The sequence below is a fragment of the Hyla sarda genome, chromosome 11 (genome assembly GCF_029499605.1).
Source record: "Hyla sarda isolate aHylSar1 chromosome 11, aHylSar1.hap1, whole genome shotgun sequence".
In the NCBI taxonomy this organism is placed as follows: domain Eukaryota; kingdom Metazoa; phylum Chordata; class Amphibia; order Anura; family Hylidae; genus Hyla; species Hyla sarda.
This window is the reverse complement of record NC_079199.1, coordinates 43,504,643-43,617,660: the sequence shown is the minus strand read 5'-3', so window position 1 is coordinate 43,617,660 and position 113,018 is coordinate 43,504,643. Positions and strand designations below refer to the sequence as shown.

General features: G+C 43.1%; 1 protein-coding gene across 2 annotated transcripts; it reads right to left on the bottom strand.

Moving 5' to 3' along the window:
- Positions 1 to 6,286: 6,286 nt before the first annotated feature.
- HIF1A (hypoxia inducible factor 1 subunit alpha) lies at positions 6,287 to 108,537 on the bottom strand. 2 transcript variants are annotated; one of them, XM_056545737.1, is made up of 15 exons: positions 108,457 to 108,537; positions 25,340 to 25,530; positions 23,235 to 23,380; positions 22,764 to 22,848; positions 19,992 to 20,104; positions 19,297 to 19,499; positions 18,472 to 18,578; positions 15,769 to 15,916; positions 14,622 to 14,848; positions 14,259 to 14,527; positions 13,987 to 14,109; positions 13,110 to 13,495; positions 10,154 to 10,262; positions 9,916 to 10,042; positions 6,287 to 7,705 (listed from the first exon to the last, which is right to left on the bottom strand). In XM_056545737.1, the coding sequence occupies exons 2-15, from the start codon at positions 25,386 to 25,388 to the stop codon at positions 7,554 to 7,556; spliced, it is 2,244 nt and encodes a 747-aa protein (XP_056401712.1). In that variant the 5' UTR covers positions 25,389 to 25,530; positions 108,457 to 108,537; the 3' UTR covers positions 6,287 to 7,553. The 2 variants fall into 2 exon arrangements, with proteins under 2 accessions (XP_056401712.1, XP_056401711.1); XM_056545736.1 differs by lacking the exon at positions 108,457 to 108,537 and adding an exon at positions 65,801 to 66,090.
- Positions 108,538 to 113,018: the final 4,481 nt, after the last annotated feature.

Genomic DNA, 113,018 nt, shown 5'->3' with positions numbered 1-113,018 from the left:
TTTTCCGTCCACAAATTCACTTTGGAATTCGTGAAGCAGAATTTGTGAAGGGAAAATCCACTTGGAAATTTCCACCTGAAGAATGGCGTTGCTCATTCTTCAGGTGGAAATACTAGCGGAACACATTGCAGTCTAATGGAGACTGCAGTGTCCGCGCGGTCCTAGTGTGAACCTAGCCTAAGGGTCTATTCGCACGGCAGGAATTCCGCCTGGAATTAAAGCTCATAGACTTCTATGGGATTCTGCACTCCCATTCCCACTTCTGAAGTTCTGCTTGCGTTAGTCTGCAAGCAGAAATTCAGAAGTGTGAATGGGAGTGTGGAATCCCATAGAAGTCTATGAGCTTTAAAGGGGTATTCCAGGTAAAAACTTTTTTTTTTTATATATATATATATATATATATCAACTGGCTCCACAAAGTTAAACAGATTTGTAAATTACTTCTATTAAAAAATCTTAATTCTTTCAGTACTTATGAGCTTCTGAAGTTAAGGTTGTTCTTTTCTGTCTAAGTGCTCTCTGATGACACGTGTTTCGGAAAACGCCCAGTAGAGATGAGCGAACTTACAGTAAATTTGATTAGTCCTGAACTTCTCGGCTCGGCAGTTGATGACTTTTCCTGCATAAATTAGTTCAGCTTTCAGGTGCTCCGGTGGGCTGGAAAAGGTGGATACAGTCCTAGGAAAGAGTCTACTAGGACTGTATCCACCTTTTCCAGCCCACGGGAGCACCTGAAAGCTGAACTAATTTATGCAGGAAAAGTCAGCGACCGCCGAGCCGAGAAGTTTGTGACGAATCGAATTTACTGTAAGTTCGCTCATCTCTACCTGCTACTCTCAAACTCCAGGTTGCCCTCCTGGTAGAGCCCTAAGTAACAACAGCGGTGATGGAGGCATATACAGCAAGTTCAATGATAACCTGACAAAAGGGGCTTACACAGCCCAGAGACTAACTAAACTTCCTTCTTTTCACTGGACTTGCTGTATGCACCTCCATTGGTATCTAGCCAGAGGGAGTGACTGACCATGGCCGCCCTCTCTCACTGCTGCATTATGCAGAATAAGGCTCTCACACAAATGCATTTTCTCTAAGCCTTTCCCAATTTTTGTGCTAAATGTAACAGACTAATGTTAATATGTAGATCTGTTCCCATGGGTGTACAAAATATGTGCAGAATAAGCTACTTTTTATTAGTTTTGCAGATGGAAAGTCCTGTGAAAACAGAGTGCATAGTATGTATGTTTCACCTGTATTTTGCATCAGTTTTTCAGTGTAAATTAATTTCATGCCTAAAAAACAGCCCCACATAATATACTTTACCGATATGGATGCAATACTGCTTACATACCAATGGTATTCCATCTGCTATATATTCCTATTTCAGACCAATGTCCTTCTACTCAGGCCTGAGGCAGAAAACAGACCTGGCATAATTGTACAAAAAAAAAAAAACATACTTGCTAAATCGCAGTTTTTTGTCCAAAAATGCTGCAGACAGATGTTAACTGGGAGTCCATAGGGAAACATGAAACATGGCAACCTACCCATACGTTTTTTGTTCGATTTTTAGTGTTTTTCACCCTGATAGCACTCCTCTGTGCTCTCTCCTATCTGACAGGACTCCTCTGTGCTCTCTCCTGTGACAGGACTCCACTGTGCTCTCTCCTGTGACAGGACTCCACTGTGCTCTCTCCTGTGACAGGACTCCTCTGTGCTCTCTCCTGTGACAGGACTCCTCTGTGCTCTCTCCTGTGACAGGACTCCTCTGTGCTCTCTCCTGTCTGACAGCACTCCTCTGTGCTCTCTCCTGTCTGACAGCACTCCTCTGTGCTCTCTCCTGTCTGACAGGACTCCTCTGTGCTCTCTCCTGTGACAGGACTCCACTGTGCTCTCTCCTGTGACAGGACTCCTCTGTGCTCTCTCCTGTCTGACAGCACTCCTCTGTGCTCTCTCCTGTCTGACAGCACTCCTCTGTGCTCTCTCCTGTCTGACAGCACTCCTCTGTGCTCTCTCCTGTCTGACAGCACTCCTCTGTGCTCTCTCCTGTCTGACAGCACTCCTCTGTGCTCTCTCCTGTCTGACAGCACTCCTCTGTGCTCTCTCCTGTCTGACAGCACTCCTCTGTGCTCTCTCCTGTCTGACAGCACTCCTCTGTGCTCTCTCCTGTCTGACAGCACTCCTCTGTGCTCTCTCCTGTCTGACAGCACTCCTCTGTGCTCTCTCCTGTCTGACAGCACTCCTCTGTGCTCTCTCCTGTCTGACAGCACTCCTCTGTGCTCTCTCCTGTCTGACAGCACTCCTCTGTGCTCTCTCCTGTCTGACAGCACTCCTCTGTGCTCTCTCCTGTCTGACAGCACTCCTCTGTGCTCTCTCCTGTCTGACAGCACTCCTCTGTGCTCTCTCCTGTCTGACAGCACTCCTCTGTGCTCTCTCCTGTCTGACAGCACTCCTCTGTGCTCTCTCCTGTCTGACAGCACTCCTCTGTGCTCTCTCCTGTCTGACAGCACTCCTCTGTGCTCTCTCCTGTCTGACAGCACTCCTCTGTGCTCTCTCCTGTCTGACAGCACTCCTCTGTGCTCTCTCCTGTCTGACAGCACTCCTCTGTGCTCTCTCCTGTCTGACAGCACTCCTCTGTGCTCTCTCCTGTCTGACAGCACTCCTCTGTGCTCTCTCCTGTCTGACAGCACTCCTCTGTGCTCTCTCCTGTCTGACAGCACTCCTCTGTGCTCTCTCCTGTCTGACAGCACTCCTCTGTGCTCTCTCCTGTCTGACAGCACTCCTCTGTGCTCTCTCCTGTCTGACAGCACTCCTCTGTGCTCTCTCCTGTCTGACAGCACTCCTCTGTGCTCTCTCCTGTCTGACAGCACTCCTCTGTGCTCTCTCCTGTCTGACAGCACTCCTCTGTGCTCTCTCCTGTCTGACAGCACTCCTCTGTGCTCTCTCCTGTCTGACAGCACTCCTCTGTGCTCTCTCCTGTCTGACAGCACTCCTCTGTGCTCTCTCCTGTGACAGCACTCCTCTGTGCTCTCTCCTGTCTGACAGCACTCCTCTGTGCTCTCTCCTGTCTGACAGCACTCCTCTGTGCTCTCTCCTGTCTGACAGGACTCCTCTGTGCTCTCTCCTGTGACAGGACTCCACTGTGCTCTCTCCTGTGACAGCACTCCTCTGTGCTCTCTCCTGTCTGACAGCACTCCTCTGTGCTCTCTCCTGTCTGACAGCACTCCTCTGTGCTCTCTCCTGTCTGACAGCACTCCTCTGTGCTCTCTCCTGTCTGACAGCACTCCTCTGTGCTCTCTCCTGTCTGACAGCACTCCTCTGTGCTCTCTCCTGTCTGACAGCACTCCTCTGTGCTCTCTCCTGTCTGACAGCACTCCTCTGTGCTCTCTCCTGTCTGACAGCACTCCTCTGTGCTCTCTCCTGTCTGACAGCACTCCTCTGTGCTCTCTCCTGTGACAGCACTCCTCTGTGCTCTCTCCTGTCTGACAGCACTCCTCTGTGCTCTCTCCTGTCTGACAGCACTCCTCTGTGCTCTCTCCTGTCTGACAGCACTCCTCTGTGCTCTCTCCTGTCTGACAGCACTCCTCTGTGCTCTCTCCTGTCTGACAGCACTCCTCTGTGCTCTCTCCTGTCTGACAGCACTCCTCTGTGCTCTCTCCTGTCTGACAGCACTCCTCTGTGCTCTCTCCTGTGACAGCACTCCTCTGTGCTCTCTCCTGTGACAGCACTCCTCTGTGCTCTCTCCTGTGACAGCACTCCTCTGTGCTCTCTCCTGTGACAGCACTCCTCTGTGCTCTCTCCTGTCTGACAGCACTCCTCTGTGCTCTCTCCTGTCTGACAGCACTCCTCTGTGCTCTCTCCTGTCTGACAGCACTCCTCTGTGCTCTCTCCTGTCTGACAGCACTCCTCTGTGCTCTCTCCTGTCTGACAGCACTCCTCTGTGCTCTCTCCTGTCTGACAGCACTCCTCTGTGCTCTCTCCTGTCTGACAGCACTCCTCTGTGCTCTCTCCTGTCTGACAGCACTCCTCTGTGCTCTCTCCTGTCTGACAGCACTCCTCTGTGCTCTCTCCTGTCTGACAGCACTCCTCTGTGCTCTCTCCTGTCTGACAGCACTCCTCTGTGCTCTCTCCTGTCTGACAGCACTCCTCTGTGCTCTCTCCTGTCTGACAGCACTCCTCTGTGCTCTCTCCTGTCTGACAGCACTCCTCTGTGCTCTCTCCTGTCTGACAGCACTCCTCTGTGCTCTCTCCTGTCTGACAGCACTCCTCTGTGCTCTCTCCTGTCTGACAGCACTCCTCTGTGCTCTCTCCTGTCTGACAGCACTCCTCTGTGCTCTCTCCTGTCTGACAGCACTCCTCTGTGCTCTCTCCTGTCTGACAGCACTCCTCTGTGCTCTCTCCTGTGACAGCACTCCTCTGTGCTCTCTCCTGTCTGACAGCACTCCTCTGTGCTCTCTCCTGTCTGACAGCACTCCTCTGTGCTCTCTCCTGTCTGACAGGACTCCTCTGTGCTCTCTCCTGTGACAGGACTCCACTGTGCTCTCTCCTGTGACAGCACTCCTCTGTGCTCTCTCCTGTCTGACAGCACTCCTCTGTGCTCTCTCCTGTCTGACAGCACTCCTCTGTGCTCTCTCCTGTCTGACAGCACTCCTCTGTGCTCTCTCCTGTCTGACAGCACTCCTCTGTGCTCTCTCCTGTCTGACAGCACTCCTCTGTGCTCTCTCCTGTCTGACAGCACTCCTCTGTGCTCTCTCCTGTCTGACAGCACTCCTCTGTGCTCTCTCCTGTCTGACAGCACTCCTCTGTGCTCTCTCCTGTCTGACAGCACTCCTCTGTGCTCTCTCCTGTCTGACAGCACTCCTCTGTGCTCTCTCCTGTGACAGCACTCCTCTGTGCTCTCTCCTGTCTGACAGCACTCCTCTGTGCTCTCTCCTGTCTGACAGCACTCCTCTGTGCTCTCTCCTGTCTGACAGCACTCCTCTGTGCTCTCTCCTGTCTGACAGCACTCCTCTGTGCTCTCTCCTGTCTGACAGCACTCCTCTGTGCTCTCTCCTGTCTGACAGCACTCCTCTGTGCTCTCTCCTGTCTGACAGCACTCCTCTGTGCTCTCTCCTGTGACAGCACTCCTCTGTGCTCTCTCCTGTGACAGCACTCCTCTGTGCTCTCTCCTGTGACAGCACTCCTCTGTGCTCTCTCCTGTGACAGCACTCCTCTGTGCTCTCTCCTGTCTGACAGCACTCCTCTGTGCTCTCTCCTGTCTGACAGCACTCCTCTGTGCTCTCTCCTGTCTGACAGCACTCCTCTGTGCTCTCTCCTGTCTGACAGCACTCCTCTGTGCTCTCTCCTGTCTGACAGCACTCCTCTGTGCTCTCTCCTGTCTGACAGCACTCCTCTGTGCTCTCTCCTGTCTGACAGCACTCCTCTGTGCTCTCTCCTGTCTGACAGCACTCCTCTGTGCTCTCTCCTGTCTGACAGCACTCCTCTGTGCTCTCTCCTGTCTGACAGCACTCCTCTGTGCTCTCTCCTGTCTGACAGCACTCCTCTGTGCTCTCTCCTGTCTGATAGTACTCCTCTGTGCTCTCTTTACTCTGATAGCACTCCTCTGTGCTCTCTCCTGTCCTATCAGACACAGATGAGTGTAAGCCCACCCTTTGCTTACTAGACATTGTCCATGCCTGTGCTTCTGCTTGGACAAAACCATGATTTTATAAGCAATGATTTCTATAAGAAAGAAATACAATTTTCTTATGAAGTATATTAGAAAAGTTAATGTTTTGCCAAGATGTACAACATATAGAAAGTTTTTGAATCTGACAGTGGCCATTTTAGTCATGATGAAAAAATCATATGATTTCTAATTAGGAACGGCAAAGGGATAGAACAGTAAATAAAAAAAATACCCATACTAATAGAAAAGCCCCAAACACTGCATCATGTGGGGGGAAAAAAGGGTTGGGACTGATTTCTGTCCCTATTTGTAAAGCCCAAAAAAAAACAGCATACATAAGTTGTGTGTGTGTGTGTGTGTGTGTGTGTGTGTGTTCGTAGCCGCAGCCTGGTATCAGATGTTGCAGTTGTAATAGGACTTCTCGAACCCGGTGTGAGGTAGCCAAGACACACAGTGGTAGAGTGCTGAAAACTGCTGAACATTTGTGATGGAGGTTTTCTACCCGGAGAGGGTGACGTTTCCATCTGTTATTTCCATGCAGTGCAGTGACAGGTGTACCCACACAGAGCAGTCAGTGACTAGAAGTGTCTAGACATACACCTTTAATTGACAGACACCAAATTGCTAGCATGTGTGGCCTGGTCCACGTATAATGTTTATTGATGTAATAAAACAATACAGTTAGTGTTAGATCCAACCACAAACAGCAAGAAAGATAGATGGAAAAATAAACATTTTGCACAGTCTGAAACATACAATCACACTGAGCAGATGTTGAAAGTTACAACTAGACAACCCCTCAATACAAAAAAATTTAAAAGGTTTCTAAACAGAAGTTTTTTACTAAATGAACTTTAGATGAAAAATTACCGTAAATGATGTTCTAAAAAAAAAAAGTGCTGAAAATCAGATACCAAACAAACCACATATAGGATGTCGTTCTGCTAGCAACGCATTATACTTTGTTTCTTTTCAAGTGAGCTTGAACTTCTACACCACAAGTGGGTGGTAAACATGTATATCACATATGGTTACAAAACTGCCAGTCTTACAACTACAAGCAGGAATTTTTCTTTTATTTAGAGCGGTCATACAATCTGCTACATTACGATTCTCTTATGAAAGAGAATTTTTTTTAACTACACATGTCTACTGGTTACACCCATCTTCAAAAGAGGTTGTGGTGATTACATTTCTAGCGTCTTATTCTCTGCTGTAGTCATTGGGTTCCATTGAAGTAGTCTACATTACAACATGCGGAACAATGGTAACAACATCAGGCCTTAAATGTGATTTTTAGACATTAAAAAGAATCCCAAAAAAAAAATGATGAACTAAAAATGCATATTATATATTGCATGAAGAACTTGCTGGTATTTTTTTTGTTTTCTTAAGAAAATATATATTGTGCGATTGTGACTACAATGCACCGCTGGCAAAGCATTGTTTCCTGTGCATGATAACATGGACAACACGGAGATCGATGAGCAAAATAAACAACTTCTAATGGAATAACAAAGAAACTGATGAATTTTTGTAAATGTTTGTCTTCATTTCACCATAAAAAATTCAGACAGAAGGTGCATGTTTGAAGTTAAGAGATGTGTGTGTGTATATATATATATATATATATATATATATATATATATATATATATATATAATTTTTAAGTAGTAAATGTATTTGTATTCGATCAAGGCTGGAAGAGGTTACTTCTGTAAAAAAAGAAAATATACAGTGGAGAAGATGGCCAAGTGGAGCAGAGATGGTGCTAACTGAAGTAGTGCGGTATTGTACACAGGCTTCTAATATCAGATCTAGAAAATATAAATACACTGCTTTGGGTGGAGAGGGTTCACAAGTGTCCAGAATTGGAACAAAGCGAGGATCAGTTAGCTTGATCGAGGGCTCTTAATAATTCCTCCCCCTGTAGCAGGTTTCTGTTTCCCTGAATGGGGGCATTCACCTCGCAGTCGTAACTGGTCAGCTGAGGAAGTCCAGTGCGATCCAATGACTTTCCAAGCAATCGACCGGCCATATCTAGAATCACAAAAAAATATTTCAGGGGTAGGAACTGAGTTGGCAATAACACAATCATTTTCTAATAAATTAAATAAAAATTATCATTGGTCAAGTTGTAAAAAATTCTTCTAAAGTGACCTGCTTCTGGAAAAGCTAAAATTCTTATAATCCCGTAGAGCAAATATGACTAGTTATGCAACATATATATATATATATACCACTGCCTGAAGCCTAAGGCCGGATTTACAAGGACTAAAATGTGCGGAATGCTTTATTTATGTGGCTGGTATCATTATGGTTGTAAAATAAAGGGGTTATCCAGATTTAGAAAAACATAGCTGCTTTCTTTAAGAAACAGCGCCACACCCGCCCTCAGTTTGTGTGAGGTATTGCATCTTGTCTCCATTGTAGTGAATGAAGGCAGAGTTGTAATACCAAACACAACCTGAAGTTCTTGATGGATCATCTTGAATTTCCTTTAGTTTTTTCCTCCGGAAGTTTGTTTACTGGGCTTAATTAATAATCTAGAATCTGGCTCTCACAGACGCCTCCTCATCTGTTTACTGTTATTCTGTGCCCGTAAAGTAGTGGTTATGGCTTGGAAAGATACCTCGCCCCCTTCTATATCCAGATGGTTCAACTTAGTTAATCGGTATGTTCCGTTGTATAGGACCTTTTATATTAGTATAAAATGCCCCAAAAAGTTTGATAAGGTCTGGATTGCCTTGGTTGATCTTGGGGGAGTCGATGCTCCCTTCTGAGCAAGCGAGTTCCCCACAGTGATTACATAGGCTACTCTTATGCTGGGTTTTTGGGTTTCCTGGGGTGGCTGTGTGGTGTGTGAATATGCGTTTGTGTGGTGTTTGATGGGCTGTTTACTCCAGAGGCTCCATGCTTGTTCTGTCTCCTGTCTGGGACTGTTACCGTATTTTTCGCCGTATAAGATGCACTTTTTCTTCCCCAAAACTGGGGGGAAAAAAGTCGGTGCGTCTTATACGGCGAATACACCCCTATCGCGGCGGTCCCTGCGGCCATCAACGGCCGGAACCCGCGGCTAATACAGGACATCACCGATCGCGGTGATGCCCTGTATTAACCCTTCAGACGCGTCTGAAGGGAAAGTGACACTAACCCGGCTGTTCAGTCGGGCTGTTCGGGACCGCCAAGATTTCACCGCTGCGCTCCCGAACAGCCCGACTGAATAGCCGGGTTTGTGCTTACAGGACACCGGGAGGGACCTAACCTGCCTCCTCGGTGTCTTCTCCGTTCAGGGATCCCCTGTATGGCCGGCGCTCTCCTTCCTCGTCATCACGTCGTCGCATACGTGCGTCGGCGTGCGTAACGACGTGATGGCGGCGACGGAGAGCGAGGATACCCGGCTGGCAGCAGAGACGTTCCAGAGCGACATCCAGGGCAGCGGTGACGGGTCCAGAGCGGCGGGGACACGTGAGTATTACCTCCTCTTGCAGTGGTCTTCAATCTGCGGACCTCCAGATGTTGCAAAACTACAACTCCCAGCATGCCCAGACAGCCGTTGGCTGTCCGGGCATGCTGGGAGTTGTAGTTTTGCAACATCGGGAGGTCCGCAGGTTGAAGACCACTATTGGGTTCAAAATCTTTATTTTTTTAGATTTTGCCCCTAAAAATTGGGTGCGTCTTATATTCCGGTGCGTCCTATAGGACGAAAAATACGGTAATTGCTGATGATTCTAGTTGTCTCCTATGTTGAGCTCTTGTGGTGCTCTCTGGAGTGCTGTTGCTGTATTTTATTTTGTTTACTAAAATTGAAAATAAATACTATTAAAAATAAAAATAAAGAAAGTGGTGGCACAGTTTTCGGAAGAAAGCAGTTATGTTTCTCTAATCCTGGATTTGATGGGGAAGAAAAAGGGACATAGATTGTTTTTTGTGGTAGTTTACATTCCAAAAACTACATGTGAACACAGCCTTAGAGTCACCCCTTTCCCCTTATTCTGGCTGCCATCAAGCTTTCCTAGAATCAGACAGAACTAAGAAAAAAGTTTGATATTGTGGACAATAGCAGATAATTGGGGATTAAAGTATCTCTAAGTTTCTTAAACATATTTACTTGTTTATGTCATTATGTAAAATTGGTAACAAGGTATTTATGGACATACAGAAGACATGAAATGTTACTGTACTCGGCAGCACGTTACCGGTTTCTTAAATGAAAAAAATGAACTGCAATACAATCCTAAAGGACTTACCTGTGGACAATAGGAGAATTGTTCTCTGCTCGGCTCCAGTTAGCCGTTCCAGGTCAGGTCCTTTAACACGTTTCCATGAGAGAGAAGAGCTCGGCCCTGGGTCAACAGTTGTTTGAAATAAAGAGCCCTGAAATTGAAAACAAGTAGTTATAGTTACAAGTAGTTTAACAATTGTATCACAAAAGCTCCATAAAACGAATAGGCTATTGTGACCAAAAATAAGAAATTAAAAACTTACAATTCCCACTGCTTGAAACAATGGACCATCGCTTTCAATTTTACGTTTTCTCTGGACATTTTGTAATGCAATCATCTTTGGGCTGATGTCCTCGTCCAGGAATGTAGATCTGTGAAAAAACAGGAGAAAGTTATCAGATAGCAGTGGCAATGATTTCTGCTTAGAATTTACGTGTCTGTTGTTCCTGGTACTGCTGCTATGACAATCCATTCAAAAAGTGAATTTTTGTTTCTTTTCTATACACTAAACCCCTTAAGGACATGCGCTGTAAATGTACGGCGCTGCATAGCGTTACTTCGCACACAGCACTGTACATTTCCAGCACGGCTGTGATGCAAGCGCAGAAGCTGTGCTCGCTTCATTCACAGTGGGTCCCAGCGGCTGTCAGCAGACTGCTGGATCCTGGGTCAGGTAGGGAAACTACAGTGGGGGGGGGGGGGGCCACTAGGAAGGCCAAACTGCAACTCCCAGCATGCCCAGCTGGGCATGCTGAGAGTTGTAGTTTTGAAACATCTGGAGGGTCACAGATGGAGACCACTGTTACAGTGGTGCCCAAACTGTAGCCCTCCAGATGTTGCCAAACTACAACTCTCAGCATGCCTGGACTGCCCAGGCATGCTGGGAGTTGTAGTTCTGTAACATCTGTACCTTCAGATTCAGCAATTTTCATGAATTTTTTGAAAATTGCTGCTCTACTTTGAAGCCCTCTAATTTTTTCAAAAAGCAAAAATATGTCAATTTTATGATGCCAACATAAAGTGGACATATTGTATTTGTGAATAAAAATAAAATGTATTTGGAATATCCATTTTCCTTACAAGCAGAGAGCTTCAAAGTTTGAAAAATGCAAAATTTTCATGAAATTTTGGGATTTTTCACCCAAAAAGGATGCACGTAACGCCGAAAATTTACTACCAAAGTAAAGTAGGATGTGTCACGAAAAAACTCTCTCAGAATCAGAATATTCGGTAAAAGCGTTTTCGCGTTATTCGCAAAGAGACAGTGGTCAGAATTGCGGAAAAAGGGCTCAGTCCTTAAGGTGAAAAAGGGCTGCGTCCTTAAGGGGTTAAGAGTGCTTTCATTATGTGCGGGCTGCCACAATTAAAATAATGGACGAGATTTATCAAAACCAGCTTGCTTCTTTCATATTTTTTTTTTAGATGCCTTGTTAAGAAGCAATCTGATTGGTTGCTACGGCCAATTTTGCCTCTGCACAGGTTTTGATAAATCTCCCCTAATAAACTTTGACTTGCCTCCTGACGCTCCAACAGGTCACAGTGCAGCTCAGCTAATCACCATCCGAAGCGATGTCCCGCCTCAGCCAGTGATTGGCTAAGAGGAATGGTGCGGCCATCTATTAGCTGAGCAGCAGTGTGACATTTCGGGCCCAAAAGCAGGAAGAAGACTGGGGCCCTGAGAAAGGGAGAGCGATTCCAGTATCACAGGGTTTATTTTAATTGCGGCAGCCTGGGCATAATGGAAGAATAAAAAATTTGTCAAGATGGCCCCTATATAACTAAAAAACTTAATGGATATAATACTAAATAAACGTAATTATTCTTTGGTTGTAAAAAACTTAATGGATATAGGCATTTTTGATCACCTACCATTAAGTCTACCTTCTCTGTATTCTTTAATGTGACTGGAAAAACAAAACAATTTTGGTCAGGTTTTCTTTAACCCCTTAAGGACATTGGATATAAATGAATGTCCTGGTGCCCTGGTACTTAACACACCAGAAAGTACATTTGTGTTCTGTACATGAAGCAAACACAGAAGCTGCGATTGCTTCACGCACGCTGATGCCCGCATCATTAACCCTTCAGATGCCATAATCAAAACTGATCAGGACATCTCAAGTATTATCAGAGCTTAGATAGACTTACTGGACCACCGGTAGCGTAATCACGGGGGTCCGATGAGTCAAGATTGCAGCCGCAGGTCTCCTCACCTGCTGCTCTGCTGCATTCTTCTTCTTGGGGTCTGCCTTCTGGACAGAGCAGGCGGACTGAGCGGCCAGAGAATGAAGTGTGCAGCTGCACATTTTACAGGGTTTAAACGCTCAACCACAGCGGGTTTTAGGAGCGAGACCCTGTGTGATCTTATCTTTTGACATGTCTGGAAACCATCTCAAAAGTTTATTTAAATAACAGTGACAATTTAACAAGTGCTCAGGGTTTAGTGACGTCACCGCTGTTCTCTAGCAGTTGGTCCCGCTGCTAGAGAACAGCAGCGGTGACGTCACTAAGCTCCGCCTGTGTCCCAAGCCGGGCACGGAACAGGACAAGGTAAGTACCGTTGCCGACAGGTTAGTGCAGGTGACAACGGTGACAGATTTCCTTTAGAGTGCACATTAATCCTGGATCATCTTATACCAAAGTTGAAAGGCTGCTTTAACATTTCTTGCATCTGTATCACACTTGTATAAAAACACATTAACTTAGGTGCTGAGGAAAACACTAGAATCTGCCCAGCAGCTTCTCCCTTCTATAAGCCAGGACTTCCGTTGCCAGGAGCATAAATGGATTAACTGATATAATATATTCATTGAGGATGACCACCGAAGACAATCTTAAAAGATAAGCTGATCAAATGTGAGTTACATCTGGGACCTTAAGTAATGAACTATAATAATCTGTAGAGGAATCCAAAAGCAAGTGTTCAACTCATACAGCGCTGCCATAGAGATAAGAGTAGTTATGCAGCTGCCCTCTTTTCTGTCTCTTGTCATCAGGTTGGGTGGGGAATTGCAGATCTGTTACAATGATGTGAATGGAGCCAAGTTGTAATACCATACACAACCTGAGGACACATGTGGTGCTGATTTTTGAAGAGATTTGCTCTGCTTTTCTATTCCTGGATAACCCCTTTTATTGTTAAGATAGAGAATTCATGCTGAAATTAATGGTTGGTCCATGTAATAGACTGGAGGGTGCTGCTGATTTCAAATAATTACCTTTTATTTAAAGGACTTTGTATATTTGGAGTTCCCGGGCGGGATCTGTCTGTCTTTTCTAAAGTTTTGTCTGTTCGTACAGGAGAACTTGTGCGACTCTGGTTACCACTATACGGCGAGGACGGCGCACTAAGCACCTCTTTCATCACTTGGGCAGGTGAGTGTACGATGATGGTCTTGGGGTCACTCATTGCCTCAGTGGTGATTGGTTTTAAATCAGTGGTAATGGGTGCGGTGGTCGTCTGGATCAGGTTGGTCATGTGTCCTAAAGGCTGAGGGTGCGCTGATTCAGTCTCTAAGGTGGAAAGTTGATCGAAGGTCCTTAGCTGGAAATCATCATCCATTGGGATGTAAGGAGCCAACATTTCCAGATCTAAATCTGTTTCCTGTATAGAAATAAAAGAATACAGTCAGTATAGGAATGCAATAGAAAGTAAAGTAACACATTTAAATAGAGGATGAGAAATTAAGTCACAGGAGTAATCGCAAATATTAATAGTCACATTGCGTAGAGGACAATTGAACTGCGTAACTACAAAAAAAGTCAATAGGGAGATGTTAGGGGACTTACAAGGAGTCAAAAAGATCTCATATCTATATACAGTTCATGAACAAGAGAGAGAAGCTTGCACACAGCACACTTACAACCAAGATAGTCAACAGCAACCCATAATGGGGCTTACAGATCAGTGCATAAGAGTTTTTTTTTCCTGGTACAGTCACATCTAGTCATGCTGACTCTACAGTATCCCCTTTCCATATGCTCCCATCCAGTGTATTACATAATCAGGTGTGGGTCTGCAGTACAGGCAATCAGAATGCTATGAGCACTACAATAAACCTGCCCGCACAAACCACACACAAAGCCACAAGATACCTGTGTGGAGAACGGAGTCTTCGATTCGGTGTCTATTGCAAAGAGTTTCTCCACTAAGTCCATCTTAAACTCTCTGGAAATTTCACTGTCCACATCAAAACAGTACTCTGCAGGTGTGCCAGGCTACGGAATGAAAAATAAAACAAATGTATTAAAATACGCTGCAGAAACACCCCATGTGACCATGCCCTAAACAACTGTTTTTGGCTAGCCTTGCAAGACACTCCCCTATCTAAATGCTTAAGCTTCCTTATTACAGAAAGCGATTGTACCTCTGTGGAGCTCTGGCTGCTGCTGATGTCTGATGGGCTGGATGGCTTGGAGAGTTGAGGCATGGTGAACGCCAGCTCCAGCTGTTCAGGAGTTGACTCCATCTTTATAGCAACCTCTCTATTTAGTGCAGGGTCAGCATTGCTGCGTAGAGGCTTAGGCTTCTCTGGAGGTGGGATGGGAGACACCAACATGCTCTCTGGTAGCTTACTGGTCGGGTGCATCATTACATCATTGTACAATGGAACTTCATCAAAGTGCTGCTCAGAATCTAATGTAAAAAAAATAAAAAATAAATCATGAAATTACCTAACACCATAAAGACATGATCACACATATACTCATCCAACCCACTGAATACCTACCGCTAGAACTGAAGTCTAGTGCAATGATCTCATCCCCAGCGTCTGGAGCGAGGACAGTAAGTGATTCTGGTTCCTTTTTCAATTCATCAAACAAGCTGCTAGAGACGTCATCCTCTTTGCCCAGGTGAGTAAAGATGGCAGGCATCTTTATTTCAATAGACTCAGCAGGCGCCAGAGAGGACTCTGTCTGCCCAATGGACAGTATCAGGTCTTTCTCCACAATGCCACTAATGAGAAAGAAGCAATAGACCATTGTGGATGTTATAAGGTCATCTTGTACAATGCACTTATTGCCGCTAAAGTTGCAGAAGTTAATCAAAATTAGTAATGTTCTTTCCGACAATAATTAAACACATTTGTTGTCTTCGAGAGGTTGTCCCATCATCATAATCCAGGGATATGGGGATAACTATATGACTGTGTAGTGTAGATCTCAACAACAGGGGTCCAGTGTCTGCTGTCGGAATGAAGCAGGGGTCAAACACACACAGCGGCAGCACTGACTAGCTATGGGCCTACCAGAGATTGCCTAGTACAGTCTTTCCCAACCAGGGTGTCTTTAGCTGTTGCAAAACTACAATTCCCAGCAAGTACAGAATACTGTAGTGTGAAAAGACCCTTAAAAGTATTCCGGAGTTGGTGGGTTTGGCTGACTTTGTGTAAGGCAGAGTTTCCCAACCAGGGTGCCTCCAGCTGTTGCAAAACTACAACTCCCAGCATGGCCGGACAGCCAAAAGGCTGTCCGGCCATGCTGGTAGTTGTAGTTTTGCAACAGCTGGAGGAACCCTGGTTGGGAAACACTGGCCTAGTACAACACTCAGCTATCAGCTAGACAATGATGGGAGTGGAAGTGCAGACATTTGACCACAGCTTTTTTTTATTTTAAAGGAAGCTCGGGACCCCTGTTCTTGAGATCCTTTGCTATATGCTTATGTGAATAGCTAGGTTTACAGATGCAGCAGTGCCGAATTTATCATCAGATCTTCCTTACGTGCGCTCTAAATGCAGCTAATTTATACACCGTCCTATAGAAAACCACAATACATTATATCATAAGACAAAGTCGGCTCCGTTACATCTAGCGATCATGTTAATGCTTTACTACTGAAGATGTGACGGACGTCAGGACAGCTTGGTTGGCACTTACCTCAAGACGTAGTTGACGCATACAATGCACTGAGGTTGGGAGTTCTTTGTGTTGTAAATAACAGTGGCTTGGGTCTCAACCCAAACAAAGCCCCCTTGCTTCGCCAGCATTCTATACTGTCCTGTAGTCACTTGTCCTTTAGTAAACACTAGGTGAAGAAAAGCAGAGCGTGTAAATCCACAAGTATCACAGACCCAAAGGAGATTTATCATGCAAAAAAAAAATAAAAAATCTATCCCGTGTTATCACTGGAACACCCCACGATCTCCTTCACAGGTCCCTGGCTCTCCCCAGGAACGGCGCGTGTCTACCCCCACACGAAGCAGTGGCCAACATGCATGTATCCCTATTGGAGAGTCTTTCGGCTATCTCCAGCTCCCCCATAGAGAGGGCATGTCGGCTGCTGCTTCGTGCGTGGGTCGAGAAGCTCTGTTCCTGGGGAGAGCAAGAGACCCCCTATAAATTCTTTAGATAGGGGATGAGTTTTTCTGCATACTTCTCATTTAACCCCTTAAGGACTCTGCCCATTTTCACCTTAAAGACTCAAAACAATTTACGTTTTTGCACTTTAGTTTTTTCCTCCCCACCTTCTAAAAATCATAACACGTTAAATTTTGCACCTACAGATGCATAAAAGGGCTTATTTTTTGTGTCACCAATTGTACTTTGTAATGACATCAATTATTTTATAACAATCTGCAGCGAAACAAAAAAAAATTATTTGTGGGGTGAAATGAAAAAAAAAATGCCTTTTTGCAACTTTTTAGGGCTTCAGTATCTACGCAGTGCACTTTTTAGTAAAAAATTACACTATCTTTATTCTGTAGGTGCATACGGTTACAGGGATACCCAAATTTATGTAGGTTTTATTTATTTTACTACTTAAAAAAAAAATTATAACTACATGCACCAAAATTTGTATGTTTAAAAAAAAAAAAAAAAAAAAGAGGGGTGATTTAAACTTTTAATAAAAAGAAAAATATACATATGTGGTGTCGCCGCGTGCGTAAATGTCCAAACTATAAAAATATATAATTAATTAAACCGCACGGTCAATGGCGTACGCGCAAAAAATTCCAAAGTTCAAAATAACGTATTTTTGGTCGCTTTTTATATCATGAAAAAATGAATAAAAAGCGATCAAAAAGTCCGATCAATACAAAAATGGTACCGCTAAAAACTTCAGATCACGGCGCAAAAAATGAGCCCTCATACCGCCACATATGCGGAAAAATATAAAAGTTATAGGGGTCAGAAGATGACAATTATAAACGTATTAATTTTTCTGCATGTAGTTATGATTTTTTTACAGAAGTGCGACAAAATCAAACCTATATAAGTAGGGTATCATTTTAACCGTATGGACCTACAGAATAAATATCAGGTGTCATTTTTACCGAAAAATGTACCGAGTAGAAACGGAAGCCCCGAAAATTAACAAAATGGCGTTTTTTCCTTCAATTTCGTCGCACAATGATTTTTTTTTCCGTTTCGCCATAGATTTTTGGGTAAAATGACTGATGTCACTGCAAAGTAGAATTGGTGGCGCAAAAAATAAGCCATCATATGGATTTTTAGGTGCAAAATTTAAAGGGTTATGATTTTTAAAAGGTGAGGAGGAAAAAACAAAAGTGCAAAAACGGAAAAACTCGTGGTCCTTAAGGGGTTAAATCAACTGGTGCCAGAAAGTTAAAAAGATTTGTAAATTACTTCTATTAAAACATCTTAAAGGAAATCTCCAGCTCCTGCCTGTATCTCCCCTGCTCGGCCCCCTCCAGAAATCATAATAAATCACGCCCCCTCCACATTTGCTGAGCTGAGCCTATGGCAGCTCAGCGCATATATGAATATATTAGTGAGGGGGGAGTAGCCGACTCCGGGCTGGGAGGCCGGCAGAGCCTGCAATGACTCATGGGAGGTATGAGTCACCGGGCTAAGTTGCCGGCGGAGCGCTCGGAATAAGCGGTCGAGCGTCATCAAATGCAGGTAAAGGACCCAGCTTCCGGTCAGCGGAAAAATGCAGGAGAAGACCGGGAAAGGGGCCATATGGAAAGCGCAAGTATATTAGAATGCTATATAACTTTGCTTGATGCTTCTTTTGCCCCAGAAAAGATTTGCATCGGAGTACTCCTTTTATCCTTCCAGTACTTATGAGCTGCTGAATACTAAAGAGGAAATTATTTTCCTTTTGGAACACAGAGCTCTCTGCTGAATGACGAGCACAGTGCTCTCTGCTGACATCTCTGTTTAAGAACTGTCCAGATTAGGAGTTCCCAAAATGGACAAATGTCAGCAGAGAGCACTGTGCTCGTGATATCAGCAGAGAGCTCTGTGTTCAAAAAAAAAAAAAAAATTCCTCTGTAGTATTCAGCAGCTAATAAGTACTGGAAAGATTAAGATTTTTTTTTAATAGAAGTAATTTACAAACCTGTTTAACTTTCTGGCACCAGTTGATTTAAAAAAAAAAGTTTTCCATCGGAGTACCCCTTTAAGGGGTTAAAGAAGATAAACATTAGTCAGTAATAATGGAAGAACTTTCTAGATTATTGATATTGTAGATCATATTATTTTAGCTCCTGAATTACATCAATAATCAGAATTTATTGCAAAGCATCCAGATTGACTGCAACTTAAAGTATCAAAATCCTAGATAAAGCAATAAAGAGCTTAGCCCCAAATGCAGACTTCTTAGGAAAAACTTACTGTCATGATGTGCTTTAGTCAGGTGATCAGAGTCCAGTGCATGGTAATACTCATACACAGACCTTCCAAGAAGCTCTTCTGGCTCATATCCAACCAGTTCTGTTACCCTAGTTACAAAAAAAAGAAAAAATTATTACTTTTCAATATTCTGACATATATTTACATTATTGTAAGTGTAAGAACAAAGGTACTATGCCAAATGGTTACATATAAAAAATTAAGCATAATCATAGAACAGTCCTCGGCACTGCAGTAGCTACACCAGTGAGAGCCCACTCTTGTTTACAGTAGCTGCGTATCCCTATGTGCTCAGCCCTTTATGAGGTGCTCACATATCAGGATACAAGACAAGTAGCAATCCTCCTCATGTAGAACAATGAACGAAGCACTCACCGGGAAGGTCGAGCAAATATCTTCAAGCTTCAATGTAGAATATCAGTGGGATACATCTTGTGCGGGGGAGCGGTGGCATGCCCAACCACTCCCCACGCCACCCCTCCTGTCCGCTACTCCGCACAAGATGTATCCTGCTGATATTCTACATTGAAGCTTGAATATATTTGTTCAACATACCCGGTGAGTCCTTCGTTCTTTATTCTACATGTGGAGGATTACATATAAAAAATGTTATGTCTTTTATTGTAATGTTTTTATTCTCCCACCCTCCTTGTCTTATGTGCTCAGTTAGTAATGTAAACTTTCTGCTACAACACATTCAAGTAATCTTATTGGCCAACAGGTGGCAGTATTGTTCTATGAATTAGAATCCTGCAATGATAGGTGTGTGTTCAAACTGGTGACGGCGAGGTTTTCTTCTGTATATACCTTTCATCACAGTATGAGAATTTCATGTCAAGGCTGTGGCGGCTAAGAAAGGTTTTACTGTCCAATGGAAACTCAATATTTGATGGGTGAGGGATTGGCTCGCAGATCAGCACCATGCAGGTCATGGGTGGCTTTTTGTATCCACAATGGTTCTGGTTGTTGCAGGAGTCATAGACCCGCATGTGTCCTGTGCAGTGAAGGACCTGGGAATAGGAAAAATATGTTTTAAGTGAACATTGGTGTCAAAGCGTGTTTACAAAACAAAGGTTATCATGTCCTATAAAAGTTATGGCCTACCTTTAGGATAGGCCATTAATATTACATTAATCCTGTCAATCAGATGTTAAAAGGGACCGCAGGTCTTATGAGAGCACCACAGCCTCTACAATGTTTGCTCATTTTTGCATTGCGGTACTATAAATAGTAGTGAAGTGATTCCCTGTTCCCATGTATGAGACAATACTGATGTAGCCTGCATTACTGCTACTGATAGTTCACTAAAATAAAGATGCAGAAGTAAACATTAAAGAGGCGGTGGCACTCACACAAGCTTTTGAGCCCTTTAAAGTAGGACCCCTTTAATCTAATATTGATAGTATATTATCAAGATGGGCTAAATAACCAGCCCCTCTAAATCTGCAATGTACTACTCTGTACACACAATCCTCTGTATTCATTTGTTATCCTCTTCTCACCTTCCACGTGGCAGACTTTATATTGACCGTTCTTCCTCGACTGGTCAGCGTGCACTTCATTCGCAGGAAGAAGCTCCGCTCTGTGATTTGTTCTTTCCCCTTTTTAGCTGGTCCTAAAAGGGGAGGAAACACAATTAGGTAATGTAAATAAGTCTATTAGAGCATTACTATACCTATGAGATGACAAAAAAAAAAAAAAAAAAGCTGTAGCACAGTGCACACTATGAAATTTCAGCAGTGGAGCTTCTACTACCGAAAGTGTGATCTCTGTCATTCTTTTGTCAAAATACAGTACAGACCAAAAGTTTGGACACACCTTCTCATTCAAAGAGTTTTCTTTATTTTCATGACTATGACTGAAGGCATCAAAACTATGAATTAACACATGTGGAATTATAGACATAACAAAAAAGTGTGAAACAACTGAAAATGTCATATTCTAGGTGGAAAGTGTCCCCAAGTGCAGTCACAAAAACCATCAAGAGCTACAAAGACGCTGGCTCACATGCGGACCGCCCCAGGAAAGGAAGACCAAGAGTCACCTCTGCTGCGGAGGAGAAGTTCATCCGAGTCACCAGCCTCAGAAATCGCAGGTTAACAGCAGCTCAGATTAGAGACCAGGTCAATGCCACACAGAGTTCTAGCAGCAGACACATCTCTAGAACAACTGTTAAGAGGAGACTGTGTGAATCAGTCCTTCATGGTAGAATATCTTCTAGGAAACCACTGCTAATGACAGGCAACAAGCAGAAGAGACTTGTTTGGGCTAAAGAACACAAGGAATGGACATGAGACCAGTGGAAATCTGTGCTTTGGTCTGAGGAGTCCAAATGTGAGATCTTTGGTTCCAACCACCGTGTCTTTGTGTGACGCAGAAAAAGTGAACGGATGGACTCTACATGCCTGGTTCCCACCGTGAAGCATGGAGGAGAAGGTGTGATAGTGTGGGGGGTGCTTTGCTGGTGACACTGTTGGGGATTTATTCAAAATTGAAGGCATACTGAACCAGCATGGCTACCACAGCATCTTGCAGCGGCATGCTATTCCATCCGGTTTGCGTTTAGTTGGACCATCATTTATTTTTCAACAGGAAAATGACCCCAAACACACCTCCAGGCTGTGTAAGGGCTATTTGACCAAGAAAGAGTGATGGGGTGCTGCCCCAGATGACCTGGCCTTCACAGTCACCAGACCTGAACCCAATGAAGGCAAAAGGGCCAACAAGTGTTAAGCATCTCTGGGAACTCCTTCAAGACTGTTGGAAGACCATTTCAGGTGACTACCTCTTGAAGCTCATCAAGAGAATGCCAAGAGTGTGCATAGCAGTAACCAAAGCAAAAGGTGGCTACTTTGAAGAACCTAGAATATGACATATTTTCAGTTGTTTCACACTTTTTTGTTAGGTCTATAATTCCACATGTATTAATTCATAGTTTTGATGCCTTCAGTGTGAAGCTACAATTTTCATAGTCATGAAAATAAAGAAAACTCTTTGAATGAGAAGGTGTGTCCAAACTTTTGGTCTGTACTGTACGCGTGGAATACATTGCAGTCTATGGGGACACAACTTCTGCTCTGTACTAGCACCAACTTCTTCAGTCGGCACCGGCTTCCCTTGGAATCTCCAGCTGGAGACTTCTCAATCTGATCCTAGCCTAAGTAGGACACCAACACCTCTGGGATGGCCATACAAACCCTACATGAAGACATTTAGCTCATGCAAGGATGCAGCCACCAATCCCTGGCACTGCTGGTAATAGGGAACACAAAATGATTGGACAAGCTAAACTCCAACTTGTTGGCTGAGAGAAATCTAGTGGGTTTGACCAGCTATAATATGGATTACTAGATCCATGACACTTGAGTTTACATTCTTCCACAATCTGCCTCTTTTCTGGGTTATGTCCTAACATTGCAATCACAGGAATGTGCCTCAAGGAGGTAAGTGTTCTGTTCCCAACCTTTAGCCTCTCTAAAGATGAAGATATTTGGCAGCACAACGCACCAGTTCCCCTGACTTGCTCCAACCAGCGCTCGGGGGGTAAGTGTATATATACTTTTATATTCAAACTGATATCAATTAAATACTATACGTGGTGGACCTGAGGAAGGCATGAGCTAGTGCTGACACGAGTTGTCCTTACTGTAAAAAATAAACTATGTCGTCTTGTGGTAGCCTGGGTCGCTCTTGTCTATTTTGTGAGCAGCGCCTCTTAGACCATTTTTCAGTCTGTGTCTCTCGTTTGTTAACAACCCAGAGCAAAAGTATTAGATATTATGGGTAAAGAAAATCTTCTCTTTCCTATGTTGTCCAACCTCATAGAAAGGTTGTAATTGAAAGTGACCACACAAGTATAGATTTATGCAAGTTAAATCCACCAATTTAGTTTCCCAATTGTACCCTAATGGCAAGTGTTGGGGAGTTTTCAACATGAGCGATCCTGCTGCACATGGGGAGAACAATTCGATAGCGACTTTCTCCCCCTCTACCCATTTATAAAACATGAACACTTGGCTGAGCCAGGTGTGCATCTGTATAAAGGGATTTGGGAGAGACTGCTGTAGACTAAACACGTGTTAGGTCGACAGCCAAGTATATGTCCAGCTTTAGTCTAAGGACACTGAACAGGACAGAAGTTTGAAAATAATATCTGCTTAAAAAGAAAAGCCTGTGACGTTGTAGATGATGGACACTGATCTGCGCGATCTTGATTCTCTGTGGAAGCTGTTAAGGGTGCATTTGCTTATGAAAACACATTTATTAGTACTTACCATTCCTAAAGGTTAGCATCTCCCGGAGTTCTTCATGGTCACATGGGTGGGTGAAGTCAAATACACTGTGCCCAGTAAGTTCAAACTGTGGAAAAAGAAGGAAAATTTTACATATGAACCGCATTTGTTTGGAACAAGTAGTGGTAAGCACCATTTTTTGCTATGATATCAATAACTTCAGAGTGCACAGTGGGTATGGTCCTTTATCATACTAAATGTGCTTACCCACAGTAGCAGTAATACAGGGCATGGCACTTAACTGTACCACTGATTGCAACGGGAGGTATGAGGACTTTATCAAAAGGAAATTGTGCCATATTCTACAGAGGTAAACGCAACTGAAAGCTTTGCTTCTATAAATAAATATAAACTTGTAATACAATACACTATAAACTTGTAATACAATATAAACCTGGAGCATTCTAAGTTTCCTGTGGGCATTATGAGGATGAGATTGGTACCCTGCCATACCTGTGTTAGCCCCATGCACTTGTTGACATTCTCAGAAAGGTAAATCATGTCTCCTTCTTCGGTCAGGACCAAGACAAATCCTTCCAAGGCCTTCAGATAAAAGCAGTTAAGCTGCTTCTCCAGTTCAGATTCAGAATCTGTGTCACCTGGAAAGCACAACACATTATAAAAATAAAATATTCAGTCACATACACAGTGAGCAGATGTTGGATGACAACCATTATAGTGCATCCGGGACTTGTCACAAGGACAGACCATAGCATACTGTACATACTATAATGGAAAGAACAGGACAATGAAGATTTTCAGAGTTTGCAGCAAGGTAAAGTGGAAGCCTGCTGGTATGATTGAGGGGTTAGGGCAAGTTATGTATAAGCATCAATGTAAAATTAGGAGAATAAAGCGAGAAACCTCCTATATAAAGTAACAAGATGTAATACAAGTAATGTCAAGTAATGTCCACAGGGTTGGGAGAAGGGGGTATATTTCTTTGAAGTAAAAAAAAAAATGCCACAATGACTGAGTGCTGGCGTTGTATAGAGATCTATCTCCTCCAAGGATATATGGTTACCTGTGATCTAGCTTTATAAGGAGTCCCGACCAGATGGGCAGCAAGAGTGAATACCTACCTTTACATCATTTTCATCTTTGCAATCTAAAAACAGGTTCAATATAAAAGGGGTTATCAGGCGGGAGGGGGTTCAAAACTATGTGACTGTGTGGGATATACAAAAAATAAACCTCTACTCACCTCCAGTGTTCCCACAGTGCCTTATGCTCCAGTCCCCCATAGCAATAATCCTTCTGCGCTGCAGAGTGACATAGTGCTGGGCGGTATACCGGTATGAACCGGATACCGTTTTTTTTTCTCCCCACGGTATGGATTTTTGCCCATACCGCTATACCGGTCGGACCCCTCCCCCACCCTCAGAGTCAATAAAAAAAATTAAACTTACCCGTAATGGGGGGTGGTCCGGGCCATCCATCCTTCCTGTAGTGTCCGGCAGCATTCCGGGTGGAGGGTGAACCGGTCCAGGCTGTCCTTCTCCGGGGGTCCTCTTCTCCACTTTGGGCAGGCTCCGGTCTAGTACGCTGCATAGACACCGCTACGCTGTGACGTCAGGTGCTTCACTGCGCAGCGGCGTCTATGCAGCGTTACTAGGCCGGAGCCTGCCCGGAGTGGAGAAGAGGACCCCCGGAGAAGAAGGACAGCCCGGACCGGTTCACCCTCCACCCGGAATGCCGCCGGACACTACAGGAAGGATGGACGGCCCGGACCACCCTCCCCGGACGGTCCCTGCAGCAACCGGGAAGGAGAGTCAGGGTTCTGGGATGGACAGGGGTCTGTATAATATACTATACCTACAGTAGGCCCTCCAGCTGTTGCAAAACTACAACTCCCAGCATGCCCGGACAGCCAACGGCTGTCCGGGCATGCTGGGAGTTGTAGTTTTGCAACAGCTGGAGGCGCCCCTAGTTGGGAAACACTGACCTATACTATACACTACTATATAGTCCAAAATGCTGGGAGTTGTAGTTTTGCAACAGCTGGAGGCTGTAGGGTTGTTTGTTACATCTATTTAAAAGGGTACTCCACTGCCCCAGTGTTCAGATCATTTAGTTCCAAAAGCCCATTTAGTTCCGCTACGCCACCTCAATGCAAGTCTCAATGTAAAAAAAAAATACAGTGAAATACCGCGATACTTTAGAAAAATACTGTGATACTCATTTTTGGTCATATCGCCCAGCACTAGCGTGACAGTCAGGCCCAGGAAGCACCCGTGTGTTATACTGCCGCTAAGTGAATCACGTGAAGACGACATGTCACACTGCAACTCAGGAAGATGATCACATCGGGGACCAGAGCAGAAGGCACCGAGGGAGAACTGGAGGGGAGGAAAGGTTTATTTAATGGATCTCCCTACCAAGGAGAACAGACCGATCTTGTACATTATGAAATTCCTAACTGCAATACAAATAAAATAAGACAATCTGACACAGATAGGAATAGGATAGGAAAAACCAGCGCACACAACATGACAACTGTGCTGGAAACCAGCAGATCAAAATACTAAAAAAAAAAAAAAAGCATTCCATGTACTCACCTGCATCGAGCAGTTTTCTTATACGCAGGTAACTGATGGTGAGTCGCATTATGGAGGCTTTATCAAGGTGAGAGCTGACATTGTGAGGCAACGGTAGCTGGTGGGAAAGTTCATAGAAGACCTCGGACTCTTTACCTCTACGACACCTGGCTGCATCTCTGGATTTCTCCTTCCGACGCTCCGAACTGATCCTGAAATGAGATTTCACGTGTTCAGGATTTACATTGTAGTCGGTCAAGCGAAAGCCATCGTAAAAGTGGCTACATATCTCAGGGATAGAACTTTACGTTAGATTTATTAGATAGCATATCTTCCATGTAGGAACAGTCTTGTCCGCAAGAAAACAGACCCCAAACAGGCAGGCGTCACCATTCAGTAGTCCTGGGTTTATTGCAATAATTCCCAAAGGGCAATGAGTTCCACTTGCAGTACAACAAACATAAACATCCTTCATATCAGGTTTTCTGTACAAACAAACTTATGAGCTTCTCGCCAAAACTTGGCAGGTACAGCCCCAAAGTCTTTTTGGTACAGTATCCAATGTACCACAGACAAGCTGATTGATCTTCGCTTCAGACCAGTTCCTTTCTGCTGCTCTCTGGGAGTTCTTACCTGTACACCTATAAAATGAGGTTCAGGAATGTAACACCCCCCTTAACTGGAGTATGAGAGGGACTTTATGGCCAGAACCTTCAGTAACTCAAAAAACCTGGACCAAAACTCCAGTCATATGTCACGGAGGCCGTATGTCAGCTGAGAAACACATGCACACTTGGTTTGACCACGTTTTTGATAGGGGCCAGTGGAATGAGCTGCTGCCAAGCACCTCTGTGGATCATCACCTGCAGGACCAAAAGATCAGGCACGCCGTCTGCTGGTGACAGGTAGTAGTAACCTAAAAGACCCTTTTTCTCCTAGAGAATCTATTTTGGCCCTAGTAGGACTAACTGGGATAACTAACGCATTCTTTCAGACTTAATATAGAAGAGTGCCACAAAAAGCATGTGAAGACTTGTAGGTCATCTGGTCGCCGACCGGTGCTACGCCATTTTATGCTAGGGACATTAGGGACCCACTCTAAATAGGCGGCCTTGACGTGGCTTGTGGGCTTTGTACTTTTTGATCAAAACGTATATATTCTAACAACCTGTTAGTTTTTGATATTATGCTGAGAAGCAATTAGATCATTGTGCAAGATTGTAGATGTGCGACCATGTCTGTCTTCTACCTGAATTCACTTGTAGGTCATACTTGCACCACTAGAATTTGGGGAAAATATTATGCAAAACTATCTCTTAGAGTGAGCCACCTAATGAATGGAAGAGTCCGATATATTCTGTGCAGGCTTCCTACACCAGCTATGATAGTAGCTACCTTCCTACTAGGGCTGCACGATATATCGTAGTCGAATCACAATTTTTGTCAACTGTGATATAGCGATATGGCCCTCCCGGGAAAATTTGCGATTTGCTGCAAAGAAATTCAAATGCTAAGTCAGTGTTTACCAACTGGGGTGCCTCCAGCTGTTGCAAAACTACAACTCCCAGCATGGGCGGACAGCTGTTGGCTCTTCGAGCATGCTGGGAGTTTTGCAACAGCTGGAGAAACCCCGGTATAGAGACCCTGTCCTATGTAAAAAGAAAACTGATGCTCAAATAGCCCTGATCCCCGTAGGTCTGCCGCAGATCTAGTCCTTCTCTGTGCGGACTGTGTGTGTCCACAGTGGTGTCATATTTAGGGCCAGTGATTGGCTGAGCAAGAAGGTCCTGTATGTCCCATAAGGCACCGGACAGCATGGAGAACAGGAACTCCAGCAGACCCAAGGGGGACGGGGACTAGGTAAGCATCAGGTTTTTTTAAGGTTTGATGTGACCTGGGAGTGTGGACGTGAAACTGTTGAAATTGAGGGGGGGGGGGGGGGGGGACGTGGAATAGTGCTGTGGTCATGAAGGGAGGGGGGGGGCAGAAATGAAATTGGGGGATGAACATGAAATGGGGGATAGGGAATGTAAAACTGGGGGATTTCATATATCGCAACCACATCGAAATAACAATATTGACCCCCATAATCACAAATTTTCACCAAATCATGCGGCCTTATTCTCTACTGTTTTATACTTTAAGAAAACTGGACCAATAATCTTGAACAAAAATTTAAAGAAAATTATTAATAGAATTTGAGGGTTTGTTTTTCTTTTACATCAACTTCCGACCTGAACTGCTGGGAAACTGCATTATATATCCAGAAATAGTTACGGTTAAGACAACTCCTAGTGTATTCTGTAAAGCCTCTGCCATTCGTTCTGAGAAAGTACATGAGCTGATGTAAGGCAGGAGAAACTAGAACTGTCGCCCAATAACATCCTCCCCTCCCTGGGTTCTGTAGCATTGTTTAGACACGAATTGCTTAGCTTTCTGGAATTTCCTCCCAAGTCACAGATCCCCAGAGAGGAGGCCGAGATGTAACGTGTTGAAGAATTTATCTAGATCCTAATCGCATTCAGAAGTTACAAAAACACAGAAACACGTCAAGAGTTTTTGTGGACAAATTCCATTATACAACCTTGCATAATACCTAGCGGCTTGGAAACTTTGGACAACCCTGTCTGGCAGAAAGGTCCTCTGACAATAAACTCATCAGCTCAGTCCTGCTGAATCTAGATAAATTCTCACTGGGTTCTAATGTCCCTGCAGTGCCCCCACAGGGTAAATGAAGCATTGCACAGTTTCCACTGCAATCAGTGTGATCTTTCTGTAAAATATGGAGGTTTTGGGTCCTCCAGAGCAAGAGACTCTGCAGCCACTCTTTGCTCTGGATAATAGAGAAAGCACCTGTCTATTAAGAGCCCTTATGAGGTGGATGTACATATGTTTTCTGAAGCCAGGCAATGGCTCTAAGAAGCAATATATTTCTCTATAAACTCCCAGACCCGATATTATGTTTATACCAGTAATAGAGATGAGCGAACTTACAGTGATTCAATTCATCATGAACTTCTCGGCTCGGCAGTTGTTGACTTATCCTGCATAAATGAGTTCAGCTTTCAGGTGCTCCGGTGGGCTGGAAAAGGTGGATACAGTCCTAGGAGAGAGTCTCAGGCCCACCGGAGCACCTGAAAGCTGAACTAATTTATGCAGGATAAAGTCAGCAACTGCCGAGCTGAGTAACAAACCCTTCAGCATTCAGCAAGTTATTTAGGCACACTTCCCATAAAACACAGCCATCAATTGGCTCCAATGTGGAGCGAGTTCTGCAGCACTAATCCCTTTAACAGGGGCCTCCGGAATTAGGTCACTTTTGGGCAATAGCCGTTGGCATTTGAGAACTTTTATTCCACTTTGGACTTGAAGTAACGGCAAAGAGCTCAGCATTGGCATCATCTGCAGAGCTCTTAATATGCTGTGAACACTTACTGTTAAAGAGTTACAGCAAGGAAATTAATAGGTCCGTCTATAGGTGGTGTTCTTTAGAACCTTACTTGGAATCTCTTTATGAATAAGAGGAGTTATGAACAATGCAATGCCTTAGTGGCTGTTGTCCTATGGTCCTCGACCTTTTACAAACCTATCCAGTATGCAAAACCAGAAAGCAGGACAACTGAGGTTAGAGGTTATTTCAATATAAAAAAAAGTTATAACTATTCACCCACTGTTCACAAACACGGAGGTCAACTGTTACCAAAATTCACAGAGGGGACACTCACAGGTTTTGCCACAGTTTCATTTACTCTCTATCGGACTTTAACACTAGACTCTAACACTAGTCTGTTTCATAGTCTCACAGAGAATGAATGGAGAATTGGTTGAGCAAGATCACTGCTGCTCCATTCCCCGGAGAGACAACTGACCTCTGTCACATGATCAATGGGGTCCAACTGCTTTGGATAGGGAAGAACCACTCTAAGTAACAAGAGCCAAACAATGCACAAATGTAAAATACCTGTTTTACAACCAACAACTTACTTCTGGACAACAGGTCACTTACTGGTCCCCAGTTCACAAATCTACCATAAAGCTCATGTTTTAGAAACCCTGGACAATCATACATATACTATTACTATAAAGTCATCTGAAAAGACTAGGTCATGAAAAATTCCCATTCACAATAACAAAAGGCCATAGGAGAATAGGGTAAAAATGTCAACTGTTCCAGGCCAAGCACAGATAGCAGAGAGCTTAGTTTATTTATAAGAAACTACAAAATGGCCATGATACAATTAACAGTATCCAACTGCTACTCCTAGATATAGGAGTAGCAGTATAATAAAAAAAAAAATCATGATGTTGGTTTGTAAAAGCACACACAATATCACCACGATGGTCAATAGATACAGAAGCCATAATTCAGTCCTGAAACCATATTCTACATCAAGCTGCTTTAGGGTATGTTCACACTACGGACTGTGAACAGAATCTCCGCTTGCAGAATTCCGCTGGAATTACGTAGTGTGAACATACCCTAAAGCTTCTCGCAGAGCGGTGACAGACTGCAGGATGGCGTTTTGGCAAGATACATTTCTTTAAATTTCCACCATCATTTCCCATTTAGACTGAGATCTGGACTGTGTTTGACCATGTATAAGAATTGATAAGCCTTTTCTGAAGAAAAGCGTTATCACTCTTTGCTTTGTGCCAGGATTCTGTGGAAGAAAAAAAGAGAAGACTGATACCGGTGCCTAGCGCATTACCCTTGATAACAAGAGTCGTCAGATCAAGGATTGGCAGAGGAGACCATATAGGTGGCCGCTCACCTTGAGTAGAATAGATATAAGCCTATCACCCCAGTGAAAATGGGGTACTCCGTTTAGGTGGAGTTGCTGCTGGCCTTCTGGGTTGAAGGAAACAGCTGCACCGCTGTCCTGTTGCAATGGAGGAGAAGGTTGAGAAAAGTGACCCTTTAGAGATGGCGCTGCGGCTTCCTTGGAAATGAACTGGATATATTTAAAAGGTCAAAGAAGAAAAACATTTTAAATGGGGATGACGCGTTTCGAGAGGTGCTCTCCCTTCCTCAGATCAGGATCCTGATCCGACGAAGGGAGGGCACGTCCCGAAACGCGACATCCCCATTTTTTTTTTTTTTTTACTTTGACTCAACAGTGGTTCCACTGTGAACCTTTTTTCATTTCCAAGGAAGCCGCAGCGCCATCTCTAAAGGGTTGCTTTGTGCCAAGATGAATCAATATCTTGAAGAAAAGTGCCCCCTGTACATTGGCTGCTGAAGGATGACCCTCAACTCTCCTGGTTCTGACATGTAAAATCCTATATATCATAAATGAGTGGGGAAATTAGATTTTTTTCAGGAGTCATCTTTGTAGGTTTCGTTACAACAGCCCTAGAGAAAAGTTCCAGCATCATCTCCTCATTCTATAAAGATTGGTGATCTGTGAATATCCCTTTCATCTAATTCTCAACTCAACCTTGTTTTTTTCTAGGTAGGTGTAAGTGCTTGTTTTCATTAGTTTTTTCTACATGTAAGTCCGAATTCATTCAGCTGATTTTTTTCAGTTCTGTCACAAACACAGACTCCTCTCTCCATCCATTTGTTTTCTTAAAAATCTTCTATTTTACAGGCCTATTGCTTTAAAGAGTCCCTGTCACCAAATAAAACTTTAAATATAGAGTTCCTTGTGTAATTAGCAGACACTTTCCCTTTAACTTGCTTTTAAAATTATCAACAGAAATATGTTTAAAATGTAATAAAAAATGGCCACTAGGTGGCTGTGTTCTGTTCCCAGCCAAAACTAATACAGTGAGTTTGGTCTCCTCCCAGCCTGGGAGGAGTCCAAACTTAGGAAGTGCTTCTCTGCACTAAGCTTGATTGACAGCTGCACAGAAAGTGAAAGCTCCACAGATTCTCCCAGAAAGCTGCACAGACTGAAAGCTGCAGGATAGCCTCACTGATAGCAACACAGATTGAAACATGCACAGAACTTGAGGTCTTCTATTCATCACAGCACTGCAACCATGTGAGGGCAAGAGTGGTCCCCCAGCAGGCTTCAGTGATGTCATGCCTGCTGGGAAATGCCCACTTTCTCCTGCTGGGAAATTGGACTATGTGAGCAAGAAGAAAAGGTATGATACACAGCTTTTTAAAGCTCTGAGATTTTTTTTATTTATTTTTTTAAGAGCTGGAGGGGTGTTAGGAGTAGTTAGGGAACATAGCCTCTCTATAGTTTAGAACAGTTTATTTGGTGACAGGTACTTTTTAAGTTTCCAATCTTGATGCTTTGATTTCTTCCTTGATCTACCCACATTTTTTTTCTTTTATAACCTTCCCATTTTTGTTTCTACCTGCATAAATTGTACACTCAGCTGGGAACAATCAACGTCTTTTGGTGCACTCTGCGTTTTACTTCTATCTTGAAGGTGTTTTATAATCCATTCCATTGATACAACTAACAGCTTTCTTGTTGAGGCCATGTTTTCTTTCTATCACCCAAGTTCACAGCTTGGTAAGGCCCATAGGTGCTGACCAATTTGCTTTTTTAGACTCATACTGAGATTACAAGATTTAAAATTACAACATTATTTCACCCTCCACCAACATTAATTTATATTCCTTCCTCTACTGTCAACTATATATACCGTTATATAAATTAATCTACTATTTGGCTGAGAAAATCAGAATCTTCATTTGTTCTATACATCCAATAGGAAGCACCAGAGAACAAGCTATTTTCCTTCTGGAGGAGGGATACTTAGTAGCAAATACCCAAAACAATGATTATTCTAAGTAAAATATGTGAGATCCTGTAAGTGTGTGGATTCCATAATCGTGCCAATGGTTGTACACTTCCAAAATCCACTTTGTATACAATGAACATACTTGCTGATGTAGATGTACAAGTCATCGCACAACTCCTGGCTCAACAAACAGTAGCTGCGGTTTGGACTGAACTTTCAGAAAATGTCAACCACATGTTCCTTCTATTGCACAGAATGTAGCATCAGATCATCTGCTCGGCACAGCCAGAATCCAGATTATAATCAGAGGACCTGAACTCTGAAGAACTGTAAACTTACAGAAAGGTGGTGGAGAAGAAACAGAACACGAGGCCTGATGTTCCAGGTCTTCCAATGGATGGTGAAACGTCCGAAAAACACAATGAGACTCTGGAGTACAATGGAAATTAAAGGGGTACTCCGGTGCTTACACATCTTATCCCCTATCCAAAGGATAGGGGATAAGATGCCTGATCGTGGGAGTCCTGCAGCTGGGGACACCCGCGATCATGCACCTTATCCTCTATGCTTTGGATAGGGGATAAGATGTGTAAGCACCGGAGTACCCCTTTAACATCTACTCTATTAGACAACATACAATAGAGTTAATAGGCTTCGGTTTCTTCAGGGACATAACAGAAAAGCATTTCCATAAACCAGGGTGCCTCCAGCTGTTGCAAAACTACAACTCCCAGCATGCCCTGTTTCCTCAACGAGGGTGCCTCCAGCTGTTGCAAAACTACAACTCCTAGCATGCCCTGTTTCCCCAACCAGGTTGCCTCCAGCTGTTGCAAAACTACAACTCCCAGCATGCCCGGACAGCCTTTGGCTGTCTGGGCATGCTGAAAGTTGTAGTTTTGCAACAGCTGGAGGCACACTGGTTGGGAAACACTGCCTTGAACTATAGCAGTGGTCGTCCAGCTTGTGTAGGACCATCTCTTCCTGGAGACATAAGACGGAGACCAAAACCCTCATCTGCAAACCTTCTGAATTATTGCTGTCTAAGTAAAAAAGTAAATTCTAAAGCAAATCTGCTACACGGTTAAATAGAAGGAGATTTATCAAGCTCCATAGATTTATTTTTTTTTGCGTAAAAAAAAAAGTCACACTTCCAAAGCACATTTCTGAAATCTGCTCACGTAGTAAATATTTTTTTTTATTTCTGAGGAGGGTGGATGGGTTGTTGTGGGATAGTTGGAGTGCAGCTACCCGTATTTTTCGCCCTATAGGACGCACCGGCATATAAGACGCACCCAATTTATAGGTGCCAAATCTAAAAAAAATAAAGATTCTGCACCCAACAGTGGTCTTCAACCTGCGGCCCTCCAGATGTTGCAAAACTACAACTCCCAGCATGCCCGGACAGCCTTTGGCTGTCCGGGCATGCTGGGAGTTGTAGTTTTGCAACATCTGGAGGTCCGCAGGTTGAAGACCACTGGTATAGGAGGTAGTACTCACATGTCCCTGCCACTCCACACCCGTCACCGGTGCCCTAGATGTCACTCCATCGCTGTCGCTGCGTCCCCGTGGTGTCCCCGACGCTCCGGACTTCTTCTTCCCAGGGATCCATACTCTCCGTCGCCGTTATCACGCCACTACGCAAGCTGCTCCTATTGGATGACGGCGTACGCGACGACGTCGAAGGAGAGCGCAGGGGATCCCGGCACGGAGCAGACACCTCGAGGAGGCAGGTAAGGTCCCTCCCGGTGTCCAGTAAGCTGTTCGGGACGCTGCGATTTCACCGCGGCGGTCCCGAACAGCCCGACTGAGCAGCCGGGTTAGTGTTATTTTCGCTTCAGACGCGGCGGTCAGCTTTGATCGCCGCATCTGAAGGGTTAATACAGGGCATCACCACGATCGGTGATGTCCTGTATCAGCGGCGGGTCCCGGCCATTGATGGCCACAGGTATTCGCCGTATAAGATGCACCAACTTTTCCCCCCAAATTTTGGGGAAGAAAAAGTGCGTCTTATACGGCGAAAAATACGGTATTTAGTGCCAGTCAGGGTGTCACCCGATGTGGTACACCCCCTCCCTCCCCGTCACTCTCTAGCAACGCTACTGATAATAAAGGGTAAATAAAGAACTTCGGCTATTAACATAAGGGAAAACTTTTCCGCTTTAAAAAAAAAAAATGCTTTTGTAATCGGGTTTCCCGGGTTTTGCTTACGTGCGATTTATTTAACATGCATGTAAGCAAAAGTTTTTTTTTTTTTAAATTGTCATATAAAAGCCATACGTTTAAAAAAATAAAAAATGAATAATAAATCTCCTTCATAGTTTCATTGTGAAGGATGAAGTTCATGGTGAAAATGCACAGAAGGTTCAGACATGCTACGGCTTATAAATCCCCACTGTACAGTGGTCCCTCAACATACAATGGTAATCCGTCCCAAACGGACCATCGTTTGTTGAAACCATCGTATGTTGAGGGATCCGTGCAATGTAAAGTATAGGACAGTGGTCTACAACCTGCTGACCTCCAGATGTTGCAAAACTACAACACCCAGCATACCCGGACAGCCGTTGGCTGTCCGGGCATGCTGGGTGTTGTAGTTTTGCAACATCTGGAGGTCTGCAGGTTGAAGACCACTGTTAGAGGAAGTTGTACTCACCTGTCCCCACCGCTCCAGACCATCACCGCTCGTCACCGCTGCCCAGGATGTCACCGTCCATCACTGTCGCCGCGTCCCCGATGCTCCGGCAAGGCCTCTGCTTCCCTGGCATCCTCGCTCTCCGACGCCGCCATCACGTTACTACGCACGCCGCTCCTATTGGATGACGGGACGGCGTGCGCAGCAATGTGATGACGTCGATGGAGAGCGCCGACGATGCAGGGAATCCCGATGAGGACGCGCCAGAGCCCCGAGGACAGGTAAGTGATAGTCAGTGGACCACACGGGGCACCGTAAACGGCTATCCGGTGGTAGCTGAAGCAATCTGCGTTGCCGATAGCCGTTTATGCAATGGCCCCAACATACAAAAGCATCGTATGTTGATGCTGCCTTCAACATGCGATGGCCCCTGAGAGGCCATCGCATGTTGAAATGATCGTATGTTGGAGCCATCGTAGGTCGAGGGGTCACTGTTTACCATTGCCCAGTGCGTGGATAAGATCTGTTCACATCTGATTTATTTCCCTGCAACAGTGGATCAGATCCATCGCATTGAATTCCTGTCTGCAAATTGGGATGAAAAAATTAAAAATAAAATCAGCATTCCGGCCGCACGTAGACATACATAGCCTAGTGGTAAATTCAGTTGCTGTACGAGTATGATGTTCATAGTACAAAGCAAAAACATTTCACATCATACAAATTATTTAGTATTAGTGTAAACTCTATAGCCAGAAGTATTGCTACAAAAACAAAAGGGATACTCCGGTGGAATTTTTTTTTTTTTTTTTAATCAACTGGTGCCAGAAAGTTAAACAGATTTGTAAATGACTTCTATTAAAAAAAATCTTTACTCTTCCAGTACTTTTTAGCAGCTGTATACTACAGAGCAAATTCTTTTCTTTTTGAATTTCTTTTTTTTTTTGTCTTGTCCACAGTGCTCTCTGCTGACACCTCTGTCCGTGTCAGATACTGTCCAGAGCAGAATAGGATTGCTATGGGGATTTTCTCCTACTCACTTCCTTATACGGGCATCAGGTGTCAGCAGAGAGCACTGTGGACAAGACAAAAAAAATTCAAAGAGAAAAGAATTTGCTCTGTAGAATACAGCTGCTAAAAAGTACTGGAAGGGTAAAGATTTTTTTTAATAGAAGTCATTTACAAGTCTGTTGAACTTTCTGGCACCAGTTGATTTGAAAAATAAAAATAAACAATAAAAGGTTTTCCACCAGAGTACCCCTTTAAAGCTTTCTATAATACGTACATGTGGTGATGTTACCCATAAAACAGATTATATAGATGTAATGGCACATCTAAATCACAACCCACCTACAACCAGCGCCCAACAGAAGTCATTTTACTCATCCAATAAGTCAGATAGGAGGAGTATTTTGGGGGCTTGGGAAGAAGTAGTAAACTCTACTGTGTGCCATTCAGCTTTACAACCAAGTGATGAAGCAATTACTCGAGTAATTCCTCCCGAATTCTCCGCTCCATATTAATGCACATCTCCTCTGCCCATTGACTTCAATGTTATTTCTGCTGTCCTGTTCACACTGCGGAAATTCTGCTAGCAGAATTCTGACGCTGAATTCCGTTCCGCTTGAAGAAAGAACATGTTCATTCTTCAAGCGGAATCCGCTAGCAGAAATCAATTGAAGTCAACGGTAAAAAAAAAAAAAATTCCGCCCCAAAATCGTTTTCGCGTGCAATTTGCACGGAATTCGCACGCAATTTGTGCGGAAATGGCTGAAAAACACTTCACTTCTTTTTTTCCCATGTCCGCGCACAATTCCGTGCGAATTTTGCGCAAAAAAAAACAAAAAACTTTTTTCCGCCCGTAATATTTTTCAGCGTGAATTACTCTTCATTTACTCCGTGTGAACGCACCCTAAATCTGATATATCCTAATGTAACACTGCAGACCAAGTCACAACCTCCTACAAACACAAGTTGCCCATGATGGCAGCATATAGCACCCGCCTGACAATACCGCTGGAATAACACTTAGATATCATCACATGCCATAAGGCCATTGACTTCTGCAAACACTGAGGTCTTCCAAGACACTCAACCACCAACTATAGGGTCAGTGGTGTTTTATAGACATGAGCAGGCCTGGGAAAAAGCATACAGAACTTGTGTATAAAGTCCTAGTCCAGCCACTAGAGATGAGCGAACTTACAGTAAATTCGATTCGTCACGAACTTCTCAGCTCGGCAGTTGATGACTTATCCTGCATAAATTAGTTCAGTTTTCAGGTGCTCCCGTGGGCTGGAAAAGGTGGATACAGTCCTAGGAAAGTCTCCAGCCCACCGGAGCACCTGAAAGCTGAACTGATTTATGCAGGATAAGTCATCAACTGCCGAGCCGAGAAGTTCATGACGAATCAAATTTACTGTCAGTTCACTCATCTCTACCAGTCACATATAGGCTATAAACCAAACAGCGCCACATAAAAGATTGTTTATAATACTGCATTGCATGGGTTGTACAAGACTAGAAAAACATAACTACTTTCCTCTAGAAATAGCACCATTGTTGAGCCCCATTTACTTCAGTGGAACTGAGCTGCAATACCACACGCTAACAGTAGACAGGTGTGGCGCTGTTCTTGGCAGTAAGCAGCCATGTTTTTCTAATGCTGCACAACCCTTTTTGATGTGATAAGGATGTTCTATCCTCACTCTAGTCCAGTGGTCTTCAACCTGCGGACCTCCAGATGTTGCAAAACTACAACTCCCAGCATGCCCGGACAGCCAAAGGCTGTCCGGGCATGCTGGGAGTTGTAGTTTTGCAACATCTGGAGGGCCGCAGGTTGAAGACCACTGTGTCTAGTCCATCAGTTTTGTAAGGGTAGACAACTCCTCAAATAAAAGTCTAACTAGAAATATATTGCAAAATAAAAACTTGTGAATTTGTACATAGCAATGAACCCAAATACAGATCCTTGACCAAGTCGTAGTTTACTTGGACAAAACAAGAAATACATCCCATGTGTGGGAGCTGTAGGAATAACATACAAACTCTTTAAAACCAAAATCTACAGAGCAAAACCTGAAAAACACTTAAAAAGAAGAAAAGGAAAATAAACTATTGCAGGACCACCTATATTTTAACCATCAAAACAATCTTCTGACCACAATAAGAAACATTAAAGGGGTTATTCAGGAAAAAACATATATATGTAAATTACTTCTATTAAAAAATCTTAATCCTTTCAGTACTTATGAGCTTCTGAAGTTAAGGTTGTTCTTTTCTGTCTAAATCCTCTCTGATGACGTGTCTCGGGAACCGCCCAGTTTAGAAGAGGTTTGCTATGGGGATTTGCTTCTAAACTGGGCGTTTCCAGAGACACGTGTCATCAGAGAGGATTTTTACAGAAAAGAACAACCTTAACTTCAGAATCTCATAAGTACTGAAAGGATTAAAGGGGTACTCCGGTGAAAACCTTTTTTCTTTTAAATCAACTGGTGGCAGAAAGTTAAACATATTTGTAAATTACTTCTATTAAAAAATCGTAATCCTTCCAGTACTTCCAGTGCTGAATGCTACAGAGGAAATTCCTTTATTTTTGGAACACTGATGACATCACGAGCACAGTGCTCTCTGCTGACATCTCTGTCCATTTTAGCAACCATGCACAGCAGATGTATGCTAAGGGCAGCAAGGTAGCTCAGTGGTTAGCACTGCTGCCTTGCAGTGCTGGGGACTTGGGTTCAAATCCCACAAAGGACAACAATAAATAATTATTATTATAATAACGTCAGCAGAGAGGACTGTGTTCGTGATGTCATCAGAGAGCATTCCAAAAAGAAAAGAATTTCCTCTGTAGTATTCAGCAGCTAATAAATACAGGAAGGATTAAGATTTTTTAATAGAAGTAATTTACAAATCTGTTTAACTTTCTGGAGCCAGTTGATATATAAAAAAAAAGTTTTTTTCCTGGATAACCCCTTTAAGCCTTGCTTCAAGTTTCCACATCAGATCTCTGAAGGCGCGTGCCCTCTTAGGTCACATGAGCAGGTTGAAGTCTTAGGCCGTGTTTACATGTTACGCAACCATATAGTAAATAAGTAACTTCAGCCTATAAACGTTACTTTAATAGCAGCTCGAAGAAACCTTGTATGTATCTGCTATATCGTGGCCTCATCTCTCCAGCAGTACCATAGGAGAGGCCTTCAATGACTGTAGTACACAGGCAGGTCAGGTTTGTGACAATGGGGGCCGCATAGAATGGGCTCCTGAGCCGTAGTATTATGACCCATTGACCTTTACTCTCCATATACACAAAGATATTAATTTACACCTAAAGCCTGTGGATCATCAAGAACATATAAACAGGTTATTAATTTGCAAAGCAATGAGCGACAATACCTTGACCGGCAATGTAAAGGACACCCAGAAAATGTTCAGTATTCTATTACCTTTGTCGACATTTGTGTGTACAACTAATGTACAGAAAAAAATAATGCTTACATATGTTACTCACTAGGTCATGCACATGCGTTTTGTGTCTAGCTTCTGTATTTGGCTCACAAATCCCGATGTTCAGCTGCTTACTCTTTCTGACATCCATTGCACAGGAAGAGGCGTGTCCCAGACAAGCACTGAGCCCATCCTCACTCACACCAAATTATTCATGTCCTCCCAGAGTCTGCTGTGCTGTGTCTCTTCCTCCAATCACTGCAGGCTGCTCTACAGACTGGCCCTGCAGATATGGCAAGGCTACAACACCCAGCATGCCAGTTTTGCCACATTTGGAGGGAGATAGTCTATGCCAATGTTCCTCAACCTATTGTTCCTTAAAGGGGTACTCCGCCCCTAGACATCTTATCCCCTATCCAAAGGATAAGATGTCAGATCGCCTCGGTCCCGATGCTGGGGACCCCCGGGATTGCCGCTGCGGCAGCCCGCTGTCATTACTGCTAAGAGCGAGTTCGCTCTGCACGTAATGACGAGCAGCACAGGGGCCGGAGCATCGTTACGTCATGGCCCCGCCCCTCGTGACGTCACGGCCCGCCCCCCTCAATACACACAGAACTGTATGTGCGTACGGTTCCATAAGGTTTTCACCATACATTTTTTGACTTTGCACAGTTTTTTTTCTTGGAATATCAATCAAACAAGTGAAACTTTATTCAAAATGGAGTGAAAAGTTAAAAACGTATACTTTTTTTTCTTAAAAAAATGGATGCAACCGGACATCATTTTTCAAACCGTATATGGGTTAAAATTTGTACACACTTTTTGATACAGTTTAGTCAGGTTTTGAGGAATCCGTTTTTCATCAAAAACCTGATACAGGAACTGTATTGCAGAAATGTGGTGTACATGCACCCTTAGTGAGTGGGTTATTCTCTCTTTTTAACAGTTTAAAGGGGTACTCCGGCCCCGAGACATAGGATAGGGGATAAGATGTCTAACCGCCGGGGTCCCGCGGCGTCACACCCCCTCCCAAAGACTTGCATAGCGGGGGCGAGGGGGTGACGTCACACGGGGGCGGAGTTGTAACATCACGATACTTCGGCCCCGTGGTCGCCACCCAGCTGTTTGTGAGCTGGCACCGCGGCGTGCAGCTCAAACAGGTGGGTGGCGAATACAAGATTGCGGGGGTCCCCAGCGGCGTGACCCCCGCGGTGAGACATCTTATCCCCTATGCTTTGGATAGGGGATAAGATGTCTCAGGGCCGGAGTACCCCTTTAATATCTAATGGACATCACTAGGGGCGCGTGCCTTTTTTCTTTCCCTTACTACCTCATGGATAGGTACTAACTTAGTCTTGAGATAACTGCTTTTAGGGTACGTTCACACGTACAGGATCCTGCGCAGATTTGATGCACAGGATTTGTTACTGCAGATTAGAAGCTGTGATCAGTCATTTAGTTTACATTGAAAGCTGCAGCAGAAAATCCTGTGCATCAAATCAGCTCAGGATCCTGTATGTGTGAACGCACCCTTACCGGACGAAGTGCTTTTGCACGAAATCAACCGTTTAATTGCCTCCTGAGCTTCCCGCACTAACCTCTGCCCCATGGACAGAATCCAAGCCTCTTAGTTAGCGTTGAGACGGTGAGTTGCCGGACCCCTTTCTTTGTTACTATTATTGTTTTCACTGCATACTTCAGTCCTGGCAGCACCGTAACGCATGAAATTCATTATGAACATGGACTTCCGCTATAGTCTGTAATATGTTGGACTTCTATAATAGATATTTAGCATTTTTATAAACCGTTAGGTGGCACCGCCATTATCTTTTTCTACTTTATATAAGTACCCTTAAAATATTCAGCTATATTCATCTGCATACAAAGTATTTGACATACAGCAATTAAATTGCAACATATTTAAAATATTGTTCCCATCTAATCTTACTTATTTCCAAACACTCAGTCTGAATATACATGTGAAAGTTATTAAGGACAATGTTATCTGATCTGCAAGCAGCAAGTTATACCAGTCTTGTGTAATGACTCCATGACTGACAGCTTGGCCTCTAAGGTCATGTCCATCACCGAGCAGGGATTTAAAGGGAATGTGTCTTTAAATGATGACCTATTGTCAAGGTTATGTGTAAAAAAAAAAAAAAAAAAATGTCCTAATAAAAAAAAAAAAAAAGGTTTAAAAATTGTTTTCTAATATTTCATTTTGCTATCAGTATTCCCCAACCAGTGTGCCTCCAGCAGTTGCAAAACTTTAACTCCCAGCAATCCCGGACAGCCAAGGGCTGTCCGGGATTGCTGGGAGTTAAAGTTTTGCAACAGCTGGAGGCACCCTGGTTGGGAAATGCTTAGCTATAGTATGAAATAATCCTGCCGTTTTCATTCTAGCCACTAGACCTAAGACTAAACCGAGACGTCCTGTTCTGCATAAATCACCTTCCAGCAGTGTCCTCCTCATTATGACTACTGACTTATCAGTACATAGATAAGATGGGATCAGGTCATTTACAATGAATGCTGCTCAAACCTCAGTCTTGCCCCCACTACACAGGCCACAAAGCATGCCTAGAAAATTCTCCTATAGAGTCTTCTCCAGACCAGTCTATGCCCATTGGCCCTGCTGTAAAGCACATCTCTAAATGCTGTTAAAAGACAGCTCAGGCAAGATGGCTGCCACCATAATATACTAAAAATGACAATCAGAATCTAGAAACAGTTTAAGAAAACTTGATGTTTCAGCATCTGGCAATAAGTCAAAAAAATGACACAGAAATATGTAAATCTGCTTAGTACCTCCTCTACTACATGATATGGCCTGAAGACCAGTCGCCATGTTTAATAGGACAGGTTCTTTCATTTCAGGTATCATTCATAAGGGATGGATATATAGCAGATTCTCTGGGGGAGATTTATCAAAACCTGTGCAGAGGAAGAGTGGTGCAGTTGACCATAGCAACCAATCAGATTGCTTCTTTCATTTTCCACAGGCCTCTAAAGAGGCCTGTGGAAAATGAAAGAAGCAATCTGATTGGTTGCTATGGGCAACTGCACCACTCTTCCTCTGCACAGGTTTTGATAAATCTCCCCCTCTATGTCTATTTGTGCATGGCAAAACCACAGTGGACCATGGCAGGAGGCTAGGGGGTGTGCGTGTCAGTTTCTATTGCTGAAAGAATAAAGATTTAGAGCTGATTTTTCGCCACTGAACTCAAATCCACATGAAAAAAATTAAATTCAATTACCCAAGGATCTGCAAGGCACATACACATTGAGGGTAGAGCCATCTTTTGCTGCATATTTTCTGCAGCTAATTTTGTTACATAGGTAGGAAAATATGCAGCAGCAAAATACGGCATGTATTCTGCAGCGTCAAATCCTGCAATACTGTATGTGTGAATAGACCCAAAAAACGAATACACACACTACCACTACCACTACTACTACTACTACCACCACCACCATCCCATGGCAGCTCTTCCCTGGTACCCCACTAGTCTCTTCTATGTGAAATGACATATCAGGCTGACAGGTAAATCCTACAGTCATCACAGAATCCTAATCCTATAGAAATCAAGAGTAAACATAGGATTGACCGAGAGTCTATAAAGCTAAGGAGAGTATTTATTTTATTTTCTCCATTTTACACCAGGTCAGCTTTTCCTTGCATAGTTTGCTAGATATTTGTCTCACAAAATCCAGTACAGTGGTCCCTCAACTTACAATATTACCGTATATACTCGAGTATAAGCCGACCCGAATATAAGCCGAGGCCCCTAATTTCACCCCAAAAACCCAGGAAAAGTTATGGACTCGACTATAAGCCTAGGGTGGGAAATACATCATCCCCCCATGTCATCATCAACCCCCCGTCATCATCACCGCCTCTCAATCCCTTCTCAGTGGTCTTCAACCTGCGGACCTCCAGATGTTGCAAAACTACAACTTCGAGCATGCCCGGACAGCCATCGGCTGTCCGGGCATGCTGGGAGTTGTAGTTTTGCAACATCTGGAGGTCCACGGGTTGAAGACCACTGAGAAGGGATTGACAGGCGGAGATGGACGGCCGGGACCATCCCCTCACAGCTATAGCCAGAAAAGTTTTTTTTTTTGTTCACTCAAGTATAAGCCGAGGGGGGAGTTTTCAGCATGAAAAATCCTGCTGAAAAACTAGGCTTATACTCGAGTATATACGGTAATTGGTTCCAGGTCGACCATTGTATGTTGAAACCATTGTATGTTGAGACCAGAACTCTATGAAAACCTGGTAATTGGTTCTGAAACCACTAAAAAGTCATCCAAAAATAGGAAAAAGTGAGGATTAATGAAAAATAAGTAGATAACTAATATAGGTAAAGCAAATCCTTACATATAAAAGTAAGAAAGATCTGCTGGGAGCTGTAATCACAGATCTGGGCTGTCTGTACATTGTATGTTGAGTCCGGTTTCATATTACAATGGTCCAGAAAAGACCATTATATGTTGAAACTATTGTAAGTTGAGGGATTTTAGGAACTGTCCAGAGTAGGAGAAAATCCCCATAGCAAACATATGCTGCTCTGGACAGTTCCTAAAATGGACAGAGATGTAAGTAGAGAGCACTGTGCTCGAGATGTCAGCAGAGAGCTCTGTGTACCAAAAAGAAAAGACTTTCCTCTGTAGTATTCAGCAACTAATAAGTGCTGGAAGGATTAAGATTTTTTTTAATAGAAGTAACTTATAAATCTGTTTAACTTTCTGGCACCAGTTGATTTAAAAAAAAAAAATAAAAAAAAGTTTTCCACCGGAGTACCCCTTTAATTCCTGTGAAGCTTTTCTTCCCAGTTTCCACTCAGATGTGCATTTCTATTCACCATGTACATATGCAGATACAAATGAACATGAAGCATGCACAGAGCACTGTATACCCTGCTTTGTTATATGTAACGTGCCCTCTGGCTTGTTACATGTAACAAAAATAAAAATAGGGAATTAAAAGGACAATATGCAGTGACAAATAGACATGATGAGAAGGGTATAAAGACATGGCACAGCCGACATGTGAACCATAAGGTAACAGGACTTTATAGAAACGGTTTCCCGGGGGCAATGTCACATCTAATGAGATAAAATACTAAGCCTGGCTGCTCCCCATATATGGGTTTCCTTATTAACCACTAACCTAAAGTATATAGGTCAAGAAACACTATAATTAAATAACTGAAAAAAATGAATAAAGTGAATAAATGGGATGATATTCCCGGGTCACAATGATCTGTATTGCACTGATCTCCTAGTGTATTCTTTGATAACTTCTATCCGTATCATTGTTTCCTTACAGCTGAGACAATGATTTTTCAAAGATCTCGTCCCTAATGTATTTATATACTTGTGAGTAGAGATGAGCGAACTTACAGTAAATTCGATTCGTCACGAACTTCTCAGCTCGGCGGTTGCTGACTTTTCCTGCATAAATGAGTTCAGCTTTCCGGTGCTCCGGTGGGCTGGAAAAGGTGGATACAGTCCTAGGAAAGAGTCTCCTAGGACTGTATCCACCTTTTCCAGCCCACCGGAGCACCTGAAAGCTGAACTAATTTACGCAGGAAAAACCATCAACTGCCGAGCCGAGAAGTTCGCGACGAATCGAATTTACTGTAAGTTCGCTCATCTCTAGTTGTGGGATTGGAAAAAAAAAAAAAAAAAAAAAAGACTGCGGGCTCTACTGGGGCAGAAAGCATTACGAGTAGAGATGAGCGAACTTACAGTAAATTCGATTCGTCACGAACTTCTCGGCTCGGCAGTTGATGGTTTTTCCTGCGTAAATTAGTTCAGCTTTCAGGTGCTCCGGTAGGCTGGAAAAGGTGGATACAGTCCTAGGAAAGAGTCCCCTAGGACTGTATCCGCCTTTTCCAGCCCACCGGAGCACCTGAAAGCTGAACTAATTTACGCAGGAAAAACCATCAACTGCCGAGCCGAGAAGTTCGCGACGAATCGAATTTACTGTAAGTTCGCTCATCTCTAGTTGTGGGATTGGAAAAAAAAAAAAAAAAAAAAAAAAGACTGCGGGCTCTACTGGGGCAGAAAGCATTACGAGTAGAGATGAGCGAACTTACAGTAAATTCGATTCGTCACGAACTTCTCGGCTCGGCAGTTGATTACTTTTCCTGCATAAATTAGTTCAGCTTTCAGGTGCTCCGGTAGGCTGGAAAAGGTGGATACATTACTAGGAAAGAGTCTCCTAGGACTGTATCCACCTTTTCCAGCCCATCGGAGCACCTGAAAGCTGAACTAATTTATGCAGGAAAAGTCAGCAACTGCCGAGCCGTGAAGTTCGTGACGAATCGAATTTACTGTAAGTTCGCTCATCTCTAATTATGAGAGCCGCATTCTCGTACAGGCAGCAGGGATATCTAGCAGGCAGAAAATAATGTCATCGTAATGTAATATGGGAAAGGTTTGCTCACACTAGAACATAGCCATGCGGACATAACAAAAATGGTTAAATATATAGGGGTGAATAAGACCTTTCTTGCCCTAGCCAGATTGTGACACTCCAAAAGCAGTGTTACCCAACCAGGGTGCCACCAGCTGCCGCAAAACTACAACTCCCAGCATGCCCGGACAGACTTTCCAGTGTTTCCCAACCTGGGTGCCTCCAGATGTTTCAAAACTACAACTCCCAGCATGCCCGGACAGCCTTTGGCTGTCCGGGCATGTTGGGAGTTGTAGTTTTGCAACAGCCGGGGGCACCCTGGTTGGGAGACACTGTGTCAGAGTATCGCTAGTTAGGGAGAACTAATGTTATATGTCATAGGTGAGGGATCGCTTATGGGTCTCCCATCGATTGGGTAGTGTTCCCTTTTAAACACATGCACAGCTAAGGCTTCTTTCACACTACAAAATTCTCTGTTTTTATTAAACATCCGTAGGAAATACCGTCGGTAGTAACAAAATCCTATATGTCCGTTAGAAAATCCCATTATAGTCTATGGGATTTTCTAATAGCCATTTGAACCCGTTATAGTCCGTTATTGATAACGGACGTTATTTTGTGACGGAAGATAGTACGGAAGAATATAGTTCTCCCATTACTATCTTCCATCACAAAATAACGTCTATTACCAATAACAAGCTATAACGGGTTCAAACGGCTATTAGAAAATCCCATAGACCATAATGGGATTTTCTAACGGACATATAGGATTTTGTTACTGCCGTTTCAGCTGGTTTTCAGACGGAACTTCATACGGATGTTTAAAAACGGAGAATTTTGTAGTGTGAAAGGGGCCTTAGCTATACAAAAAGTACCATACATGTGCATCTGTAGCCACTTTCCATCATGTCATCGCCCCTCTGGGAGATGTCAAATGTGTCAGATCTTAGATATATCCTTTGGCAACGTCATAAATACGTTTTATAGGAATAATTAAAAAAAGGTAGGACGGGGGTGGGGGGGGGGTGACCGGTATTGTAAGTTGCTTCAATAAGTTATCAAGGTTGTAAAAACCGATTCACTATCCTCAGGACAGGCCATTAACATTAGATTAGTAGGAGTCCGACACCCTGAAGGACCACTGATCAGCTGCTCGAGGGCCACAGCGGTGGTGGAGGCCCAGCTCACTCCACACAGTGCCCACTACCCACATGTGGTGATCCAGAAGAGCCCTGTGAGCCACAGACTGCGCCCCCCCCCCCCCCCAAGCTGATAATTTCTACAGCCCTTGCCAATAAAGTAACAGGATTTCCTTTTGTTTTAGGGTTATCAATGACAAAGCCAAAGCACAGAAACTTTATGGAGGGGCCGATCCCTTAATTTCCTTCAGCCAACAAAACCTGGAGACAAAGGCAAAAAAATAAAAAATAAAATAAAAAAACACTTCCACCCATAAAAGAAATGAATTGTAGATGAAAGGTCACCAAAAACACTGGAATATTTACAGAAGCTAGAAGACAAAACAGAGAACAGGGCACTAGAAGGTAATAAAACCCCGACTGATCTCACTGCAGGCTACAAAAGCAAAAATACATCTTTACCGTAAGGTCACATGGGTCGTATTTTGCTGCAGGGTATTTTCCTACGCATTGAAGTCAATCAAGCAAAATCAGCTGCAGGAAATTTGCTGCAAAATACGGCAGGTGTGACCCTACCCTTATGGAGTTTTGTACAGTAAACTTGTAATATAGGTTATCATACTGCACAGCCAAACTTTTTTGCTGCTTTGCCAAAGAGATGCTGAGACCATGATGGGTGACGATACATTAAAGGGGTATTACAGGAAAAAAAAGTATATATATATATATTAAAGTATATATATATATAAAAGTATATATATATATATATATATATATATATATACACACACACACACATATATACACACACACACATATATATCTCTCAACTGGCTCCAGAAAGTTAAACAGATTTGTAAATTACTTGCATTAAAAAAATCTTAATCCTTTCAGTACTTATGAGCTTCTGAAATTGAGTTGTCCTTTCCTGTCTAAGTGCTCTCTGATGACACGTGTCTCGGGAACCGCCCAGTTCACAAGAAAATCCCCATAGCAAACCTCTTCTAAACCGGGTTGTTCCCGAGACACGTGTCATCAGAGAGCTCATAGACAGAAAAGAACAACTCAATTTCAGAAGCTCATAAGTACTGAAAGGATTAAGATTTTTAAATTGAAGTAATTTACAAATCTGTTTAACTTTCTGGAGGCAGTGGATTTATAAAAAAAAGTTTTTTCCTGGATAACCCCTTTAACCATCATAAGGAGGTGACAGCAGTACAGAACAAAAAGACACAAGCTCCATTCTTACAGAGTGTGTGTAAACCTCCTGTCTGTTCTATAAATCCAGCATGAAGAGATCTATTCCACACCGAGCGGTCGGGGTGCCCCGCCAACCCCATGATGCCCAGTGAGTTTCATGCATGGTTTCTATCAACTGGTACAGACTCATGCACAGAACTCTGTGGGCATAAAATGTGTTTCTTCATGCATTTTTAAAAACTAAGTGGGAATTCCACTACACAGGTACCCTGCAAACGACGGCTGGCACACGATAAGAAAAGCGTGGCGGTTCTATTCCAGAAGCAGCACCACTGTTGCTCCACTGAAGTAAATAGGGCTGAGCATCAATACCACACAACCTGTAAACAGATCTGGGGTTTTTGGAAGAAAAAAAAAAAAAAAATGTCACTCTCTTTAAGGGTACATTCACACGCGCAGATTTTTTAGTGCGTTTTCCACTGCGTATTTGAAAGTGGGCGGGCTCTTCTCAGCGGCGGAATGTACACTGCGGAAAATCCGCCACAAGCCCCGTTGAAGTCAGAAAGGACTGTGGCGGATTTTCCGCAACGTAAATTCCGTTGCAGAAAATCTGCTGCGGACAGCCGAGTAGAGCCCCGCCCACTTTCAAATCAACAGCAGAAAACCCGCAAAAAAAAATCTGCGCGTGTGAACGTACCCTAAAAGAATGATTGTGACACATCAGCAGAATAGGTTACATGTTCACTGACATTCCATTCAAAACTATGGCCATAGTAAAGATACACCGTCATTACCGTACCCTCATTTCTCCCTGTGTATCAGTGATTAATGTCCCCTTACCGCCCCCGTGTGTCAGTTATTAATGTCCCCTCATCTCCCTACTTGTCACAGTCATAAGTGTCTGATCTGTTAAATAAGCTGTATTACTTATCTCTCACACTCTGTAATTCCTGAGTCCTGTAACGCCAGAGCGTTACCGCAGGCAGAGCGTAAGGATGGACAGGGCTGACAAAAACACAGGTGTCACCATGAAATGTTTTGCTTTAATTCGTTATTATTGGGCAAACATCACCTGTAGAGATGAGCGAACGTACAGTAAATTCGATTCGTCACGAACTTTTCAGCTCGGCGGTTGCTGACTTTTCCTGCATAAAATTAGTTCAGCTTTCCGGTGCTCCTGTGGGCTGGAAAAGGTGGATACAGTCCTAGGAAAGAGTCTCCTAGGACCGTATCCACCTTTTCCAGCCCACGGGAGCACCTGAAAGCTGAACTCATTTTATGCAGGAAAAGTCAGCAACCGCCGAGCTGAGAAGTTTGTGATGAATCAAATTTACTGTAAGTTTGCTTATCTCTAATCACCTGCTAAAAGAGCAATATACAGATGATAATTTAAATGATCAGGCGATGAGAGAGCTAGCCGCTTTACAAGGGGCGATTATTGGGAATGGGCATTTCTAGAAACACTAGTTTGCCCATGAAAAAGGGCCAGCGATCAGCTGACGGAAGGACCCCAAGAGGTGACACTGCTATGTATTCCTGGGCTTTTATACTTTCATCTGTAAATGAGATCAGGTTGAACAGGCAGCAGTCACTCAAAGGTCATGGATATGATGAACTTGGCGACTACCTACACCAGTGGTCTTCAACCTGCGGACCTCCAGATGTTGCAAAACTACAACTCCCAGCATGCCCGGACAGCCGTTGGCTGTCCGGGCATGCTGGGAGTTGTAGTTTTGCAACTTCTGGAGGTCCGCAGGTTGAAGACTAGAGATGAGCGAACTTACAGTAAATTCGATTCATCACGAACTTCTCGGCTCGGCGGTTGCTGACTTTTCCTGCATAAATTAGTTCAGCTTTCCGGTGCTCCGGTGGGCTGGAAAAGGTGGATACAGTCCTAGGAAAGAGTCTCCTAGGACTGTATTCACCTTTTCCAGCCCACCGGAGCACCGGAAAGCTGAACTAATTTTACGCAGGAAAAGTCAGCAACCGCCGAGCTGAGAAGTTCGTGACGAATTGAATTTACTGTAAGTTCGCTCATCTCTATTGAAGACCACTGCCCTACACCATCAGCTCTGAAAAGCCTTGTGAAAGTGAAATTCCAAAACAACTTGAGGCTCCCTGATATCACAAGTAGAGATGAGCGAACTTACAGTAAATTCGATTCGTCACGAACTTCTCGGCTCGGCAGTTGATAGCCTTTCCTACATAAATTAGTTCAGCTCTCAGGTGCTCCCGTGGGCTGGAAAAGGTGGATACATTCCTAGGAGACTCTTTCCTAGGACTGTATCCACCTTTTCCAGCCCACCGATGCACCGGAAAGCAGAACTCATTTATGCAGGAAAAGTCATCAACTGCCGAGCCGAGAAGTTCGCGACGAATCGAATTTACTGTAAGTTCGCTCATCTCTAATCACTAGTATGGTGTGGAGGAGCTGTTCACACGGTATGTGGCTCATTGGCCGCTCTCCAGCCCTGTTCCTTCTGCTTACAGCTCTCGCTTTATGATCCATCATCTGTTGTTCATTACAGAAAGCTACAGCTACAAATCTAGGTTAGAGGCAAAATACAAAGTACACAGGGAGGTGTGAGCAGGGGACACAACAAGACATATCCCAGCCGGTCAGTGCTGGGGATCCAGCCTCCACATACAACCAGAGAGAGAACGGCTTCACATCAACGTCCCCAAAGTGGAGAACTCTACAACCTGGGGACTGACTCCTGGGTTCTCCCCAATCCATGATATCGAAATCTGAACACGTCATCACAGGAAAGGGTTTTATAGTTGACATATAGATATATAGAACATGTTACCAAGGCGTATTGAAAGCTTTCTTTAACATTTTAAAGCAGTGGTCTTCAAACTGTGGCCCTCCAGATGTTGCAAAACTACAATTCCCAGCATGCCCGGACAGCCGTTGGCTGTCCGGGCATGCTGGGAGTTGTAGTTTTGAAACAGCTGGAGGGCCACAGTTTGTAGACCGCTGTTTTAAAGACTGCTGCTAAACTTACAAACCTTATAAAATACAATAAAAAGATAATAGCAACATGAAGAAGCCCTATTGTAAATGTTAAACATTAACTATTCAACATGGTAGGACTGTGTTTTACAAACAGAAATTCAAATATTGTACACTAAAATTTGACAAAATAAAACAAAAACTATAGGCACCATATACTACATACAAAGTGCACTGTGTCCCAAGAAGAAAACCTCAGAATCACTTGTGTGAGTAAGGCTGGGTTCACACCACATTTTGCACTTACGGTTCCTGTATACGGCTGGGAGGAGGAGGGGGCGGGGCTTAATTGCGGCGCCCGCACTCAGCCGTATTCGGGAACCGTATTTAATACATGTCTATGAGCCGACCGGAGTGAACCGCAGCCTCCGGTCGGCTGCGTTTTCGGCCGTATGCGGTTTTCCGACCGTAGGCAAAAACGCGGTTGACCACGTTTTTGCCTGCGGTCGGGAAACCGCATACGGCCAAAAATGCAGCCGACCGGAGGCTGCGGTTCACTCCGGTCGGCTCATAGACATGTATTAAATACGGTTCCAGAATACGGCTGAGTGCGGGCGCCGCGATTAAGCCCCGCCCCCCTCCTCCCAGCCGTATTCGGGAACCGTAAGGCTGCATTCACATCACGTTTTTGCCATACTGTTTTCAATACGTTTTTCTAAAGAAAACCGTATGGCAAAAAAACACGGATGGAACAGTATGGGAAAGAGTAAACCGTATGCGTTTTTTAAACTGTATACTGTTTTTAAAAGTGCATACAGTTCCGTCAGTTTTTACAAAAAAAAAACAAAAAAAAAAAAACATACCTTTTTGAACATTTTGGCCACTTTTAATGGGAGGGGTGTTGGCTGGGGACTTTAGGATGAAAATGTGCATGTGCAAAGTAAAAACCGTACACAGCTTCCCGTATGGAACTGTATACATGTGCGTTTCCCATTGACGTCCATGTTAAAAAAAAATTTATGCGGTTGCAGTACGGTTTTTAAACTGGAGACAAAATCGTGGTCAACCATGGTTTTGACTCCGGTTTAAAAACTGTACTGCAACCACATAAATATTTCATAGGAGACCAACATTACACACAGGTTGTACAGTGGTCCCTCAAGTTACAATATTAATTGGTTCCAGGACGACCATTGTATGTTGAAACCATTGTATGTTGAGACCAGAACTCTATGGAAACCTGGTAATTGGTTCTGAAGCCACCAAAATGTCATCCAAAAATAGGAAAAGGTGAGGATTAAAGATAAATAAGTAGATAACTAATATAGATAAAGCAAATCCTTACATATAAAAGTAAGAAAGATCTGCTGGGAGCTGTAATCACTGTCTATGTTTCCCAACCAGGGTGCCTCCAGCTGTTGCAAAACTACAACTCCCAGCATGCCAAGACAGCCGTTGGCTGTCTGGGCATGTTGGGAGTTGTAGTTTTGCAACAGCTGGAGGCACCCTGGTTGGGAAACAATGGTTTATGTAGAGGACCGGAGCTTCTTTAGGGTCCTGTACAGTACACACAGTGTCCTAAATGGAGCCACCCTTACTTGGTGTCCAAAAGAGCAGCTAACCCTGGCACAGGTAAGGAGTAGTAAGGAACTTGTTCCTCCCTGTACTGTAGGGGGCGCTACCATTCAGTGCTTGTACTTCAGTAATAGAGGTGATTTACCAGTAAAATGCCAATTCTGATTGGTCAGTTCCTCCACTTGGGACAGGTTTCACAGATCTGGACTGTCCGTACATTGTATGTGGAGTCTGGTTTCAAGTTACAATGGTCCATAAAAGACCATTATATGTTGAAACTATTGTATGTTGAGGCCATTGTAAGTTGAGAGATCACTGTACAAGTCACATGGTATCTGTCCAGTAAGAGCACAATTACCAGTAAACTATTTTGGAACACAGGTCTGGACAAGTCAGAGGCGAGGCCTTGTCCATCAGGCTGATAATATCATTGCCCTGGAATGTGTTCTTAAAGGGGTACTCTGGTGGAAACCTTTATTTTTATTTTTTTTAATCAACTGGTGCCAGAAAGTTAAACAGATTTATAAATCACTTCTAATAAAAAAAAATCTTAATCCTTCCAGTACTCATTAGCTGTTAATACTAGAGGAAATTATTTTCTTTTTGGAACACAGAGCTCTCTGCTGACATCATGACCACAGTGCTCTCTGCTGACACCTCTGTCCATTTTAAAAACTGTCCAGTGTAGGAGAAAATCCCCATTGCAAACATATGCTTCTCTGGACAGTTCCTAAAATGGACAGAGAGGTCAGCAGAGAGCACCGTGTTTCAAAAATGAAATAATCCTTCCAGTACTTATTAGCTGTTGAATACTACAGAGAAAATTATTTTCTTTTTGCAACACAGAGCTCTCTGCTGACATCATGAGCACAGTGCTTTCTGCTGACATCTCAGTCCATTTTAAAAACTGTCCAGAGTAGAAGAAAATCCCCATAGCAAACATATGTTGCTCTGGACAGTTCCTAAAATGGACAGAGAGGTCAGTACAGAGCAATGTGCTCATGATCTCAGCAGAGAGCTCTGTGTTCTAAAAAGAAAATACATTTTCTCTGTAGTATTCAACAGCTAATAAGTACTGGAAGGATTAAGATTTTTTTTTTTTTTATAGAAATAATTTACAAATCTGATTAATTAAAAATAACAATCCAACAAAAGGAACAATCTTGGTAGACAAGAAAAAAAAAAAAAAGCCAATACAATAATCTAGGGTGACAGAATCAAATATAACCTAATGCACACAGACAAATGACATTTAAACAAACAAAATGTAAGAGACAATGTAATATAGGTGGCATTCACACCACATTTTGGGCATACAACAGCTGGCAGTGGGGCATTTAAACTGCCTCCTGCCGTATCCCTGCCGGACCTTTGCCCCATTCATTTCAATGAGCGAGCAAGTGACTCCGGTTGGCACGTTTTTTCCATCGAACTGAAAAGAACAGCAGACCATCCAGTTCAAACACCAGATACAGTGGGAAAATAAGGCGACTGGAGTTACCAGCTTGTTACCTCATTGAAATGGACAGGGTACGGCAGCGACAACATGGCAGGAGGCAGTTTTGAAATTCCCCTGCCGCATATGGCTGCCAGATGCCCAAAATGTGGTGTGAATGCAGCCTTATTTTCTTAGGAAAAAAAAAGAAAAAAAGGGGGGCGGGGGGGGGGTTCCTTCTGTTAAACTGTGCCATATTAAGGGGTACTCGACCCACACATACAGGGTAGAGACACTAGCACAGGGTCAGTAAATAAGCTAGCGTTTCCCAATCAGGGTGTCTCCAGCTGCTGCAAAACTACAACTCCCAACTCACTGGGAGTTGTAGTTTTGCAACAGCTGGAGGCACGCTGGCTGGAAAACACTGACATAAGCATAGCTATTAGCGATGAGCGAACTTACAGTAAATTCGATTCGTCACAAACTTCTCGGCTCGGCAGTTGATGCCTTTTCCTGCATAAATTAGTTCAGCTTTCCGGTGCTCCGGTGGACTGGAAAAGGTGGATACAGTCCTAGGAAAGAGTCTCCTAGGACTGTATCCACCGTTTTCAGCCCACGGGAGCACCTGAAAGCTGAACTAATTTATACAGGAAAAGTCATCAACTGCCGAGCCGAGAAGTTCGTGACGAATCGAATTTACTGTAAGTTCGCTCATCTCTAATAGCTATAAAAAAAAAAAGTTCTCAATTCACATGAATGTGGCTGAGCTAATAAAACCAGACACTCCATAGACCAGTGTTTACCAACCAGGGTGCCTCCAGCTGCTGCAAAACTACAACTCCCAACTCACTGGGAGTTGTAGTTTTGCAACAGCTGGAGGCACGCTGGCTGAAAAACACTGACATAAGCATAGCTATAAAAAAAAGTTCTCAATTCAGATGAATGTGGCTGAAGTAATAAAACCAGACACACTCCATAGACCAGTGTTTCCCAACCAGGGTGCCTCCAGATGTTGCAAAACTACAACTCCCAGCATGCCCGGACAGCCGAAGGCTGTCCGGGCATGCTGGGAGTTGTAGTTTTGCAACACCTGGAGGCACCCTGGTTGGGAAACACTGCCATAGACCATGGTGGCATGTTTTCTGGAGGAAAGCAGCAATGTTTGTTTTTCTACCCCAGACAATCCAATTTTATGGAATTCTTTTGCTGCAGAACTTTCTCGTGGTGTGAATGATGTTCGGAAACATCCATGCTCGCCAACAAAAAACATCTCTATTCTGATGTATGGAACAGATTTTAGTAGCAGAAATTGCTGCCCCAAATCGAGTGGCATGTGTGAATAGACCCCTACTGTATTGTAGAGTGGAGATTAGAGATGAGTGAAATTACAGTAAATTTGATTCGTCACGAACTTCTCGGCTCGGCAGTTGATGACTTATCCTGCATAAATTAGTTCAGCTTTCCGGTGCTCCCGTGGGATGGAAAAGGTGGATACAGTCCTAGGAGACTCTTTCCTAGGACTGTATCCACCTTTTCCAGCCCACCGGAGCACCTGAAAGCTGAACTAATTTATGCAGGATAAGGCATCAACTGCCGAGCCGAGAAGTACGTGCCGAACAGAATTTACTGTAAGTTCGCTCATCTCTAGTGGAGATCAGTGTATCCATGGTCCCAGCTGCTTCCTATGTACATTAGTTATAAGTTGCTTAGTCTCATTATTCCCTCCAGACTGGGGCCTCTCGTAAAGAAAAACAACCCTGGCATGGCAGTGTCAGAAGTCTGCAACCTCCCTCATCCGGTCTTCTGGTTAACTAAACATACTAATAATAACGGTGGAGAAGCGTCACTACATGAATGCAACATAGGGGGAACAGAGTTCTGGTGAGAAGATATCACAAGAGCCCAAGAGATCGATTCAACATGGGGCTCTCCAGTGGTTGTAAAGACTAGGAGCTGGTTAGGACACCATGGGAGACCTAGAATCCAGGGTCACAAATAGCTCAGTCACAGTAGCAGGTGATGGCCCCCACTCAGGATTTTACACTGCTCTGTGGACATCTAACCGAGAAATTCACTTGTCCAAATACATTCCAATACAATGGTGCCCGAGGTGAGGACAACTCAAGGACTTGTCCCTTTGGTCCCCAGGTTGCAATTTCTCAATAGAACTTTTAAAAGGGGCACTCCACAGGAAAATATTTTCTTTTAAACCAACTGATGTGCTTAACTGGCACTGACGTCAGCGCCGCTTGTGAATATTCATCCCCCCTCCCTCCAGTTCTCCCTCTCTTCGCCGCTCCTAACTGGAGGGAGGGGGGGGATGAATATTCATAAGTGGCGCTGACGTCATTGCCAGTTAAGTGCAGAAGCCCCGCCCATGCCAGTTACAGCAATATATACATATAGAATTAAACTACAATTGCATGAGAACGGCGGTGCAGATCCGGACAAGGTAGGGCTCATTTTAATCAGCGTCTCCCGCACTATCCATCAGTACCTGTGGATAGTGCGGGAGAAAACAAGTGACAGTTTTCCTTTAAGATTTTTTAATAGAAGTAATTTACAAATCTGTTTAACTTTCTGACACCAGTTGATAAAAAAAAAAAATAATAAAAATAAATAAATAAAAATAAAGGTTTTCCAGTGGAGAACCCCTTTAACACTGATTTCAGTAGTGCCAGTCAAGAAAGAAAGCTGCACCATTCAACTGTTCTCATGGTGGAGTTCCTGGCAGTCAGATCCCATCTTTGGCGAAGGGATAACCCCCTATTCCCATACACAATTAGGGGCTCCGAACATCATAAAGGTGGTTCCATGCTTTACAACCAGCACCCACTCAGGAAGACCTTGTATAAGGCTGGGTTCACATCACGATACGGCACAGCACAGATACTATTTCAGAAGCTCAAATCGGCTGAAATCCTCTCTGTGCACGCATACGTACGGACCAATTAACTTGGTGGTCTGCCATGATTTTCAGTCCGTGTCAAAAATTGGATGCGCTAAGGCAGTGGTCCCCAAACTGTGGCCCTCCAGATGTTGCAAGACTACAACTCCCAGCATGCCTGGACAGCCAACGGCTGTCCAGGCATGCTGGGAATTGTAGTTTTGCAACATCTGGAGGGCCACAGTTTGGGGACCACTAGGCTAAGGTAATGACTGAATCGTAGTCACTAGTGGACTATGATCGTGTCCGCAGTTAATGGGTCCATACAAAGATACAATTTTGGAAGCGCAAGTCGTCTGAAATCGTATCTGTGCATCGGAGGCTCAATTTGTGATGTGAACCCAGTCTGACCCATCACAATATCAGGCAGAATACACCTCAAGCCTCTGAAGAGAGAATAAAATAAGGATGTATCTGTGCTTCCTCTGTATTTTCATTAATTATCCATTTTTCAAAGTGTAATTTAATCTGTCTAGAAAACGGCCATTAGTATTTACTGTACAGAAATACATATGCAATACTGTTGAACTGGTGATGACAAACTGATAGCATTTCATCTGAAACCCGTCTAGATTATGGACATATCCCCATAGGCTTGAGTGGTAGCAGCCAAATTCCATTTCTAACACAATTTCAACAAGGATTGAGGCAAATCTTCATTTCCTAAAGATTATCAAACAGAACATAACTTAACTATGACACATTTTATACACATGCACTTTTTTTTTTTACTACATTACACACAAGTCAAGATTTAATCATGGGAAGATTCATAGCACAACAATTTTATTGTGATGGAGTCCCACTATTGCAATGACTGTAATATATCCCTGCACAGTCCTGTTGCCCGATCCTAGGCATGCACAGAGTCCCTGCCATACCATGGACAGTATATCCTCAGGGACGCTGTATGACATCAGGCAAACAAAGTTCAATACTTCTCCGTATTAAAGGGGTATTCCAGGCAAAAACTTTTTTTTATATATCAACTGCTCCGGAAAGTTAAACAGATTTGTAAATTACTTCTATTAAAAAATCTTAATCCTTCCAATAGTTATTAGCTTCTGAAGTTGAGTTGTTGTTTTCTGTCTAACTGCTCTCTGATGACTCAAGTCCCGGGAGCTGTGCAGTTCCTATGGGGATATTCTCCCATCATGCACAGCTCCCGGGACGTGACATCATCATTGAGCAGTTAGACAGAAAACTTCAGAAGCTAATAACTATTGGAAGGATTAAGATTTTTTAATAGAAGTCATTTACAAATCTGTTTAACTTTCCGGAGCCAGTTGATATATAAAAAAAAGTTTTTGCCTGGAATACCCCTTTAAAAGTTAGACTTTATTCCTTCTTCATAAAACATGTCTACAGCACAAAACTAAGGTGAGGCGACAGTAGGGTTGAGCATGTACTGCATAGATTTCCACAGGAACCATATTTCCAATATATACAACATGATTTCACAATTCGGCTGCATGCGTGTGGGCTTTTATCATGAGCGATGCATTTGTTGTGTAAGGGCTTGTTCACACTGGCCGATTTGATAGCAAACTCAGCTTAAAGGGGTACTCCGGTGGAAATCTTTTATTTTTTAACAAACTGGTGCCAGAAAGTTAAACAGATTTGTAAATTACTTCTATTAAAAAAAAATATTAATCCTTCCAGTACTTATTAGCTGCTGAATACTACAGATGAAACTCTTTTCTTTTTGGAACACAGAGCTCTCTGCTGACATCTCTGTGCATTTTAAGAACTGCCCAGAGTAAATCCCCATAGGAAACATATGCTGCTCTGGACAGTTCCTAAAATGGACAGAGATGTCAGCAGAGAGCACTGTGGTCATGATATCAGCAGAGAGCTCTGTGTTTCAAAAAGAAAATAATTTCCTCTGTAGTATTCAGCAGCTAATAAGTACTGGAAGGATTATGATTTAATAGAAGTCATTTACAAATCTGTTTAATTTTCTGGCACCAGTTGATAAAAAAAAAAAGGTTTCCACCGGAGTACCCCTTTAAATTCTGCAGCGGACAGCCCGTATACAAACTGCAATCAAATCTGCCTGTGTAAACAAGCCCTAAGAGTATGTTCATATGCATCTGCTGCATATTTTCTGCTGCCCGTGAAGATTTCGCTACCCATTAAAAGTCAATAGGTAGGAAACACAGCTGCAGAAAATATGCAGCAAAAATGTCACATGTGTACCCTAAGGGTCCGTTTAATAAGGGTGGATTTTCCCCAGCATATTTGCAGTGTATTTTACTAACCTTGAGTTCAATGGGTCTCCAGAAAATCCTCAAATCTGCCACTGGTGCAGATTTTCTGCAGACCAAATTGAGGTCATTGGTAGAAAAATCCACGTAGGAAATCTGCCTGTGTGAAGGGTAGGTTAACACATTTTGCTACAGATTGCCTGCCGCCGATTTTGCGACCTATTGACTTCAATGGGCAGCAAAATGCACACGTGGTGGAAATTCTAGGGATTTTCACAGGTAAAATCTGCAGATTTACAGCAGTAGTGAATGAGATTTTCCATTCTGTGGCAGATTTGCCGCAGTTCGCACCTTTGTCAATGCAGCAGGAGTGGAGAACGCAGCAATATCTGCATGTGTAACATACTGGGTTTTACTGGGGAGTCTCTACAGGAATTTTTCTCAACCAGGGAGGCCTCCTCTTACAAAACTACAACTATCAGCATGCCCGGACAGCCAACGGCTGTCCGGGCATGCTGATAGTTGTAGTTTTGTAAGAGGAGGCCCCCCTGGTTGAGAAAAATTCCTGTAGAGACTCCTAACTGGGAGTTATAGTTTTGCAACAGCTGGAGGCCGGCTGGTTGGGAAACACCGCTCTACAGATGTGCCATGAGAATGGAGGCAGAAGATTTCTGCTCCAAATGGAAAAGCATTATTTACACATGGCAGCCGCGGGGGCCATATGAAGTGTGACGGACGAGTACTGTGCAGAAAAGCTTCATGGCGTCTACCACTCTTGCTCCAGTATTGGCAGGTCACATTGATTCGCACTAAACATTAGTTCTGTTTTGCACTTTACGGGAACACTTGGTAATGGAAATGACATTTTAGACACTTCTGTTGTGACCCTGCAGGGTAGATGCCACATTCACTGGAGACTACATGACAGATGTCGCCTATATATACCTATGTAAACAGCCTGTATATCTATATGCTCTGTGTTCACACCAGGCTACTTATAGAAATCCCAGCATTCTGCTCCAGGTACAGATGACTCCCGCAAGTGTAGTTCACGATAATCCAGCTTGCTCCACCAATACACCCCCTGGCACGGATCCGCACCCAGCCCGGTGCAGACAGATTCAAACAAAGATAAGTGATCCAGCGTGGGTAAGTAGAAATCCAGACTTTATTAGAACTCACGGTAAAAGCAGTACAAACAACCAGCAGATCAGACGCGTTTCAGGACATCACTGATGAAGGGTGCATGCGCCTGAAACGAGTCTGATCTGCTGGTTGCTTGTACTGCTTTTACCGTGAGTTCTAATAAAGTCTGGATTTCTACTTACCCACGCTGGATCACTTATCTTTGTTTGGACAGATGACTCCCACATGCTAGAGAACAATGCAGAGTCAGATGTCATATATACATAGAAGGAATAAAAGCCTAAAAATGTTTATATATATATATATATATATATATATATATATATATATACACATATACATACACACACATACATACATACAGTGGTCCCTCAAGTTACAATATTAATTGGTTCCAGGACGACCATTGTATGCAGAATCCATTGTATGTTGAGACCAGAACTCTATGGAAACCTGGTAATTGGTTCTGAAGCCCCAAAATGTCATCCAAAAATAGGAATAAAAAAGTGAGGATTAAAGATAAATAAGTAGATAACTAATATAGATAAAGCAAATTCTTACATATAAAAGTAAGAAAGATCTGCTGGGAGCTGTAATCACTGTCTATGTCAGTGTTTCCCAACAAGGGTGCCTCCAGCTTTTGCAAAACTACAACTCCCAGCATGCCCGGACAGCCTTTGGCTGTCCGGGCATTCTGGGAGTTGTAGTTTTGCAACAGCTGGAGGCACTCTTGTTGGGAAACACTGGTCTATGTAGAGGACAGGAGCTTCTTCAGGGTCCTGTGCAGTACATGCAATATCCTAAAAAAGTAAAATGGAGCCGTCCTTACTTGGTGTCCAAAGGAGCAGGTAACGCTGGCACAGGTTAATAGTACAGAAGATGTAATACCTCCCTGTACTGTAGGGGGCGCTACCAGACATCAGTCAGTGCATGCACTTCAGTAATACAGAGGTTTTACCAGTAAATGCCCATTCTGATTGGTCGGTTCTTCCAGCCAGTGACACGTTTGGCGGATTCCATAGCATTGTATGTTGAGTCTGGTTTCAAGTTACAATGGTCCAGAAAAGACCAATGTATGTTGAAACTATTGTATGTTGAGGCCATTGTAAGTTGAGGGATCACTGTAAAAAAATATAAAAGACAAAAAAAATAAAAAAATAAAAAAATAAAAAAATAAAGTAGGCCCAAAGCCTCAGCAGCAAACCCTGCACAGAAGAACAGCCACCAAGGTCACGTCTGACATATGAATATAGTTTTGCATAAAGGGGGGAAGTACCAGACATTTCCTGGAGAAGCAGTTTCCAAAAGACTACTTGGAAATTATTGCTCATTTCTAGACATTGCACCAGAAATGTAAGTAATGTATAAGACAAAGCACATGCAGAACCAAGGAGGACGGTGGTCTGAAAAGCATCCCCCTCCAGCTGTTGTAGTACTACAGCCCCCAGCATGTCCCGACAAAGGCTGTAAACCTCCTGGTGTCAACATAACCACAGGTAGCAGATTAGCACTCTTCACCAGGCTGTGTATCTCCAGCTGTAGTGCAACTACAATTCCCAGCATGCCCTAACAGAATGAAGCAGTCAGGGCATGCTGGGAAATGTAGTTGCTGGAGAGCACCACCTTTACCTCCTCAATCACAAAGCATCATAATAGATCATTTTTTATGCATTTACTATCAATTGGTTTAAGGGGTCCTCTTTATGTTCTTGTGCTTTTCCTTGGGGGTCTTTAATTTCCTACCACACTGCAAAAAAATCCTATAAAAAGGGAGTGTATAAGGGGAAAGGGAATGAGATGGGTGGTGGTAGTCTCTGTACAACACTACAGGGTATGTTGGTGTTATATAAGAAACACAAAATAAATAATAGGTCCAACTATACGACCGTCTGCCCTCAAGGCGTGACAATGGGGTATATAGCTTATTACTGATTTCAAGGGGCCGCAGCATTATTATAGGGGGTCCGCACTTAAACTATCAAAAGACAAGTACAGAGAGCCAGAGGGGAAACTCTCCCTAACACCCTCTGTGCAGTCAGTTCTGGATGGATTGCGTGTGGAGGAGGGTGGGGGGGGGGGGGGATGTACATACAGGAATTACCCCTGGGGCAATAGACAATAGGCAAACATGTTACACAACAATGTAATGTTTAGTGTTCATCTGACCCGAAATTTAACATAATTCCAATTCTTGACCACATGCTAGATGTCAATTCTAAAGTGTGATCCAGCTTGTGACACGTCTGAAGATTACACTGATAAGACGTCTTACTAATGTACTTTGCTGCTCAGGTCAGATCCATACAGGAAGATTCAGAGAAATGTAGGCTCTTATAGTGAGAGTCTAGGACCAGGACCCCACTGATGCCCTTATGGGTTTATGGCCCCATCTATAGTGCAGAACTGTAATGTGGCACCAAAGAAGTTTTGTGCAGTTTTTTTTCCTCCCCGTAGGATTTACATGGAAGGAAAAATTGTCAAGAAGAAATAAGAAGATATTCTCCCTGGGGACAATGGGGGAGATTTATCAAACCTGTGAAGAGGAAAAGTGGAGCAGTTGTCCAAATCAAACAAATTACTTATTTTTCAGAGGCCTTTTTAAGAATCAAATAAGCAATCAGCTCGAGCTGGGCGGCATAAGCAAAAACGTGTATCACCGTATTTTTGTAAGTGATTACGGTTCCACGGTATTCCTTCCCCCCCATGTGTCTTGAGGGCCAATTCTCTCCCAACACCCCCCCCCCCACCCCAATGAATTATCAGCTGCGCTGTCCCCACATCATGTCGCCCACAAGCGCTCCTCTGCTCATCCTCCTGAGTTGTGGGCCACCGGCGCTAGAAATCTGTACTGTACTACAAATAACACTTCCCGGGCTCTGGTACAGTCTTCATTGTCCTGTGCTGCGGTCCTCTAGCTGTTTCCTCGGGGCGGGACATCGCTGCGGCCGGCGATAGGCTGACGGCTCTGATGTTCCCATCCCCAGGACCGCAGCGGAGGGACTGTGAGGCCGGTAACGGGGAATGTCGGAAGGTGAGTTAAAGTTTGTTTTTGCAGCCCGGGCAGTGTTATTTGTAGTACAGTACAGATTTCTAGCACCGGCGGCCCGCAACTCATAGGAGGATGAGCAGAGGAGCGCTTGCGGGTGACATGATGTGGGGACAGTGTGCTGCGGCAGATAATTCACTCATTCGATTGGGGGGGGAGGGGCAAATCGGTATCGCGGTATGGGCAAAAATTCATATCGTGCAGGAAAAAAATCTCGGTATTAGGTATGAACCGGTATACCGCCCAGCACCACAATCAGCTTTCTTCTATTATTTTTAATTTCAGTGCTATCAAGAGGACATGTCAACAAATCATCAGTAGGGGGGGTCTGACCGCCATCATCAGTGGGGGGGGGGGGGTCTGACCTACAGCCACACATAGCACTGCGGATCCTGACAGCAAAGTAAAAGGGGCCACATTGTAGTTCCCTGCTCGACCAGGCGGCCAGGAGCGCAGCCGTGCAACAAAAACACAAGGGCATGCATCGCTGCACCATCCAATATTACAATTGGTGGGGGTCCCAAAGGATTGAAAAGTGTTGACATACACTAGTGCAGCATTCCTCAACCTGTGGCTCTCCGACAGTGGCAAAAATACAACTCCCATCATGCCTGGATGGACTTGATATGCTGGTGCATGATGGGCATTGTAGTTTTACATATTCATATACAGCATTAGTAAATAATTCCCTGCAGACATCTCAGAAATATACCAGGAATTGTATCAATGGTCCAAACTCTCACAACAACACAGAACAACAGAAATACAACAGAAAATACCAGTCAAAATATTATTACAGAACATAAAAAAAAGCTGCCAATCAGCTTCCCCAGGCTCCTGCATGACATCTATTCATACAAAGGCAGAGTTTCTGCTCATATATCAGGGAAAGCCTGGTGCCAATCCCTATAAGAGCTATAATACAGCCAGGGTACAGATTCTTATGTAAGACACAAACATTTACTAAGATTGGTCTTCCCTCTACCAACTAATGCTCTAGGAAAGCTGGGTGCCCACTCTTGTAGGAGCTATAAGGCAGTCATGGCAATTCCCAGGCAGCTGTCCAAGCTCCTGCATGACAAATCTACTTATATAGACAGGGCTTCCACTCCTCTATCTAGGAAAGCTGGGTGATAACTCTTAATAGGAGCTATAATGTAGCCATGGGGGTTATCACTCAGCTTTCCCAATCTCATGAATAACATCTTCTTATGCTAAGAGATTTAAATTCTGCCTGCTACTATATCTTCAAAAACCGGGTGCCAACTCCTAACAGGAGCTATAATGCAGCCATGGAGGATTCTTACCCAGCTTTTCAAGGCTCCTGCACGATACATTTGCCTATGCAACAACTGATCTCATATGTGCCACGCCAATCTCTTGTAAAGCTGGGTGCAATAATGCAGTCTGTTGTTTTAATCCAGCTTTCCTAGGCTCCTGCATGACACATTTACCTATGCCAATGGTCTTCAACCTGCGGACCTCCAGATGTTTCAAAACTACAACTCCCAGCATGCCGGAAAAGTCAGCAACCGCCAAGCCGAGAAGTTCGTGATGAATCGAATGTACTGTAAGTTCGCTCATCTCTAGTCTTCAACCTGCGGACCTCCAGATGTTGCAAAACTACAACTCCCAGCATGCCCGGACAGCCAATGGCTGTCCGGGCATGCTGGGAGTTGTAGTTTTGCAACATCTGGAGGTCCGCAGGTTGAAGACCACTGGCATATGCAATAATCTTGCGCTCTTGTAGTTGGAAAAGCTGGGTGCTACAATGCAGCCATGACCGTTCTAATACCCAGCTTTCCAAACACATTTACTTATGAAAAGATTTAGCACTTGCTCCTAAAACTAGGAAAGCTGGTGACCCTTAAAGACGCTATAACACAACTGTATTTGGTTCTTCTAAAGCTTTCCCAGACTCCTGCATGACACATCTATACTAATGCACGGACTGATGTTATGCTCCTACATCTAAGAATGCCCTTGTTGGAGCTACAATGCACCTATAGTGGAGCTTTCCCAGGCCCCTTGCATGCCACATCTACTAATTCAAAGACTGATCTCATGCTCCTGTAACTAGGAAAGCTGGGTGACCCTTAGAGAAGCTATAACACAGCTGTATTTGGTTCTTATAAAGCTTTCCCAGACTCCTGCATGACACATCTATACTAATGCACGGACTGATGATCTGCTCCTATATTGGAGCTTTCCCAGGCACCTTGCATGCCACATCTACTAACTCAAAGACTGATCTCATGCTCCTGTATCTAGGAAAGCTGGGTGACCCTTGTATTGACTTAATGCAGCTATATTGGAGCTTCCCATGCTCTTGCATGACACACATACATATGCAAGAAGTATGATCTTTTGTTTCTTTACCTAGGAAAGCTGGGTGTCTTTTGAAGTTTCTATAAAGCAGCCATGTTGGTCGTCACCCAACTTTCCCCAAGCACAGAGACAACAAAGAAACAGAACTACATAACACACAACAGCAGAAAGGACACTTGAAGGGCCTGTATATCCCCAGTATCTTACACTGACCCCCTCCAGCACGCCCCCTAGAGGCAGACAGACACACGGGGGGCTCCCCCGCGCCCCCCATACATTCAGGGAACACTTACCTCTTCTTGTCGGTGACTCCTATTCCCTCCATGCCTGCCCGGGGCAAGGAGGTTCCCTGAGCTGAGTCAAACGCTGGCTTGTTGTTGGTGCGGCCGGACACGGAGGCCTGAAGAAGCTGGAGCGGGGAGTCTGTAATAAAATCCACTCAGAGACAAAAGCCCTGGGAAGCTGCTGCTCGGCGACTGCCCTGTGCTGGCGCTAGGCCGCGGTGGTGACGCAAGACGTCGCCGGTACGTAGTTCTCACGCTCTGCTCCTCACACCGGTCCCTCTCGGACTCTTCCTTTTTTTTCTTTTTTTTTTTCTTCCTTCTACGCAAACAAAACGCTACTGCTGCGCCTGCGTCACCAGGTAGGCGTGGTCCGCACAGCGGCTGCTGACGTCAGTAAAATCCGCCAATCAGAACGGTCGAAAGCCGAGCCCCCGTCTGTCTTCCGCCACGCCCACACCATTGAGTCAGCTGATGTCGAAAAGTTAGAAGGGGGGTAGGGGGTGTGACCAACGTGGAGAGGTCACGGGAGTGTAGAGCGATTAACCCACAAACTGCCGGAAGTGACTGTCTGGGAACACACTGCGAGGATATTAGTCATTGCCAAGGCTGAGGAGAAATTTTTCTTCACAAAACAAGAAGTTTTTTTTAATAAAATACTTTAAATTCTTATGTAAAAAAAAAAAAAATTAAGAATTGAAGTAAAATTTTCTACATATACCATTTTTTTCTGATGATTTGTAATAAAAACAGGGCTCAAGTCCTGCAGGAACGTGTGGAAACGGAGTTCCTGCACTTCTTCCACAGCAGGAACACCATTCCCATTAGCAGGAGCAGCCCTTGAGTGGAAATCTTGGGTGAGTTCCCACACTTTTTTTCGTCAGGACTTGACCCCTGAATAAAAACCTCCTGCTAGGGCAGTGGTCTTCAAATTGTGGCCCTCCAGAGGTTGCAAAACAACAATTCCCAGCATGCCCGGACAGCCGTTGGCTGTCCGGGCATGCTGGGAGTTGTTGTTTTGCAACCTCTGGAGGGCCCCAGTTTGAAGACCACTGAGTTGCCTAAGAAACAGAGATTTACCAAAAGTGTTGGCTATGGCAATGTATGTATAGCCGCCTTATTGCCCTGTCACTGTGTACAATGGTGTAATGCCTCATAAATGGTACCTAAAATAAGCCAAATTTAGGACATGACCCTTTAAAAGGTTAAAGGGGTACTCCAGTGGGGGAAAAGTGTTTACAAATCAACCGTCTCTGGAAAGTTATGCAGATTTGTAAATTAGTTCTATTAAAAGAAAAACTTAATCCTTCCAGTACTCACCAGCTGCTGTATACTACAGAGGAAGTTGAGTAGTTCTTTCAAGTCTGACCACAGTGCTCTCTGCTGCCACCTCTGTCTGTGTCAAGAACTGTCCAAAGCTGGAGAGGTTTGCAATAAGGATTTGCTCCTACTCTGGACAGTTCCTGATAAGGACCGAGCTGGCAGCAGTGGCACCGGTACTCTGGTGGAAAACTTTTATTTTATTTTTATTTTTTTTTTAAATCAACTGGTGCCAGAAAGTTAAACAGATTTGTAAATTACTTCTATTAAAAAAATCTTAATCCTTCCAGTACTTATTAGCTGCTGAATACTACAGAGGAAATTCTTTTCTTTTTGAAACACAGAGCTCTCTGCTGACATCATGAGCACAGTGCTCTCTGCTGACATCTCTGTCCATTTTAGGAACTGTCCAGAGCAGAATATGTTTTTCTATGGAGATTTTCTCCTACTCTGGACAGTTCCTAGAATGGACAGAGATGTCAGCAGAGAGCACTGTGGTCATGATGTCAGCAGAGAGCTCTGGGTTCCAAAAAGAAAATAATTTCCTCTGTAGTATTCAGCAGCTAATAAGTACTGGAAGGATTAAGACTTTTTTTTTAATATAAGTGATTTACAAATCTGTTTAACTTTCTGACACCGGTTGATTTAAAAAAAAAAAAAAAAAAAAGATTTCCACCGGAGTACCCCTTTAGCTATTTACTTTCCTTAGATAAGAGGGGTCTTTGGGGCCTGCCCTGCTGGGACCTCAAGAATAGAAAAAGACTGCTCTTTCCATGTAGGAGGGCACATCCTGCGTGTCTCTTGGAGCGGCCATTTTTATTCTATCTTCGCTGTCAAGAATTTAGTCTGTTTCCATGTCAGTCAATGATGCAAAGCAGATGATGTCTTCCCCCTAGATTAGTGGTCTCCAAATCGTAGCCCTCCAGATGTTGCAAAACTACAACTTCCAGCATGCCTGGACAGCCGTTGGCTGTCCGGGCATGCTGGAAGTTGTAGTTTTGCAATATCTGGAGGGCCACACTTTGGAGACCACTGACCTAGATGATGTATTTTCCAAGTGCCCGGTGATTTATTATCCTTTAGTCAAAATCTCACACCTTGAAGTCAAGTGTCATTGCCTAATTTTCAACTCTTAGGGAGCGTCCCCACACGGCGTATACGCAGCGTATTTCACGCTGCGCAAAATTTACGGCAGCAGCGGGAAATACGCTGCGTATTCCTTGCTCACTATACACACAGGGCTTATCACGGCAGCAGCCCTGTGTGTGCAGTGAGTTTTGGAGGCGGAGCCGCGAGTCACAGTCATTCAGGCACACGGCCCCGCCTCTAAAACTCACTTCACACACAGGGCTGCCGCCGGAAAACCCTGTGTGTATAGTGAGCAAGGAATACGCAGCGTATTTCCCGCTGCTGCCGTAAATTTTGCGCAGTGTGAAATACGCTGTGTATACGCCGTGTGGGAACACACCCTTAAAGTGAAACTGACAGGCTGTTTACATGCATTTAACCCAATATACTAGGTTATAGTGCGGGTGAACAGCATTCACATGCGGAGTCACGTGAATTAATGAAGTATTGCGAGCCATATAAGTCTAGCTCTGGTTGTATTGCACAGCTCTACTTAAAGGGGTGCTCCCGTGGAAACCTTTTTTTTTTTTTTTTTTAATCAACTGGTGCCAGAAAGTCAAACAGATTTGTAAATCACTTCTATTAAAAAAATCTTAATCCTTCAAGGACTTTTTAGGGGCTGTATACTAAGGAGAAGTCAAAAAAAGAAATGCATTTCCTGTGATGTCCTGACCACAGTGCTCTCTGCTGACCTCTGCTGTCCATTTTAGGAAGTGTCCAGAAAAGGAGAAAATCCCCATAGCAAACATATGCTGCTCTGGACAGTTCCTAAAATGGACAGCAGAGGTCAGTAGAGAGCACTGTGGTCAGGACAACACAGGAAATGCATTTCTATTTTGTATTTCTCTTTAGTATACAGCCCCTAAAAAGTACTGGAAGGTTTAAGATTTTTTTTAATAGACGTGATTTACAAATCTGTATAATTTTCTTGCACCAGTTGATTAAAAAAAAAAAAAAGAAGTTTTCCACGGGAGTACCACTTTAATGGAGGCGGGAGCCGGCTCACCTTGCTCCCGTGCCTCCTCCATAATCCCCGCTCTGGCCTGCCCACGTAATGAACATTCAAAGGTATTCACTGTCAGGTTACTAGGACGTGAGAGCCTACTAGCGCCTGGTAGTGACATGGGAGTGAATACTTTTAAATATGGGCTGGACAGAATATTAAAGAGGCAGGGTAGGACGGCGAGCCGGCTTCCTGCCTCCAATGAGCAGAGCTGTGCAATACAACCAGAAAACTAAAGACCTATAACACTCGCAATACCTCATTAGTTTACGTAGTGACACCCCCCCCCCCCCCCATATTTTAATGCTGTTCACCCGCACTATCCCTAGTATATTGGCTTTAGTGAGTGTAAACAGCCTGTCAGTTTCCCTTTGAGACCCCTTTTACATGGGGCAACTATTGGGTGAATGGAACGATTACTGCCACATGCAAAAAGACCAGGGATCACACAACGGATGAGAGAATATTCATTCAACTGATCGCTTCTTCATACACCCTTGTTTGTTGGCAGCACATCTTCCCGTATGAGCTAGCGCTCAATCGTGCGGCCGTTCATTGGTAATTGGGCTCCGTGAAAAATCGACTATTGTACATATTCGATTGGCGCTAATATTGCTTAGTTAAACGGACCCTCAGCCTCTCATCACCCCTGCACTATTTTATTTTCAACAACTGCACGCCAATTGTGTAAAGCTTCCGTTATTTCACCACTTTCTTGAGTTACTGTCATATGACTAATGCATTTGCTGTCAGATGATGGGTTTCTATATGGGGTCATGTATGGGTTACTACACTGCTCAAAAAAAATAAAGGGAACACTTAAAGGGGTATTCCAGGAAAAAACTTTTTTTTTTATGTCAACTGACTCCAGAAAGTTAAACAGATTTGTAAATTACTTCTATTAAAAAATATTAATCCTTCCCATAATTATCAGCTGCTGAAGTTGAGTGGTTCTTTTCTGTCTGGCAACAGTGCTCTCTGCTGACATCTCTGCTTGTCTCGGGAACTGCACAGAGTAGAAGAGGTTTGCTATGGGGATTTGCTTCTACTCTGGACAGTTCCCGAGACAGGTGTCATCAGAGAGCACTTACACAGAAAAGAACAACTCAACTTCAGCAGCTCATAAGTACTGAAAGGATTAAGATTTTTTAATAGAAGTAATTTAGAAATCTGTTTAACTTTCTGGAGCCAGTTGATATATATTTAAAAAAAAAAATCCTGGATAATCCCTTTAAACAGCACAATGTAATTCCAAGTCAATGACACTTCTGTGAAATCACACTGTCCACTCAGGAAGCTACACTGATTGACAATCAATTTCACATGCTGTTGTGCAAATGGAACAGACAACAGGTGGAAATTATAGGCAATTAGCAAAACACCCCCAATAAAGGAGTGGTTCTGCAGGTGGTGACCACAGACCACTTCTCATTTCCTGTGCTTCCTGGCTGATGTTTTGGTCACTTTTTAATGCTGGCGGTGCTTTCCCTCTAGTGGTAGCATGAGATGGAGCCTACAACCCACACAAGTGGCTCAGGTAGTGCAGCTCATCCAGGATGGCACATCAATGCGAGCTGTGGCAAGAAGGTATGCTGTGTCTGTCAGCGTAGTGTCCAGAGCATGGAGGCGCTACCAGGAGACAGGCCAGTACATCAGGAGACGTGGAGGAGGCCGTAGGAGGGCAACAACCCAGCAGCAGGACCGCTACCTCCGCCTTTGTGCAAGGAGGAGCACTGCCAGAGCCCTGCAAAATTACCTCCAGCAGGCCACAAATGTGCATGTGTCCACTCAAACAGTCAGAAACAGACTCCATGAGGGTGGTATGAGGGCCCGACGTCCACAGGTGGGGGTTGTGCTTACAGCCCAACAACGTGCAGGACGTTTGGCATTTGCCAGAGAACACCAAGATTGGCAAATTCGTCACTGGCACCCTGTGCTCTTCACAGATGAAAGCAGGTTCACACTGAGCACATGTGACAGAGTCTGGAGACGCTGTGGAGAATGTTCTGCTGCCTGCAACATCCTCCAGCATGACCGGTTTGGTGGTGGGTTAGTAATGGTGTAGGGTGGCATTTCTTTGGGGGGCTGCACAGCCCTCCATGTGCTTGCCAGAGGTAGCCTGACTGCCATTAGGTACCGAGATGAGACCCCTTGTGAGACCATATGCTTGTGCAGTTGGCCCTGGGTTCCTCATAATGCAAGACAATGCTAGTCCTCATGAGGATGGAGTGTGTCAGCAGTTCCTGCAAGAGGAAGGCATTGATGCTATGCACTGGCCCATCATTCCCCAGACCTGAATCTGATTGAGCACATCTGGGACATCATGTCTCGCTCCATCCACCACAGATTGTCCAGGAGTTGGCGGATGCTTTAGTCCAGGTCTGGGAGGACATCCCTCAGGAGACCATCCACCACCTCATCAGGAGCATGCCCAGGCGTTGTAGGGAGGTCATATGGGCACGTGGAGGCCACACACACTACTGAGCCTCATTTTGACTTGTTTTAAGGACATTACATAAAGTTGGATCAGCCTGTAGTGCGGTTTTCCACTTTGATTTTGAGTGTGACTCCATATCCAGACCTCCATGGTTGATAAATTTGATTTCCATTTATAATTTTTGTGTGATTTTGTTGTCAGCACATTCAACTATGTAAAGACGAAAGTGTTTCATACGATTAGTTCATTCATTCAGATCTAGGATGTGTTATATTAGTGTTCCCTTTATTTTTTGGAGTAGTGTATATGTTAACGATACAAAGAGGATGCAAAGTGTATCCACATCTTTCCCCTTTTCTGATTTGCATACATATAATATAATGATATTTCATTTTGCATCTGAATCACAGCACTAATATGGCTACTTTACACTACTGTACTATGGAAGATACCGCAAACATCTACCATGATATCTGAATTACATATCTTATATAACATCATTATTGAACATATGAGCATTATAGAAAATCTTTTCCAATGATCTGTTTCATTGAGAGCTTCACATGTAAAGTCAATGATTAAACATTATTCAGTGAATTATGATTTACAACAAAAAGTAGAAAAGACACCTTACCGGCGCTGGCAAACAAGAAAGGGAACCGGCCATAGGTTTCACTTCAGTACTTGTACTCATAAAATAACAGAGCATTGGTTACATAAATAGAAAAAGGGCAAGTAAAACTACCTGTGCGCTACACTGTAAATGGTATATGCATAAATGCTGTAAATGGTTTAAGAGTACAATGCAGTCCAATCATGTCATTGCCATCAGACCAACCTATTTGCAGACTAGCGACATGCCTTTAAAATCAGTTGCTCATATTAGGGAGGCCAATTTCGGTCACCCATAGAATCCTTTTATGTTTATAAACTATAAGAGTCCAAATATTGCAGCTGTAATACGAACCCTAAGGTTTGACCATTATGCAGCCATCTACAGCATTTACTGATTAATTATAGTAACTTTGGAAAACATTATACTGTATTTACAGTTCTGTAAATATTAGAGCTATAATATGACCAGAATGTTTTGCTAAGTAAAGGTAGAGCTTGTACTGGTTCTAGTGCAGTATGATCAATCCAGAATTAAAAGGTTTTCCAGATTTATGAATAACAGGCTGGGTACCCGGCATTGCCCGATCCACCTACCTAAACCTTGTGAGAGAGGAAAAGCAACAATGGCGCTCTTGTCCTCATATCCCGATTTCATATCTCGACCTCATATCCCTTCCCTGGCACTAACTATTCTCTGCACCTGCCTGCTGGACAGTTAAATCATACTTATAGTCATCATGATGATCTGGAAGCAGCAGGATGTTTAAAAGTCCCGGCCAATCTTTGCAGCCAGAAAGTAACATAATCAGTAAATGTACTGGAAGCCCCATAGTTTTTGCATGGTACTTCAGACAAAAAAAATAAATAAATAATTAAAAACACCCTCACATGTAGATAGGTTAGGAATGATTTAACTCTACTTAATTTTTAGTGGCATGTGTACCAAGTTTCATCTAACTATCTCCAACCTTGTTGAAGTTATGTTGGAACATACATACAAACATTCACACAAGTGGAGTTTTATAAATATAGATTTGCTCAGGGATGGGGGTGATTATAGGAAAAAAAAAACTTGTACTTCCCCTCCGCTCGCTCTTGGTCTAGTGCTGCTACCACTATGAAGTTCCCAACCATTATGCCTTAGCAGCAAAAAAGTAACCTCCAAGGTATCGACGGGATTCAAAGGCGCTGGACACTCAAATACAGGGATCTCAAGTTTAATCACCCATGATGCAATGCGTTTCACAGTAAGACTGCTTCATCAGGCATGCCTGTGAAACGCGTTGCATCAAGAGTGATTAAACTGGAGATCCCTGTATTTGTGTGTCCAGCGCCTTTGAATCCTGTCAACACCTTGGAGGTTACTTTTTTGCTTATATCAATTTGGATGTGGAGTGGCTGCAGGCACCTACCCTTGCCACCCTGTCAACAAGTAGAGTAAACGCTCTGAAAGGGGCAGCCCCACTATTTAATAGTTTTCTCTATTTTGTAACTTTATAGCACTAAAGTAAATTATATGTCTCGGTGTATTGTCCATTACGTGTTTAGGGGGTTATCGTTGGACTCATCTGGAGCACTGGGAAACCATGATATGGGACGCCATCTGGCTAATAATAATAACACCCCAGATAAAGAACATGGTCATGAGAAGTGGGCGCACTTTGGACAGCCATGAGCTCATCAAGATCTTCGGGCCAAGAGCAGCCATATTATCATTCCATTTACTTGATTGTTTACGTTGACAACCAGCAAAACTACACACAGACTGTGACTCAGGATCAATACAAGACAAATAAAGCAAAACAATTATAATATTTTTCATGTAAAAAATATTCAGACGGTAAAATAGTTTCCACATGTGGACCCTGTAAATGGTGTGCCACAAAACCAGACATATCCAAGCCTTAAGTAGTCATCCAGCAAAAAAAATATTCGGTGTATAGTACCAAAAAGTATAATAAAGCAATTTACTAATATAATGTTATTAGTCATAGTGTAGAGATATTCCATATCAGCTGTGCTGTTCTCCCTTGTAAACTGTGATGTAAGCTGTGATGTCCTGTCACAGCCTCTAAATGCAGAGCTCCCGTGCCCCTTCCACCTGGGCTCCCAGCTGCCTTATCTAATAAGTCATAAATGTAATGAGCAGTTATACCACCTCCTCCCTTCACATCACTTGTCTCATTCTCTCCTGACAGGGGGAGAAGGTGGGAGGAGGGTTGGGAGTTCAGCTTTCTGTGATGTGATGTCACAGCTTACAAGGGAGAGGGCACTTATGATATGGAAGATCTATGCACTATGGCTAACAACATTATATTTGTAAGTTGCTTTATTTTAGTTTTTGACACCATACACAGGTTATTTCTTTTGCTCGATAACCCCTTTAGTTTCAAATATTGGTTTACAGTCTATAGAATGGTATTCCTTTTATGTTTGATACTAGCTGAGTACCCGGCGTTGCCCGGTTTTTCCTTCCTAATCCTTGCTGGGGAGGAAAATAAACAAAGATGGAAGCTTTTGACTTCATATACAGTCCTCATATATTGTTGTCATATCCCAACCCCACATCCCGACCTTCTATCCTGTCCTCCTTATCCCGTCCTCCTTATCCCGACCTCCTATCCCGTCCTCCTATCCCGTCCTACTATCCCATCCTCCAATCCAGTCCTCCTATCCCGTCCTCCAATCCAGTCCTCCTATCTCGACCTCCTATCCTGATCTCCTATCCCGTCCTCCTATCCCGACCTCCTATCCCGACCTCCTATCCCGACCTCCTATCCCGACCTCCTTACCCGTCCTCATCTCTCGACCGCCTATCTTGACCTCCTATCCCATCCTCCTATCCCAACCTCCTATCCAGACCTCCTATCCCATCCTCATATCCCATCCTCATATCCCGTCCTCCTACCCGACCTCCTATTCCGACCTCATATCTCGTCCTCATATCCTGTCCTCCTATCTCGACCTCCTATCCCCACCTCCCATCCCGTCCTCATATCCCAACTCGTAATATGTGTACCAGGTATTGAAATGGCTCCAGCCGTAAGGAAATTATATGGGAACATACATTTCCCATTGATTTGCATGGGACTTTAAACAAAAACCCTGACCCTCACAAAATATTATCGAAATATCTCCAGCCGTTTGGAAGTTATGCAGTAACATATATTTCCCATTGACTTGTATGGGACTTTAAACATAAGCCCCGCCCCTGGCAAATGAGGGTGAGTAAGGGTTAAATCACCTATCCTATGTTTGTTGCTGACATATAAGAAACATGTGGCCAAGTTTGATGTTAATATCTTTAGCCGTTTGAAAGTTTTTGTGGAACATACACACATACATACATACACACACACACACACACACACACACACACATACATACATATATACATACACACACACACACACACACACACACACACACACACACATACATACATACACATACATACATATATACATACACACACACACACACACACATACATACATATATACATACACACACACACACATACATACATATATACACACACACACACACACATACATACATATATACACACACACACACACACATACATACATATATACATACACACACACACACATACATACATATATACACACACACACACACACACACACACACACATACATACATACATATATACATACACACACACACACACACATACATACATACATATATACATACACACACACATACATACATATATACATACACACACACACACATACATACATATATACATACACACACACACACATACATACATATATACATACACACACACATACATACATACATATATACATACACACACATACATACATATATACATACACACACACATACATACATATATACATACACACACACACATACATACATATATACATACACACACACATACATACATATATACATACACACACACATACATACACACATACATATATACATACACACACACATACATACATACACACACACACATACATACATACACACACATACATACACACACACACATACATACATACACACATAGATAATACATACATACATACATATATACATACACACACACGTTGAGTTTTATATATATATATAGATTAGGCAATTAAAGGCTTATAAATGTAGGAATTTAATGTCAAGGACATATTTTCTAGCATTAGCATCAAAATGACGGTGAAGTATGTAGAAAGTGCTAAATTTCCATGTTTTCATTCAGATTGTGTAACTCTGGATAAAACAGGAAGTCTGACAACATAAAAACTACTGCACATAAATCAAGATAAGAAAACACTTTACTAAGCGCATCACTGTCTGTTTTAACCCTTAGCTCTTTGGAAACTAAAAGCAGCGACCTGACTGTTTTCTTGTGAAGTTACTCCACTTTTGCTTTACAAGCGGCCCACACCGCCAGTCACAGCACACGGAGTGCAGTTCGCTCCATGCACGAATGACAGGGGCGCTGTGCCAGAGATTGCGGGGGTCCCCAGCAGCGGGACCCCTGCGATCTAACATCTTATCCGCTATCATTTGAATAGGGGATAGGATATTACCAGCGGAGTACTCCTTTAAGGAGAAGAAAAGGATCGTCCATGATGGTTTTCAACTGGCTGATTCTTTAGTTCTTGGGACATTCAGCCAACAGCTGTCTTGGATGTATAATCAGCTTTAGGCTACATTAACCCCTTAAGGACTCAGCCCATTTTGGCCTTAAAGGGGTACTCCGGTGGAAAACTTTATTTATTTATTTTTTAAATCAACTGGTGCCGGAAGTTAAACAGATTTGTAAATTACTTCTATTAACAAATCTTAATCCTTCCAGTACTTGTTAGCTGCTGAATACTGAAGAAATTCTTTACTTTTTGGAACACAGTGCTCTCTGCTGACATCATGACGACAGTGCTCTCTGCTGACATCTCTATCCATTTTTAGAACTGTCCAGAGTAGGAAAAAATCCCCATAGAAAACATATGCTACTCTGGACAGTTCCTAAAATGGACAGAGATGTCAGCAGAGAGCACTGTGTATTCAGCAGCTAATAAGTACTGGAAGGATTAAGATTTTTTAATAGAAGTAATTTTTAACCAAATTAGTACGTTTAAAATCCCTCTATTTTGAAGACCTATAACTTTTTCATTTTTCCGTATGAGGGCTAATTTTTTGCGCCGTGATCTGTACTTTTTATTGATACCATATTCACTGTACCGTATCATTAACATTATATTATTATTATTTTTTACACATTTTAGAGGTGAAATGGGGAAAATAGGACAATTTACATTTATATTGGGGGAGGGGATTTTTCAATTTTTTTTTTACTTCTTTAAAACTTTTTTTTACTTTTATTTTTACACTTATGGGGACTATTTATAGCAATTGTTCAATTGCTAATACTGTTCATTGCTATGCATAGGGCATAGCACTGATCAGTGTTATCGGTCATCTTCTGCTCTGGTCTGCTCGATCTCAGAAGACCCATGGAAGGCCGCGGAGGCAGGTGAAGGGAGGCAGCGCTGCGGGCGATCCGATCATCCATTTTAGTGACCGCACTGCCGCAGATGCTGTGATCTGTATTGATCACGGCATTTGAGGGGTTAATGGCAGACATCCGTGCGATCGCGGATGTCGGCCATTACCGACGGGTCCCAGGACCTGCCTCGCATGACCCGAACATCGCTCCGATGTAAAGGACGTAAATGTATGTCTTGGTGCATTAAGTACCACCTCATCAGGAGGTACATTTACGTCCTGTGTCGTTAAGGGGTTAACATGTACTGTGTTTTCTGCAAATTTGTTACTGCAGATTTGATACTGCTGATATAATTTATAATACCTAATAAATTCATAATAAAATAATACATTAATTTACACAGTATGAAATCTAGTGTAAACACGGCAGGGTATATTAACACGTACATTACCCTCGGTTTTCCGCAGCAGAAATTCCACTTGCAGATTTGCTGCAGACCCATTAAAGACAATGGGTAGCAACATAATCCACTTGCGGATCGTAACGACCCGCTGTGCCACCTATCGGTTTGATTTTGGGACAAACTTGGAAGCAGAATCTAAGTATTCATCTTGTTTGCACCCTTATTGCCGCTTCACGATGCAGAAGCTGGACTTCTGTTGTAGGAGAGATACCAGGTTGCTACCCCAAGAGTGGTCCTGGTTATGTAGCAGCTGGTCAAGCAAGCCAGAATGCAAGAAGAAAATATGACGCTGTAGTTGGTAGTAATACAGCAAAGTACAGAGTAGCAGAACTGAAAACAAGTGATAGCAGTGCGGAGTCTGTAGCACGGCATAGCTGAGGAGCTCAGATGCAGCCAGATGGTGCAGGCTTCATGAGAGCACAGTCGTAGTCAACAGTCCGGATCATACACCGGAGAATTAGCAAAGCTTCGAGGGATCAGACAGAGGCAACGTTTGGAAAACAAGCACAGGTTAGGAATACTGATAAGCAGGACAGAATTCAGACACCTTTGCTAGTAGTTAACTACACAATTTTCCAGGCAACAGGAGATGGGTGAAGAAACCATATATACAGTATGAGGTGTCTGACAGGGATTGGGAAGGGAAAGTTTAAAAAAAGCGCACTGACCCAGTGAAGCCAGTGCTTGTGTGGGGCCCCTAGAGGACATAGCAGGAACTGCAGCAATGGTAAAAGCACCAGTGTTACGTTATGCGCTCCGGCCGCACACGCTGGCCATGAGCGCATGGTCCCGTTACCTGCTGCTGCCGGCGGGGCTGGGACTCGCATCGCGGGACGCGCCCGCATGTGAGTCCCAGCCCGTCACCCACCTGGTGCTTCTCCTGCCCCAGCCTCACTTCTCTGGCGCACGTGTCCCCGTCCCCTAGGGCACTCCTTGTGCCGGAGCTTTAAGGTTTAAAGGGCCAGTGCGCTCATTAGTGTGATTCACCTGTGGCTCAATTATATATTCCTCCATCCTCCTCACTTCCCTGCCGGATCTTTATTGCCTTGAGCCTGAGAGAAAGCATTCCTGTTTCTGCCTTGCCGTTTACCTGATCCTTCGCTTTGTGACCCGACCTTGCTTCTCTGCCGCCTGCCTATTGACATCCTGCTACGTCCTTACTACGCAACCGTTCCACCTGCCCTGACCTTCTGCTATCCAGACTATGAGCTGCCTTATCCCTCCTGTGCCTCGCATCTCCTCAGCCGCCCGTGTGGTCGAGCCGTGCCAGGGGTAGCGACCTGGGTGCCGCCTTCCGCAGCAAGTCCATCCCGCTTTGCGAAGGGCTCTGGTGAAAACCAGTGGCACCTTAGACTCCGCTCCCTGGTACGGTCCGAATCATCTGCCAAACAGGTCCAGCGGATCCACATCCACCGGAGTTCCTGTCTTCAGAAACATGAGTGTTACAAGCAGGAGTTCGTCCAGTGAGAAAACGCGGGGCCTACAGTGAAGACATGGAGCAGAGCCAGTAAGTGCCAGGACACACAGTGCGCCGGCTGATGCCAACCGCCAAGGTTACATGGATTGTACGTGTGAACATTCCCCTAGTCAGACATTAGTGACCTATTATTGAACTAGTTTACAATCTTTATAGTACGTGGGAGACAGGCATGCTGTTGCTTTCTGAAAAACCACTATCCAAATTCCAAGAATCCTTCTTCTGCAATTGTAACTATACAAAATAAAAAACAGATCTATTAGTTATAACCTCTGAGGTCACAGTACAGTCCTGACAAAAAGACTCATATAAACATGTAAGAAGAATTATAAAGCATGCGTGATCACACGCTGTGGATGTTTATAGTACAGCTGTGTATGCTAAGGATTTGTACTGAGCATATTTTAAATGGTACACTTGGTGGATCTAGGTTGTCTATCACTTATATCAATGTTTCCTAATTAGGGTGCCTCCAGCTGTTGCAAAACTACAACTCCCAGCATTCCCGGACAGCCGGAGGCTGTCCGGGAATGCTGGGAGTTGTAGTTTTGAAACAGCTGGAGGCACCCTGGTTGTGAAACACTGGCTTACATGCATTTACACAGGCTGGCACTGCTCAGAATTCAGTTTCCACAGAAAGGGGCTAGACACCACAATGACGTCTGCAGCCAAAAACATCAGATAAATACAACAGACATAATATGATAGAGACTCATCTTTCCTGCGCTTTATAGAACAGCCTTGCTACAGATTACTATATTTATGGAGGGCAAGGCTCTCTATGAATAGTAATAAGGATCATGGGTTGTGGTGGCATAAGAAAAGAAATGTGATGTAAATCTTTGTGTGGCGCTGCGGTACTATTCATTGTAATGGCTATTGGGTTTAAAGGGGTACTCCGGTGAAAACCTTTTTTCTTTTAAATCAACTGGTGGCAGAAAGTTAAAAATATTTGTAAATTACTTCTATTAAAAAATCTTAATCCTTCCAGTACTTATTAGCTGCTTAATGCTACAGAGGAAATTCCTTTCTTTTTGGAACACTGATGACATCACGAGCACAGCGCTCTCTGCTGACATCTCTGTCCATTTTACCAACCATGCATAGCAGCTGCTTGCTAAGGGCAGCATGGTGGCTTGGTGCTTTGGACAACAATAAATGAAGCGTTATTATTATTATTATAATAACGTCAGCAGAGAGAAATGTGCTCGTGATGTCATCAGAGAGCATTCCAGAAAGAAAATAATTTCCTCTGTAGTATTCAGCAGCTAATAAGTACAGGAAGGATTAAGTTTTTTTAATAGAAGTAATTTACAAATATGTTTAACTTTCTGCCACCAGTTGATTTAAAAGAAAAAAGGTTTTCACCGGAGTACCCCTTTAATTCAGTTTTCTGATGTTATGGACAGCTGTGGCCTTCAAAAAGTATTTTTACACATAAAGCATTTGAGTAAAATCATGTCTTATAAATCATATGTCTTTATCCCGTCAGGCGTAGTGACATCATCCTGCGTGGCTGTGCATGTTGTCATACATTTATTCATCTTTTTATATATGTACGGTATTTTTAGTTATATTTTATCATCTTTCAGGGGTGGACTGACAGCTCAAGGGGCCCCAGGCAATAGAGGATCATGGGGCCCCCCATGCACCCACCCACGTGTAAGCCATACCCATATTAATGCCCCACCTACATACAGTTTTGCAATTTTTTTTTTGGGGGGGGGCTTTTGTCTATACACAGTGGCCCTCATTTACTATTGCAAACCCGACATGTTTAGCCGGGTTGTGCGCCAGATTCTGTCTGCACCAGATTTAGCGCCAGATTTAGCGCCGGAATTTAAAAAACCCTGACTAACTCTCCATTTTGCTAAGAAAACCCGAAAAAGGGGCGTGGTCACTGACAAAGGGGGGTGTGGTCCCCAAAAAGGGTTGTGTTTTCGACATTTTCACAAAAACCCAACATATTTACTAAGGTTTCCACATAAAATGTGGTGGATTTGAGCTGCAGAAAACCAGACAGATCAGAGCATGTGTAAAAAAAACAAAGTGTAGGGAAAGTGGAAAATGTAGGGAAACCTTAGTAAATACCGTGGAAAATAAATTGTAGGGAATTAAAACCCACAAAGAAACCTACACAACACTCTTAGTAAATAAGGGCCAGTATATTTTAGGATTAAAATGACACATTGGCCCTGATGTACTATTGTAGACCCAACATATTTTGTCGATTTGTGCGCCAGAGATTCTCTTTGCACCAGAATCTGCACCAGAATTCTGTCTCACTGCGCCAGAAATTAACCAACTCTCTTTTTCCCTGAGAAAACCTGAAAAAGGGGTGTGGCTGTTGATAAAGGGGCGTGTCTCCCTGAAAAAGGGGCGTGTTTCCTCAGAAAATGTGGTGGATTTCAGCTGGGGAAAACCCTACAGATCAAAGTATGTGTAAAAAAAAAATCTAAATATAGGGGAAAGTGGAAAATGTAAATATAAGTAAATATTGTGGGGGAAAAAATTGTAGGGAATTAAAACCCACAAAGAAACCTACATAACACTCTTAGTAAATAAGGGCCATAATCTTTATTCTGTGGTTCTGTACGATTACAGTGATACCCGATTTATGTAGATTTCGTTTTAACTATTTAAAGAAAATAGTTTTGTTTTTTTAAAAGAAAATCTGTAGGCCTAAAATTGTCCTATTCTGTTCCCTTTATCACTATTATTTTATCCGCATCCAGATGTTAGCAGCAAGGTATTAGTAAACTGCAAAATGCCAGATCCACTTGGTGTTTTTCAGTTTGGCGTCTTTTTTATCCTTTTGGCATTTTTCAGCTATTTTGGGCTCAGAGGCTGGTTTTCCAAAACGCCCTACAAAACCTACAAAACGTTTTTTGCACACAAATATTGGTGTTTTCCTCCCATAGAAGTCTATGGGAGAGCAAAAACACCATGAAAAACGCCAGGTTGGTTTCAACTTTGGCGTTTTTGCTGTCTGTTTTTAATCTTTTTTGGACTTCAGCCATCCCAAAAAAGTGATGGAGATACCTTTTTTTAATAAAATGTTGTAAGGTACTATTAAAAAAAAAAAAAAAAAAGATACAGTGGTGATGGAAAACTTGTATTTAACAAAATTTTTCTTTTTTATAACAACATTTTTATTAATTTTTAAACAGGGATCAATTTATGTGGGTGGGCAGGGGACTAAAAATATAGCCGACAATCATAAAAATGTAGTGTGTGTGTTTTTAAATTTTTTTTTTTTTACATTATTTAGGTAGTACTACTACTCACAGCATGGAACACACTGTTCCATGATGGGAGTAGCAGTACCTGTACTAATTGACAGATCGCCCCAGGTCTGTTATGATCCTTCTGTATAATTTATAGATGCGGCCGGACGCTCTTCTATGGTCCCCTGCACTGATGTATATATACACATATTCATATTTCCCGCAGAGAGTTGTGATTGGCCAGACGGTTCCAGCCAATCACAACTCTGTGGGAAATAGGAATATGTGTATATATACGTCAGTGCAGGGGACCATAGAAGAGCGGCCGGGCATTTATACATTATACAGGATGATCGCATTGAGTGTCCGGAGTGACATCCACTGTGATCTGTCCTTAACTGCAGGTACTACAGCTCCCAACATGGAGCAGAGTGTGCTCCATGTTGGGAGTAGTAGTACCTGCAGTTAAGGACAGATCACAGCGGGTATCACTCCTGACAACCAATGTGATCATGCTATCTATTGCAGACATGCGGAGCGGCTCTATACAGCGCTCGCATCTCTGCACTATACTCCGGCCAGTGATGTGAATAGAACATCACTCATTCATATTTCCCACTTAGAGCGGTGATTGGCCAGATGGTTCCAGCCAGTCACAACTGTCTGTGGGAAATATGAATAGGTGTATATATACATCAGTGCAGGGGACCATAGAAGAGCGGCATCTATACATTATACAGGATGATTGCATCGGGTGTCAGGAGTGACATACACTGTGATCTGTCCGCTGAGAGCTGTGATTGGCTACAATTATCCGGCCAATCACCACTCTGGGCGGAAAATATGAATGAGTGATGTTCTATTCATATCACTGGCCGGAGTATAGTGCAGAGATGCGAGCGCTGTATAGGGCCACTCCACATCTCTGCAATAGATAGGACAAACGCATCGGGTGTCACCCGAGGCGATCTTTCTATTAGTACAGGTACTACTACTGCCATCATGGAACAGTGTGTTCCATGCTGGGAGTAGTAGTACTATCTGAAAAATAAAAAAATAGAGAAAAAAAGAGAAACACACATACACACTTTATTAAAAATGAATTTAACCCCTTAACGACGCAGGACGTATATTTACGTCCTGCGCCGGCTCCCGCGATATGAAGCGGGATCGCGCCGCGATCCCGCATCATATCGCGTGGGTCCCGGCGCTAATCAACGGCCGGGACCCGCGGCTAATACCACACATCGCCGATCGCGGCGATGTGCGGTATTAACCCTTTAGAAGCGGCGGTCAAAGCTGACCGCCGCTTCTAAAGTGAAAGTGAAAGTTACCCGGCTGCTCAGTCGGGCTGTTCGGGACCGCCGCGGTGAAATCGCGGCGTCCCGAACAGCTGATCGGACACCGGGAGGGCTCTTACCTGCCTCCCCGGTGTCCGATCGACGAATGACTGCTCCGTGCCTGAGATCCAGGCAGGAGCAGTCAAGCGCCGATAATGCTGATCACAGGCGTGTTAATGCACGCCAGTGATCAGCATTAGAGATCAGTGTGTGCAGTGTTATAGGTCCCTATGGGACCTATAACACTGCAAAAAAAAAGTAAAAAAAAAGTGTTAATAAAGGTCATTTAACCCCTTCCCTAATAAAAGTTTGAATCACCCCCCTTTTCCCATAAAAAAAATAAAACAGTGTAAAAAAAATAAAAAATAAACATATGTGGTATCGCCGCGTGCGTAAATGTCCGAACTATAAAGATATATCATTAATTAAGCCGTACGGTCAATGGCGTACGCGCAAAAAAATTCCAAAGTCCAAAAAAGCGTATTTTGGTCACTTTTTATATCATTAAAAAATGAATAAAAAGTGATCAAAAAGTCCGATCAAAACAAAAATCATACCGATAAAAACTTCAGATCACGGCGCAAAAAATGAGTCCTCATACCACCCCATACATGGAAAAATAAAAAAGTTATAGGGGTCAGAAGATGACATTTTTAAACGTATAAATTTTCCTGCATGTAGTTATGATTTTTTCCAGAAGTGCGACAATATCAAACCTATATAAGTAGGGTATCATTTTAACCGTATGGACCTACAGAATAATGATAAGGTGTAATTTTTACCGAAATATGCACTGCGTAGAAACGAAAGCCCCCAAAAGTTACAAAATGGCGTTTTTTTTTCGATTTTGTCGCACAATGATTTTTTTTTCCGTTTCGCCGTGCATTTTTGGGTAAAATGACTAATGTCACTGCAAAGTAGAATTGGCGACGCAAAAAATAAGCCATAATATGGATTTTTAGGTGGAAAATTGAAAGGGTTATGATTTTTAAAAGGTAAGGAGGAAAAAACGAAAGTGCAAAAACGGAAAAACCCTGAGTCCTTAAGGGGTTAAATTTCGTTATAAAAAATAAAAATGTTGTTAAATGCATTTTTCCATCCCTACTGCATCCTTTTTTTTGGTACCCAACAAATTTTGGGGAAAAAACGCCAAAAGGGCCAAAAAAGGCAAATTCCACACAAAGGTAAAAATGCCAGAAAAAAACGCCAAAACACAGGGAAAAACAATGGCAGTTTTTCTGGCATTTTTAAGCCTAAAAAAACACAATGCAAAAACCTCAGTGGAATCCTAGCCTTAGGAATATTTATTGCGCAATGATCTGTAGGTTTTATCGGTAGCTGGCATGAAGGACCAGAAATGGAGTCTGTCGTGTTCACTGCAGAAGATGTCAGGCAGAGGTGGGTTCTCCTCCGCGCCCCTCTCTGGTGGGTCCCTGACGTCTTGCTGCTTCTTAGCAGATATGCCAGCGCAAGGTACACAGTACAGGATCATTACAGCTCCGAAGTATAATACAGGATAGAACTCAGGATCAGTACAGGATAAGTAATGTTTGTACACAGTGACCACCAGCAGAATAGTGAGTGCAGCTCTGCAGTATAAGGTGGGGTAACTGTGTACAATTACATTACTTACCCTGAACATGGGTATAAACTATATACAGTGATATATACGCCGATACGAGCAGACACACTGAAGCAATGTGCGACCGCTTCCCCTGCTCTATGAGCCAGGCCGAGAGTTGCTGCGAAGTGCGAGTATGCTGCGCATGCGCGCGGTGTCTCGCACATAACAGTGTGTCTGTTCGTAGCGGCGGCACATGTAAAGGCACCATACAGCGGTCCTTCAGCAGCAGATCTGCAGTGTAAAATACGTGGCACTTATCCGCTCGTTTGAACATACCCTTAGGGCTCGTTCACACGAGCGGATTTTGCTGTGGATTTTAGAGTGGATTTTGCTGTGGATTTTCAGCTGCATATTTTCTGCAGCTTATTTTTAATAACTTTTTGTCTACTGCTTATTTATTGCCGGTAAGTCAATGAGAAAATAAGAAGCTGAAAATAAGCAGCAGAATATAAAAAACAGCATATAAGTAGCACGGCCACGCCTCGCCCGTGAAGCCCACGTCACGCCCCCTCCCATAGACTTGCATTGAGGGTGTGTGGTCCTGACGTCATGAGTGAGGCGTGGCCGTGACATCACGAGCCTCCACCCCACATCGCGAGTCATCCAGCATGGAGCAAAGTTATCTGGGGTGCCGCAGCCAAGATCGCGGGGGTCCCCAGCGGTGGGACCCCCGCGATCAGACATGTTATCCCTTATGCTTTGGATAGGGGATAAGATGTCTAGGGGAAGAGTACCCCTTTAATAAGGTTTCTGAGCAGCCCTTATCTCCCCTATGCAGAACAATCTTCTAAGCTGCATTATGGCTTAATCAAGGTCAACTATGATCTGGTCATGACTCAGCTTCAAAAATCGTTCAGCATAGGAAAGATAAGGGCTGGAGACAAAAACAACAGGTAGCTGCTCTGCTCTATTTTACACTCAATGGGTCAGAGCAGCTTACACTACCTGTGAAAACATTAAAAAGTGTACCCGTCAGATCAAACAAAAAAACTTTTTTTTTTTTAAATATATCACTCAGTACCTAATCCTGACCATGTACATCTAATTTTCATGTATTTTTTACACTTTCAAAGGGAGGGGGCGTGGCCTCACTGTGCATGTCTCCGCCCCCTCCCTCAGTATGCTGTCTGCTCACATCTCCTCTAGCATTAGCAATACTACAACTCCCAGCTTGTCCTCACTGACAGTAGTAGGACACAAGCTGACAGTGGGAGGATTTTTCATCCAGCTGTGAGCCCTGCGCTCACAGCTGTCAATCAAGGAAGTGTCCATGACATAGGTGATGATGCATGGACACAGCAGGACTAGTATGTGTCCAAGCAGGCAGGGGAGGGGGGGGCAGTTCTTTGACTGGCTCTTTCAGTATGAAACACTGAACATTTTCTAATGAAAGCAATTGCAAAACCTATTGGTTATACATGCTTTACAACATATACAAAGTTGTTGTATCCAATAGTGTCCATTTAAGGCTGCAGATGAAATATTGAGAAAATATTTTAATATAGACCTATGGGAAAAAGATTTTTTACATCATAATAAATGCAATGCAATAATAAAAATGTTTTAATATGTGTCCAAAGCCTTTAGGAGTAAGGGAAAGCTGATCATGGCAAACATGGTGTATTATGGCACTTTATTTCTGGTGTGCTGTGAAGTGGCTCCATCTATCCCTCTATATATACCTCAAATCGGTGCTTTCAAACAGTAGCCCTCCAGATGTTTCAAAACTTCAACTTCCAGTGTGGCATAACGGGGTGCAATGTAGGGCAGATGTTGTAACCCTAGGAGCAGATGTTATTAACCCCTTCTTGTTGTGACGCCAGGGCGGGGTTTAGCCTTAAACACCCTAAGGTAATACCGCTGGTCCTGGGCTAGGCATGGGGGCAATGAAGACACCGACACCAAGTTACGACAACGGTAGCTTTACTGAGGATAGACAGGTGATACAGTCTATGCAGTACAGCCAATATCCCAGGGAGGTGACCAGTGACACAGGGGGACCTCGCAGGGTTGCTGGGACTTGCAGTATGTACAGACACTTTAATTCAGGCCATGGTGACTATATTGAAGACTTGACTGACTTGACAATTGACATGAAGATAACTTTGAGCTTACTCAAGCTGACTTGTGGCTGCAGAATTTAGGCTTGAGGCCTCCAATGCTCTGGAGACGACTGTGCTGGACCTCAGTAGTAATAGTAATGAGCTAAGAGAGAGATTTCAGACCCTCCCCTGGTTTTATGGGAGGCTGTGCAAGGAGCCCATAAGTCACTTGGGGGGGGGGGGGTCACTAGTGCCTCCTGGGTAACAATCACATGGTAACAGCTATTAAAGAAACAGTACACTTTATTATACAACTTATGTACATAGGGTATAACATATAAAGGGGGCCCTGGAGACATGGAGAGACTCTGCCTGACAGGGCAGGAGAAGTACGGTGACACACCATCCCATACCGGGCCACCACACCAGCAAGTTTTGCAACATCTGGAGGGCTACAGTTTTAGACCACTGCCTTAAATGCACAAATATAACATATGTTTGCATATGTTTCTGTGGCAGGTAGGATACCAGAAAAACCAACTTTGCAACAAAAATCTTATTTCTAAAGAATTATATTTTAAAATAAGAGGAAGGAATCTTTGACAAATGTGTAACATGTCTGGTGTAACAGTGGTTTGCATCAAGAGATAATAGTAATCTGATGTCTGCAAAATCTGCAACAGGACCTTCAACCTTACATTCAGGCATAGAGATAATATACATTGCTATATGAGCTATATGTCACAGCACTGGGATAATACACACACTAGTGTCCCAGTATAGAGATAATACACACAGTGATGTCACAGTTCAGGGTTAATACACACAGTAATGTTCCAGTATAGAGATAATAAAAATCCCAATACAGACAAATATATATGGAGGGGTCAATCAATATTTCCTATAGATTCCTAATTGGAATCCAAAAATCCCTATGTTCCCATATATTAATGTTATCAGTGTTCCCACAAGCTTTATTAGAAAAGTGCTCAAATATAACAAAATAATTATAAATGAAGAAATTACACTCTTAAAAAATACACTCAGCTCGGGCCAGTTATAATTATTTTGTTATATTTGAGCACTTTTCTAATAAAGCTTGTGGGAACACTGATAACATTAATATATGGGAACATAGGGATTTTTGGATTCCAATTAGGAATCTATGAGAAGTATAGAGATAATACACACAGTGATGTCACAGTTCAGGGATAATACACACAGTGATGTCATAGTACAGTGATGTCACAGTATAGGGATAATGCACACAGTAATGTCCCAGTATAGAGATAATGCACACAGTGATGTCACAGTACAGAGATAATACACACAGTGATGTCACAGTACAGGGATAATACACACAGTGATGTCACAGTATAGGGATAATATACACAGTGATGTCACAGTAGAGGGATAATACACACAGTGATGTCACAGTACAGGGATTATACACACAGTGATGTCACAGTACAGGGATAATACACACAGTGATGTCACAGTACAGGAATAATACACACAGTGATGTCATAGTACAGTGATGTCACAGTATAGGGATAATGCACACAGTAATGTCCCAGTATAGAGTTAATACACACAGTGATGTCACAGTACAGAGATAATACACACAGTGATGTCACAGTTCAGGAATAATACACACAGTGATGTCATAGTACAGTGATGTCACAGTATAGGGATAATACACACAGTGATGTCACAGTAGAGGGATAATACACACAGTGATGTCACAGTACAGGGATTATACACACAGTGATGTCACAGTACAGGAATAATACACACAGTGATGTCATAGTACAGTGATGTCACAGTATAGGGATAATGCACACAGCAATGTCCCAGTATAGAGATAATACACACAGTGATGTCACAGTACAGGGATTATACACACAGTGATGTCACAGTACAGGAATAATACACACAGTGATGTCCCAGTATAGAGATAATACACACAGTGATGTCACAGTATAGGGATAATAGTGATTGATTTTAATCACAGTGATCACTCCAATACCCCTAGTGTATGCTGCAGGTACACAGGGGCGCAAAACAAATAATTAATGAGAGTGGCCAGGTTGTCACTCATATATAACTATAAAATCATAGGGAGTGAGTCACACTTGAATTTTAATCTTTTCTGTTAATGTGGGCTTAGGAAATTAATAAAGATACATTTATTTATATATGGGAAAAAGGGTATTATTGGGTCACCCTAGTGACCTATAGGTTTGAATTAGTTAAATTACCCGCCATATATTGGTCTCTAGCAGATCCTAGTATAGGAATAATATGCCCAGTAACATCACACTGCAGAGATAATACAGTGATGTCACAGTACAGGGATAATACACACAGTGATGTCACAGTAAAGGGATAATACACACAGTGATGTCACAGTACAGGGATAATACACAGTGATGTCACAGTACAGGGATCATACACACAGTGATGTCACAGTACAGGGATCATACACAACAGTGATGTCACAGTACAGGGATAATACACACAGTGATGTCACAGTACAGGGATAATACACAGTGATGTCACAGTACAGGGATAATACACAGTGATGTCACAGTACAGGGATAATACACACAGTGATGTAACAGTACAGGGATAATACACACAGTGATGTCACAGTACAGGGATAATACACACAGTGATGTCACAGTACAGGGATAATACACAGTGATGTCACAGTACAGTGATGATACACACAGTGATGTCACAGTACAGGGATGATACACAACAGTGATGTCACAGTACAGGGATAATACACACAGTGATGTCACAGTACAGGGATAATACACACAGTGATGTCACAGTACAGGGATAATACACACAGTGATGTCACAGTATAGGGATAATACACAGTGATGTCACAGTACAGGGAGAATATACACAGTGATGTCACAGTACAGGGATAATACACAGTGACGTCACAGTACAGGGATAATACACACAGTGATGTCACAGTTCAGGGATAACATACACAGTGATGTCACAGTACAGGGATAATACACAGTGACATCACAGTACAGGGATAACATACACAGTGATGTCACAGCACAGGGATAACATACACAGTGATGTCACAGTATAGGGATAATACACACAGTGATGTCACAGTATAGGGATAATACACACAGTGATGTCACAGTATAGGGATCATACACACAGTGATGTCACAGTATAGGGATAATACACACAGTGATGTCACCGTACAGGGATAATACACACAGTGATGTCAGAGTATAGGGATAATATACACAGTAATGTCACAGTACAGGGATAATATACACAGTGATGTCACAGTATAGGGATAATATACACAGTGATGTCACAGTACAGGGATAATACACACAGTGATGTCACAGTATAGGGATCATACACACAGTGATGTCACAGTATAGGGATAATACACACAGTGATGTCACAGTACAGGGATAATACACACAGTGATGTCAGAGTATAGGGATAATATACACAGTAATGTCACAGTACAGGGATAATATACACAGTGATGTCACAGTATAGGGATAATATACACAGTGATGTCACAGTACAGGGATAATACACACAGTGATGTCACAGTACAGGGATAATATACACAGTGATGTCACAGTACAGGGATAATATACACAGTGATGTCACAGTACAGGGATAATATACACAGTGATGTCACAGTACAGGGATAATATACACAGTGATGTCACAGTATAGGGATAATATACACAGTGATGTCACAGTATAGGGATAACACACACAGTGATGTCACAGTACAGGGATAATACACACAGTGATGTCACAGTATAGGGATAATATACACAGTGATGTCACAGTACAGGGATAATACACACAGTGATGTCACAGTACAGGGATAATATACACAGTGATGTCACAGTACAGGGATAATATACACAGTGATGTCACAGTACAGGGATAATATACACAGTGATGTCACAGTACAGGGATAATATACACAGTGATGTCACAGTATAGGGATAATATACACAGTGATGTCACAGTATAGGGATAACACACACAGTGATGTCACAGTACAGGGATAATACACACAGTGATGTCACAGTATAGGGATACTATACACAGTGATGTCACAGTATAGGGATCATACACACAGTGATGTCGCAGAACAGGAATAAAATAGACAGTGATGTCACAGTACAGTGATAATAGACAGTGATGCCCCAGTATGTTATTCTCTAGTGTGAATGGGTGTACTCTTGGCATGTAACTTTCCTACCTTGTCCCAATTTCAGTCTTGGCCACATCCAGCCTGGTGTATGTGTGTAGTATGGCACTAAGATTGTACCACAAGTTCCATTAGGATGGATCCACCCTACAGTATAGTGAAGATTCTTAATCTTACCATTATGTCAATTCAACACATTTTTATTACTGAATCCCTTAAGGAATCTAACAGACCGTCACTGTCATTCCAGTTTATTTTTCCATGGCTGTTTTTACAGTAAACGTTTTTCTGTTCCAGAATAAGAAGATTAAGTTTCGTCCAACTTGGCCGCTGCAACCAAGTATTTTAATATATTAAGATTTCACCAGAAGAAGTGGAGATGCCAATAATACATTGCTAAATGTTAACTGCTCCTCTAAAATGACCATTTCCATGCCTTTAATGGCAATGATTACATTACTGTGCAGGTTTATTGCACAACCTGGGGAGAAGGCTTTAGTAATAGGGAAATCCATCCTTTAGTAAAGACATTTAACAACTGTAAAGTTTATTTCACACTATTTACAGGTTATCTGTTTTGATCAACCCTTTTAAAGTGTATCGTACTTACAAGCACCAGATATCAAGAATTCACTGAGGAAGGACTACGATAGTCCGAAACGCGTCTGATTACTCTCACACTGCCTGACACACCTCTCTAGAGACCACCACCAGATACCCCACATTCACAATCTCAAGTCACCACCTACAGCTATCGCAGAGCGCTCCACGGCTATCACCAAGGAGCACCGAGCATTACCACAAAGACAGAGACCCCCTCAGAGACCGACAAATCCAGCGCACGGACTAGGCGACCGGCCTATTGGCAGACAGACCGCACCGCCAGGACATCCCAGCGCCACGGACATCGGGATCCCATCTCGCAGAGCCTCGCTCCACCTACCCACAGGACGGGTAAGCGGTACACAGTACCGAAGACTTTATTTTTACGGCCGCCGAGCCACCAATTCATTTGCACAGCCGTCGCGCTGTGTATGCAGGAACCATCTAACTATACCTTCAGTAGAGACATTGTTATCTATACCCCTGAACCTACGGATTAAGTGACTTGTTATTTATCCCCACCACTGTACTTTATTTAAAAACGGCCGAGCCGTACCTCTGTTTTTCCTGCAACGGTGGGCCCCAGACTGGGGGTCTCCAGAGGTTGCAAGTACACATAAGTGGATCTGCCTCTAACCACCACTGAACTTTCAAACTGAGAGTGTGTTGTCATCTAATCACATACACTGTGTGTTTTATTTCACATCTTTTTATATATTCATCTGTACCTTTTAATTAGAACTGGTGGGAAAGAGTGCAAGGGCCCTGCACCTCCACATTTCTACCTAACTGTTTAAATTGACTTAACAATTACTTTGTTTTTATTTGATTAATAAATGTGTTGTACCCTGGACATTTAGTACATCAATTCTCAATATACTCAATATTTTGGTGGCATTTATAGAACTTCAATATTATATTTACATCTATTTAAAAGTGAATCGTTATTATATATCCTCATATTGTTGTGAACAATTGTCAACATTTTTATTAATAGCTCTGATATTCGCCAATAACCGCAAGGGCCCTGCGGTGGTGAATATTTGGAGGTATCGACTATCATTTTAATATATTAAATAATATTTTTATATGCTGCCTTGTTAATATGAATATAATATATATTTACATTATTTAATCCTACACAATATTGGGGGAGGGGCACTGATGATCGAGTGTCATACTATTAGTTAGCACAAGTTTCCACGTATCCATCACATACTTCTCTCGAGTAGTGAGTTACTGAGGACTGAACTCTTTTATATTTTTTGCTATTATTACCTTTCCTTGAGTGAAGGAATACAGTTAACCTCGTACTTTTACTGTGAGCTCCACATACTTTTCTTTTCTCTATATTATTTACTTGTCGTTGGAAAGTCCAAAGTCTGAAATGGCGCAGTCAATAGTAAACAATACTTCAAGCTTCTATGCTTTCATTTATGGAGCACGGGCTGCAGTCCTTTTATAACTACATGGGTACAACTTCTGATAGAATGAACGATGGCGAAAAATCTGATCAGATTATTACTAGAATTAAATTCGAAAGATGTAGGACACAATCATGTTTTAACCTGATAGCGTTGAGCAATATGTGACATTTTACATGCTTTATCATAACTGGTTTAATCATATGACTAGGATAGGCACTATTATTGAGCAAGTCCAATGGATTTGTGCCATAGCCAAGTGTATTGTAGATCAGCAGTATATACATTGACATGGGTCAGTTAGTCCTTTTGTGGTGTCCGAGCACTGAAGATCGTCATGTGGGCTAAAGATTGCCTCGGGCATTCCTGCTGTCTCTATTTTGGGCCCATTGCTCCGTAGTGTAATTTATTATACTGTGTTGTATTCCTGTGTTATGTTATCCTAAAATTATGCAATGTATCCTTAACCCCTTAACGACGCAGGACGTATATTTACGTCCTGTGCCGGCTCCCGCGACATGAAGCGGGATCGCGCCGCGATCCCGCCGCGATCCTGCATCATATCGCGTCGGTCCCGGCGCTCATCAACGGCCGGGACCCGCGGCTAATACCACACATCGCCAATCGCGGCGATGTGCGGTATTAACCCTTTAGAAGCGGCGGTCAAAGCTGACCGCCGCTTCTAAAGTGAAAGTGAAAGTGACCCGGCTGCTCAGTCGGGCTGTTCGGGACCGCTGCGGTGAAATCGCGGCGTCCCGAACAGCTGACCGGACATCGGGAGGGCCCTTATCTGCCTCCTCGGTGTCCGATCGGCGAATGACTGCTCCGTGCCTGAGATCCAGGCAGGAGCAGTCAAGCGCCGATAACACTGATCACAGGCGTGTTAATACACGCCAGTGATCTGTGCAAGAGATCAGTGTGTGACCTATAACACTGCAAAAAAAAAATAATAAAAAAGTGTTAATAAAGGTCATTTAACACCTTCCCTAATAAAAGTTTGAATCACCCCCCTTTTCCCATAAAAAAAATAAAACAGTGTAAAAAAAATAAATAAATAAACATATGTGGTATCGCCGCGTGCGTAAATGTCCGAACTATAAAAATATATCATTAATTAAACCGTATGGTCAATGGCGTACGCGCAAAAAAATTCCAAATTCAAAAAAAGCGTATTTTGGTCACTTTTTAGACCATAAAAAAATGAATAAAAAGTGATCAAAAAGTCCGATCAAAACAAAAATCATACCGATAAAAACTTCAGATCACGGTGCAAAAAATGAGCCTTGATACCGCCCTGTACGTGGAAAAATAAAAAAGTTCTAGGGGTCAGAAGAGGACATTTTTAAACGTATAAATTTTCCTGCATGTAGTTATGATTTTTTCCAGAAGTGCGACAAAATCAAACCTATATAAGTAGGGTATCATTTTAACCGTATGGACCTACAGAATAATGATAAGGTGTCATTTTTACCGAAATATGCACTGCGTAGAAACGGAAGCCCCCAATAGTTACAAAATGGCGTTTTTTTTCCGATTTTGTCGCACAATGATTTTGTTTTCCGTTTCGCCGTGCATTTTTGGGTAAAATGACTAATGTCACTGCAAAATAGAATTGGCGACGCAAAAAAAAGCCATAATATGGATTTTTAGGTGGAAAATTGAAAGGGTTATGATTTTTAAAAGGTAAGGAGGAAAAAACGAAAGTGCAAAAACGGAAAAACCCTGAGTCCTTAAGGGGTTAAAGGGGTACTCCATTGGAAAAAAATTTTTACTAAATCAACTGGTGCCAGAAAGTTATACATATGTGTAAATTACTTCTATTTAAAAATCTTAATCCTTCCAGTATTTATCACCTGCTTTATGCTCCACAGGAAGTTATTTTATTTTATTTTGAAATTTTTTTTTCTCCAGTGGACTACCCCTTTAAGGGAATGCTGCAGAGTGACCAGGTGACCATGATGCCCCAATGGGAGCCCCCAACAATGACCTTTATCTAGTGTAGGGGGAGGAGCTGTTCAGTCTAGGAGTTAGGAGATAGTTGTGAGGAGTCAAGGAGTGAGAAGTCTCAGAGTTGAAGAGCTGAGGAACAGAGTGAGGAGACCTGAAGAAAAAGCCTAAAGTCTGCAGCCACACCAATCTCAGGAAAACCTCAGCGCACTGGTGGAAGTCAAAGCCTGGTGGTAAGCACAGAGGGGGAGATTCATCAAAAGCTTTCCAGAGGAATAGTTGCTGATCTGCCAATAGCAACCAATCAGATCGCTTCTTTCATTTTCAAAGAGGCCTGTGAAAAATGAAAGAAGTGATCTAATTGGTTGCTATTGGCAACTGTACCATTCTTTCTTTACACCGGTTTTCATAAATCTCCCCCAGAATCCTTGTGGAGATAAATAGTCTTCAGTCAGCATAAAGTCTCTAAATCCAGCGTGGGCTGCTATAATCACTAAATTTCAGTTTCATCTTCGACAAGTCTCAGCAAGGCGACAGGTTACACTCTGCACATCCCTCTGCTCTAAAGTTTGTACAGTCAAGGAATTGCTAATTCGTGCAACAGTAAAGATAGTTAGCCATAACCTTGCATTGATGTCATCCTTGTCCCCTCACTTGGCCCAGGAGAAGCTATCTCATCTTCGGACCGTGGAGGCTAACGGTGCCCTGGTATCACGTACTGTACCCTACACCCCATGTTCATTCGTCCCATTAACTAGTGCCTCCACACTTTTACATCCTACAGCAACAAATGTGAATGTAACAATGGACTGTTTACACCTTCAAAATACTCTAAAATGATCAAGACAATTTTTTTATGTTCTGTGTATGGATATCCTAAATGTTAGAAACTCATATAGACAACCTATTGGGGCATGTGGACGTCATAGAACAGTTTCTCCCGTCTGAGCAGCTCTTGTTGTTATGCATGGCCGGGGTGTAAATGTAAAACCTGTGGCATCTTCTCTGGTTATAATAGCTGGCTATCAATGGCTAGTAGTACCTTTAGGCTATGTTCACACGTGTGGACATTCTGGAGACTGCCGGAGCTAGGACGGCACGGGAATGCGCCGACTCATAGATGGCAATGCATTCAATGTGAAGTCTGCAGAAAGAATGAACAGGTTCATTCTTTCTGTGGACACAGAATTCGGAATTTACACACCAATAACATCTGGCTTGGAAATTCTGCAGTGTGCACAGCGCAGAAGAATCCATTGAATTCAATGGGACTCAACTGGACTGCTGCAGCGGAATCTCCATGCAGAATTCCAATGCGGAATTACACACGGAAATTCTGAGGTGTGAATATAGCCTTGGTGACAAGCAGGAGTGTTGTAACTCTATGGAAGTGTTACAAATGCAGTCCAGTTCCTATTGCCCTATAACATGCTACTTGCAGAACAGATTGCATTTTCAGTGTTATAGGTTCCCATTTAAAGTATAACTGTGGCTGTCTGGGGCACTTTAAGGACTGCGGCACTAAACCACGAACACTCAAGGGAAATACTGCCAGTTTGGCTGTGGGCATGTATCATTATATGGTAATAAAGCACCAGATGATCCACCAGTGGGCACAGGTTTCTGACCTTATATGACAGTGAAACCTCTTTAGTGGGACACCAACAATTGCTTCAAAAGTGGTCTTTTATGGGAGTGGTCTTCTTAAAGAAAATAGCCACAATTTATAATGTATGGTGGAAAATCTTAAACATGAAATGTGGTCTAGATAAGAGGGTGGGGGTGGTAATTCTCAAAGAAGCAGTCTTTTAAAGAGGTTTTATTGTATTGGTGGTTATGTGGCAGACGGGCCTTGAACACCCCCTATAACTACATATATCTAAGCAGGTACTCAACATCTACATGCAGTTTGTACATCATGATATTAATAAATATAAGGCATGCAGGTACATGAAGTCCTGTTTTGCCATACACCCAACTACACCACGTAGGCTGGCACTAGTTCCCTTGGTTCTCTTGTCCTGTATTGTGTCATGTTGTTACACACTAATACTGTATGTATGGCTCTATTGCATACCACATTGGATACTATGCTGTATTGTCAATATGTGTAATGGTGCTGAAACTACAGATCTATTATGGTCATGTGTATGAGGTTTTTTATCACAAATATTTGTGCATGATGGGAGTGCATGGTAAGAGTAAGGATCTTGGCACTCCTAGCAGACTTTAGAGTATAACGTTGTACTTCAAGTTGAACAGGTATAAGTTCCCTCGAGAGGGAAATAGAGAGGATCTCAGTTCACTCTTTAGAAAACCCTAATTTGCTTATGAAAGCATCGGTATATAGTTGTATTTAATCGTTCTTAGTCTCTGCTAGCATATCAACGTACAGTGCATTGTTTGTGAAGGCCACAGGACACCTACAGCTCAATAGATAATGATATGGGCCAGGATTGGGTAGGTGTTGATCCATGGCAAATTATTTGGTAGGTTTCCATTCCTCTCAGGGACCTGTTTCCACCTGAAAGTCTATTGCCCTGGGCCACTCTATTAAAGGAGTACTCCGGCGCCCACTTTTTTCATGTTATCCCGTCCGGGCTGCAAAATAAAAGAAAACGCACTTTCTCTTACCTGCCAACGAGCCCCCGGAGCTCCGGTACAGGTGTTCGGTCCCCGGGCTGTATTCTTCTTACTACCGGTTCGCCCGGCACGTCACATGGAGCTTCAGCCTATCACTGGCCGCAGCGATGTCCCGCCTCGGACAGTGATAGGCTGAAGCTCCGTGTGACGTGCCGGGCTAACCGGAAGTAAGAAGAATACAGCCCGGGGACCGAACACCTGTACCAGAGCTCCGGGGGCTGGTTGGCAGGTGAGATAAAGTTTGTTTTCTTTTATTTTGCAGCCCGGCCGGGATAACATGAAAAAAGTGTGCACCGGAGTACTCCTTTAATGTCTGTGTGAGTTACTGAGATGGAAACACATCAAATCCCTTAGGGTTAATAAAACTAGAGCCAAATGCTTGCATGGACAATACTTCACCTGTTCTTACTGTCATAGGATCACTAAACGGACATCAGGGTGGATGGAGAAGGGTGATTAGATGGAGGCCCCAGGTCACATGCTTTTTGCCCTCTTCTTACATTACTCTAGTCATAAAAAATACACTGTGCAAGGTAGACTGAGGCTAAAGACTACACATGGTGTATATGTGCTTCTACGCATCATTCTACTTGGAATTATTCATCGGTATTAACTTTTCCATCTTAAATGGGTACAACAGTGCCCCAGTGTTTGGAACATTTTGGGCTTCGGGGGTCGTGACATCACTGCCACGTCCCTTGTGATTTCACACCATGCCCCCCTCAATGCAAGTCTATGGGAGGGGGAGTGGAACCCGCCACGCACCCTCCCATAGACTTGCATTGAGGGGGCGTGATGTGACATCATGAAGGGGCGTGGTTGTTACGTCACCACCCCCGCAGCCCGCACCCAGTGTTCGGAACAAAATGTTCCGAACGCTTGGGCACTGGAGTACCCTTTTAATAGGATTCTGACAGTGCTCCACAGGAAAGCAAGTGTCCATTCTACCTGCACAGCCAAGGTCTTGCTTATCTTTGATGGCCTGTATTGATTTCACTGTGTTGAGTGCAATGCTGTCTGGTTTCCTTATATTACTACTAACCAGTGGTCTCCTATATGAATGCAACTAACAAACCTATATAGTGATGATGTGTTTCTGGAATGGTGTGAGAGGATACAACCCACTGTTGACAATACCAGATTCTATATGGAAGGGTTGTCCTACTGACATTCCATAAATACATCTCATGGGAAAACCCAATAGCCATGTATGATCACGCAGGAAGACTGATCATAGGGGGAGATTTATCAAATGAATAATTGGGAGTATGGCGCTCAAGCGAATCCAAGTCAAGGTATAATAAAATCCCATAATTTAAAACAGTAAAATAATATAATCATTCCACTAGTGGGTCACAGGGCCCTTGTGACACACCTGTGGGGTAATCAGCACTAATACATAACAATAAAATGTAATATAATTGATAAGACCACTAAATAAGTCTGTCAAATGTAAATGAATACAGATCTGATGGGTATATCGAGAAGAAATACTACTGAAAAATATTGAAAAAATAGTCTAGTCAATATTTTTCACTATTTTTCAGTATTTTTCAGTAGTATTTCTTCTCGATATACCCATCAGATCTGTATTAATTTACATTTGGCAGACTTATTTAGTGGTCTTATCAATTATGTTACATTTTATTGTTATGGAGTATAGGATAACTCAGCTCACCCTTCCAGCCAGACGCCTGTCGCACGGCACCGTGTGAACCAACACCAAGGTAAGCAATGAAGAAATAGATGGTCCAGTGCAGGATAACGTGCAATAAAAGCCAAAATTTATTGTAGATTCAAGCCATAGGATAGCAGGACACAAGGTAACGCGTTTCAGCTGGAAAGACCAGCCTTATTCATACCATGAATAAGGCTGGTCTTTCCGGCTGAAACGCGTTACCTTGTGTCCTGCTATCCTATGGCTTGAATCTACAATAAATTTTGGCTTTTATTGCACGTTATCCTGCGCTGGACCATCTATTTCTTCATTTTATTGTTATGTATTAGTGCTGATTACCCCACAGGTGTGTCACTAGTGGAATGATTATATTATTTTACCGTTTTAAATAAATTGTAGGATTTTATTATATACCTTGACTTGGATTCCATATAACCTTGAGTGCCATACTCTCATTTATTCATATTGGGGGAGATTTATCAAAACCTGTGCAGAGGAAGAGTGGTGCAGTTGCCCATAGCAACCAATCAGATTGCTTCTTTCATTTTCCACAGGCCTCTAAAGAGGCCTGTGGAAAATGAAAGAAGCAATCTGATTGGTTGCTATGGGCAACTGCACCACTCTTCCTCTGCACAGGTTTTGATAAATCTCCCCCATTGTCTCTCTTTTTAAACACTGTGGGGGGTAGGTTTTTTGTTGGCCTGCTCGGTAAGTAGTGTATAGGGACTTAGGCTGGTTTGTCATTACGGTTCCCATATACGGCTGGGAGGCGGGGTGGGCGGGGCTTAATCATGGAGCCTGCACCACGTTTTTGCTTGCGGTCGGGAAACCGCATACGGCCGATAAAGCAGCCGACCGGAGGCTGCGGTTCCCTCCGGTCGGCTCATAGACATACATTAACTACGGATGAGTGCGGGTGCCGCGATTAAGCCCCGCCCACCCCTCCTCCCAGCCGTATACGGGAACCGTAATCCCAAACCGTAGTGTGAACCCAGCCTTAGTGAGATTTATCAAAACCTGTGCAGAGGAAAACTTGCCAGTTTCCATAGCAACCAATCGAATTGCTTCTTTCATTTTTCAGAGGTCACTTTAAAAATGAAAGAATCAACCTGATTGGTTGCTATGGGCAACCGGGCAACCTTTCTCTGCACAGGTTTTGATAAATCTCTCCCGCAAAGATAAAAAAAAACAGGCAAAACAAAAAACAGTCATGTAAATTTTTTAAGTCATATACTAAAATTGGTTCAAGTCTATAACTTCTAAGTTTCTCAAATGAAGGAGTCATATTTTCTTTACTTACTGATGTGTTTTAAGATTTTTTTCAGTTAATTGTTGGCTGCTCGTTCATTTATTTATTTTTTTGCAGTTTTGTATTTTAAGCTGTATTTCTGGGCTATAGCAAAAGCCCTAGCCCCCCCCCCAAAAATGGCAATTTTTTACTTGAGATGCATTTTGGAACAAATTCTAAATTTGCCTTTAAATATGTCCCTAAACACAGCTTCAGACATACATTTTACAACTGTAAAAATTTGGCTGTAAAATGTGTTTGAAAAATGTTTTTTTATTTTTACTACTGAGTTCAGTAAGACTCAATGGTAAAAAAAATAAAAAATAAAAATACAGCTGTTACGTGCCAATTTTTTTACCCATACAACAAATTGGTCCAAAAGGGTGGTAGCTGAAGGGGGTGACTTTTAGCCTTTTTTTTTTTACCCAGCAGCAGTCCGTATACTTATGCTCCTCACTCTTGGCTCTTGTTCATCTCTGGGTGCTGCTCCATTGGGTCCTTATACTGAGGGCCTAATAATAATATGGTTCATTTTTATGTAAGCCCTATATATGAAATGGGACATTCCCAGTTTTGCCTCCTGCTGCACAAGTGTCACCATGTGGAGGTCTCTTCCAGGCTGATCACCATCTTTGGTGGTATAGAGGTAGTAATTTTGCTTCCAGAGATTGGTATTCTAAATGGCATATGATAGATGCTGGACAATTCGTTATCGATTATTCCTCAAGATAAATACTAAAAATGTGTCAGTCTTGCAGCCCCCTAGTCAGATGGGGGAGGGAAAATGGTTTACAACCACTGTTTATTGTGACTACCATGTAACTTGACGAAACTAGTTTATAGTTTAGCGATTACACTTCTGTTTTTGGCTAAAAATACTGACCCAAATACTGTGTGTGAACCTAGCCTTAGTATTCGCATTTATACAAGATAAAATGTAACAGTGACTCCAAGGGCATACTTAAAAGCGAACATGCACAAACCATCTGAAGCGGCCCCTGTACACATTAGAAATTGGTTCAGATTCTAATTTATTATACATCATGCCCCATTTTGTCGCAGGAATGAAAGCCAAAAACTGCCCTTATCTGTTATTAGAATATATGTACAGAATATAGGCAGGCAATGATGAATTCCTTCCTCTATATGTACGGAGACATGTCCAGCGCTGCATAGTGTTACTGCATTATTATCATTGGTTGTAATTTAACTAAAGGGTTTTACTACTTTAAAACAAAACAAGGAACTGGACAAAATGGCAATACTTTTATTACTTAAGATGTTTTTGTGAGCTCACGTCTGCCCTTTGTGCTATATTATTTGTATAAGTCACTCCCTTCCCTGGTTGTGTAATGTGGCGTGTGCACACAGACACCATATTCACTGACTGAACTTGTATACTATGACTTACCTTACAAAATAATGCACTCGAGTCAATAATGGAATTACACATCAGGAACCTATGGGCACTGGAGTCCATTCTCCTTATCAAAGAAGTCGTAAGAGATTAGAAAAACATGGTCACTTTCTTCTACAAACAACGCCACACCTGTCCCTGCTTTGTCCCCCCCAAGTGTAATGATAGCATGGCCCCCCCCTCCCCATATCCTAATAGTTATAAAAGAAACACTCTGGAAAATGTATTTTCTTCCTGTATAAGCAAGCATAGGCTATGTGTATGCCTTGTGCTTACCTGTTTTAGCTAATGTGGCAAGCATAAGTTTTCATCACTGAAATGACTTGATAATGCTGCCTACATTTCCTATGAATCCTGTCTTTGCAGAGAAAGGGGGTGGAGTCTTATTACTGCACCTGGTCATTTCATTAGGCTGCTGGTGCCGGTGCTCACCCAGGTGAAGTGATTAGACTCATAAGTCTACCATTTCATGATGTCAAAGGGGTTTACAGGACTTTTACATTGATAGCCTGAGGATATGTATCCTTGTCTGTATAGCTGCGGCTCTGTCGTACAATTGACAGAAAATTCCCTTTAAACCGCCAGCTGTACAAGTATAGCACATCTGTAATGATCACAAACACCTCCAAAACATGCAAATGCTAAAGTGAATTGTGGTAAATTGGATTGTTTTCTATATTATTGCCCAATGACATATAAACAGAAATAATTTCCTCCTCTTATTGTTTCTTCTACATTGCTTTTGGGAAATTATGCATTGAATAACACCACAGAACGTCAGCAGTCATCTTGGTTTAGCCCCAAGGATGAGAGTAAGACTCATGTTTCCTTCATGTGGAGGTTATGATAACATCTAACAAACATATCCAGGAAATGAGCAGCAACATGATAAGAACAGTGCTGCGCATCTCCTCTTAGGCTGAATACAGTTTGATTTTAAATGTTGTCTTCTTTTTTGGAATGAAAAAATACAACAACATTTTTGGCTGATGAGCAACCATTCTCTACTTGGCTGCCTGACTGCCGACCCTTCAACATGGGCCGACTATCATAACTAGCATTCTTATGAACACTCGTTCGGCCAATTATCAGCCCATGTAAATGGGCCTTATTGGGGCCAAGAGACCCCTATGTAATCTAAGACAACACCAGCGTTACGAATGGCACATTGTAGGTGGGAGTCCAGTTCCACAGATTTTGCATTAGGATTAAAGAGCTTCAAGTTACCTCTGGTTGCCATCTAGTAGTCGATGCAGGTGACAAACAGAATATGACTGACTTTTTGCCCTGAAAACATTCCAAGCTGAACATCTTTGTTAAATAAATAAAAAATTTAAAAAAATTACATATATTGAAAAATACATAAATGCATTGGAATCCACAATTTCTTTTTTTTTTAATTAACCAATATTACCCTTTTCTATTTTGTTAATTCAAGGGTTGGTACAGTTAGATATTATGGTCTCATAGACATTCCATATGTTGCTATATGGTGCTACTATGAGGCATATTATCCCCTAGAAGTAATGTTTGGTGCTGTAATGCACTGCATGTAGGGGCAGAATATGGTGCCCCATGGAATCATCATACTGGGGCACTTGAGATGCCTTTGAGAATAAAGGCATAGTAATAATAATACAGGTATAATATGGGCCCTTTGCAGTCTATGGCCACTCTGTAAAGCCATTGGAGATCCCTAATACAGCCATGTGCAAGGGCCTTAAAGTGGTGTTCCCATCTTGGTAAAAGATGGCTCCCAGTCCCCTATCGCCTGTTTCCAGCCACCAAAGTTGGTTGGAAGTTGAAAACAGCTGAAGCAAGTGAGGTATAACATTTTTATAACACCCTTATCACAAAAAGAAGTACTGAATGCCGGCACCACCGTGCTATATATATGCTGTGTACGCAACTCATAGACAACTCACTCAGGTGTATGTAACATGAATTCAGGTGAGTGCTACACGCTAGGAAATGTAGCATGCATATAATTCACAATAGAAGAGAAAGGAAGCGGAGCGCTCACCGTGTACGTAGGCAGACGAGTCACTTCAATAGGGTGATCTCTGGAGCGGGCATGGGTCCATGCAGGGAGGCGGCAGCTGGTAACAGGGGGGAGCTCAGGCGTCAGGCCACGGACCGTTACACACCACCAGGCGCTTCGTCAGGCCGCTGCCTGACGAAGCGCCTGGTGGCGTGTAACGGTCACTGGACCGATGCCTGAGCTCCCCCCGGTTACCAGATGCCGCCTCCCTGCATGGACCCAAGTGCCTCGTCTGCCTACGTACACGGTAAGTGCTCCGCTTCCTTTCTCTTCTATTGTGAATTATATTTTTATAACACCCTTTGACATAAATGTGAGTTGAGCAAGCGGCACAGCCCTGCAAGCTACACTGTTTATCCAAATCCAGGAGTCAATGCTTCATCTGTTTTCGGCATCTTGGCCCCTCCAGCAGCCACAAACAAACCGGAAGGGGCCGAGAAGCCCCTGATCTCAACATAGGTGTGGGTCCCAGAGGTGGAACCTGTATCTAGGAGAGTTTTATGGCATATCCTGTGGTAATGCCATAAATGTCCCAGATGGGAATACCCCTTTAACTTTAATACTACCTTGGCTGTCTGACAACTTAAAGGGGTTATCTTAACATTGTAACTTATCACCTATCCACAGTTAAACACCCAGCTATCTTCAGCGCTCCTAGAGAGTGTGAATGGGGCAGCAGCTGGGCATGTACGTGGTTACTTCATTCACTTGAAGGGAAAGGGACCCCCATTCTGGTGATTGGTTATGCTCCCTGAGGTCAGACCCTCACCAGTCACCTGTGCATGGAATAATCTATCCACAGTTATAATTTAGGGACAACCGCTTTAAGAGCTCATTAGAAAATATCTATTGATGATAAAATTTTGGCAAGACATGAAAGAGTTTATTGGTCTATAACATGTACGCCACAAGTTATAAATGAAATGGCTGACTTGGTTTCCAACAGTGATGGTTATAAATCATATAAATGGAATATTTTTAGACATGAATGACTATGTGGAATAAACTATGCTTGGCAAGTGTTAGCATAGCATGATATAGATCACTAGTGTTACAGCAGGTTGTGTGTGAATACAGTTCTGCCAAGAAGATTGACAGACAGATGTGTTCGTGTGATGCAATATGAAGCTTGCGGGTAACAAATCCTAGCACAGCTCATAATTCCTGCAATAATAAACTGTAATATACTGTAATATACTGAACTGCGGAGAATGAGCCGACACAACTCTGAAAGCAGAAGATATAGGCAACAAACCGCAATAATATAAAAAATGCAGAACTGGAAAGAACATGGATTTATGCATTTGGTTGTTGGATGCAGATTGAGATAAAGAAACATTCAGACTACATTTGTAATATTAAAAATTATAGTAAAGAGGCGTAATAAAATTAAAGGAACACTCCGGGGAAAACTGATGCACTGTGGTATACTTGGTGTAAATAAGGTTCTATAATGTAGAGCAGAACGTATGGGCACCTCTTCACTAAGAACCATACCAGGTACATACAATACCCATATAGGAGTACAGAGGTTGTGGCCACACCCAGGTCCAGGACCCTAAGTGGGCACAATGTGCAAGTCAATGTCTTGGCCCTGGATGGTAGGTAGCGTCATGAAATGATAGCATTGCGTCCTGTTGTCTTCAGGCTATGAGAAGCCTCAATAATGTATATATTGTTTATATATGTATATAAGTATCTTGCTTCTCGGTGAGCACATTACTGTCCTGGCATTTGCAACAAGTGAGACATACCAGATACCCTTAGACCTGGCTAATTGATGTGTGAGGGCTTTCAATACAAACAGAAGGCTTCTCAATATGGTACATAAGGCATCACTTTGGGGAGCGTGAATAATTATGCACTTTATAGAGATGACTATCTTCTGGCAGATCCAATTTCATTGATCCCAATTACTTAAAGGGGTACTCTGGCCCCAAGACATCTTATCCCCTATCCAAAGGATAGGGGATAAGATGTCTGATCGCGGGGGGGGGGGGGTCCCGCCGCTGGGGAAACTCGCAGTCTAGCATGCAGCACCCACCTGTAAGTCCTGCCGGAAGCGCTGGGGGTTCTCAGTCTTTTGCCTCCCGACCACAGGGATGGAGTATCGTGACATCACGACACCTCCCCCGTGTGATGTCACGCCCTGCCCCCTCAATGCAAGTCTATGCCCCCTCAATGCCGCCACGCCCCCTCCCATAGACTTGCATTGAGGGGGCGGGGTGTGATGTCACACGGGGGCAGGGTCATGATGTCCCGATACTCCGTCCCCATGGTTGGGAGGCAAAAGACTGAGAACCTCCAGCGCTTCCGGCAGTACTTACTGGTGGGTGCTGCATGCTAGATTGCGAGTTTCCCCAGCGGCGGGATCCCCCGCGATCAAACATCTTATCCCTATCCTTTGGATAGGGGATAAGATGTCTTGGGGCCAGAGTACCCCTTTAAGGTTTATGATCACAGGCTTAAAGGAGTTCTGTAGTGAAACATAACTCGGATAGGGGATAAGTTATAGATGGCGGGGATCCGACCGCTGTTACCCCCTGCGATCTCCTGAACTGGGCCCTGGCAAACTCCTTTGAATAGGGGATAAGTTATGTTTCACTGCACTTCTCCTTTAAGATTTGTTGCAGATATTTCTGGAACAATAACATTGAACTAAATAGAGCTTGCAGATATCCATGCACCTGCTGCAGAAACAATCTGACTTAGATGCATAAAACTGATTTTCTGCTTCATGTGAATCCATTCAAAAGCTGCCCATAGACGTGAGGTAGCTGTTGCCTGAACAATCCTTTCGACACTTCCATTAATTCCCCCCAAATCAAGGGGGAACAGTAGGATCCAATGGTTCAAATCCAACCTGTAAGATCCCTCAACGGTGGCAGATATTGGCATAGACATCAGATTGTGGTTGGTTCGTCCAACAAAAATCTCAACAATTTCGTTCAACTTTAGTGAAGTTACATCCATGACAGCAGTACCTACTGTTTACACCTTAGCCTGTCCTATTAGGAACAACCTCCATAGTCAAAGAAAGTGTCTATAAAAATAAGTGTCCAGGAATCCTACAACTATTTACCAATATAGTTGTACATGTCAGATAACACAAGAATGTACTTTGGCTCCTTTTTTTCCTAAATCCCATTCCTCGATGTTCTTATGTACAAGAATAATTGGAATACAATTTTCTACAAGAATATTCAACCTTATTTGTGTGTGGACTGTCCAGGAAACAACTTTGACTTTGGGACAGGTCCAGCTCTGTAAAGTTCAAGAACATGCGGGTCTGATGAGACAATGGAGAATAATGGAAAGTCATTAATATAGCCAACAGTAGGTATGAAAACATCTGATATTTTATTCTATAGCAGAATGGAGGAAATGCATCTCCTGCGGAAATAGCAAATACCTAAATGGCAAAACAATACTTGGTTATTTTAAGTTGTCTAGCTATTGGTAAAGATACAGATTTAGAAACTCTTCTGCTTTATTTTCATGTGGAGGTAAATTTCCTTCAGAGGCCTAGACATAGAGCATAGGTTTAATAGAAAAATAAAAAAAAATAAAACAAATCAACTGCCTGAAAACAGACCCTGCCATTCCAAGAACCACCAACCCAACATTCGGCATTGGCATTGTTTAGCCATAATGCTGCAACATTTTCCCCATTCTTTTACATGGATTGGCAAAACTGCTGGTTACCGGTTAAGCTTGGTGGCAAACAACTTTTGCCAACTCACTAGTTTTGGGAATTAGAATTGGAAAAACCACCTCAACCATGAATGATTGGGACTAAAGATGAGCGAACTTACAGTAAATTCGAATCGTCACGAACTTCTCGGCTCGGCAGTTGATGCCTTATCCTGCATAAATTAGTTCAGCCTTCAGGTGCTCCGGTGGGCTGGAAAAGGTGGATACATTCCTAGGAAAGAGTCTCCTAGGACTGTATCCACCTTTTCCAGCCCACTGGAGCATCTGAAGGCTGAACTAATTTATGCAGGAAAAGACATCAACTACCGAGACGAGAAGTTTGTGACGAATCGAATTTACTGTAAGTTCGCTCATCTCTAGCAGCTATACTACTTTAATGGTCATAGTAAAAAATTGCATAGTCCACAATACCTATAGGGATATGGAGTCACATCATCAATCAGCTGAACATTATGGGTCTGGATTTTTTCTAGGAGCCAGGCAGAAATTCCCATCCATTCCCATAAATAGCTGTTTTTTCAATATATAGACAGCCGGAGTCTGCCAGAGCAAGAGCTGCTGCTTGTTAACAGCTTTCCTCTCTAACTCAAAAAGGGGGTCTTAAAGGGGTACTCCAGCGCTTAGACATCTTATCCCCTATCCAAAGGATAGGGGTTAAGATGCCTGATCGCGGGGGTCCCGCCGCTGGGGCCCCTTGCGATCTTGGCTGCGTGGTCGCCGGTAATCAGACCCAGAGCGAACATGTTCCAGGGACTGATTTTAACTGGGGTGCTGTGTGCAAGATCACGAGGGTCCCCAGCGGCGGGACCCCCGCGATCAGGCATCTTATCCCCTATCCTTTGGATAGGGGATAAGATGTCTAAGCGCCGGAGTACCCCTTTAAGCGAGGGACCCTGATAGATAGTATTCATATGTTGAAATAAGGCCTATGGACAGGGGGTGTCCTGACTTGTTGTCCTACTTTGTTGACTGTGTTTACAGATCACATCTGGCGTTGCCTCATATCAAATCCTTGCTGGTAATTTCTTTTTTTCACAAGCTTTCCCATAAATTGCTGAGCAAATAAACTGTGCAAAGGAAGTATCAAAAGGTCATAATGTATTTGAGGCAATTTTCTGATTGCAGATCAGGTTCCAACCAAACTTGTGTCTACAAGGTGACATGAAATAGATCTGTAAACTTGTATGACTAAGGGCGGTCCACGCCTGAAACGCGTCATCATGTTTTCTTGACCTGTGTTTCTGATTTAATACAATAAATGGGATTTTTCTGCAAACTCCACACTGGCAATTCCTTCTCTTCAGATCTGTAAACTTGGCACAAAAGTTTAAAAAGGTGTTAGTGTCGGATGGCCTTATTTATTTGCGGTCCTACAACGCATTGACTTAGCTGGTTCAATACTGGACTCCCTTAGACTCGTCTACGAAGTGCTTCTGGTCTATGTAAAACCCCCTATTAAACACATCCAGCCAATTGCTAGAGGTAGGGACACATGCCAGGGCAGTCCTCTGTCCAGCCAGTACTATTCGGATTAGCCATTGAACCATTGGCTATGGACTTTAGAACCTACCAATCATTTCAAGGAGTCTCTCTGGGACATCAGTCATATAAAATTAGCCTTTTTGTGGACAACATGCTGCTCTCTTTCATGCAACCCTTAATTTCCTTACTTAAACTACTATTCTCACTTTACCATCTGGTTAAAGGGGTACTCCAGTGTAAAAAAAAATATTTCAAATCAACTGGTGCCAGAAAGTTAAACAGATTTTTAAATCACTTTTATTAAAAAAAATCCTAATCCTTCCAGTACTTATCAGCTGCTGTATGCTGCAGAGGAAGTTGAAATGCTGTTTTCAGTTTGACCACAGTGCTTTCTGCTGCCACCTCTGTCCATGTCAGGAACTGTCCAGAGCAAGAGAGGTTTGCTATGGGGATTTGCTCCTACTCTGGACAGTTCCTGACACAGACAGAGATGGCAGCAGAGAGCACTGTGGTCAGACAAAAAAGAACAACTCAACTTCCTCTGGAGCATACAGCAGCTGGATACTGGAAGGATTAAGATTTTCTTTAATATAAGTCATTTATTAATCTGTCTCTTTTCTGGCACCAGTTGATCTGAAAAAATAAAATAAAAATAAAATTGTTTTCCACCGGAGTACCCCTTTAAGGGTTATTCAAGATGAATCAGAGGTTATGTTTGTACACATGCCCATGCCAGTAAGGGACCACATACTAGCCAATTTCAAATTTGTCCATAGGCCACTTTATGTTTAGGCATAAAATGCAAGTACTCAGTAGATACCTAAGACATAAATGACTACTAAATCCTTATTCAAGATATTCTAAGGCTGGGTTCACACCACGTTTTGTTAAATACAGTTCCCGTATAAGGCTGGGAGGGGGGGGCGAGGCTTAATCGCGGCACCCGCACTCATCCGTATTCGGGAACCGTATTTAATGTATGTCTATGAGCCGACCGTAGTGAACCGCAGCCTCCGGTCGGCTTCGTTTTCGGCCGTATGCGGTTTCCCGACCGCAGGCAAAAATGTGGTCGACCGCGTTTTTGCCTACGGTCGGGAAACCGCATAAGGCCGAAAACGAAGCCGACCGGAGCCTGCGGTTCACTCCGGTCGGCTCATAGACATGCATTAAATACGGTTCCCGAATACGGCTGAGTGCAAGCGCCGCGATTAAGCCCCGCCCCCTCCTCCCAGCCGTATACGGGAACCGTATTTAACAAAACGTGGAGTGAATCCAGCCTAACAGGGCTGGAGAGGTGGACACACCGTGTCTCTCATGGTTAGGCTGGATTTATTCCATTAAAATGGTAGTTCTGTCCCATTTCCTCTACTTGTTTTGGTCCCTATTCAGTTTCTAGTTAAGGATCTCATGCCCCTAGAGTGGTATCCCTGGAGTATCAATTTATTAAGCCTCTATCCTAGGGTTGTTTCCCCTTGGAGCCCTTAGTTCTCCATTTGAGAGTTCCTTACCTGGGCAAGAAAAAAAAAAACTAATTTAACACATTAAAGGGGTTATCCAGGCATAAAAAATAAAAAAAACAGACCTAATTTCTTTCAAAAACCCATCCCTCTCTGTCTCCAGGTTGGGTGTGGTTCTGCAGCTCAGTTCCATTAAAGTGAATGTAGCCAAGTTGTAATACCACACCCAACCTGGAGAGAGACGGGGAGTGGATTTTGAAAGAAAGTTGCTGTTTTTCTATTCCTGGATAACCACTCTGGTTGTCAAAATATATATTGCCACAAGGGAAAAAGCGCAGTCTCTGTCAATAGTGGTTATTAAAAGGGGTACTCCGCCCCTAGACATCTTATCCCCTATTCAGATCCACGATCTCCCTGCAGCACCCATTCGTTTAGAACGCCGACTGGTTCATCTGGAGGCTCATGACGTCAAAGCTAAAAGCTTATGTGGCTTGTAAAATGATTCTTCTCATGTTGATCATGTGTTGACGGTATCTTTGGTTAGATCTTTGTTCTATTGTTCTATAACAAGACTATGTAGCAGTGCTGGACTCCCCTGTGTGGGCCCTTCCTGGCACAGTTACAAATGTTATATTTTTACTTGACAACTTTATTTAAAAAAAAAAAAAAAAGGCGGCCCATTCAGTTGCTATGGAGCCCATGGAAAATGGTGATGTGGTGATGTGACTAGAGATAAGCGAACTTACAGTAAATTCGATTCGTCACAAACTTCTCGGCTCGGTAGTTGATGACTTATCCTGCATAAATTAGTTCAGCTTTCAGGTGGGCTGGAAAAGGTGGATACAGTCCTAGGAAAGATTCTCCTAGGACTGTATCCACCTTTTCCAGCCCACGGGAGCGCCTAAAATCTGAACTCATTTATGCAGGAAAAGTCATCAACTACCGAGCCGAGAAGTTCGTGACGAATCGAATTTACTGTAAGTTCGCTCATCTCTAAATGTGACCTATGTGGCTCATCTACAATACTGCAAATACAGGACAAGGAAACCAGCTATGTGTAATGCCATTAGGATTGGGGCAGGGGTTAGAACAAATAACCAACTCTCTATATGGGATA

Excerpts from the sequence above, each read along its gene's own strand:
- HIF1A (XM_056545736.1), bottom strand. The coding sequence starts at position 65,832 with ATGGAGGGAATAGGAGTCACCGACAAGAAGAG. Across the intron at positions 19,500-19,991 it reads TAAAGTCTGCCACGTGGAAG|GTCCTTCACTGCACAGGACA; the intron begins GTGAGAAGAGGA and ends TCCTATTCCCAG. Across the intron at positions 14,849-15,768 it reads TGCGTCAACTACGTCTTGAG|TGGCATTGTGGAGAAAGACC; the intron begins GTAAGTGCCAAC and ends CTTTCTCATTAG.